Genomic DNA, 144179 nt, shown 5'->3' on the forward strand with positions numbered 1-144179 from the left:
CCAGCAAAAAGTTCTGCGAATTCCACGGGGACCACGGCCACGAAACTGACCATTGCTTCCACCTCCGCCTCCAACTGGAAAGGCTAGCCGAAGAAGGGCACCTGAATCAATACTTCAGAATCCCTGGAGGAAATTCGCCCGAGGTCCAGCATCCACCCGACGAGCCCAGAGGTAGGCGTCAGTCACCTAATAGGCGCCGGTCCAACAACCGTCGCCCATCCGCAAGCCGACACCGATCCCCTAGCAGGCATCGCTCCCAAAGCAGACGTCGATCCCGCAGCAGACACGACACACGCCGCCACCAGCGCCCCTGGAAAGAAGAGCCCCCCGAACAACCATAGGCCCGCGAACAGCCGCCCACCATTATCGGCAAAATCAAACATCATCATGGACGGGCCGGCAGCGGGAGGGCCGACAACAGTTGGTTGGCGGGCGTATGCAGAACGGGTATTCTCCATGGATATGCCTTCCAAAAAAGGCCCAAACAGATCCACCCCATGAGGACCAGATCATAACTTTCTCCAACGAAGACCTCGACGGGCTGCAAGTCCCCCATGAAGACGCACTGGTCGTCAGGCTAGTCGTCGCCAACTTCGACATAGGAAAGATCATGGTCGACACAGGAAGCTCCATCAACGTGCTGCACCTCGGGACTTTCGAAGAGATGAAATTGGACAAAGAGAGGCTGGGAGCCGCGGAGTATTCCATCTATGGGTTCTCCGGTGCGTCCGTACGGGTCGACGGCAAGATCAACTTACCCGTGACCTTTGGGACGTACCCCCTCCAAAAAACCATCCTGACCACCTTCATGGTCGTAGACATACCGTTCACTTACAGCGCCATCATTGGGCGCCCCGCTCTAAGAGATGTGGGGGCAGTGGTCTCCACCCCCCACCTCAAGATGAAATTCCCCACTCTAACCAGAGTAGGGGAGGTCCGGGGGCAGCAGATGATAGCACGCCAGTGCTACGCAGCAAGCCTAAGAGGAACCAACGCTCCGGCCAAAAACTTCATAATCGGTAGTGAAGACCTCCGGCAGCGGGCCCGCACAATCAGAGGAGAACCCGCCGAGGAGCTAGACTCCATCTCCATAGCCCAAGATCAGCCGGAGACGGATCAGTTCCCTACTAAAAGACCCCTGCGAGATCAGAAGATCGACTTCCTCAGAACCAACGAAGACATGTTCGCATGGTCCGCCAAGGACATGCCCGGGATACCCAAGGAGTTGGCCGTTCACAAGTTAAACGTGAACCCAGCCCTTAAACCCGTCCGGCAGAAGAAGAGGAACTTCGCGGTAGAACGTCAAACTCACATAAAGGCCGAAGTGGAGAAGCTACTACAAGCCGGGTTCATCAAAGAAATCCGGTACCCCGAATGGCTGTCTAACGTCGTCATGGTCAAGAAAGCCAGTGGAGGCTGGCGGGCCTATATAGACTTCACAGATCTAAACCGGGCCTGCCCAAAGGACCCCTACCCTCTCCCGCGCATAGACCAACTCATCGACGCCACATCCGGGCACAAACTCCTCACCTTCTTGGATGCATTCTCGGGTTACAATCAGGTAAAAATGCATGAGCCAGACATCCCGAAAACAGCGTTCATCACCGATCAGGGCGTCTACTGTTACACTGTTATGCCCTTTGGGTTGAAAAACGCAGGCGCCACCTACCAGCGGCTCGTAAATAAGCTATTCCAGGCGCAAATCAGAAGAAACGTAGAGGTGTATGTCGACGACATGCTGGTAAAAAGTTTGGAGTCCTCCAAACACATCTCCGACCTGTAGGAGACTTTCAACACCCTACGACGAGCCCGACTGAAGCTGAACCCCGCAAAAATGCGCCTTCGGGGTAACCTCCGGAAAGTTCTTAGGGTTCATGGTTAGTCAGAGAGGGATCGAGGCCAACCTAAATACGGACTCAAGACTCGATGATACTACCTTTTTAAAGCGTAGCAAAATGGGGGTGTCTACACCTATGCTCAAGCTAATCAGAAGAAAAGAAATAGAGAAGGTGAAAATAAAGGACTAGCTCCTAGGGAATCAGCCTCGAATCAGCAAGCACCCAAACCTCCTGCTTTCAAAGAACCTAAAGGTCGGCAAGGAAATCGCGGGGGCAATCAGAATAAGTTAATACCGAATAGATCAGTTGCCCCTAAATGTGACCATTGTGGGAAAAACCATCCTACTGAGACTTGTAGGTGGAATACTGGGGCTTGTTTTCTTTGTGGCGAGGTAGGCCATTAAATTGCAGAGTGTCCTCATCCAGCGGGCGATGCCCAATCAGTTCAGGGGACACCTACGGTTCGAACTCAGATTATTCAGAGTAGAGTTGCACCTGTTAATTCTCAAGGGCAGCAAAGGAATGAAAGACCTCGTGTTCCAGCTCGATCTTATGCTCTCACTCATCAGGACGCTCAGGCTGTTGGCACAGTAGTATCAGGTACTCTGCCTATAGCATCCTCTTATGGTTATGTATTATTTGATTCTGGTGCGACACACTCATTTGTCTCATCTGCTTTTGCTGTACTACACTATTTACATACTCTGCCTCTTAACTAAGACTTGTGTGTTAGTACACCAGTAGGAAAGGAAATTTTGGCAAACCAAATCAGTAAGATGTGTCCTGTCAGAATTGGAAATAGAGAACTGTTAGCAGATCTTATCTTGCTTGAGTTGTCTGATTTTGATGTGATTTTGGGTATCGACTGGTTGTCTACCCATCATGCTTTAGTAGATTGCAATAAGAAAGTAGTGAATTTTGAAATCCCTGGAGAAGAAAAGTTTTGTTTTGAAGGGAGTGGATCTCACTGGACTCCTATAGTTTTGTCTGCTATACAAGCTTGTCGACTTCTTAGACAAGGTTGTAAAGCTTTCTTGGCCTCAGTAGTTGAGGTCAATGATAATGATATAAATATTGAGAACATCCCTATAGTTAGGAAATTTGCAGATGTGTTTCCCGAAGACCTTCCAGGTCTACCTCCGAATAGAGAAGTTGAATTTACTGTTGACCTAGCTCCTGGAACGACGCCTATTTCTAAGGCCCCGTATCGTATGGCACCTTTAGAAGTGAAAGAATTGAAAAATCAGTTGGAGGAACTATTAGACAAGGGTTTTGTACGACCCAGTGTTTCACCATGTGGAGCACCAGTGTTGTTCGTTAAGAAGAAAGATGGAAGTATGAGATTATGTATAGATTACAGAGAATTGAACAAGGTTACCATAAAGAATAAATATTCGCTTCCACCGATAGATGATTTGTTTGATCAATTGCAAGGGGCATGTGTGTTTTCAAAGATCTATCTTCGATTGGGATATCATCAGTTGAGAATCAAATTAGACGACATTCTGAAAATGGCCTTCCGAACTCGCTATGGCCATTATGAGTTTCTGGTTATGCCATTTGGTTTAACCAATGCCGCGACAGCTTTTATGGACCTGATCAACAGGATATTCAGACCATTATTAGACCAGTTCGTGGTTGTATTCATTGACGACATTCTGATATATTCTAGAAGTCAGTCTGACCATGAGCATCATCTGAAAGTTGTTTTAGAAACCTTAAGAAAATAGAAGCTATATGGAAAACTGAAGAAATGTGAATTCTGGCTCTACTCAATCTCCTTTTTGGGTCATGTGGTCTCTAAAAACGGTGTATCGGTAGACCCAAAGAAGATTGAGGCAGTAACATTATGGAATAGACCGAATAATGGTCCGGGGATTCGTAGTTTTCTGGGCTTGGCAGGATACCACCGTCATTTTGTTCTGGACTTTTCACGTTTGGCTGCCCCTTTGACCCGTTTGACACGGAAAGGGACAAAATTTGTTTGGTTTGAAGATTGTGAAAAGAACTTTCAGGAATTGAAACAGAGGCTAGTTTTTGCTCCCATCCTAACTTTGCCTGTTAGCGGAATGGGATTTGTGATTTACAGTGATGCCTCGAAGAAAGGCTTAGGATGTGTGTTGATGCAGAATGGCAAAGTGATTACGTATGCTGCACGTCAGTTGAAACCTTATGAAGAGAATTATCCGACTCATGATTTGGAATTGGCAGCGGTTGTATTTGCCTTGAAAATTTGGAGGCATTATCTGTATGGAGAACCTTGTGAGATCTTCACTGATCATAAGAGTTTGAAGTATATCTTTACTCAAAAAGAATTGAACATGAGACAGAGGCGTTGGCTAGAACTGTTGAAGGATTACGACATAACCATAAGCTATCACCCTGGAAAGGCTAACGTGGTAGCTGATGCTCTAAGTCGGAAGTCGTCTGTGAATTGGCAACTTTGATTACTTCTCAGAAGTATATTTTAGAAGACCTCCAAAGATCAGAAATAGAAATTTGTGGTCCAGACTTTGGCGTACTGATGGCAGCACTTCAAGTACGGCCCACATTGCAAGGAAGAATCAGAATAGCTCAGGAATCTGACCCAGAACTTTTTAAAATAAGAAATAACTTAGAAGGATCTGAATCTTAATTTCGAATTCACAATTACAGTACCTTGATGTTTGGTAACTTTGTTTGTATTCCGAATGACTCTGTTTTGAAAAATGAAATTTTGAAAGAAGCGCACAGTTCGCGTTATTCTGTACACCCTAGAGGTACAAAAATGTATAAGGATTTGAAAGAAAATTTCTGGTGGAGTAATATGAAAAGAGAAATAGCTCAGTATGTATCTCAGTGCCTCACTTGTCAGGTGATTAAGACAGAACATCAAAGACCACCCAGAACACTTTAACCACTTCCTATCCCAGAATGAAAGTGGGAGGAGATTATGATGGACTTTGTATCGGTTCTACCTCATACTCCCTCAGGCAATGATTCTGCGTGGGTAATTGTGGATAGATTGACTAAGTCAGCTCATTTCATACCCATTAGAACCGGCTTGACACCTGAAAAGTTGGCCAGATTATATGTTGACCATATAGTTAAGTATCATGGTGTGCATAAAGTCATTGTATCTGATAGGGACACCCGCTTTGTATCCCAGTTTTGGAACTGCTTACATTCAGCAATGGGATCTTCCCTTAAATTCAGTACTGCTTTTCATCCTCAGACAGATGGACAATCTGAAAGGACCATTCAAATCTTAGAAGATATGCTCAGGGCTTATGTTATGGATTTGAAAGGATCTTGGGGTGACCATCTTCCTTTGATCAAATTCTCTTACAATAATAGTTATCAGGCAAGTATTCATATGGTACCTTTTGAGGCCCTCTATGGGAGGAGGTGTCAATCACTTATATGTTGGGATGATGTAGGAGAGAGAAGACATCTCTTCCAAGATTCTAGCTTCGGAGAACTCCACTCAAATCATATGTCCTTCGCAGCTAGTCAATGGTACTTGTCTCCTTCCATTGTGCAAGATGTAATAAGATGGTAAATGTACTCAATTTTTCTCTGTCCATCTCTACATTCTTCCACTGTGAAGGATGAACAGAGAGTAAGGAAATTGAAGATTCATGTCTTAAGGCTGGCATGTTCACTTCATGCTCATCCTCTCAAGGATGACCTTTTGATGAAGGAGAAGAGTTAAAACAAATACCCAATCTCTCAATCCGGGAAGAATTTTTAGAGATGCTGCCCTTACATGGAAGAAAGGGTCAAGCATTGATCTAAGCTCTTCTAAACATTTGAAGAAGAATATACAATTCAGTTGTACTTCTTTCGAGAGATTTCCAAATACCACTTTTATCATTTCAAAAGATATTAATTGAAATGTGGTATCAATCTTCCAGGCAAGGCATATGCTTAACATTCATTATACCTATTTTTCTTTAAGCATATCCTTTGCAGTTTCATGGGTTATAGGAGAACATTTAAGGGAAATTGAAATTTAGTTCTATGTGAGAAATCCATAAAAGCTATATGAACCCATCATTGAACTAATCATGTCTAAAAACTTCAATGTGATCATTCACTTATGACATGCAACTCGCTTGTTTTGAAATAAGTATAAGTTGAACCATAAATCAAACAAACAAGTAAAATTTGATTTATGGATATGAGGTGCTAAGAAATCTTGATTATCTTAATCCCTTCACATCAAACATATGTGTGCTAGAAAAATAAAAATCTAGGTAAAATCCTCTAAGTGTGCACATTAGAACACATGGTCTCTATGGAGTGTACATGATGTTTGATCACATATATATATCATCCATATGACCTAAATTTGTTCACAAGAATTATTGAACTTGAAAGATACAAATGCTTGTGAACTTCAAAATTTAAGTGGAATCTTTAAAAGTTATGATTATAAAAATCCACTTAATAAGAGGCATGTGATTTAAAATGATATATTCACACATTTGCCTATTATATGTGATTTATGTATGACATAGTAAAAGACTCTCAAGCTAGATCACTATAAGTTTGAGTTATATCCATCATATACTCAAACTTGTATCTCATGAGTTCATTGCAAATTGTGAACATCCTCAAAATCATGAGATTGTGCCTAAAAAGCCAAAAGTTTACTCAAAATTGAGAAATATGTAAAGTAGCTTTAAAGGAGAAGAAAAGAAATGAAATGTGTTTTGAAAATCACACTTAATCATTTAAATTGAACTTAATCTATCAAAACACATATAATAAACAAATAGGGAACATGAACATGAAAATGAAATTGAACATTCCCTAAAAGATAACCACTAGCTTGGTTTTATAGAAAATCTTTAAAGTTCTAGTTGTGCTCACACTAAAATAGAGTTGTTTGCCCTAGGTTTGTTTGCTTAGATGGTCGAATTCATTCTCCTAGGTGTGTTGTTTATTTACTTATTTATAGCACTCTATATATAAGTAATATTCCCCTTGTCTGGTATTAGCTACATGGTAAGATGTTAAACCTTAAAGTTAAAAGCTACTCAATTGGTGCTCTTAGCCTTCTTACTAGTTAAGAGGGAGACTGTACATTCACTTTAATTAATACATCTAATTGCTTTGGCTTCTTGCCAGCATCTTCACCATGAGAAGACATATGTGCCTTGATCTGTTATTTACATATATGTATTATAAGCACATAGTTAGGGGGAGCATGTGCTGTTAGGATACCTCACCATCTGATTTGATATCAATTGAGTTTCCTTAGCAAACATGTAGTTGTAGCCCAAGGGTTGTTTTCCAATTATTCACCTCTCAAACCCTTGGTGTAAGCCCAAGGGTACATCCCTCTCTTGTTTTGATGATCAACAAACCCAAATTGATGGTAGTTTGCTAATGGCTTCTCTAGTGTTGTGATTTAGACAAGTTTCATTCATGTCAACACTTGAAGCTAGAAGAACAAGGGCTAGTCTTGAAGAAAGTCAAGTCTTGGTGGTTATCCTTCAAGCTGTATGGTGTATTGAAGAATCAAGGAAGCCATAAGTGCAATAAGGTATTTGAAGACTATCTCAAGACAAAGGAAGACTCATGCGAGCACCCAAGAAGATTGAAGATCAAGAAGACTCAAGGTTCATATGTTTAGAATGCATAGGAGTCCTTTTGGCATTTAATGTTTGCATGTTTTGATGTTTTCAAATCATATTTAAAACTATTTTTCTAAGTGTATTAATGTATTTGAAAACACATGTTTAAAGCCCAAAGACCAAGGCCCTAAGTCCCTCTCACAGATATTTTAAAATAAGGTTTTAAAGCAGGACCGGTCGACCGGACTAGGCCGGACGACTGCGGGATGCCACCTGAAATTCCAGGGCATCTCAAAATTTATTGGGTCGGTCGACCGCAGGATTATTTCTCAATTTTGAGAAATCATACAGGTTGGTCTCCGCAGACAACCGCAACCCCCTCGGTCGACCGCGATATTGAATTCAAGCCAAAATATTTTTTCAAACAGGTAGCCCTCGGCGGGAGACCGCGCTGACACCGGTCGACCGCGGCGACAAAGTTTTTGAAAATAAAAATAGGCACCCGATAAGGACGGGCGACCGCGGTGGCTAGGTCGACCTCGCCGGTTCGGCGAAAGAGTCATTTGAGCTTGTCAATGGTAGGTGCAACAACCCTCCTACCCAGTTTTATTACGGTTTTGCCATTGAGATTTTCTAAATCAACTATGGGTATTTAAACATTAAGAGAAACCTCATTTTTCACCTTTTGAGCATTTTATCAAACCCTAGAGCTTTACTCTTTGAAATCAAAATGATTCTTCTTCAAATCTCTTGAGCATTCAAACTTGCATTCATTTCTTGCCAAGAAGTTCTCCCTAAGCTTTTAGTTTCAATCATTGGGAGATTTGTGAGCTTTGAGAGTTGTATACGCCTACAAGAGGCTTGAGTTTTTTTTATTTTCCTTCATCCTTCTTCATTGATTGTTGAGATTGTAAAAGAGAAGTTTCTTGCTTTAAGGCCGGAGTGCAATGAAGAAGAACGTCCTAGGAGGTGAATTTGTTATACAAGGGTGTGTCCTCTTGTTGAGGTGATGAATATTGTATACGCTTTGTGAGGCGGCGTCAAGAAGTCTCATCATAGTGGAGAAAATCCCAAGGAAAGGTGAAGTACTTGGGTAGTGGAGTAGGTCAAGTTGTGACCGAACCGCTATAAATCATTGTGTGGTCTCCTTACTCTTTCTCGTCTCCTTCTTGTAGTGTTGGTAATCTCTTTCCCTTTTTATTTTTGAATATAAGTTGAACAAGGGTTAGAACTAACTAGGCTAAACTCACTTGCCCTTGCTTTTCAAATAAAATTTTTTTACAACACCCATTCACCCCCCCTCTTGTGTGTTGCCCTTGGGATTTCACTTGGTGACTCTGTGTTGGACAGCCCTTTGGATTCATATTCTATATGAGTCTCTAACAAAGGGGGAGCTATATGTGTAATATTTGTCCTTGTTAGTCTTATCATATGTTGTTTGACATGTATACTACATTACATATGATAAGTACACTCATTTGGAGCCTCCTTGCTCCGTTTGTGTTGTAGTTATGGCTTGTCTCATGCCTTCATTCTGAGAACATTCTGAGCTATGTATGCCTTATCCTGCAAATCCTTAAAATCTTATTCATAGGATCTTATCTTACCTGATCAATCCTATATCCTACGAATCTTTACTCTTATCATGTGCTTTTGAAGCTAAGTACATCACTTACCATGATAAGATCCATTGGCTATGCTCTCACTGTCACATCTATAGCCAGTTTGCCTTGTCATGCATTGCCTCATAGGTTTTACCCAAGGCCAATGAAAATACTTAGGGAAAGAGCCAAATTGTCTTACTTTCATGTTTATATGGACTATAGTGATATGCTTACATTGTCCATTACCCCATTAGTTGTGCTTATAATGCAAATCTTGTATATCAAAAAAAAAAAAAAAACTGCTTCTCATGCACTGTACTCAATGCTCCTTGCTAAATCTTTTATTATAAGCATTAGGAGAACTCAAAATGTTATATCATTCATATTTCATGGGCCACAAGGTTACTTTTTTGTCACCCTTTTCCTATGCCCATCTTGCATAGCTCTACATAGGACCAAACATAGAACTATCTTACAAATGCCAATCATATCTCTATGTTTTTGCTTGTCCATATTCATATCATGTGTATTCAAGTTGATTACCTTATAATCATGATAGTTTTTTAATAGAACCTTCAAATGTCATATCTTCTCAATTACTTCACTTGTATGCCATGCCTTGATTGATCTTTGTTCATGCATAATAAAATTTAGGAGGAGTGCTTAACTATCAAATCTTTTATGTTCGTATGCTTCATAGGGTTGTGTTTAGAATGGTTATATTGCACAACACCCTTTAGTTGTTCTTAAGTTGTCTATACTTGCATACCTAAAAAAAACGGGGTAGATATCTTACTTACCTATGATGCTTCATTCTTATCATGCATTATTCACTTTGAGCACATCATATTTATGACAAGTAGATAGGGGGACTGCTTATTCCACAATTTGGCATATTAGTTTGAGCTTTCACTCTAGAAACCTCCCTTTTTGCTGTTGCCAAAAGGGGGAGAATTTTTAAAATTGATTAGGTAGTCCATAGTCTATATGCACCACATGTTTTATATTCATATATTATACTTGTGCATATAGTGAGGGGGAGCAGTGCTCTATGGTTATATCATTTAATGCTTATTTGTCTATTCTTTTGATATCTCCTACCTCCCTATTCAATTTGGTTTGCCATCATAAAAAAAAGGAGAGAATGTAAGCCCAAGGGTTCCCATGGGTTCAATCATTCACCTTTACCTTCTTATTTTGATGCTAGCAAACCCAAATTGATTAGTCTTCATGGACTATTGTGTTGTCTTTGAGTGTTGTGCCTTAGACAGGAACTTGACATGTCATAACGCTATTACATAACTCAACACAACACATAGCTTACGGATCAAGACACACAAACCAAAGAGCTTGTACACACATGGGAGACATCATCCTTGGAATATGTTCAAGTCAATGAGGTCAAGTTGAGGATCCAACAAGCAAGCCTAGCATATGATAAGAGGAGCTTGAAGATGAACAAGCATTGGTGACCTACTCATGCATTCAAAGTGAAGATCCATTCAAGAGAGAGAGAGCGAGAGAGTCATATGGACCCAAGCAAATCAAGTGTTCACTTCCAAGCCCAAGAGCCCAAAGAAGACCTTTGAAGCCAATATGATCAAGGTGCTAAGTAGTTTTACATTTCTAGATTGTATTGGAGATCTTTTTCATGTGGATTTGCATTTCAAAGAGTTTTTCATACCTTTTTCAAAACCACCATTGAGACTGTAAGCCCAATGGTTTTTACCTTGGCATTCCCATCTTGTTTTGATGATTCCAATACACAAGTGATCATTTATCACTAATGTGTTTGTTTGTCTAAGTTGTAGATCTTGATAAAGTAAGATCAAGGATGCTTGGATTGAAGGCCAAGAAGCCCACATTGGACCACTAATTGGAAGGCCAAAGTCATCAAGCAAGAAGTCATGAAGACTTGAAGACATGAAGAAATTAATATTGAAGACCATTTTTTAATGTAATTGATCCAAACCTAAATTAGGTTTTTAGAGGCATAATTAAGGTAATCTCACACACCCTAAATAAACAAGTGATTGTATTTGTGGAGTTCCAACACCTTGGAACCCTCATAGCAATCCCATCTTGGTTGAGAACTGGAAGCCCAAAAACAGAATTGAAAATCTGCTCTGCATAGGCTTCTCGGAACTCCGAGAGTTTTTCTCGGAACTCCGAGAATTATTCTTGGAACTCCGAGAAATGGTCCAGTAGACTTTTTCCAATTTCTGTGTGGCTTCTCGGAACTCCGAGATTTTTTCTCGGAACTCCGAGAAGTCTCGGAACTCCGAGAATTATTCTCGGAACTCCGAGAACACTCCAACGGTCTGAAAAAGAGCCGTTTGGAATTTTGCTGGAATTACCGTAATGCCACTGAACGGTCATATTTTGTTTTTCCTATAAATATGGGTGTTCTAAACATACAAACCATCCATCCTAACACTCTTAAACTTCATTTGAATACCCAAGAGTGAATCAAGCTTCAATTGTGCCTCTCATCACCAACTCTAGGATTTGGATCATAGGCTCTCAATTGTACATCTTTTGTAACCCTTGTGAAGGGATTTTTTAGTTCTTTCTTTCATCTTTCAAGATTTGTATTCGGGCGAGTATTCGGAGAAGCGGAGCCCTTTTTCTCCGTGGTGAGGATTGCCACCAAGGTTAAAGCAATTGTAATTGGCACCGATCTTCGCCAAGGTTAAGAAGATCAAATAGTGAAGCCATCAACGGGTTTGGTTGGTGGAGTGGAGTAGGCCTCGGGTTTGAGGACCGAACCACTTTAAATCTCGGGTGCACTCTTTCTATCTCTTTGCTCTTTCATTTACATAGCACCATTAGATTTAACTTGTATGCTTAAAATATTGTTTTTGATCTCTTAATCGGTTTAAGTTTTTCAAATTGGTAAATTCTAGTTTTCTTAAACAACCGCATTCTCCCTCCTCATAGTTGCCATTTCTATTATAACTTGGGACCCCCTATATCGGATTTTCACTTGGTATCAGAGCCTTGGCTCTTAAAAGATTTTAAAATTTTTGTGAAAGTTATTTCAAAATCTAACTAGGGAAAGATTTTATTTGGCAACCTCTAATTGTGAAATGGCACACCAAATTGGAACCGGACTTCCGGAAGGCCATTCCACAACTAGACCTCCTTTCTTCAATGGGTCAAACTATGGACATTGGAAAACAAGGATGCGCATCTATCTTCTTTCGATAGATGTGGAACTTTGGTACATTGTTGAAAATGGATACAATGTACCTTCCAATCCTTTTGAAGAATGGAATGTGGTAGAGAAAAGGCAAGCTAATTTGAACTACAAAGCAATAAATTCCTTGTTTTGTGCCTTAGCTACCGAGGAGTTTAATAGAGTTGCTCTTTTTGATTCCGCCAAGACTATTTGGGATACCCTTGCAACTACCCATGAGGGAACATCACAAGTCAAGGATTCCAAAATAAACTTGTTAAAGAGCAAGTATGAAATGTTTAGAATGAGTCCAAACGAGAGTATTTCGGAAATGTAAACTCGTTTTTCTATTATTTCTAACGAACTAGCTAATTTTGGTAAATCTTATCCTAACGATGAGCTTGTGAGTAAGTTACTTAGGTCTCTTCCTCCCCATTGGGATCCAAAGGTGACCGCGATTCAAGAGTCAAAAAATCTCAAGACGCTAACCATAGAGGAGCTCGTAGGATCTCTCATCACCCATGAGATGCTCCTTACTAGCCGACAAGAGGAAAAGAAGCCAAAGGAGAAGGAGAGGGAATTTAGATCCCTAGCACTCAAGGCTTCCAAGGAAGACTCATCAAGTGAAGCGGATAGTGACGAAGAAGAAGCTTTACGAAGATTCAAGAGCTTGTGGAGAAAGAAGCATAAGAAAGATAAGAAAAAGAAAGAAGAAAGTGATGTTGATGGAGCCTTAAGATGCTTCAATTGCAAGAAGATAGGACACAAAAGACCGGATTGTCCACTTCTAAAATCAACTTCCTCTAAGTACAAGGGTAAGAAGGATTGGAAGAAGCATAAGGCTCTTGCCGCCGGTTGGGATGCGTTAAGCACATCGGGCAAAAGCTCAAGTGAAGGGGAAGAAAATAAAAAAGATGATCTTTGCTTCATGACATTCGCCCATGAAGTTGAGGTAAACTCTAACCCATCATATTCTTCATCTAGTAGTAAAAGTGATAGCATACCTTATGATGAATTATGTGAAACCTTGCATACCCAAATTTCCAAAAACAAAGTTCTTAAAAAATCCATTTTAAAGTTAGAAAAAGAACTTGAATTTTTGAAAAGTAATTTATCTTCTTCCATATCTCAAGAACAAGTTACACTTGAAAATCATAAACTTGAGATTAATACCCTTAAGGGTAGTTTGGATGAGAAAACTTGCCAACTTTTAAAATTTCAAAATATGGCAAGCTCCTCCAATTCCTATGAAGATGAAAGAAATGAGCTTTTAGTTCAAACATCCCATCTTCATAATGAAAATGAAAGACTTAGATTATGTTTACATGGATTTCTAAATGGAAATAAAATTATTGACATAATACTAAGTAAAACTAGTCTTAGACCTCAACATGCTTATCATGATAGGACTAATGTATCTAACCCTCTTGTTAGATGCCATTTTTGTGGAATGAATGGTCATTACCAATTCCAATGTGCATCCAAGATTAGGGCTAGATGTGGGACCAAGAAATCTTGGGTTCCCAAAACCCCCATATGATGATATTCATATTGTGTAGATTAGGGGATTTTGAACTTAAAATTGAATATATTTCATTTGTATGTTTTTTTTGATAACCCCTCTTGTATTGTAAAATTATTTTAACTAGGGGGAGTTAAAATTGAATTTTTCTTTGAAAAAGGGGGAGCTTTAAAATTGTAAATTTTAAACCCTTGTTTTTCTTACCCCTTCTTTTTGTTGATGACAAAGGGGGAGAAGAATCTAGAGTAAAGTCTCTAGTGTAAGAAAAATGTGAAAAGAATATATGCTTTGATTTGTAAATCTCTTGTGCTTGTCATCATCAAAAAGGGGGAGATTGTAAGCCCAATGGTTTTTACCTTGGCATTCCCATCTTGTTTTGATGATTCCAATACACAAGTGATCATTTATCACTAATGTGTTTGTTTGTCTAAGTTGTAGATCTTGATAAAGTAAGATCAAGGATGCTTGGATTGAAGGCCAAGAAGCCCACATTGGACCACTAATTGGAAGGCCAAAGTCATCAAGCAAGAAGTCATGAAGACTTGAAGACATGAAGAAATTAATATTGAAGACCATTTTTTAATGTAATTGATCCAAACCTAGATTAGGTTTTTAGAGGCATAATTAAGGTAATCTCACACACCCTAAATAAACAAGTGATTGTATTTGTGGAGTTCCAACACCTTGGAACCCTCATAGCAATCCCATCTTGGTTGAGAACTGGAAGCCCAAAAACAGAATTGAAAATCTGCTCTGCATAGGCTTCTCGGAACTCCGAGAGTTTTTCTCGGAACTCCGAGAATTCTCGGAACTCCGAGAAATGGTCCAGTAGACTTTTTCCAATTTCTGTGTGGCTTCTCGGAACTCCGAGATTTTTTCTCGGAACTCCGAGAAGTCTCGGAACTCCGAGAACACTCCAACGGTCTGAAAAAGAGCCGTTTGGAATTTTGCTGGAATTACCGTAATGCCACTGAACGGTCATATTTTGTTTTTCCTATAAATATGGGTGTTCTAAACATACAAACCATCCATCCTAACACTCTTAAACTTCATTTGAATACCCAAGAGTGAATCAAGCTTCAATTGTGCCTCTCATCACCAACTCTAGGATTTGGATCATAGGCTCTCAATTGTACATCTTTTGTAACCCTTGTGAAGGGATTTTTTAGTTCTTTCTTTCATCTTTCAAGATTTGTATTCGGGCGAGTATTCGGAGAAGCGGAGCCCTTTTTCTCCGTGGTGAGGATTGCCACCAAGGTTAAAGCAATTGTAATTGGCACCGATCTTCGCCAAGGTTAAGAAGATCAAATAGTGAAGCCATCAACGGGTTTGGTTGGTGGAGTGGAGTAGGCCTCGGGTTTGAGGACCGAACCACTTTAAATCTCGGGTGCACTCTTTCTATCTCTTTGCTCTTTCATTTGCATAGCACCATTAGATTTAACTTGTATGCTTAAAATATTGTTTTTGATCTCTTAATCGGTTTAAGTTTTTCAAATTGGTAAATTCTAGTTTTCTTAAACAACCGCATTCTCCCTCCTCATAGTTGCCATTTCTATTATAACTTGGGACCCCCTATATCGGATTTTCAGAGACCAAATTATATTTCATGAAAAACCATTTTCAAAGGTCCTAAACATTCTTAAAACAAAAGGTCGTAGCCCATGGATTCAAATCTCAAGTGCTAAGTTAAGTTGAAAAGTGAATGACATCAAAATTGACACTTGAATAGTGGACAGCAGCTTATTTCCACTTTAATTGGTTCAAAACATTTTCAAATATTTTTGAAAAAATTGTTAACATATAGCTCTCATTTTTCTCATGTCTGTAGAGTACAAGAACTTTAAACTCTAACGAGAAACGAGTGAGATATGAATTTTACAAGATCGCGGCAAAAAACTGTTTTTTGCAGCCGTGGTCGACATCGGAACCCCGGTCGACCGGGCAGTAAAATTGCCGTTTTTTTAAATTCCAGCAGCTCTCCCGCGGGTGACCACCGTACCCTGGTCGACCACCACGGCGCTAAAAACTAGCCGTTGGGGCATAACGGCTAGTTGCTTTTTTGATCCGTTTTTGTTCTTTTCTTGCCCAAACTACCCCCAAACGGTCATGAATCATTGTGGGCTATAAATATGTTATTTTATCATGGATTCAAAGACTTTTAAATACATTAAAAATCTTATTTGAGCTTTAACCTTCAAATCCATTAATTTCTTCAAAGAGCTTTGAACTTGCATATTTCATCTTGAAGAAGATCTCCATAGGGCTTTTTACTTTCTTATTTTCCTTAGAGAGATTGTGAGCTATAACCTTTGTATCAAGCCTAATCAAGAGGCCAAGAGTGTTTTTCTTTCTTGTTCTTCATTTGTATTGAGGGTCTCCGATTCGGCCCGGTAAGAAAGGTGAATCAACTTTGTGAAGAGGATTTTCGCTTCGGCCTTTGAAGGAGAAGCTTGATTGTAAGAGGGTCTTCGATTCGGCCAGGTAACAAAGGAGAATCCGAAGCAAAGAGGGTTTGTCCCCTTGGAGGCAGAGAAGATTTTTTGTAAAGGTCGGAGATTCGAGGTGTGGAATCTCACCATTAGTGGAGTACCCAATGAGCTAAACTTGGAAGAGTGGAGTAGGTCTTATTGATAGACCGAACCACTATAAATGTTGGTGCCCTCATTGTGGTGTGCCTCTTCTACTCCCCTTCTTCTTCTTGCCTATGGTGATTGGTAATATCTAAACCCCATTTCTATTATGTTGCATGATTAACAAGGGTTAAATATAAATTGCTTCAATTTATAAATTGATTTTAATAACACATCTAATTAAGAAAAAAAATTTATTTGGCCAATTCACCCCCCCCCCCTCTTAGGTTGCCTACTTGCATTTCATATATCTATGACCCATTCCCTCTAGATACTAGTCAAAAACCTTTTGACTAAGGGACTTGGTTAAAGGATCTGCCACGTTATCCACTGAAGCTACTTTAGCTATGGCCAAATCCCCTCTGAAGGCATTTAAATACAACACTCAATGGCTCACAAATCACTCCTATTGATTACAAGTAAAAGTCCTTAAGGAGTGCCTCTTAACAAGAAGTAAATGCACAAAATTAATGCTCAAGAGGTTGAAGAAGGAATCCTTTTGATTTGAATGTTAAAAGAACTAAGGTGTGATTAATGGTCTTTCAAAAGGTCCCTTAGATGGTCAATGGTAGGGTATAAATAGCCCAAGTAATGTTCTTACAGTTTGGGGGGTAGAATGGTAAAAATATGAGTGAAAGAGAACTAGCCGTTCGAGCCTCGACGGATACTTTTTCAGACAAGCGTGGTCGACTGAGGTGTTGCAATCTCCCACCCTATTGGCGCTCACCTTTTTTATTTTGAGATTTTGAAATTCCGCGGTCGACCGGGGTACCGCGGTTGCACACCTTGACCCTTCTGAACATTTTTTATTTTGATCCAGAAGCCGATCCGCGGTTGCCTGACCCTCTCGTGGTCGACTGCCGTGACCATCCTGGATGGCCTTTGGAATTTTCAGAAGCTCATCACAGTCGACCAAGGTGCCTTGGTCGACCTGCCCTCTAATGTTGCGTAGGTGCTGATGGTCCAGCACCTTCCTACGGTCGACCGGGGTATGGAGGTCGACTAGCCTTGTTTTGAAAACTTTATTTTAAAGAAGGAATTCTTAGGGCTTTGGGCTATGGTCTTTGGGAATTTGTCCTATGTTTTCAAATGTATTCTTGAAATGGTTTTAAAAATATGTTTTTATGCAAATTGCTTAAAGACGAGGACTCCAATACATTCTATAAATTAAAGAAATCTTGAGTCTTCTTGATTACTTCTCTTATAAGCATTTGCATGGACATTCTTTGACATGGGAGAGTCTTCTATATTGCTCCTGTGCTTATGGCTTCCTTCACTCTTCAATGAACTTCAAGGATCATAGGAAGACCACCAATACTTGACTTTCTCTAAGTTGTTCCCTTCTTCTTCTTGCTCCAAGCGTTGGCTTTGATGAATCCTGTCTAAATCACAACACTAGAGAAGCCAATAGCAATCTACCATCAATTTGGGTTTATTAATCATCAAAACATCAATGGGTTGTATCCTTGGGCTTACATTCTCCTCATTTTTAATGTTGACATACCTAAATTAATTATGGGGAGGAGGCTCCCCCTAAATATGATAAACATGTAAAATTATGCCTCCCACTCATTATATGCTTATCATACTCTTTAATTCAAGATGAATTATGCATAGTTTGCATGAATATAAACTTTTAGCACAAGATAAGCATATGTAGTGCAATGTGTAGTGACATAGAGGAATCAAACACATGATACATGTAAAGTATGCAATAAAAGGTGTGTAACTATGAAAATATGATCAATTATACCATATTTCTCCCCCTTTTATCACGTCAAAAAGATTGGGGAAAGAAGCATACATGAGAAGTGCAAGAAACCCCTTTTTTGTTTTGAGTAGTCAAGACTAACTCCCCATACTTAAATACCTTTATATATATATATATATATATATGAGCTAAGTGAAGCTACACATACGTGTAGCTACACCAACGGCTTAAAATAAAGTGGGCCCACATTGTTTGGGTGATCCAAACCATTCATTTCATAGACCCTCGCATTGATAGGGTGTGCCCAAAAAATCAGCTCCATAGGATCATCCCCACCCTTCAAACTGTGGAGGCAAAAATGGACAGATTTGTGAAGGTTTTTACGCGTCCATTTTTGCCTCCACAAATCGTAGGGTTGGGATGATCCTATAGAGCTAATTTTTTGGGCACACCCTATCTATATGAGGGCCCATCAAATGAATGGTTTGCATCACCCAAACAATGTGGGGCCCACTGTATTTTAAGCCGTTGGTGTAGCTACACTTTTCTCTCTCTCTCTCTCTCTCTCTCTCTCTCTATATATATATATATATATATATATATATATATATATATATATATATATATATATATATTCAAATAGCATTCAATAGGCATGTTTATGAGCTAGATGTAGACTTTCACCAAAATCTTAGATGTCTTGATTAAGGGTGATAGTATCGTTCCCAAAAAGGGCATAAGTACCAATTGAGTGATTTTTAAGTTAATGTTTTGAAATTTAGTCATGCATCCAATATCAAACACACAATCAAGTACATAGTTGTGGGACCCGATCCCGCGAGAGGGTCGCGGCGCGAGCCGCCACGCTCTCTCTTGGTCTCTCGTACCCACGCGAATGGCGTGTGCTTTTTATTATTAATTTTAATTACCCAACTAAGCAGACAACAACCAAGCCATAGGGTGCAAACAAACGTGCAACCCAGCACCCATAAGGGCAGGGGTAAGCCGCCGAGCCTAGCAAGGTGTGATTTAATTCATCTTTTCCGTGAACTTGGGATCACTAAGGCAATCCGAATTCCACGCAAAAGAGAGTGACAGAGTCGCCACCTAGATGAGGGATCTAGGACCCATAATTGACCAGAAATCTAGACTCGTTACCTGGTTACGAGAATGGAAGGTATGAGGAGTTACCACCACATGCACCATTCCTGCCCGATAATCGGTCTTCAATTCCAAAAGTTAACTCTTTTGAATTTCTTTTAAATGGCTCATTTAACTCTATATTAATATGCGAACTACATGACATGCATCCTAAGATCTAATTTCAGTATAATTCCTAAATGTGTATCTTGATTTTCTTAATTTATTTGAATTCAATCTATATGAAAGTTCTCCTAAAATTCTAATTTCATGGAAAGTCCTAAGTGATTTAATTACTTTTAATTTAAGGATTAATGTACAAAACCCCACCACTTATATGTGGAGCCGACTCGGGCTTGGTATACCACTCAAGTATCCAAGTTGCCTACGTATCCCAGCCTCACTGGAATCAGAGTCGATCGTAGTTCGGTGCACCTGAACTAAGCTACTTATGCCTAACTCATCTAGGACGCCGACCTAGACTGGATTGACTGTTTTAACAGTTTAAGAGAAATTATTTAATTCAAGTTGAAGATTTTATTATCCTAGGACTTCATCTAAGATGTTATATGGTCCTATCTAAGTGCAAGACGTCCCTTAGACTAATGCAGGTTAACCTACATCCTAGGTAACTAGGTTTGTCCTAGGGGAAAATTGGGTGACTAGTGTAACTAGATCTATGACTCAATTGCTAATAATAGCAATCGGTCGTGATGAGGCTGAACTCCCTAACTCTAGGACACCCTAAAACCTAGAATACAACATGACACAAGTGTTCCTAAATGGGGCTCTAATGGTTCCTACGATGGGAAACCGTAATCCAACGGTTCCAAAGACATGGAGTGAGTTAGTTCAATTTGTTGAACTTGATGATTTTTTATTTCAAGGATTATTTATTCCTAAACATCTAAGGAATACCAAAGGCTCTATGGTTCGCAAGTTTCGGCCTCGAATCGCAACCATGGAAGGGAATCGTGCTCTCAACACTTGTATAATTTAGCACGTAAATTATAGTATCTTATTGCCTGGCATATTTCTCAGGATTTCCGTGGACAGTGGACCTCGGAGCTAATATCATACTATAATTTACACACTCCAATTATGCAAGATTAATCGCAATTAGTATACGATTACGGTTGCGATCTCGGCGGTTGGACTATCATGGTATAGCGAATTTACAATGGAGATCTATGAACCCTAAGGTTTCTGTTTCAAACAAGTTAGGGATTAAATTCATGATGTAAAGTTACGATTTTTTGGAAGTTTTTACTGACTTTTGTGTTGATTTGCTATTAGATTATGATTTATTAACATTAAGACCAGATTACTAGGATTAGACAGAAACCCTAAGCAATCAAACCCCAAATCAGCTGAAAATTTTCCAGTAACAAGAGATGAATGATTGTGGCTTACTGGAAATATTTCATGAATTATCATTAGGATTTGATATCAATTTCTGATTTTCCAAAATTTAAATCAGATTATAGATTAACACGGCAACTTGTAGCATATCAATTTTAAATTAATCCAAAATTTCACAGAATAAAGATAATCATGATATTAGACTACTGTATGACTTTGATGAACTTTTATTAGGATTTGATGCCAATTGAAATTCACACAAAAATCGGATGAAACCAAAGAGTTACTTAAAAAGCAAACCTAATAGTATCCTAAAATCAAATAAAAAATTTCAGTAGATATATAATAGATTATAAAATTTTCTATCAAAATTTGAAAACTTAAAAATTAAATCTCCTTCATAAAATCAATTTTTAAATATAAAAGGGGAATTTGTTTCCTAGAAATTGAAACCCATTTATTAAAATAAATTACAAAACCATATTAAAACTTCGCAAAACCAACTGAAAATTTTTATCTAACATTCCAGTAACCTAAGTTACTGGTTTGTAAAGAAAAATTTCAAAAATTTACTAATTTAATACGAAAAAGAATTACGGCACGTAAAACAAAAAAGCGATTAGAAAACAAATAAAAAAATAATTTTTCAAAAATTAATTTCATGAGAAATTCAATTTATTATTGAAAATTAATTCTGGAGAGTTTCATCAATTTTTAAAATATTTTGATATTTATTAAAAATGACCGAAATTTAAAATAATTTAAAACCGGATTTAACAAATTCAAAAAAATCCGAAAATTTTTGGGTATTCTGAAAATCAAAACATTAGTTTGGAAACAAGATTTCAGAAATTTTGGACATGGTTTGATATACTTTTGGATTCGTTCATCAAGAAATAACCCGTTTCGGGGTTATTGTTTGAAAAATAGAATGAAAATTTAAACGGCCAAACTGCAATTGAAAATTAAGTTTCCAGTAGTATTTTATTTTATAGAAATCCTAAAAAATATCATTTTTTAAAGAAACCCACATTTTCTAACGCTAGCTTTGATAATCCGATTTAAATCCATATTGAATAAAAAACGAAAGAAAATCATTATTAAATTAAGGAAATTTAATTTTTTGGTGAAATTTTGAATTTTGAAAACTTACTGGAATTTCAAGGAAAAATTCATTGATTTGATTTATCAAAAGTAAAACTTTAGCATGCTTTTTTACTTTTGATATTACAAAGATAAAGATCCTACCGTTGATCGCGCTCCTTGTCTCTAGGGTGCGTAGATCCGAGGTATACGCTTTGTCGCACCCTTTTATATGATGAAGAAGACCCAAAGAACACCCCAAAGATCCTTGATGTGTGCTTTGTTGAAGAAGAAAAGGGATTTCAAGAATCCCTTTTGTGGAGAACCCTTGAGAGATATGAACACACTTCAAGAGAGAATGAGTTTTTCTTTTTTTTCTTTTTTTTCTTTGGAGGAGAGAGAAAAAAGGACGAATTTGGATTTTTTTTTCCTCTTTTCTAGGATTGTTTGCTATGATTTTTATACAAAAAGGCTAGGGTTAAGAGAGAAATAGTAGTTTCCAATGTGAGAGCTCTCTTTTTTGGCTTGTTTCCAATTTTTCCCTCTTGCTTTATTTCTTCCTTGTTTCCAAATTGGATTTGATTCCAATCTTAATTTCTTGTCAATCAAGACATGCTATTCTTTATTCCACATTGCTTCTTTGGAAGAAAACATTTTTTAAGCAATCATTCCTCATTTCCTTCTTTCCTTCTTTTCTTTTTTTTATTCTTTTTTAATTTTCTTTTAACAAATATGATGTCACCATTGTGACATCATCAAGGTTGGGTGCTCAACTCATGTGGGTCAGCCGTGTGAGGCGCCCACCATGGTGGTCGACCCATATGGGTGAACCCACATGAGCTCCATCTTTGCGGGCTTTAGCCCAATGAGCCATTTCACACGGGTTTCGGATTTTTCCGTAAAAATTCAATAAAATCTTTCTAAATTCAACATTCTATATATGGACCCAACCCATTTGACATTTATGGTGCATCCCTCATACATGATCGAACCATCTTTTTTGGGAAAATAATTTTTCGGACCAAAATGTTCTTATTTGACAATTACACATCCAAATGTGACCAAAATAACCTTAAATTGGTTCACCCCTAAAGGAAAAAGTTAAAAATGGAAAGTCTTTGTTATCAAACTTCAAAAATAGAAACTTTTAAAGTTGGGTCCTTTTGATGAGCAATATCAAACAGGATCATTTGGTAACCCCTGAAAATACCCAAAATGCCCTTGACACATAAATTTTTCAAGTCAAACGAAACCCCTGAGAAATTCTAAATTTGGCAGGTTTTCCAAAATTCAGGAAATCATTTATAATCTCTCAGATATATTTCGAGGATTAAAAGAATTACACAGGAAAAGACCAAATTACCCCGAGGTGCTAGAATTTGGCGAGACTAGGGAAAACCCTGAGAAATTCCAAAAATAGCAGATCTCCAAAAATTTATGAACGGACTCAAGATTTCTTAGACACAACTTAGGGACCAAATATGATATATTGAAAATGTCTAAAATACCCCCGAAGTGCAAGACTAAGAAAAATCTTGAGAGATCTAAATTTAGCAGGTTTTCCAAATCTTACGAAATTACTCCTAACCCATCAGCCGTACCCTCCAGATGGTTTTGGACATATGAGAAATGATTCAAATATCCATAAGATGATGAAAATGTGGAAGCCCCATGAGTTTCTAAAAATAGCAGCTTTTTCAAAATTTGTAATATCACTCAAGATTTCTCAAATATAACTCGGGGGTCAAACGAGACACATCGGGAATGACCAAAATACCCCTGCAGTGCAAAATAGGCAAAAATGAGGGAAACCATAAAAATTCTAAAAATAGCAGGTTTTTTCATTTGCTTGGAAACTTGAACTTTCATCTTTCAGAGGCCAAAGGAACCCCCTAGAGACCTTCAGGATCGCGAATCAACTTCAAAACTCTCATAATGAAATGAAATCTGCCCTAAAATATATGGATGCCTAATCTAATGCTGAATACGGATTCAAAACTCGATGATACTATTAAATCTTTTGCTTTTTAAAGCGTAGCAAAATGGGAGTGTCTACAATAGTATAAGATGGATATATAAAAATCTATTCAAATTCTTTTACTTGATTAAGTGTCCATAAATTCAGACCACTTCTAATATCACAAAATCTTTCTTCACTTAGTGGTTTGGTGAATATATTTGCAAGTTGATCATTGGTATTAATATAAGATATCTCAATATCTTCCTTTTGGCAGTGATCTCTCAAGAAATGATGTCTTATATTAATATGTTTGGCGGTACACTCTTTGATAACTTAGGTTGGACACCCACTCTTCATCTCAACGAACTTGTCTAACCAAGATTGATACGATTGTTCTATGCAAATCTTTGCCTTTCACCTTCCAATTTTATGCTTGAATCCTGGGTCAAGAAAACCCCCATCAAAATCAACCAACGACAATTTAGTACTCGCTTTGCCATCTCCTACACCGGACCGGAACACTATTTCTGGCCTGACGATGGCTATGATGATATCCCTAATCTTAGTCGACACGATGTCTATGGTACGATTGCCGAGGGTTATATTCCAGGGATGAAAGCCTAATCTACGGATCTTATTCCCGCTGCCAAAATGCTTCACAATCTCATTTTGAACAACATCACTCCTCGAGGTGGGCAAGCGGATGCCTTGAGGCCCATGGAGGCATATATTATGTATTATCTTTTTGAGAACCGCCCTCTTAGCCTTGCGAACATCATTTTCCAATTTATGCATGAGGCAGCTCACAGGCAGTGATCCTCTATGCCCTATGGGATGCTCCTTTACTTGCCCCTTCAAACACTATGATGTTCCTTTAGCCAGCGTAGCAACGATGACACCCAAAGGACCATTTGATGACCATTCTTTTAGGAGGATGGGACTTGCCAGGGAAGAGGACTCGGACGACGATGCAATGTCCGACGAAGACAACGATGAGCATCATGACAACATTGCACCAGAGGGCATGGAGACTCATTAGGAGCCTCCCCAAGTAGATCAGACCTACACACGCCAGGAGGTGCTTGATATGCAGCAGGCTTTAGAGTGCACCATTCTCTCCAGGAATTATACCCTCTAGGAGCACAACTATGGTCATTTTGATCAACTTACTACTCACGTGGACACTCAATTTACCTCTCTCCACGACCAATTACTGCGCTCAGGGGGAGCCAGCCCCACTCCGGCTCTTCTTCTCACCAGCCTCATCTAGAGCTCTAGACTCTATCCGGACTACTCTATCTCGGGTCTAATCCATTTTGGCTTGTCTATGTGTATGATGTCTGACATTATGTTTAAGACTCTATGTTAATAACATGGTTTATTGTTTAGTAGTGTAAGCTTATGTTTTGCTTATCCCTTTGTATGGTCTTATCTTATATGCTCACTTACTCTATCTATGTATCTTTCATGTGGATTATCTTTTCATATATCTTCTCTATTTTTGTTTGCTTATCTCTTTATGGATCTGATCTATGTTTTGTCTTATGTATATCACACCCTTTTTGTGATGCCAAAAGGGGTACTCTATCTATGTATCTTTCATGTGGATTATCATTTCATGTATCTTCTCTATTTTTGTTTGCTTATCTCTTTATGGATCTAATCTATGTTTTGTCTTATGTATATCACACCCTTTTTGTGATGCCAAAAGGGGGAGAGTTTTCTAAGCTTTCATATCATAATTACATGCATAAATTAAGGGGGAGCATAGCTTAATTCTATTAATTTTTTGTCATCAGTGTTTTTGTACTTACCTTGCTCAATTAGAACACATAATTAGGGGGAACTTTAACTGTTTAAATCAACCCGTTAGGGGGAGCTCCTACCCTAAGGCAAATTATATTTGCCATCATCAAAAGGGGGAGATTGTTAGCCCAAGGGTTCAACAAGTAAACCTAATCCTATGTTTTGATGATTAACAAACTCAATTTGACAATTAAAGACTATTTGGACTAAAGCTCTTTGATGTTTAAGCATACCATATTCAAGTCCAAGTATTCTCAACATTGCACTTAAAATGATGAATCAAACAAGTATAAGATAATTCAAAGGCAAGAACAAAGCAAGAACAAGGCAAGATCAAGATATCCCAAAGGCAAGGACAAAATGCAAGTTCAAGGAAGACAAGTGATTCAAGATCAAAACCATGACCATGCAACTCAAAGAAGATGATTGGAGTCAAGGCAAGACTCCATGGAAGCTCCATCAAATGAAGATCAAAGGAAATTTTTAGAATTCGTATTGGTTTCTCATTTGTAATTCCAAGATCAAAGGCACAAAAGAGACCTAAAATCAACCTAATCAAACTTAATTGGACAAGTGAATAGGGTGGTGTCCAAGTATATTACGACCTATATGGCATTCCATTTAAGTGGTTAAAATGAAGTTCCGAAGGGCAAAATTGAAATACAGGTGTGACAATCCAAGAGGGGGGTGAATTGGTGAATTAGTCAATTAGAAATTTTAGGCTTAATTAAGGGAGATTAAAAATTAATCTTCTAATTAAGCACTAATTAGTCTAACCCTTGTTAAAATATCTATATTAATAAAAGCTAGGATTTAGACTTTCTAATCATGCACATTTATTAACCCTTGTTCAAATGGATATCATAATGCAATTAGGGTTTATAACATTTAATACAAATACATTTACTAACCCTTGTTCAATTAAAGCATAAACACAAGTAACGTTAGGGATTACCAATCACCACACGTGCAAGAGAAGGAAAGGAAGAGAGAGAGAGAGAGACAATGCACACCACAATGAGGACACTAAGATTTTATAGTGATTCGGTCACAACTTGATCTACTCCACTCTCCCAAGTTTGGCTCCTTGGGTACTCCACTATGGTGAGATTTCAAGCCTAATCTCGTGAAATTCCAAGGGTAGGCCCAAGTACTATTCTAATGGCAACTAATGAGGAGGTAAAATTAGGTTCCTAACAAGTTTTAACCTTTTGAAAACTTCTAACCCAATTTTGAAGATTAAGAGATCAATAATGACATTTAAGCACACAAGTTAAATCTAAAGTACAATGCAAATGTAAATCAAGAGATAAGAGAGAGTGCACCCGACATTTAAAGTGGTTGGGTCCTCCAAACGTGAGGCCTACTCCACTCCACCAACCAAACCCGTTGATGGCTTCACTATTTGATCTTCTTAACTTCGGCGAAGATCGGTGCCGATTACAATTCCAATTGCCTTTAACCTTGGTGGCAATCCTCACCACGGAGAGTGGGCTCCGCTTCTCCGAACACTCGCCCAAATACAATCTTTTGAATAAGAAAGAAAGAACAAAAAATCCTCCACAAGGGTTTACAAGGTTTGTAGAAGATGTACAACTTTGAGCCTAATGATCCAAATCCTAAGTCTAGAGGATGAGAGGCATAAACAAGCTTGATTCACTCTTAGGATATTCCAATAAGTTTTAAGAGTGTTAGAATTGATAATTGGGAAGTTTAGAATACCCATATATATAGAAAAATCAAATATGACCGTTTGAGGGGCATAGTGGTAAATCTGGCAAAATCCCCAACGGTCATAATTTTGTTCCCGTTATAGTGTTCTCGGAATTCCGAGAATTTCTCTCGGAGTTCCGGGAATACAAACAGAAGTTGAAAAAAAAGCTATTGGACCAAATCTCGGAGCTCCGAGAAATTTCTCGGAGTTCCGAGAAGCCTAATTTCAGCAGATTTTCAATTCTGTTTCTTTATTTATTTGGGCTTCCAACTCTACACCAAGTTGGGATTGTTATGAGAGTTCCAAAGTGTTGGAACACCACAAGGACAATCTCTTAAATATTTAGGGGTGTGTGAGATTAACTTTATTTATGCCTCTAAACAACTAAACTAGGATTTGATCTTTACATTCTAAAACGACTTCGATTTTCAATTACGATGCTTCAAGTCTTCATGCATCTTGGATCTCCGATGTCTTTGGCCTTCCTAATGTGGTCCAATGATAGATTCTTGGCCTTAATCCAAGCAATCTTGTCTTAGCATAATTATGATCTACAACTTAGACATTAAACACATTAGTAATATAAAATCACTTGTGTATTGGAATCATCAAAATAAGATGGGAATGCCAAGGTGGGAACCATTAGGCTTACAATCTCCCCCTTTTTGATGAGGACAAGCACAAGAGATTTTTCAATAAAAGCATACATATATTTTCTTACACTAGATTTCTCTCCCCCTTTAGCATCAATCAAAAAGATGGGGTAAAAGAAAATCAAAGGGATGAAATTTACAATTTTAAGCTCCCCCTTTTTCAAGGAAAAAGACAAACATAGAATTCCCCCTATTTAGATTTTTTATTCAACACAAGAGGGGATATTTAATCAACCATAAAAAGATATTCAATTTTAAGTGCTAGCCCCTAATCTAAGCACAAGTGAAGAGAATCATATGGGGGCTTTAGGAACCCCCAAGCTTTCTTGGTTCCACCACAATCCCTAATCTTAGATGCACATTGGAATTGGTAGTGACCATTGATTCCACAATAATGGCATCTAACATGAGGGTTAGATAGACTAGTCCTACCATAAAATACATGATTAGGTCTATGACTAGCCTTCTTTAAGATTATGTCAATAATTTTATCACCATTTAGGAATTCATGAAGACATAATCTTAACCTTTCATTTTCATTATGAAGATGGGTTATTTGATTTAGAAAATCATTAATGTCATCTTCATAAGATTTGGAAGAGCTTGCCACATCTTGAAGTTTAACAATTTGGCAAGTTTTCTCATCCAAACTACCCTTAAGGGTTTTAATCTCAAGTTTAAAATTTTCAATTTGAGCTTGAGATTTTGATATGGAAGAAGATGACTCATTTTTCAAAACATCAAGTTCATTTTCTAATTTTGAAAAAGATTTTTTTAGAACTTTATTTTTTGAAATTTGAGAATGCAAGGTAATGCACAATTCATCATAAGATATGTTTCCACTATCACTACTTGATGAATTACAAGAGGGGTTAGAATTTACCTCAACTTCATGGGAGAGTGCCATAAGGCAAAGATCATCCTTATTAGCTTCCCCTTCACTTGAACTTTTGCCCGACGTGCTAGAAGCATCCCAAGTGGCTACAAGAACCTTGTTCTTCTTCCAATCCTTCTTCTTTCCCTTGTACTTTGAGGAAGATGAGTTGAGAAGAGGGCAATCCAGTTTTTTATGTCCCGTCTTCTTACAATTATAGCATCTTATACCACCCTCAACTTCACTTTCTTCTTTCTTCTTCTTTTTATCCTTTTTGTGCTTCTTTCTCCATAAGCTTTTGAATTTTCTCAAAGCTTCTTCTTCATCACTATCCGCCTCACTTGAGGAAGATGAGTCCTCTGTCACCTTGAGTGCTAAGGATCTACTCTCTTTTTCTTTCTCGTTTGGCTTCTTCTCCTCTTGTCCGCTAGTGAGGAGCATCTCATGAGTGATAAGAGATCCCACAAGCTCCTCCATAGTTAGCGCCTTTAGATCCTTTGATTCTTGTATGGCGGTGACCTTTGGATCCCAATGTGAAGGAAGTGACCTAAGCAACTTACTCACAAGCTCATCAGTAGGATAAGATTTATCAAGATTAGCTAATTCATTTGATATTTTAGAAAATCGGGTATACATTTCGGAAATATTTTCATTTTGACCCATTCTAAACATTTCATATTTGCTCTTTAACAAGTTTATTTTGGAATCCTTGACTTGTGATGTTCCCTCATGGGTAACGGCAAGAGTATCCCAAATAACCTTGACGGAATAAAAAAGAGTTACTCTATTAAACTCCTCCGTAGATAAGGCGCAAAACAAAGAGTTTATAGCTTTGTAATTTAAATTTGCATGCCTTTTCTCTACAACATTCCATTCTTCAAATGGCTTGGAAGGCAAAATGTATCCATTTTCAACAATATGCCAAAGCTCCACATCTATCGAAAGAAGATAGATGCGCATCCTTGTCTTCCAATGTCCATAGTTGGACCCATCAAAGAAAGGAGGTCTAGTTGTGGAATGGCCTTCCGGAAGTCCGGTTCCATTTATGTTTGTCATTTCACAATTAGAAAGTTGACAAAGATCTTATGATCTTTCCCTTGTTAAAATTTTTAAAGAAAATTTACCAAAGATTTTAAGAAAAGAAAATCTTTTAAGAGCCAAGGCTCTAATACCAAGTGAAATTCCAAGGGTAGGCCCGAGTACTATTCTAATGGCAACTAATGAGGAGGTAAAATTAGGTTCCTAACAAGTTTTAACCTTTTGAAAACTTCTAACCCAATTTTGAAGATTAAGAGATCAATAATGAAATTTAAGCACACAAGTTAAATCTAAAGTGCAATGTAAATGTAAAGCAAGAGATAAGAGAGAGTGCACCCGAGATTTAAAGTGGTTCGGTCCTCCAAACACGAGGCCTACTCCACTCCACCAACCAAACCCGTTGATGGCTTCACTATTTGATCTTCTTAACTTCGGCGAAGATCGGTGCCGATTACAATTTCAATTGCCTTTAACCTTGGTGGCAATCCTCACCACGGAGAGTGGGCTCCGCTTCTCCGAACACTCGCCCAAATACAATCTTTTGAATAAGAAAGAAAGAACAAAAAATCCCTCACAAGGGTTTACAAGGTTTGTAGAAGATATACAACTTTAAGCCTAATGATCCAAATCCTAAATCTAGAGGATGAGAGGCATAAAAAAGCTTGATTCACTCTTAGGATATCCCAATAAGTTTTTAGAGTGTTAGAATTGATAATTAGGAAGTTTAGAATACCCATATATATAGAAAAACCAAATATGACCGTTTGAGGGGCATAGTGGTAAATCTGGCAAAATCCCCAACGGTCATAATTTTGTTCCCGCTATAGTGTTCTCGGAGTTCCGAGAATTTCTCTCAGAGTTCCGAGAATACAAACAGAAGTTGGAAAAAAGCACTTGACCAAATCTCGGAGCTCCGAGGAATTTCTCGGAGTTCCGAGCTCGGAGCTCCGAGAATTCTCTCGGAGCTCCGAGAATTCTCTCGGAGTTCCGAGAAGCCTAATTTCAGCAGATTTTCAATTCTATTTCTTTATTTATTTGGGCTTCCAACTCTACACCAAGTTGGGATTGTTATGAGGGTTACAAAGTGTTGGAACACCACAAGGACAATCTCTTAAACATTTAGGAGTGTGTGAGATTAACTTTATTTATGCCTCTAAACACCTAAACTAGGATTGGATCTTTACATTCTAAAACGACTTCGATCTTCAATTGCGATGCTTCAAGTCTTCATGCATCTTGGATCTTCGATGTGTTTGGCCTTCCTAATGTGGTCCAATGAGAGCTTCTTGGCCTTAATCCAAGCAATCTTGTCTTAGCATAATTATGATCTACAACTTAGACATTAAACACATTAGTGATATAAAATCACTTGTGTATTGGAATCATCAAAATAAGATGGGAATGCCAAGGTGGGAACCATTGGGCTTACATCTCGGAGCTCTTACAATAAGCTTTTCTATTCTCAAGGGCCAAAGCAAAGCCCGTCGCACGAAGCCTTCGCAAGGGAATCAAACCCTCCCACATGATTCACCTTTCTTTACGGGCCGAAGAGGAGACCCTCACATGAAGAATAAATCAAAAGAAAACTCTATTGCCTCTTAATAGGCGGATTACAACATTGTAAGCTCACATTCACTCCAAGAAATAAACAAATAAAAGCCCTATGGAGTGTCTCTTGATAACATGTAGAAATGGAAGATCAAAGAGGTTTTTAGCTTTTCAAATAAAATGTTGAAGCTCAAAGAGAAATGGGATTTGATCTTTCTCTAATGTTCAAAAGCTTATAGACATAGGTTTTAATCATGTATATATAGAGTATTTGAAAATATGACCGTTTGGGGTAAAACTGTAGATAAATGGCTTGAAAAAGTCAAGCAGAAAATGCCCTAACGACTAGTTTGCTCGACCGCGGCGGTCCACCGGGCTACGGCGGTTGCTCGCCCCTATCGGGCGCCCTATTCTATTTTCAAATTTCTTACCGTCCGGTCGACCGGCCACAAGGTGGTCGCCCGACGAGGGCTAACTATTTGCTCAGAAAATTTGGCTCAAAAACCTATCCTGGTCAACCGAACCACGGCGGTCGCCCGTCCAAACCATGTAGGATTGTCCTGTTTTTTAAACAAACACATATCCGCGGTCGCCTGGCTTAACCCGGCCGACCGGGTTGTTAAAATTCGAGATGGCCTGGATTTCGAGGTTCCATCTCGTGGTCGCCCGGCATAGCCCGGTTGACCGGCCCTGAGTGAAATTCCATTTTAACTTTAAAATCCAAGAGCTTTTGGGCAATGGTCTTTGGGCTTAAGTCCAAGGTTTTCAAACACATTTTTGGGTGTGTTGATGGTTTTCAAAGATGTAAAATGTTAGGTATAAAAACCATTTGAAAACCTTTTAAAAGTGCATTTAAACATAAAATCAAGAGGACTCCAAATACATTCTAAAAATAAGAACCTTGAGTCTTCTTAGAATGTCTTGGCTCCTTTGCACTTTCTTGGACTTCTTCAGCTTGTGAGTGAACTGCTGGACCTTGTTTGGCTCTTGTGACTTGTCCTCCAATCTTCAATGTATGTTGAGGTACATGAGGTGTCAGCATGGCATGTTCAACTCCAAGCTCCTTCTTAACACTTGCTTAGGAACTTGTGGGATCTTCATGTTGAGCTTCTTTACTTGAGCATCTTCAAATGAGGATGACTCCAATGTAGGTTCAAGCTCTTGGTTCCTTTGATCCTTGATCCACAAGCCATGTGTTATGAAGAGTTGTGTAATGGCGATTATGACATGAAAATCCTGTATTCAACACAACACCTCAAAGCAACACATCAGTCCATAAATGCAAATCAATTTGGTTTGCTAGCATGAAAACAAGAAGGTAAGATGAATGATTAACCCATGAGAACTCTTGGGCTTACATTCTCCCCCTTTTTATGATGCAAACAAATTGATTAGGGAGGTAGGAGATATTAAATAAATATATGAATAAGCATTAAATACTATACATAATAAAGTAATGCTCCCCCTCACTATATGCACAAGTGTAATATATGAATGTAAAACATATAGTGCATATACAATATGGACTACCTAATCAATTCCTAAAATTCTCCCCCTTTTGGCAATAGCAAAGAGGTAGAGATATGCCAGTGAAAGTGCAAGTGGGGTGTCAAGATGAAGAATAACTCATAAGAGTTATTCAAAGTGTATATGATATGTCAATGAAGCTCATATGATGCTTATCAAAATGTAAAACAAAGTAATGAGCATCATAAGCAACAAAAAAAAATTAAAAGATATTGTAATAAAAGCACTACAATGGGGGCAATAGACTATGTGAGCATATCACAATGGTCTATATAAACATAAAAAAGCAACCATTTGGCTCTCCCCCTATTTATTTGTCATTGGCCATAGGTGAAACCTATGTGATAGGGCATGACCAGGCAGAATGGTTTAAAAGGTGAGTGATTTAAACACTTGGACTTCATTTGCAACTTGCAAGAAGATGAGTCTCTACTTGAGCAAGAATATGCTCAGATTGATGACATAATCATTTAGGTTCACAAGTTGCTTCGAATGGGAGTTTTCTTGTCAGAGGGCAAACAAGTCTCTTCCTGAGCATCAACATGCTCAGAACTATAAAAAACTTTTAAGTTCCAGTTGCTTGCCCTTAGAGGATTGTATATTTACAAACGAAAGCTCCCCTTGACTATGTGCATCTAATTTAAATGTAATAGTTCAAGGCACATAGAACCCATGATTTAATTAATCACCTTTAACCATTCGGATTGCTCCATTCATAAACCAATCACACTTTGAATATGAATGGATGATTATTAGACCGAGCATATGAGTTTAAGAAGATGGTCTAATAAACACATGGATACAAAAATAAAATAGTGAATACCATATCTATGGCAATCAAAAGATAATGTATATATAGATGAGAACCATAAAGCTCAATATACATGATCAAAATGGAAGATTAATATCACATTTCTTTTATCACTTCAAGAAATGATAAAAGTGGTATTTGAAAATCTCTCGAAAGAAGTAAAACTGAACTTCTTTTATTCTATCTGGCACTCTTCTACTGATAAATGTTTAGAAGAGCTTATATCAATACTTGACCCTTTCTTCGATGTAAGGGAGCATCTTTAAAAGTTCTTTCCGGATTGAGAGATTAGGTACTTGTTTCAACTCTTCTCCTTCATCAAAAGGTAATCCTTGAGAGGATGATCATGAAATACACATGCCAGCCTTTAGACAGAGTCTTCAATTTCCTTAGTCTCTGTTCATCCTTCACTGTGGAAGAATGTAGAGATGAACAGAGGAAAATTGAGTACATCTACCATCTTATTACATCTGGCATGATGGAAGGAGACAAGTGCCATAAATAAGCTACGAAGGACATGATCTGAGTGGGGTCCTTCGAAGCTAAAATCTTGGAAGAGATGATGGGACATAACAAACTCAAAAATATTTTTAAATCATCCCTCTTCCAAGAGATTGTCATTGGCCTTTGATAGTTCTTATAATGCAAGGCTTGACAATACACAATGGCTTAGATATAAATGTAAAAGCACAGCCATTGGAACTTATCATGATAAAATATTTTCATTCAAAAGTACATGATAAGAGATTACTTCATAGGAGATAAGATGATCATCTCAATCACTATTCTATGAAGAGTTCTAGAGATTTTTCAAACTCTAGAACAAGATACTTATCATTGGCAGGGATAGAAACATATAAGTCTATTCAAGATAAGTATAATGCCTGAGAAGATATGGCACTGAGGCACAGGCAAAGGGATCCTATCAAAGAATGAGAGATGACCTCAAATTTAAACAATAGGACAAGACCCAACAACAACACATATGAACCAATGTGGCTCATATGAATGTACTTATCATATGTGATGCACATCACACATCATATGATAAGGTGAATGGACAGACATTGAGCATGTATAGCTCTTCCTTTGTAAGTGACTCATACAATATATGAATCCAAAGGACTGTCCAACCACATAGACACCAAGGGATTTAAAGGTGAATGATTTTCAAACTACCATTGGGCCACTAAAGCATGATTGTTATACGTAGTCATATGATACCAAAAGAGGTGACAACCTAGCAAACCATGCTCCCCCTAAATATGTGCAAATAATATATATATATATATATATAACACAAGGCACATATGGCTTATTATGGTTAAGATGCTGGCTAAAAGCCAAAGTAATTAGATGTTTTAATTAAAGATGTGTGTACACTCTCCAACTTACTAGGTAAGAGGACTCAGAGTACCAATTGAGTGGTTTGTTTTTTAAATTTAAGTTTACCATCTTTACCATGTACCAGTAGCATACAAGGGGAAAACTATAGAATATATATATATATATATATATATATATATAATATCAATTAAGCACAATTTTATAGGACTTAGACATTATAAGACGGATCAATAGAATCCCATGTCTAAGAGAGACATCCATGGCTCATTCAATGAGAGCATTCATGGATAGTCTATCATGTTTGGACACACGAATCATAGTCCAAACATATATGCCTATATCCACAAACCACCATATAAAAATAGGGCATTTAGGCACAAAGTGCAAAAGGCCCATGAAAAACCAAGATGTGTAGGAAACAAGTGTTCCCAACACAATGTTGAAATCCAATGAGTGACTTGGTTTGGCAACCTAGAGGGGGGGTGAATAGGATGTTTATAAAACTTTTGTCTTTTAGAAATTTTTTCTAAAATTTCACCCAAGACTTATCCCTTGTTTAATTAAGTTTGAAATATTTGAACTTTAAACAATATTACAAATTAATATTAGTTAAAAAACCCTTGTTGATTAGCAAACTTAATTAGGTGATTTATAGCCTAATTAGCAAGGTACAAATATTCAATCAAAACCAAAATGCTAACTACTCACTCAATTCCAAATATGTAAAAATGCAAGCACAAATAAATAAGAGAGTGAGAGGGAGAGAGATAGAGAAATACCAACACAAGTGACACAAAAATTTATAGTGGTTCGGCAAACAGCCTACTCCACTCTACTCAAGGTCGCACTTAAGAATTTCCACTATTGAGACCTCCACGACGCCCGGCTCTGAGGCTTTTACACTCCAAGGGAATTAAATAAGGATGCCCTTCCACCTTTACAATGACTCTCCTTCTCCACCGAGTTCTAAGCGCTTTCTCCCAAGGGAATTAAAAATGGATGCCCTTGCCACCGATCAAATGAAGAAGAAGAAGTATTAGCCTCTTACTATGCTTGATTACAAGTTGTAGCTCACACACTTTCTCTCAAGAATAATTTGTAAATGAAAGCCTAAACCAATCTCAAATGATTTTTCCAAAATCAAGGCACAAGAGATTGGTGAGAGAAATTACCCAAAAATGATTCACAAATGATTTTCTAGGGTTTTTTGAAGTTGGACAATGTTCATCCCATGTTTTAGACCCATTAGATGGGTATATATGGTGTCCCAACTCAATATGACCGTTTCAGGGGCAAAACGGTTATTTTCGGGTCAAACAGTCAACTAGCCGTTTGACCACAACGGCTATATTTTTTTGAACAAAAACACTTCTCGGAGTTTCGAGAATTCAAACAGAGCTTTTAATTTTAGAACCTGGATCATTTCTCGGAGTTCCGAGACTGGATTTCCAGCAAACAGTGTCTCATTTGAAAAATGCATATCTCCTTCTTTTCGCATCGGATTTCAATGTTCTTATACTCTATGGATATGAGAAAAATGAAAGCTATCTGTTAAAAATATTTTCAAAAATATTTGAAAATTTTTTAAACAAGTTTTGATAGGATTTAGTTGTTGGTCCAGGTTGTTGCTTCGGAACTCTGTTTTGTTCATTCTTATGCTGAATGTCATATGGGTCCCAACATGTTGGTACACCACCATGGCCATTCATTTATCCATTTAAGTCCTTAAAGGGTGTGTTAATCTCTTTGAAAAACATATTTTTAGGGGTTTTAAGATGTGCCTTGATAAGAGAAAACACAAGAGAGAAAGGTGATACATACTACCATTCTAAGTACTCTCTTGTTCTCTTAAGCCAATCTTCATTTGATCTTCAATGGTGTGCTTGGCTTGCTTTGGGATCTTCAAGGTTGAGCATTTTTGCTTGACACCTTCCAAGGATAATGCCACCATTTAGTTCAAGCTCCTTTGAAAGTTGTTGATCCACAAGCTTTGGCCTTCATTGATCTTCCTTTGTTTGTTCATTGCTTTGAGATGATTGTGTGGAACTTCTCCTTGGTTGATCCTCCAAGGTATGGTTTGTCCAAGTATGCTCTAGCTCCTTTGTCCTTTATTTGGTTCATCTTCAAGCTTAGGCCATCTATGTCTGTGCTAGCATGGATTGACCTGTGAATTACCTGTCCATAGCACAACACTCAAAGCAAATAATTAGTCCATAAATGACTAATCAATTTGCGTTTGTTAATCATCAAAACAAGGTGATTGAGTGAACTCTTGGGCTAACAAATGTGTTACATGATAACCATAACAATGAGAATCTGCCCAAAAATGGTACTAGATTCTTATGACATTTTTAATTTTACTCAATTGAGTTTCATACAATGAATCTACACATTTTCAATTCTCTACACAAACAAAGATATTCATGCAGGACTGTAGAGAATAATCCAAGAACTTCTAAAGAATGTCAAGTGATGGACACCTTGGACACATGCATTCCAAAATGAACTACTATGACCAGATAGTTTTATCTTTGTCATGAGAGGATATCCATTCTAAGCATTTTTGGAATACATTAATTTAACCCATCAGGATTTCTTATGCATTTAATGATCATCATTAAGCAAATAAGAATGGGCTAGAAGGATAACTAAGTGCATAGTAAGAAACATACTTACTCACCTACGGCAAGAGATGTCAAAGAAAGGATTTAATACACAATTTTGTTAGAAATGATATTCTACCTAAGTTGAATATACCAAGATCTAGCAAATGCCAGAATTGTCCTATAAAGAGTTCAAGAATGATAGGAATGAACTTGAAAGATCAATTTGAACTCAAGGGCAAAAAGGATGGTTAATTTTCATGGAAGCACATATATGGTTTTCACATTTAATTTTCTATTGTGGATTTGCTATGTGGATGCTAAGTGCACAAGTGATGTGATTTGCACTTAAATAGGCTTTTCTAAAAGATATTCAATAAGCACAAAAATAAAAAAGATATGATCATTTAAGCTCAAATGAATATAGATACATCGCAAGATAAAAGCATCACACATATGAGATCTATATTCATTGACGAAAGGATATATCATTAAGCTCAAGAAAACTAGATACAAAATGTATTCAATGAATTTAAAGTATCTAGAATGAATGTGAATGATAAAATAATTTAGCATAGCCCCTAAACTAACTCATTCACTAATTAGATTAGAGGGACTCTTTGAAACCCAAATCTATTTGGTTTCATCCAAGTTTGTTTGTGCGAGTGTACATTTTCTTATCCAAACAAACTTGTTAGATTTCACAATTTCAAGCTTACACTCAAAATTGTGATGCTCAACTCTACTACAATAATTATGATTGGTAGATGAGGAGCAATTAGAATCATAAGACTTTGAAGTATGTTTATCTTTTTCTTCATGAACTCTTTGATTCATAAAGAGAGTTCTTCATTCATTTGTTCTTCATTTTCACAAACATATTTATATTTTTCAACAAGTTCAATGTTTGTGATTTCAAGGCTTTTAATTTCTTTCTCAAAGGCATTGCATCTTTGAAATAAGTCAATATTTTTATTTATCAAAAATATGCCAAATTGACTTAATTTTTCATTTCTTTTCAAACATTCATTTATTTTCAATTTCAAATTTTCAATTTGAATTTCGAAATCGGAAATTAAATGTTTGAAAGAAACTTCATTTACAAAAGATTTTTCTGAAATCTCTTTTTGTCTAGAAATTGTTTCATTTGAAAAGAGACAAATATTTTTCTCAAAAGTGTTTTCTAATGAAATCCAAATATCTTTTGCATTGATGCAATTTGAAATATTGTTAAAAATGTTTGGAGTTAAACCACAACACAGTAAAATCATAGCCTTTGAGTTCAAGGAAAACAATTTCATATCACCTTCAATGCATTTTGTTGAAAAAGAAATTTCCTTTTTAATGGCATCTAAATGTCATTATCTATGGATTTGAGATAGGCTTGCATTTGTGCTTTCCAAGCTCCATAATTCGTTCCATCAAAGAATAGAGGAATTAGGGTGGATCGGCCTTTCTCAAAATTCATAGGGATTGACACATATCTTTTCTCTTGTAGATTTTCAAAATTAAAAATCTCTTTAAAAGCTTAAGCTTTGATACTAAATGAAATACAGGTGTGAGAATCCAAGAGGGGGGTGAAGTGGTCAATTAGAAATTTTAGGCATAATTAAGGGAGATTAAAAATTAATCTTCTAATTAAACACTAATTAGTCTAACCCTTATTAAAATATGTATATCAATAAAAGCTAGGATTTAGACTTTCTAATCATGCACGTTTACTAACCCTTGTTCAAATGGATATCATAATGCAATTAGGGTTTATAACAATTAATACAAGTGCGTTTACTAACCCTTGTTCAATTAAAGCATAAACACAAGTAACGTTAGGGATTACCAATCACCACACGTGCAAGAGAAGGAAAGGAAGAGAGAGAGAGAGAGAGACAATGCACACCACAATGAGGACACCAAGATTTTATAGTGGTTCGATCACAACTTGACCTACTCCACTCTTCCAAGTTTGGCTCCTTTGGTACTCCACTATGGTGAGATTTCAAGCCTAATCTCGAAGCTCTTACAATAAGATTTTCCATTCTCCAGGGCCAAAGCGAATCCCGTCGCACGAAGCCTTCGCAAGGGAACCAAACCCTCACACATGATTCATCTTTCTTCATGGGCCGAATCGGAGACCCTTTTCTTTACCTTTCTTTACGGACCGAAGAGGAGACCCTCACATGAAGAACAAATAAAAAGAAAACTCTCTTGTCTCTTAATAGGCGGATTACAACATTGTAAGCTCACATTCACTCCAAGAAATAAACAAATAAAAGCCCTATGGAGTGTCTCTTGATAACATGTAGAAATGGAAGATCAAAGAGGTTTTTAGCTTTTCAAATAAAATGTTGAAGCTCAAAGAGAAATGGGATTTGATCTTTCTCTAATGTTCAAAAGCTTGTAGAGATAGGTTTTAATCATGTATATATAGAGTATTTGAAAATATGACCGTTTAGGGTAAAACTGTAGATAAATGGCTTGAAAAAGTCAAGCAGAAAATGCCCTAACGACTAGTTTGCTCGACCGCGGCGGTCCACCGGGCTACAGCGGTCGCCCGACCCTATCGGGCACCCTATTCTATTTTCAAATTTTTTACCGTCGCGATCGACGGGCCACATGGCGGTAACCCGGCGAGGGCTAACTGTTTGCTCAGAAAATTTGGCTCAAAAACCTATCCCGGTCAACTGACCCACGGCGGTCGCCCGCCCAAACCATGTAGGATTGTTCTGTTTTTTAAACAAACACATATCTGCGGTCGCCCGGCTTAACCCGATCGACCTGCCCGATAAAATTCGAGATGGCCTGGATTTCCAGGTTCCATCCCTCGGTCGCCCGGCATAGCCCGGTCGACCGGCCCTTAGTGAAATTCCATTTTAACTTTAAAATCCAGGGGCTTTTGGGCAATGGTCTTTGGGCTTAATCCAAGGTTTTCAAACACATTTTTTGTGTTGATGGTTTTCAAAGATGTAAAATGTTAAGTATAAAAATCATTTGAAAACCTTTGGAAAGTGCATTTAAACATAAAATCAAGATTACTCCAAATACATTCTAAAAATAAGAACCTTGAGTCTTCTTGGAATGTCTTGGCTCCTTTGCACTTTCTTGGACTTCTTCAGCTTGTGAGTGAACTGCTTGACCTTGTTTGGCTCTTGTGACTTGTCCTCCAATCTTCAATGTATGTTGAGGTACATGAGGTGTCACCATGGCATGTTCAACTCCAAGCTCCTTCTTGACACTTGCTTAGGAACTTGTGGGATCTTCATGTTGAGCTTCTTTACTTGAGCATCTTCAAATGAGGATGACTTCAATGTAGGTGCAAGCTCTTGATTCCTTTAATCCTTGATCCACAAGTCATGTGTTGTGAAGAGTTGTGTAATGGCGATTATGACATGAAAATCATGTATTCAACACAACACCTCAAAGCAACACATCAGTCAATAAATGATAATTAATTTGGTTTGCTAGCATCAAAACATGAAGGTAAGATGAATGATTAACCAATGGGAACCATTGGGCTTACAAAAATAAAATCAGCACTAAACTGGAAAAAATGTTGACCAGAAGCCCTCACGGAACTCCGTGGACCCCCACGGAGCTCCGCGAAACATTGGTGGAAAACAATTATGGCCAAGGTTGTTACGAAATTCCGTGCGTTTCTTCCGTACTAGCCGTTGGAGACCCTAAAATGACTATAGTTTGCCTTCTACTATATATATGAGTCTCTAAGCTTTCAAATGAAACTCTTAAGGACACATATAACACTCTTTGATCATCATAAAAGCTGATAATCAATTTTTTATCAATTATTACACCTTCACCTCCTCTCTTGTGCCCTACTCTTGGATTTGCTTTGAGAGACCTAGGAATCAACTTGTAATCTTCTTGTAGAGTTAAAGTGAGAGCTTCAACTTGTGTAACCAAAAAACAAAGAGGCAAAGAGGGCTAGAACCTTCTTCTTCTTCAACATTGTAATTTAGTGAAAGGGCGCCGTATTTAAGTCCATTGGAGCGGTGTAGTTTCAAAAGGTGGATCAGATTTAGTGGATTCCTCAAGAGACAAAACTTGAGAAGAGTTTAGTAGGTCTTGGGTTTAAGACCGAACCACTTTAAATCTTTGTGTTCAAGCTTCCTCTCTCTCTCTCTCTCTCTCTCTCTCTGTCTCTCTCTCTTCTTCTTCTTCTTCTTCTCTAGTGGTAAGTAATACAACCTTTATTTTTGCTAATTAATCTAAACTGTTAACTAAATCTAAATTGTTCTTAAAGTTTCAAAAGACACCCAATTCACCCCCTCTTGGGTTGCTAAGTGGGATTTCAAATAATAACAATAATAACTCAATCGGCTTCTCTTTTCATGATCTACTTAGAGTTTTAATGGGGAGATTGTAAATTATAAGGGACCAATAAGGAGTTAATCTAATTATCTAAATGTGTTAGTGGAATATCAATAGCTCATACATATAAATTGAATAACGATAACCTAAACATAATGGGATAAATAAAAAAATTGCATAACTTAATGACACAAAATTTACCCAATTAACATGGTAAAACATAAAATTATACAATTAACTTAATAAGACAAACAGAGAAAATGAGAGAAAATTTTTAACGATGATTGCATGGTGACCAGTTGTACAGGGTATCTTTTGATTGGTTCGTAGAGCTTCACATCATCGTCTTAAACTTTATAATCAAGGCAAGTTGTAGTTGACTCATGTAATAACGGTTCATGTAATGGTTTTGTATTATGGATTTGATTCTTTATTATCATGTTCACATCTATCGTATTCCTGTACTTTGAGATTTCAAAAGAAAAAGAGAGTTTTGAAAGGAAGAAAATGGTTTGGGAAAAAACATATGATCATATGCATATACTCATTGTCGCAGTATAGTAACGTTATTGACCTATATATATGTGGGGTGTGTGTATATATATATATAAAGACCTATGCTTCCACCCGCTTTGGCTAGGTGACGATGACTTGGGATATATACGTATGATGCTTTTAATAAAATAGGTTGAGAATGATCATTATGTAGAATCAGAACAAGTGATTGCCAAGATTCGCGCCGGAACATCTACTTTCAATTTTAAAGAGAGAGTTCGAAAACATATTTATTCTAACTCAGAGGGAGAAATGCACTGTGTACCGATGTGTACCATAAAACAGATTAATTTGTACCTAGGTTCTTACTTTTTACTTTAGCTACCTACACTTGTTTTTCTTTCTTTATGTATTGGCACGTTTTTATTTCATCTTCTTGCCATATTTTGTTGGGTTGCCATTGTACGTTCATGTTGGTGATCTTGCTTACTTATCACATACTCTTGTTGTTATTTCCGTTGACTATTCATATTTAATCATCTTCTAATACTGATATATATTGAACGCTTTTGTAATGCAATCCTCATTATAGCACTTTTATTATATAAAGTCTACTACAATTGTACAACTTGTTTGACCCATTTTCCACCCATAGTTGATGTGGAGTTTGACGATGGAGCATTCACAGACGAGCAATCGTAGTTTTGCAATGATGCTATAGTCACATCCCAAAGAGTTTGAGTTTATTTATTTATTTATTTATTTTTTTGTTTTAAGCTTCCGTAGACAGTTGGTAGTTATGGATTTTTTGTTAATACAAATTTTAGTTGGGATTTGAAAATATGTAATATGACTCTTACAAATTTTGGAATAAAATTGCTCATCTATATTATTATCTTAGAATTGGTATCTTGTATGTTTTTCTCTTAAAAAAAAATTTGTTGTGTTTCACCTGTTTCTTTCCCGTAGTGACCCAATGCGGAAATTAGGTCATTACAACATCTTTCCATAGTTATGAAACCTCGAGAGGGTGGCCCTCTTAAATAAAAGAGCGAATTTCTCATTTCCCTAAATTTTCTAACAAAATGTTGAGTAAATAATTGGGTTCAACTGTAGATTAACTGTAGATAGCCCACATGGTTAGAGCTGCCAGTAAAAGGCTGTCCGACTAAAAACATATATAAAATCATAACTTTAGATCAAAGACCAGCTTCACAGCCTCGGGGGGGCTATTTTGCCCTAACCAAACTTCTTATCAGTGCCATATTGGCCCCTGACTGTGGCCTCCGCTGCCCCGATGACAAGGCCACGGGATACATTCAATAGAGAGTATTCATTTGAAAATTAAATTCTCAATCAGCAGCATTTTGGTTATTTCCTGAAAACCATTACCACCAATGGGTTTACTTACTCTTAATAGGAAATCTTAATTTTTTTGAAAGGAAAACACATTCTTGTTTTCCAAGGACCAGTCATCAACAAGAGAAGAGGCCTACACACTTCAACAATAAACTACTTCCAGAGAAATATTCTCTGTATAAAACAATATCTGGGGTACTTCCTGTGAATGATTTTAGAGAGAAGATACAAGGGGATACAATCCAGAACAGTTCCTCAATGCCACATAACATCACCCTATATCCATCACCTACAACAAATAGCAACACAAAATGCTGAAAACAGAAGCACCCAAAGGCATCAACAGTTCTCCCATCGAGTTCAAGCAGGCAATCTAGACCACTGAAAATTGAGAATAGTAATGCATCCAAATAATTTTACTAGTTCTACTCGCGAATCTTTTGAATTCTGATCAAGCGTGCATAGTCGACCCACCTGTTAAAAAAAACCCATGTATAAATTATAAAGGTTCCGAGAAATTTCTTAACCGTGAAGAATGCTCATGAATCTTACAATAATGATCCCAAAAATGTGTTGCCCGTTCGAACAGCAAAGCACAGTGCACTCAATATGATCTTGTGTTGGTGTAGTAAGGGTTCCAAAATTCGTTGCTCTATGACGCCAGCCAGTATTTGGTACCTGTTGAAGAGGGAAATAGATCATCAATAAAATTCCTAAACATAAAAGTACCAAATTAGATAAAGCCACGCATCCATTATAAGTGAAAGCCAAGTGCAAGTCTATGCATCTGATAAAAGAATCGCTAGTTTATGAGTATCCGTGTGCTCCTGTGCACATTAGTTCGTTGAAGAAATTCCGTCTTTCTATTTGTTTGCAGACACAATCCATGTAGGCCGAAGTGCATGCACAAGAATGGCCTTCAAGATTGGGAAACAGAGTACTCCCAGAAAATCATAAGCATTTCCGGACTCTAGTACGAATTCCAAAAGTCTATGCATTTTCATGTAGACTTAGCCAATAAATGAACAAGGCACCGATTTTCAAGGCCCCAAAAACTGACTAAGATAGGACCAAACCTTCCACTTATCATACCATAAATAAAGATTGCTTTCCATCATATGGCAATTAAATCTATTCATCTGAGTATGGCTTTTACAATCATATAATTCTTGTTTAATGATAATAACTTTATTAGTCAAGAAGATAAGTGCTACAATATTGAGACCAAGATGTTCTCAAAAACCAATATAATGGAAAACATGCAAGGATACACAAACTCCACTCAATGAGCAACATCCAAAAGGTTGGAAAGTTGCCTTGTTTGCCAATTAATGTGGTTACCTAATTTAGGTGGGAATCCGAAAATAGGCAACTGAGTTTTTTAGGTTTTTGGAAACCTATTGTATAAAAGCTCTTGTTTGCAACTGCCATAAGAGTGTCGGCAAGGTGCGGCTAGGGCTTTGGGTGTGAGGTGAGAGAGAGAGAAAGAGAGAAGGAAAGAGCGAGGAAGAGAGAAACAGATAGAGGATGGGGTTTTCTTCTTTTGGGTTTCTTCTTGGGTGCCTCTCCAGTTTTCTTCTTGGGTTTTTCTTGGGTTTCTCTTGAGTTACTCTCGGGTACGATCTTGGTTGAGAGGGCAAGGAAAAGGCTGCGGGTTTGTGGGTTCGGTAATCCTTGGATATTGCTTTTCTCATAATGGAAGATCGTGTTTCACACAATGTCAGATCACTACCCTCATCTTCTCGACCCAAGGTTGGAGTCCTGGGGACCAACTCCTTTTAGGTTCTAGATGCGGCTGAGCTACCAAAAATGGATGAGAAATTGTGAGTGTGATGGTCAGAGCTCAAAGTGACCGGGCCGATGGATGTGGTGATAAGGACAGAGCATAGACATGCTAAAAAGAAGTTAAAGGAATGGAATCATGAGAGACAGCGTGAGGAGTCATAAATGAATATGTGGATTATATCTAGACTCAAGGAATTAGCAGAGCAGAGGAAAGAGGATCGAGAGGAGGTGGAAGAGAGAGGAAGATTAAAAGAAGATTATAAAAGATTACTGCTTTTGGAAGAAATATCATGGAGACAGAAATCGAGGGTGAGATGATTAAAAGAGGATGACAAAAACACGACTTACTTTCACGGCATTGCTAGCACAAGGCAGCGTGGAAATCGGATCAGAGTTTTGCAGGTTAATGGTGTGGCCACGGAAGATAACGAGCTACTATCGAAAGATATAGTGGAATTTTACAGCTGCCTATACTCCTCTGAAAAGATCATTCAACCTGTCCTTGAAGAGGTGGAGTTTAGTTACCTGGGGGAGGATGACAAATCCAGCTTTGAGAAACCATTCTCAAAGGAGGAAATAGAACATGGAATCTTTTCTTTGAGCAGGGATATAGCCACCGATCTGGATGGATTCTGTGTAATGTTGTTCGAAAGCTGTTGGGAATTTGTTAAGGATGGCGTATTGAGGATTTTCAAAGAATTCTTCTAAGGGATGGATCTTGAACGAGGAACAAGAGCAACTTTCATTGCTCTGATACCTCAAATATAGCAGACTATCGGTCTGTTAGGTTGCTTGGATGCTTATACAAGGTGCTAGCGAATGTCATAGCGGAATGTCTCAAGAAGGTTATGCCGAAAATTATTTCAAGTATCCAGTCTATCTTCATCTATGACAAACAGATTCTAGACTGCTCCCTCATTGCTAATGAGGTAGTGGACTTCTGCTAAAAGATACGACAAGGAAGAATAATTAGGGTAGAATGGAGCTGCCTAGCATACCTGCTAGGCAGAATGAGATTCGGGGAAAGTTGGGGATCATGGATGAGGAAATGCGTGTCATCTGGTTCTCAATTCCTTAATGGATCTCCAGAAGGGTTCTTCAAGTCATCTCGGCGGTTAAGGGAAGGGGATCCTCAATCCCTCTTCCTTTTTGGGATAGTGGCAGATACTTTAAGCAGGTTGATTGAAAGAGGAAGAGCCTTAGGATTGATAGAAGGTTTCAAAGTAGGACAGGACATGGCAATGGTGTCCCATTTGCAGTTCGCAGATGATACCCTGCTGTTTAGCTCCCCTAAAGTGGAGGAGGTAATGAATCTCAAAGCCATCCTAAGATGCCATGTGTTGGTGACAGGTCAGAGGTCGAATTTTCATAAGTCAAGAATCTTTGAGTTCACAATTATTCACTGCTAGCACAAGGGTTTGCAGGGATAATGGGATATACGGCGGATAGCTTACAAGCTTCTTATCTTGGGTTGCCTCTCGGGTGGGGAGACCAAAGAAGGTAAATTGGGATCCTATTGTCGAGAGAGTAGAGAAGTGGTTGGACACTTGAAAGAGAAACCTAGTTTCTAGAGGTGGGAGAACAACCCTTATAAAGGCGATGCTGGCAAACATTCATATTATCTATTCCTTTTCAAATGTTCCAAAGCAACATTAAGAGGTTAGAGCAGATTCAACGAAGATTCTTATGGGGTGGCTATGATGAGAAGCTCAGTAGGAAGTCTGTAAACCCATCAAGGCAGGAGGGTTAGGTATAAGAAGACTAAAGGAAGTTAATCAAGCTCTTATGGGTAAGTAGCTATGGAGATTTGGGGAGGAGGCGCGGTTATGGTCTAAAATGATTGAAAGCAAACATGAATTTGCTCCGGTTCATTGGCAAACTGAGGATAGATTCAGGCAGACTGGGGTGAAAGTATGGAGAGATATCATGAGGCAAAGGCACAAGTTTTTGAAAGGAAAAAGATTCAGAGCCTACTCAGGGAGACAAATTAGGTTCTAACACGATAAGTGGTGCACCCAAGGCCCCTGGAGGAGATATTCCCTGACTTGTTTGTTATGGCAAGGTCCAAGGAGGCTCTAGTGGAAGACTGCTATGAACGGAGAGGGCTCTCGGTAGTGTGGATGACGGTATTCAGAAGGAATTTTTTTGATAGAGAGGTTCAGTTGGTGGACGGGTTACTTGAGATGCTAGAGGGGTGCTATATCATGTCATCTGGAATGGATAAAAAGGTTTGGATCTGGAATGCATCTGAGGAGTTTGCTATCAAGTCCTTTTATCAGCATCTAGCATCATGCATTGTGCCCTCCGGAATAGCTAGTGTGGACTTCCCAGGTACCGCCCAAGGTGTGTGTGTGTTTGGTTGGGCCACTCTCCTTGATAGGATCCAAATGGTGGAGTTCTTGCGGAAGTGGAAAATGTTGATCGTGGACTATTGTGCTCTTGCATAAAGGCTGGAGAGATAGTGGATCATATGTTTATGCATTGTAAATTAGCCAGGGAGGTGTGGAGTAGCTTATTGGGCAAATTTGGATTGTTCTAGGTGTTCCCAACCAAGCTCATTGATCTATTGGAGTGTTGGTCGCTGGTTCCTTGGAGGAAAAATAGGCAAGATTCTTCGGAACACATCCTTCTTAGCAACCATTTGGGTGCTTAGGAAAGAGAGAAATCATGGAGTCTTCAAAGGAAAAGGAAAGAGGTCTGCCTCCCTTTACTTCAAAGCGATTGCCCTAAAGATCTCCTGGGTGAAGATCCTTCTCAATTTCAGATTCGTATCTGCCTATGACTTATGGAAGGGATGGAAGGAGATCTGCTTTAGTTGAGAGGGGGGCCTATGATATTGCAAGAGTGGGAACCTCCCGCCCCAAGCCTAGTGAAGCTCAATTTTTACATGTTTAGTTTGGGGAATCCAAGCCAACATGAATTGGGAGAGTGCTAAGAGATGAAATGGGGTCAGTGATGGGCTTTCGCTGGCCCCATAGGAGTCACATATTCTAGTGAAACGGAGGTGCGTGCAGTTCGTAAGGGCATAAAATTATTGCAATTTCACTTCCTGTAGTAATTCGGGTTTTTGATCTACCGCACCTGAAATGGCTTTCTCATATCGGGGCGTTCCGGTGGCATTCGATCGCGGTATCCCGCTGCATAAAGCACTACAATTGGTTTTTCAATGGCAAGTGCCGGTCATCGAGTGGCTGAACCAACCCTACGGCGGATCCACCTACTGATGAATGCCAGCCATCCTTTATCAGGTATCCTTGACTATTCTAGAACCCTTTATGATTCGATAGCCTGAGAAAGATGGACCACGATTTTCATTTCTGACTGCCTATGCCTCTAGCGATGCTTCAGGCGAACTGTAACTAGGCGCCCTACTCCAACCACCCCCCCCCGCCCCCGCCGCTCTCACCTTCGTCTCTGTTGCCTCCGCTCCAGCTTGCTCTACCACCTATGCATAAAATTATTGGTGAATGAATCCATGGACAAAGTGGTGGGGGAATGAGACTCCCTCAATGTAATTAGATGGCTTAGGGGATCATACACTTATCCATGGAGGTTTGCACAATTCTTTGATGAGATACAGGGTAGAGTGGGCGACTCCATGATAACTTTTTCAGCACGTCAAAAGGTTTGCAAATGGAGTCGCTGATAGGCTAGCTAAAGATGGGGTTCGAAAGGACGGTCTCGAGCCATTTGATTTTCTCCCCCCTTGAGATATCTTTTGGTGCTTTCTTTTTATGTTGTAAAACCCTCCATGTTTGTATCTAGTTTCTTTTTGGTTCGGTTCTGTTTCTCTTGTACTGACCATCTCAGTCCCTTCTTATTTTCATGATTAATGAAATCCGTTGCCATTCATATATATATATATATATATATATATATATATATATATATATATATATATATATATATATAGGGAAAAGTATGAGTGGCCCCTCATACTCACTTATATGAGGTGATGGCTAGAAACACATGTGGGCCCACAGTTTTGGGGTGATCCAAACCATTCATTTGATAGGCCCTGACATAGATAGGGTGTGCCCAAAAAATCAGCTCCATAGGATCATCCCAACCCTTCGAACTGGGGAGGTGAAAATGGGCAGTTATAAATTTGCCCAAATTTTTCCATTTTTTGCCTCCACAGTTCGAAGGGTTGGGATGATCCTATGGAGCTGATTTTTTGGGCACACCCTATCTATGTCAAGGCCTATCAAATGAATGGTTTGGATCACCCCAAAAATGTGGGCCCACCGTGTTTCTAGCCGTCACCTCATATAAGCTTATATGAGGGGCCGCTCACAAACAGCATCCCCATATATATATATATATATATGGCAGTGATTAATTTGCACCCGGTAGGATAATTCGCACCCCTTTAACAAGAATTGACATTAAAAAGCGTTAAAGTCTGTGAAGGATGTGAATTTATCATCGCTCTATATATATATATATATATATATATGAGAAAGCGGTTCCTACAAACTTGTGTAGATAAGTTATCTACACACTAGCTTAAATACAATGGGGGCCCACATTGTTTGGGTGATCCAAGCCATTCATTTTAAAGGCCCTCACATAGATAATGTGTCCACAAAAAATCAGATCGATAGGATCATCCCAACCCTACGATTTGTGGAGGTAAAATGGACGTCTTTAAACCTTCACAAATTAGTCCATTTTTTTGCCTCCACAGTTCGAATGGTTAGGATGATCCTATGGATCTGATTTTTTCTGAACACCCTATCTATGTGAGGGCCTTAAAAATGAATGGTTTGGATCACCCAAATAATGTGGGCCCCACTGTATTTTAAGCTAGTGTGTAGATAACTTATCTACACAAGTGTGTAGGAACCTCTCTCTCTCTCTCTCTCTCTCTCTCTGTCTCTCTCTCTCTCTCTCTCTCTCTCTCTATATATATATATATATATATATATATATATATATATATATATATATATATAAATTCATACAGGCCATCAACAAAATGCAATAACCCGAGGTGGGTTGGCTTGGATATGGACCAATGGCTGTAGGAAGCATCCGCAATGCCAATCAATGTTGATAAATAGAGGCAAAAAGATCTGATCCAAAAAATAAATAAATAATTTCAGATCTGTCTATTCATTCCACATTGACAGATAAAAATGTAGTCCAACCAACACAAGAACGGGCACTAAAGGAAAACACTTCGAAAATGGGATTCTGTTTGGAAAATAAAAACAGTAGTGAAATCACCATTGATTTGACCTTTTATAAGGTGCATCTATTGCTTTTATGGGGATTTGAGCTCCCTTACTTTGTCTTTTAGTGGACATGGCTCTAATGATTGATGCCCTTTTTTTAACAAAACGGGATAACGTTTTCCTAGCAGTGCTTGCCACTAAATATTGTGATCTTGAGAAATGGTGGAATTCTATATGCAACATAAATTAGGACTTCATTTTTTTAAATTTCTGCAAGGAGTCATCAGATTATTCCATCATGATATGTATATATTATCAGAAACTACTTTTTTATTAGACTATTATATATATATATATAGTGTTTTGAAAATCAGAATCGAATCGTAAATCATAATAGGGTTCGAATCGTATCGGATCATAAATCATATCGCTAATCATAAGATTCATTAAGATATATATTATGGGGAAATGATATCTGCGCCAAGGTGTTTCGATAAACAAGCGCTCCACTTGTTTGTCGTGTAGTATTTAAAGGGATTTTAGAGGATATTATGGTTCTCAAAAAGCTCATTAAACCCTTTAAATACTACACGACAAACAAGTGGAGCGCATGTTTATTGAAACACTTGGCTTAGATATCATTTCGCTATATTATATTATATATATATATATATATATATATATATATATATATATATATATATATATTTGAAGGATAGACTGCTTAAAGAAGGACCTTGGAGTAGTGACAAAGGGACTAATATTATGTGGAATGAGATGTCTAATTATATCAGGAAAGTGGCTAGAGAGGTACTTGGAGAATCTAGAGGGAGTGGGCCACTGTCTAAAGATATGTGGTGGTAAAATGAGGAGGTCCAAAGGCGATTAGGTCTAAAAGAGTGTTATAAATGTTTGTGTAAGTGTAGGAATGAGGAGAACAATGAGAAGTATAAATTGGCTAAAAAAGAAGCTAAGAAGGCAATAAGGGAAGCCAAAGGCAAGGCCTAAGAGGATTTGTACCACAGGTTAGGGACGAAAGAGGGTGAAAAAGATGTTTCAAACTTGCTAAAATAAGAGAAAAGAAAAGCAGGGATATGAATCATATAAAATACATCAAAGACGAGAATCAAAGATTGTTAGTAAACGAAAACGACGTTAAAGAGAGGTGAAAAAGTTGCTTCGCTAAGTTGTTTACTGGAGAACCTGTAGCGAATTTGGGAGAACTTGATAACGCTTTTGATGATACAAACCAGAGGTTTGTCCATAAAATCTGAATATCAGAGGTAAGAGTAGCTATGAAAAAGAAGAAAATAGTTAAGGCTATGGGGCCTGGCAGTATTCCTATTGAGACTTGGAGATGCTTGGGTGATGTGGGTTTAGTTTGGTTAACTAGATTATTTAACAATATTTTGAAGACTAAAAAGATGGCTGATGAGTGGAGGAAGAGTACATTAGTACCTATTTATAAGAATAAAGGAGATATCCAGAGTTGCACCAATTACTAAGGAATTAAGCTAATGAGTCACATCATGAAGCTTTGGGAGAGGATAATTGATCATAGACTAAGAAAAGAGACTAAGGTGTTAGAGAATCAGTTTAGTTTCATGCCCGAACGATAGATTATGGAAGCTATCTTCTTGATTAGGTGGTTAATGGAGAGATTTAGAGAAAATAAAATGGACCTTCATATGGTTTTCATTGATTTGGAGAAAGCATATGATAGGGTTCCCAGGAATGTTCTATGGTGGGTCCTTAAAAGGAAAAAAGTGCCTACTAAATATAATGATATGATTAAGGATATGTATGATGGAGCAATAACTAGTGTCAGAACTACAGATGGCACGTCTAGTGAGTTTCCAATTACAATAGGACTACACCAAGAATTCGCTCTAAGCCCTTATCTTTTTACTCTAGTTATGGATGAATTTACGGAGGGTATCCAAGACGAGGTGTCGTGGTGTATGCTATTTGCAGATGACATAGTATTAATTGACGAAACCAAAGCATGAGTTAATGCTAAGTTAGAGTTACGGAGAACTACTTTGAAATTCACACGTTTCAGACTGAGTAGGACCAAGACAGTGTATACGGAGTGTAACTTTAGTAATGTAAGGAGGCGGGGCAAGGATGTAGTAAATATGACTGGACGGGAAGTACCTAAGAGAAATATCTTTCGCTATCTTGGTTCAATCCTACATAAGGAAGGAGAGATTGAAGAGGATATTAACCACAGAATAAGAGCAAGTAGATTGAAGTGGAAGCATGCTTCAGGAGTTCTGTGCGACCGTAACATACCTACCAAGTTGAAGGGAAAGTTTTATAAGACAGCTGTGAGGCCAGCTATGTTGTACGGCTGTTGGGCCACTAAGAAGCAGCATGTGCATACGATGAGTGTAGCGGAGACGCGAATGCTGAGATGGATGTGCGGCCACACAAGGTTAGATCGAATTAAAAATGAAGACATCCGTAAAAAGGTGGGGGTGGCACAATTGAGGAGAAGATGAGAGAGGACCGCTTAAGATGGTTTGGGCATATCCAACGTAGGCCTTTGGATGCTCTTGTGAGAAGAAGTGAATTGCGCCAAGTTGATGGAGTAAAAAGAGGTAGGAGGCAGGCCAAAACAACTTAGGTAGAAACAATGAGAGGCTTGAGGGCTCATAACAGAAAACATGACCTTGGATAGGATAGAATGGAAGAAAATGATCCACGTAGACGAACCCAACTAGTGTCAGGATTAAACTTAATCAATTTGAGCCGGGTAGATCCTTTCACCTTCTTCATGAAAATTTTCCAAAGGATTCATTAGCTGACCCCAACTAGTTTGGGACAGAAGGCTTAGTTGAGTTGAGTTGAGTATATATATATATATATATATATATATATATATATATATATATATAGAGAGAGAGAGAGAGAGAGAGAGAGGAAATGGTTTGTGAGCAGCTGCTCATATAGCTTATTTGAGCATGGATTTTTAAAACAAGGGTGGGCCCATATTTGGGGGGTGAGGGGTGACCTAAGCATTCATTTGGAAGGCCCCATCATGGATGGGGTGTGTACCAAAAATCAGCTCCATTGGATCATCCTAACCCTTCCATTTGTGGAGGGAAAAATGGGCAGATTTGTGGACAAACAGTATCTGTCTATTTTCCCCTCCACAAATGGACACCCTAAGACGATCCAATGGAGCTGATTTTTGGTACACACCCTATCCATGATGGGGCCTTCCAAATGAATGCTTAGGATCACCACCAAAATGTGGGCCCACCCTTGTTTTACAAATCCATGCTCAGATAAGCTATCTAAGCAGCTGCTCACAAACCATTTCCTCATATATACATATATATATATATGCTAGTAAAAAACCCCGTGCGATGCCCGGGGCGACAAAGAACTGTATGGACCACATCATAGGTTAATCCAAACCGTCCATGTGATGGAACACAACAGAAATAGGTTGTGCCCGTAAAATCATTTCCATAGGCTAATCCTAGCCCTCCAATCTATAGAGGTTTCCATAATATGTTGTTCCTCTTAAGGTGCCCGAAATTTGTTAATATTTTGAAAGGTGTCTTAAACCCGTAGTAATATGTAATATATTCACAAAAAATCCGTAGTATTATGTAACATATGTACCCAATCCGTAATTTTGCAAAGCAAAAACACTATGTTGACTTTGTCCAATTTTTTTATTACATAAGCTTAAAGGAGGGGGGTAGGATTGAAATTATGTGGCTTTAATGGGTGCCTTTGTTAAAAAGCATAAAGGAGGGGTAAGATTGAAAATATGTGGGTTGAATGGGTGCCTTTGTTAAAAAAAGTCAAAAAAAGTGATGTGTAATTCTCATAGAATTTTGGGAGAAATTAAGAATTCTCTCCTTTTCTCTTCTGTTATATAGTATGTGTGTGTGTGTGTGTATATATATATTTGAAAAAAAATCATATTTTATATATTAAAAATATAAAAAAACCATAAACAAATCATAGAATAATAAAACAGTCAATAATTCATTTTCATCCAAACCTAATAATTTAAATAGACATTACCATAATTAGTTATTAAATATCATAATACCAATTGTTTGCTAACAAACTTGTCACATACTAATCATCTGTTTCTCATCCAAACCCATACATATTGGATAATAATTTTAAAAATAATAAAAGACACAAATCATATCATTTCTCAAAGCTTCAAACATCAAATGACAAACATCAATTATAAAAAACTGGTAAATCGTCGATGTTGTCCTCATTATAGTCGCCACTCTCCTCGATGTAAGACTGCAATGCCCCACATTTCTAGGCCCCTATGAATAAAACCTTAAGAAATTAATCCCTTATATGTAATTAATTAAAATGTAAGCCCTTATTTGTAATTAATTAAATACGAAAGCTCTTATGAGTAAATAATATAAGTTACAGCAGCTTTGAAAATTTGGCCAACTATTAACTTATTAGCATAATTTACCATAAAATGACTTGGACTGAAAATAAGATGACTTTTGGTATGCCCAAGTTGGCAGATTGCACTAGGGTGAATGAATTTGACCTTTGGGCTTACCCATGCAATGTTTAGTGAGCCAACATAAAATCTAAGCTTTACACAATCTGTAGAATACTTAGAGTTTTCTTTTATGACTATTCCAGAAGATCACCGAGACTCGGTGGAAGAAGAAGACTTTAGAAATTTTGAAGGAATCTCTTTAGGATCGAGTTGGGTAAGGGAATAGTTACGTTCCCCTTTCTCTTGCTTCCTTTTCATCTGGTTTGGTTCGGAAATTCTGTTGGGGATGCGTTCATGTTTCCTTAATCTCTTCTATTTTGAGTTTTAGATTATTTGTTGTTCTAATGGTTTAGGTTGCTGTTTGAAATAAGTTTCTTGATATTTTGGAAATCCCATATGAAATTCGTATGCCTTTGAACCCTGAAAAATCTGGAATACGGAGAGATGATTCTAGAAAATAAATGTATTTTTTTCATGATTACAAACTAAGTAGCCGAAACACTTCAAAAGGGTGTCATACCAATGCTTGACACATAATCCTACACATGGGATAGCCTTGACATATCCATGTAAGCCTCATATCCAATCATTAGCTAAGCTAATGTGTGGGTCTGGGATAGAAAATAACTTCTATAAGAATAAAATGTAATGACTGCGATTCTTCTTCTTTCAAAACTCTAAGATTTAAGCCATTGGATCAGTGAATCTATTTTCAAGGGTGGGGATCAACGATCCATCAATGATCAATCCTAGATCTTAGTTTTAATCACTCTTTTCCCTTTAATTTGTTTTGATCCATAGATCTTAGAATCTATGGCTATTGAAAGTTATATCTAAATTCTCTAATTGAGAGAAGAAAATAAGTCTTGTTGTAAAAATAATTTCTGTGGAAAATATCACTTAAAACGTGGAAAAGTTTTTTGTATTAAAAGTGATGGGAAGAAACCCACGTTTTTCCTTGTATGGGAAAACGTGCATATGGTGTGGGCCCACCCTCAATAAATTAGATATATATATATATAGGTATGGTGATGATAGTAAATTTAAAAATGCCTTCTAGATTTACTAATTATAAGTAATCTTAAAAGGAAATTCCTAGATTTTGGATATCTTAGTTTCTTTATTAAAAATCCAAAAACTCTGAACAATAGTGGGAACTTTACATTAATAGAAGTAGTGGGATTACTTGGAGATTAAGTAATCTTATGGATGATGTAAAGTGAGAAACTTTAGAGATATAATATTTTCATTAATAGTAGATTATCCAAAATAGCAATCAAAACAAAAATTAGGGAATATATGTAATCCCCTCTTTTGGTTGTTTTCCTTTTCTTTAAAATTTAAAACCCATAAAAAGTGGCTATCATGCCTTATAAATAAGACCAAGGTGTTGGGTTTTTGGTAACTTACTATAGCCCTCTTATGACTCATCTTAATTTACCAATCATAAAACAAGGAAAATAGAATAAAATATATATATATATATATATATATATATATATATATATATATATATAGTGACGTACACCTCTCCCATTCTCGCCCAAAATTTTTAGAGAAAGAGAGAGAGAGGAAGAAAGAAAGAAAAGAAAGAAGAAGAAGAGCTTTACACTTGATTCTCCTTATACCCTAGATCCATCCAAGTAAGTACCCTTATTACTTTCCTTGTCTTTATAGTGTTTTCCTTGGTCCCAAATCGGACCAGATTTAACACTGCTTTTGTGTGCTCTTCTTGGTCCCAAAATGGGCCAAATTAAGCGTCATTTTGTGTGTTGTTGTTGGTTCCAAAACGGTCGAAGTTTAACACTGTTTTGGTTTGTTTTCTAGCTCCCGAAACGGAATAGATTTATGCATTGTTAATATATGTTTTATAGGTCCAAAAACGGACCAGATTTATACCCTGTTAATGTATGTTCTATAGGTCCCAAAACGGTCCTGATTTGTACCCTGTTGGCATGTGTTTCCTTGGTCCCAAAATGGACCAGATTTGTACCCTGTTGACATGTGTTTCCTTGGTCCCAAAACGGACCAGATTTGTGTACGGTTGATAGGTGTTTTTACGTATCAAAACTAGACAGATTTAAGATCAGTTATATGTATTTTTATTATATATTAAAATTGGACAGATTTAAAGACCGTTATATGTGTGTTTCTATGTATCAAAACTGGAAAGATTTAGAGTCAGATATATACATGTTTTCGTGTGTTAAAACTGGACAGGTTCTACGTCATTCATATGCGTATTTTTATATTCTAAAAACGGGACAGCAGTGTTCTATGTTTGTGTGCAAGTTTTATGCCCTCAAAACAGGGCAGCAGTCATGTGTTTTTGTGTGCGTCTTTTATGCCCTCAAACAGGGCAGCAATGATGTTTTTCTGTGTGAGTTTTATGCCCTCAAACAGGGCAGCAGTCGTGTTTCTGTGTGTGAGTTCATGCCCTCAAACAGGGCGGTAGTAGGCTTTTATGTGCAAAGTTTTACGCCCAAAAACAGGGCAGCAATAGTGTCCTTCATGTGTCTTCTTGCTGGGCGCCCCCAAAAAAAAAAAAAAACAGGGCAGCAAGAGTCTTCTCCGGGTATATATCCTTCCTGTCCAAAGATAAGACAGCAATGGTATGTCTATGTGCATGGGTTTCACCTAAGATAGGGCCTCAACGTAGTACCTGTACGTATTTTTGAAAACTTAAACATAAGAAAAAAAATTGACACTGTTATGTTCTATCACTTGACTCCAGGACTATCACACTCCACTACCTATCAGAAGCCGTCCATTCTTCCCCATTCGCAAGTTAAGGCAGGTGACAGCTAGACCTTGTGTTGTAATGGTTTCAATATAACTTGTTTCATGCAAAGTAATCTTACGTATATTATTTTCTTTGTGATAACTGTATAGCTCATTATACTTGTTTACTTGAAATGAAATAAATAATAAACTGTTTCTAACATTTATGTGAAAGGATGCAGGAAAAGACGGCAAATGTAACGTACCTTAAAATCCCTAATTGCATATCCTACATGGGGGAGAGTGAAGATGAAATTAAGGGTGTGGTGGTATCATCCTGGGACCTAAGGTCCAAAGGCCAACGCGAGAAGCGTGTACAGCCTTTCGTTGGCAAACCATCCAAAGAGATAGTATCCCCGAAACGGCTCGGCATTAAATGCGAGACCGAAATCCGAGTCCATAACGCCACTACCATTGGACAGGGGTAGTGGGTAGTCGTGCGGCAAGGACACAGGCAAAAAGGAGACAGTCAGAAAAGAACTGACAGAAAAGTAAACTGGGGAAAAGCCGGATGTACCTGGGGAAAGTGCTGTCTCATTTTACATATTCGATGCACACATAACATATCATTCATTATTGTCATTCATTCCTATTTATACATAGATGGCGTGGTTTTATTCTCCAGTTATATATTATTGCTTCTAGATGATTGCTAAGGATCTGAATTATTATTGCATGCCCTTTTATATTGTTCCTTTTACTCCGCTCGGTCACTGGAGGACCCTGCTCTAACGTTGTTTCCTCCACCACAGGGGTTGAGGCGTTAGATGGCGGAGCGTTTGCAAACGAAGAAACCATGGGATAAGGGATCGTGTGATCGGAGAGTTCGCTTCATGGATTATTACGATATGACGTCTTGCGTCATTTTCTAATTTTATTTTGTCGGGAGTTTCTTTAGTTTGAACTTTAGTGATTAAAACTTTACTTTTCATTTGGAGTATGAGTATTGAAAGGACCTCTTGTTATGGTAGACTTATTTAATTTGGAATAAGATTTTTGTCGTGGTTGTTGATTATCTTAAAAAAAAAAAAATTCCATGATTTTTGCGTTATTCTTTTGCTCGTAGTGACTTGACGGAATCGGGTCGTTACATAAAATTAAATTTTTTGTGTTTGTTTATAAAGCCCCATGTTGGAATCTTTGTAATATAGCTAAGCTAGCATACCCATGATCATCAGTCATTAGCTAAGCAAGTGTGTGGGTTTGGGGCGGGAAATAAATTCAACAAACAATAATTTCAAGTTTTTGAGTTTATAAAGCCCCATACTGGAATGTAATATAGTTTTCTTAACAAATTCAAAGAACCTCGTGGAAACCCTAGTAAATAATGGGAGACCTCTATGGGTATCAATTGGGTGTCAGATGATCCCTCAAACACCATTTTCAAGTATAGCCAGGTGCTGCATCGACTTGCACATTAGATTGGGATTTTAAGGTTTTCTTCATTAAGGGTTTTTAAAGTTTTCCTCACATTGTTCATGCAATGGATGATGTGTTTTGGCATTCGCTAAGAGCACAACGTATGAATTTGTCCTATTTTTCATGAAAAGGATATTGATTTTTGTTTTAAAAAAGAAAGATTACTTTTCTCCATCCATTTTCTATTCATCATACTTGACTATGCCAGCGTACATATTATTTCAGCAACCAAACAATCAATAGAATCCCGAGAAGGTCTTCACAAAGATGATGGAAGTCTCTAGCACAATTACCATACAAGAAGGTAGAGAATTTTTTCAATAATTAACCTTCATTAAAAACTATAACAGAATAGAATATGAAGATTAAGAAATGAAGAGGCCTTTGCATTGAATATATTAAAAACCACATACCTAAGGTTGCTAGAAACTGCCATGTAGATACCATAGGCAACACTGGTTGATACTATAGGGACTTCCTCTGCTTCACCAGCAGAAGCCTTGTCAACTGCCTTTCTTGCTTTAATCAAGGCATTTGTTGCACCCGTACCAACCTGTAAAATTGTTAATTTCAATAAAAAAAAAAAGCACCAATTACTTTACACATGAAAATTCTGCTTCAACACCTTGCCATAATTGTCACACACTTTAATGCGTAAATAGAAAGATGCATATGATTTTCATGTATCGTGCAAAACATAACCAGAAAACAAAAGAATGAGTATATTATCTTTCAAAACGAAAAAGGAGAATGAGGATATCTAAGCCATTCAAAAAATAATAATAATAAAGAAGAATGAGGATCACCTCCATAATCAAGATTAAAACTTCAACAATTAACACTGATATGCACAGTAAAAAAATATTAATACTAGTAATATGAAAAAACAAAATTCTAAAAAAAAAGGGTGCAACACTAATATGACCACATGCTGGCAGTAGATATTTTGTTCACCACTTCAAATATAAGGCTAGATAATCCATCCTCCTATAGAAATTTCCTAAACAAATATCCAACCATAAAGAAGCCACTTTACAATGCACTCTAAAGATTGAATGGTATAGCCACTCAGTGACCAAAAGGATACCTAGCAAGAACACCATATTTAACTATACAGCAATATTTAGATGTTGAGTTCCTTTTCTAAAGCCATAGTATGCCAAAGACCAGCAACATGCTAATTCAGACTGGATTTGCACCTAATGGAGCACATCTATAATTTTAAGCATTTCGGATTAAACAAAGCAATCACTAATTAGTCGTTTAGATATAAAAGATTATTTTCAGTGCAAAATTATTGTTTTTATTCAAAATTCCTTTGCAAAATTATTGTTTCTATTCAAAAAAAAATTTCTAATTTTTTCTTTTCCGTATGACAATTTTCTGCCCTGCTGACAATGATCGTCCACATCCATATAATTCAGACTGGATTCCCTAGCTGAGAATGATCCTCCTTAGAGTACCGTCACTTCTTTTTCCTTCGAAAATCCTTCTATTACTTATTTCCATATAGTCCAAAGACTACACAGAAAACAAGGCTTCCATAGAGTTGTATCTCCTAATTTCCATGGAGTAGCAGCCCACACTTCCAATAAGGTCCCAAGCAACTTCAGCAGTCCCCAATTACAACCAAACATAGACAAGATGAAATCCATAGAGAAGTTGCCATGGAACAATGAATAAACAAATTGTCCACTGTTAGCACATATGATACACTGGCTAGGAGTACTTGTCTGGAGATGGATAAGATGGTCAATTGTCTGCCACCTGCATTTCCCATCAGCTGCAAATAAAAGGGTTTAACCAAGAAAACCCCATTTGGCCACCATTTCCAATACTTCATGTCCCTCCCCTCCCAACTAATAAAAGTTCCCTAAATCTTCGACATCAGTGCAATCCCTCAATCCCTAAACTCTTGTCAAAATGAAACCATCCAAGATAATGTGGGGATCAATTACGAATCCACATATTTTTGGTGCAAAGATAATTCCAAGGAGAGTGAAATTTAGAGTTCGAAGATCTATGATCCGCTGCCAACTCTTGTGGACTTGCAAAGTGGGGCTCAATTATCAATATGGACATTTTTAAGATGTGGATTATAATTGAAGAGAAAAACATCCTCTAATCTCAAAGCAACAGATCCCAGAATACTCTACAAGGACAAATAGTATATTCAGGTTACCCAGAGCAGACATTGTGAGCACCATGAAACATAGAATATTTATAGTAAGAAAAAGGCAAAAATGAGATCCACTCGTTTTTTATTTTTCTAAATTGATGAAAAATGACAATTGCTCATTATAGAAAATTAATTGAGTTAAAGATGGTCCTCCTGAAACAATAGCAGAAGTAGTTATAAGACAAAGGGAAGGTTTGGAAGCACAAGTGTTAAAAGATAATAAATCAGTGTTACACGATCATAAATTACACTTTTTGCCAGTATCAAGTACAAAAGTTTCCAAAACAAATATAATAATGGTGACATGTAACTTCCAAAGGCAAAAGATGGAACTACATTGAATATTGAATCTAAATCGTAAAATATACTGTAAAATGAAAAAACTGGAATACCAGAGATGCACTGGTCCCAACTGCAAAAAGCTTTGCTCCGTTACGCTGCAGTACAGATCCAAGCATATTTTTAAGTTGCAGTGATTTAGTAGAACAAATTGTGGATTTTTTCACAAACAAATACTAGAATTTATTACAGGAAATGGAAATGAAGAAACAGTTCCATTACATTACCACTATTGCACCTATTCTATGCAAAATTGAGTAAGATGTTCCGGACAAGGCAACCTGGAGACAGGATTCCGACTATATTAGTGACTTTATATTCTATCTGCTATGGAGACAAAAGTTGTAAATTATAGATTGTTAAACCAAATCTTGGACTACTGGAACACATTTTTTACCTGAAAAGCATTATCAGGGCAACTGAAGAAAAACTTAGCAATAGGTCCAGCACTGACTGCAAGAGCTGGCTGAAGAGAAACAGTTGGAGAAGGAAGCCAAACAAGCATAAAATCTGCAATTATGGCCATCACCTAAGAAACAACATGAATTAGCAAATGAAATAAACTAAGATAAGAAAATGGTCAGTAAAACAAGTAAAAGAACAACAAACAATATAATTAAAGCCGGTAAAAAACAGTTATTAAAAAAATAAAAAATGTATTATCTGATGTGCAACCAAACAAGAGATTTCTTTTTTTTCTTTAAAGGTGAAAGAATTTATTAGATGGAGGAAGACCAAGATGGTCTACCAATATTACAAGATGTATAAAAGGATAGAAAAATATACTCCGCTCAACACGCCCATGACCCATGTCCTAATGGTACGGACGAGCCATTCTTCCAACGGCCGAGGAAGCTAAAGACCAATGGTACTCGGCGAGACATGCGCAGATCCTGCCGATTCCACCGAGACCACGATCATGGCACCGGTGAATGTAGGAATCTAAAGGATGAGATTGAGATCCTGATCTGGCAAGGGCACTTACATCGATACATCGACACTCAACTCCTGGCCGACGAACCGCCACGGAGAGAACCCATGAGGTCACCCGAGCACAAGCAGAAGTAACCTCGAAGGTCCCAGAATCCACCATTCCTGGATCAAAGGAGCTCCCACGACATGTCGACGGCCACCCGTATCATCCGATAAGTTTCCATTATCTCTCTGACGCAGCACCTCTTATAGTTTTTCTTTACTCTCTCTTACTATTTCTTTCTACTTTCTGCACTCTGTCCTTTACCAACGATGTATGAATGGTATTTAGATATGTTCTTTCTATAGTTTTGTGTCATCCCTGTTATAAATCTTCTTCTCTTTTTCATAATCCTTCCATTCAATCAACAATTTCCAACTTTCAAATTGCTTCAGGACTGTTAACACTCCATTCCAAACCCCATATAACCAATTTTAGACACTTGAGTTTTCATAAGCCCCCATGTCTTCCATTCATGCAGTCTTGAATCTTCGATCCTTTAATTGTAAATCTGAACTGTTACGAATGTCCCGATTGCATTCAGATCCTAAAGGACGCATTATTTTGGTCTGTTAACCCAGTTTTATCACTTCAACTCCGTTAAACCAGAACCCCATTATTTGTATATTCTATTGCATACAGTCAGTTGAATCGTAGGTCAAGATCTCAACTTTCTGTAGTAGATTATCTTCTCTATTGGTTGTATATCATTGATTGTTGTGAGGTGCAAGAATAAATAATATGCCACACTCAGGTTATTTATTATAGCCCTGCCTATTTATGCTAGCCACATGTCATGTCGTATTATCAGTAACATTATAAAATAATAAAATAGTGTAAAAATAATGTCAAATTTGGCATGCTGAATTGCTGATGGATGATGTTGTTTATCTAAAGAGAACCCATCCACCTCCGAAAAATTAAACAAATAAATAAATAAAGTCCATTATTATTTTAGATTTCGATTACTACGAGTGCAAAAAAATCTCCCTCAGTTGTCATTTCTTTTTTGTGAGTTTTCTTTCTAGAGGTTTTCTAGCTTCTCATTTTTCTTTTCAGTTTCTATATTTTTCTTCCTCAACATTCCAAACATAGAGTCATTAGCTCGCATATTGTTATGATAAAAGAGAAAACTGCAATACAAAAAAAAAGCTTCCAAGTGTAAGCGTGATCATGAACAGATATTGAATTATCACGCTCAAGAGAAAACCTCCCACATCCATTAAGGGTTTCATCAATGAATCAATATGTTCATGTTGGATATCGTAGTATATGTGCGCACCCTCTTTATGGGGTATTTATGTCTTTGCATGTATATGAGGTACATATATATAAATAAATATGTGCGTGAAGGAGATCTCTCTGATTCACGATTTCTCCCAAAACCTTCTTCTCTTCTCTCTTTACATGTTCGATGTAGCCATAACATGGTATCAAAGCTGTGTCGCGATTGAAGATTGAAGATGATCGCAGATCGCGATTGAAGGTACCTCAACTCACAAGCCCTAAAAATAAAAACAGTTCCTCTCTAAACCTAACCTAGCAATAACCCTAAATCTAACCCTAACCCTAACTGATCTTGATCGCCCCTCTTCCTTTCCAGTGCCACACCACCATACTGATCCCAATAACCTTTTGCCCCCCTGCGCCCCCCCTGAAAACACAGCTGCTTCCATGTTTGCCCCCCCCCCCCCCCCTCTGGAAAACCCAGCCTCTTATTTCCCTTCAAACCCTATCCCTACTTCCATTTTTCACAAAAATCATTCCCAAAACCTCTCTTTATTCACCTTTACCTCTTGTGTTCATGTTCTAAACTCCTATTAATTGATCCTTTCCATCTTGTGGTTGGTTCCGAGCTATTATTTCATGATTTTCTAATGATTATTGGTGATTCGAGTGTGATATGATACTTTTTTTTTATGCTGATGTTGTTAGTTTACTACTGCTTGGATGGTGATCAGTTGTTGGTACTCGTTGTTGTTGGTTTCTCCTTCTTGGATCGTGACTACGTTCATGGTTTTGTGAGTTGTGATGATCATTTTGTGATATCTGTGCCCTGATTGTTATTAGTTGTGCGCCTATTAGTTGATGTTTATGTGGTGGATGGTTCTTTGTTGGTTATTGTGGTGGTTGAGTGTGTAGTTGGTGGCTGTAGTTATTTGTTTATGCTATCTACAAATTCAAGACATTGGGATATACTTTGGGGATTCGATATGGCTTTGCCTTACACCTCGTCTACACTATCTGGCTCGTTTCCTGTGACCTCCATGACGTCCATCAAGCTTGATGGATCCAACTATCCCGCCTGGAGTCGATCTGTTCAGCTTTATCTCCGAGGGCAGGGCAAGTTGCGTTTTATCACATCGGATCCCATCAATTCTAAGGATCCCTCCTACGCAAAGTGGAGTCAGGAGGATGCCCTTCTTCAGTCACTCTTATGTCAGAGTATGGAGCCCAAGATTGCTGGTCATATGTTGTTTCTGCCTACATCTCGTGCAGTTTGGCTACGTGTTGAAACTCTCTATTCGGGGACTAACAATCTCACTCGGATCTGTGATGTTTACACCGACTTCTTTAGCGCGAAGCGGGGTGAGAGATCTGTTTCTGAGTACTATTCTGATTTTGTTGGCCTGTGCGAGCAAATAGATGTTTATCATCCTCCCTCTACCGATCTTGCTGTGTTAGCCCAGCAGAAAAATGAGCTACGTTTTGTTCGATTTTTGGATGGACTGGGTCGTGATTTTTTGCCTATTCGTCAGCAGATCTTAGGCCTTGGTACTTTACCAGACATGGACGATGTCTTCTCTCGGGTTCAGCGAGCATTGCGTGTTGAGGATCATGGGGATACTATTGGTGAGCAGCCTGCCATGGCCGTTCAGTCGAGGCACAAGGGGGCATGGACGTGGTCGCAGAGGTCATGGTCGTGGTTTTGGTCGTGATTCAGGAGGAGGCCGTAGCACTGGTGGTCGTGGAAACCATTATTGTTCCCACTGTGATATGGAGTGTCATACCATTGATTTTTGTTATGATTTACATCCAGAGTTGCGACCATCTCGCGCAGCACATCATGTTTCAGGGACTCCCTCCAAGACTCCTACTGATCCTTCTGACACCTTAGTTGTCTCCCACACTGAATACGAGGCTCTTCTACGTCTACGAGACAACGGGAAACAACCAACTGCAACTCTTGCGAAGGAAGGTAGCACCCCATCCTGCTCTCTCAGTCATTCTAGTTCATGGCTCATTGACTCTGGAGCCTCTCATCATATGACTGGTAACAGTAGCCTACTTAGCCCCTTCCAGCCTAATTCTTCTTCGACATTGGTTACTTTGGCTAATGGGGCAAAACGCCCTATTTCTGGTACAAGGGATACATCTGTTGGTTCTCATTTATCTCTTTCATCTGTTTTATGTGTACCTAGTTTCCCCTGTAATCTTCTTTCTGTTAGCCAACTTACTCATCGTCTTAACTGTTCGGTAACATTCTTTCCCTCTTATTGCTCTTTTCAGGATTTAGCAACTGGGAGGAGGATTGGTTCAGGACATGAAGTGGATGGACTCTACTACCTTGGCGGTGATACTGCACCTACAGCACTGAGTACTTTTGTTGATTCTTTCATGTGGCATTGCCGTCTCGGTCACCCTCCAGCTGATCGTCTAAAGTATTCTTTGGTTGTGTCTGGTTCGGTTAGTCCGTTTCAGTGTGAGTCGTGTCAGTATGGAAAACACCATCGCGTTTCCTACAAGTCTCGTTCAGTGAGTCCTACGTCCGTTTGAGCTGGTTCATTCTCACGTCTGGGGTCCATGTCGGACTCCTATATTTGGAGGTCGGTATTTTCTTATTTTTGTGGACGATTATTCAAGGATGACTTGGTTATATGTAATAAGAGATCATTCTGAAGTTTTTAATATATTTCGCTCATTTTATACTGAAATCTCAACTCAGTATTCATATTCCATTAAATGCCTACACACAGATAATGCACGTGAGTATTTCTCTGTTTCTAATGGTTTTAAGGATTTTTTATCGAGTCATGGAATTATTCACCAGTCATCGTGTGCCCATACCTCTCAGCAAAATGGGGTTGCAGAGAGGAAAATTCGATATCTTGTGGACATGGCGAGGAATTTTCTTTTCCAAATGCATGTTCCTAAATCATATTGGGCTGAAACCACTCTCACCGCCTAATTTCTGGCGAACCGTCTTCCGTCATCTGTTCTCGACAATCGATCTCCTTTCTCTGTCTTGCATCCCTTTGGGAATCTGTTTCCCTTAATTCCCAGAGTGTTTGGTTGCACGTGTTTTGTTCATGACCTTACTCCGGGATTAGATAAACTGGAACCACGAGCGATTAAATGTGTTTTTCTAGGCTATTCTCACACTCAGAAGGGCTACAGGTGTTATAGTCCTCAACTTCATCGTGCTTATGTCTCTGCTGATGTTTCATTTTTTGAGGATAAGCCCTATTTTACTGGACCTATTTCTTCTCTGGTTCCTGACCCGGAGGTTCCGTTGTCGTTGCCTGTCCCGTTACCTGTCTCAGTACCGATTTCGTCATCTGTAGATTCCCTTAAACCTCTGCAGGTTTATTCTCGTCGTCATCAACATCCTGCTTCTCAAGATGCCCCTTCATGTCCTCCAGTCTCATCACAGCTCGCTAGCCCACCTGATGCTCCTGAGGTAAGTAATTTTCCTGTTGAAGCTCCGATTGCCTCTTGTACACGTTCTCATACGACTCATCATCCTATTTCTAATGTGGTTTCTTATGCTCATGTTTCACCCTCGTACAATTCCCTTTTGTCATCTCTATCTTCTGTTTCTCTTCCTCCCTCTGTTGCCGAGGCTTTGGCTAATCCAGGTTGGAGATCGGCAATGGAAGCAGAGATGTGTGCTATGAAAGAGAATCATACATGGCAGTTGGTCTCTCTTCTCCGGGTACTCAAGTGGTGGGCTGTAAGTGGGTCTTCACAGTGAAATATTTACCTGATGGGACGGTAGAAAGGTTGAAGGCTCGATTGGTTGCCAAAGGGTATACATAGACGTATGGCATTGATTATGTTGAGGCATTTTCTCCTGTGGCCAAAATTCCTTCTATCAGAGTTCTGATATCCCTTGTAGTCAACAGGTCATGGCCTCTCCATCAGTTAGATGTCAAGAATGCATTCTTGCACGGTGCTCTGCAGGAAGAGGTATATATGGAGCAACCTCCTGGCTTCGTTGCTCGAGGGAATGCAGAATGTTGTACGTAAGTTACACAAGGCGATATATGGTCCAAAACAATCTCTTCGTGCTTGGTTTGGAAGATTTAGTGAGGCGGTGTTACGATTTGGAATGAAACAATGTGCTGTAGATCACTCAGTGTTCAGCTCTCAGGGCAAAGATGGTAGGATTTTTCTGATTGTGTATGTTGATGATATCATAATTACAGGAAGTGACAGTGTGGGTATGCAGAGGCTGAAGGAGTTCCTTCAGAAGGAATTCTGCACCAAAGACCTTGGTCGTTTGAGATACTTTCTAGGGATAGAGATAGCATATTCACGTATAGGGCTATCTTTATCACAAAGAAAGTATGCACTAGATATATTGGAGGAGACTGGCCTTCTGGGAGCAAAACCAGTTGAGACTCCCATGGATCCGAATGTCAAGCTCTCACTTGATCAGGGGGAGTTACTAAAGGATCCAGGCCGATACAGACGTTTAGTTGGGAGATTGATTTATCTCACTGTCACACGTCCGGATATCGCTTATGCAGTTGGCGTGATGAGTCAGTATATGAGTGCACCACGGATATCTCATTGGTCGGCAGTCATTCAAGTAGTGAAATATCTGAAGAAAGCTCCTGATAGAAGACTCCTCTTCAGAAAGCATAGTCACATGAAGATTGAGGGATACTCTGATGCAGAGTGGGCAGGCTCTCCTGCAGACAGGAGGTCCACGAATGGTTACTGCACTTTTGTTGCCAGTAATTTAGTGTCTTGGAAAAGCAAGAAACAGGAAGTTGTATCAAGGTCAAGTGCAGAGGCTGAGTACAGAGCCATAGCATATACAGGTTGTGAGCTGATCTAGTTGAGGTCATTCATGTCAAAGATTGGGTTACCTGACTCGTCGCCTGTGTCTCTCCACTGTGACAATAAGTCCGCCATTCATATAGCCATGAACCCAGTCTTTCACGAGAGGACAAAACATATAGAGGTGGATTGTCACTTTATTCGTCATCGGATTCAAGAAGGGCAGATTTGCACTGTGTTTACAAGATCAAATGATCAAATAGCGGATATGTTTATAAAACCATTGAGCAGGGTTCGATTAAGTGATTTATGTAACAAGCTGGGAATGTATGATATACATTCTCCAACTTTAGGGGGAGTGTTGGATATCGTAGTATATGTGCGCACCCTCTTTATGGGGGGTATTTATGTCTTTGCATGTATATGAGGTACATATATATATAAATAAATATGTGCGTGAGGGAGATCTCTCTGATTCACGATTTCTCCCCAAAACCTTCTTCTCTTCTCTCTTTACATGTTCGATGTAGCCGTAACAGTTCATATCACCGGAGAAAAGGATATTCCTTTGCTTTCATCTTTGTAATGATATTTGTTCCGTGTTTTATACCTGTTGTTTTCACAATCTATTTTTGTAGGGTTTTTTTACTACTAACATTTTCTTTCTTGCTGATTTGATTCATTAGAAACTTGAGAAACCAAGCCAAGTTGACTCGACTCAACCAAATCAAGTTGCTTATTCGATAAAACTTAGTAAAAATGCCATTTGATCAAGTTATACAGCGAGTATAATTGATTTTTGCTCTAGAAGAACAGTCATGGTGAGTTCAGGTTGACTATTCAATTTTTTGAACCATTCTCAGTCATATACTTGGATTACAATTATTCACTTTTCAAAGTCCAAGTCTAAGATTATGTTTGTCGCATCATTATTATAACTCAACTCAACTCAACAAAGACTTTGTCCCAAACTAGTTGGGGTCGGCTAAATGAATCCTTTAGAGAAAATTCATGAAGAAGATAAAAGGAATCTACCCGGCTCTAATCCTGGTTCTAGTTGGGTTCTTCTACGTGGATCATTTTCTTCCATTCTATCCTATCCAAGGTCATGTTCTCTGTTATGTTCCTAGCTATCAAGTCTTTCTTCACTGTTTCTACCCAAGTTGTTTTTGGTCTACCTCTACCTCTTTTTACTCCATCAATTTGGCACGAGTCGCCTCTTCTCACCGGAGCATCCAAAGGCCTACGTTGGATATGTCCAAACCATCTTAAGCGGTGCTCCCTCATCTTCTCCTCAATTGGTGTCACCCCCACCTTTTTACGAATGTCTTCATTTTTAATTTTATCTAACCTTGTGTAGCCGCACATCCATCTAAGCATTCACATCTCCGCTACACTCATCTTATGCACATGCTACTTCTTGGTGGCCCAACATTCTGAGCCGTACAGCATGGCTGGCCTCACAGCTGAGATGTCGCATCATTATTATGAATTTTAAAAATAGATGTAAACGTCATAATAGTTAATTCCATGGTTTTAAATTTCCACCGAAACTGACACTAAACGACCAAAATGTTGTTATTTCCATCCCCACAGAAATTAATACTGAAACTGAAAAGGAGACATAAATCAAAATTGCAAGTACATCAGTGGTATACTACATCAGTATGTGTTCAATATTTATATTTATACGAATTGCATGTGAAAAGTAATGAAGTGATATGTTCAACCTCGTTTTTTTACTTGGGACAACCCCCTCTAGTGTATTTATGACTACTCTTTTACACTAGAGGGGGTTGTCCCAAGGGAAAAAGCGGCGAATATATCATTTCCCATGTAATATATAAACATTTTTATATAAAAAAAACAAGTGAAGTATGGTATGTAGTGAATTATCAGACATGTGTGACAGTGCATGTCCATGTTTAAAAGGAAACACAACAAGATAGAACGATGGCCATTACTTTCCTCAACGTGAAAAGATACATACCACATCTGCGACAACAAAATCTAGCTCTTTGATAAAATTTTCTCTACGTCGCTCATACTCAGCAGCAGTCTGTAAACACAACCAATATAAGACTATGTCCGTAGTTGGCTATATACTTTACCATACTTTCTAATGAAGACAAACAGAAAATTCAAAAGAAATTCAATCAGGGAGTGCATAAAAAGAATGGAATTGAGATAGATTCATTATAATTCTCTCAGTTAGCTTCACATTTGAAGTATATCTAATGAGAGATAACTAAGCAAATGTGATATATGGTAATCATTGTCATAGCAAGAAAAAAAAGGTAAATTCAAAAAATAAAAGATGAATAAATATGCAAACTACCTGATCATTCCATCAGAAACTACAATGATATTCTTATGGTTACGTCTAAGAAAATTGAAACCACAAACATGCAAAGATCATGATATAAAAATAGAAAAACAAGTGTATAAATCATTTGGTGCCCATGAAAACAATATTGTTAACGCTACATTGAAGAGAGAAGAGAAGCAGGTTTGGGGAGAATGCATGAATGAGAGAGATCACCTCTCATGCACACAATGTATGTATGTGTGTGTGTGCGCGCGCGTGTGCGTGAATACATATGGAAAGACATAAATACCCCTAAACAGGGGATGCGCACATACACACTCATATTTAACACTCCCCTTCAAGCTGGAGTATGTATATCATACATTCCCAGCTTGTTACATAAATCACTCTCTAGCCCTGCTCAACGGGTTTGTAAACATGTCTGCTAGGTGATCACTTGATCTTATAAATACTATGAAAATCTCCTTTTCTTGAACTCAATGACGAATAAAATGGCAATCCACCTCTATGTGTTTTGTCTGCTCATGAAAGACTAGATTCAAGGCTATATGAATGACGGAGTTGTTGTCATAGTGGAGTGACGCCGGTGACGAGTAGGGTAGCCCAATCTGAATGACCTTAACCAGATCAACTCACAACCTATATAGGCCATGGCTCTATACTCAGCTTCTGCACGTGACCTTGATACAACCTAGGTTTTACATTTCGATTTCGGCAGTAATTTCGGGGGTAACCCAAACCGAAATTTTACCTGAAATCCCGAAATTCGGTAAAGGCGCACAAAATGGCGTTTTTTGGGCCAAAATTTTGGTAATTTTGACTGAAATTCTGTAAAGGATTAAAAAATTAATATTTTATTGGAAATTTCGATGAAATTTTGGCGAAATTTACGAGAAATTTTGATTTCAAAAAGTTTCGATTTCCGTCCTCACTGAAATCCGAAATTTCGGATTTCGGCCGAAATTTAAAACCTTGGATACAACTTCCTGTTTTTTGGCTTTTCCAAGACACTAAGTTCCCTCCAACAAACATACAGTAGCCATTTGTGGACCTCCTGTCTGCAGGAGATCTTGCCCAGCCTCAATCCTCATGTGATTATGTTTTCTGAAGAGTCCTTTACTAGAACTCTAGAAGCTTTCTTCAGGTATTTCACTATCTAAATAATTGCCGACCAATGAGATGTCTGTGGTGCACTCATATACTGTCTAGCCACACCAACTGCATAAGCGATATCCGGACGTGTAACAATGAGGTAAATCAGCCTCCCGACTAAGCGTCTGTATCTTCTTGGATCCTCTAGTAACTGACCTGATCAAATAGTAGTTTGGGAAGGAAATCAAGGAGAGTAATGGCGGTAGTAGTTCGAGAGTAATGGAGGTAGTAGTTCGGGACAAATGGTGGTAGTAGTTTCTGGAGTGACTAATGGCGGTAGTAGTTTGCAAGAGAGAGAGGGTTAGGGTTAGGGCTGGGTTGCTACACTCGGTTAGGGTTAGGTTAGGGTGCGGCAATGCTTTAGGGTTAGTGGTTTACCTTAATGGTGATCTTCGATCTTCTTCAATCTTCAATGCGATCAAAGCTCTGACACCATGTTAACGCTACATTGAAGAGAGAAGAGAAGAAGGTTTGGGGAGAATGCATGAATGAGAGAGATCACCTCTCACGCACACTGTGTGTGTGTGTGTGTGTGTGTGTATATATACGTGAATACATATGGAAAGACATAAATACCCCTCAACAAGGGATGCGCACATACACACTCATATTCAACAAATATCAATGTTAAGAAACTTTGCAATCACGAAGAAAATCACTAACCATAATCATAAAAGAAATGATGTTATTGACATGTGTTAGTATCAAACATTAAATTAAAATTACATCTGATATGCGTAGAGAACCAATAGTAGAAGAATCTGCCTTTTTTTTTAATGATAGGAAACTTAATTAATCAAAGAAAAGAACGAGATGGTCAGTACAAGAAGAGAAAAACATAATTCCAAAACAGAAGGCACAAGAAACAGATTCGAGGAGGAATGAAATAGAATAATTCCAAAGCTTCCTTGGCCGCACCCCCCTAGCTAAGCTATCGACTACAAAATTTGCGGATCTTCTGGCACGACGGAAAACAATAGAAGAAGACCCAATCCGATCAAACATCTCATCAAAGTATCGAGCGAATCTCCATGGATAAGGAGAGGAGTCATTAAGCTAGTGAATTGCATTTAATGAATCCCTTTCCACCACTACTAAATCAAGCGACTCTTTATCAAGAAGCTTAAGGCCTTGATGCACTGCACGCACCTCGGCCTCATTGGCGCAGCAATCCCAATGGGACCCGCAAACGCATAAACCACCTCTCCTGACTCATTTCTCAGCACACCCCCAACACCAACAGGCCAGGTTTCCCAAGGCTGGACCCATCAAAGTTTAATTTTACCTGGCCATTTGGCGGAGGTTCCCAACATTTTTAAGGTTTTAGCTTGCCATTTGGTGGAGGTTCTCACTTCTCAGGGCCGGGATTCCCATGGTAGAAGAATCTACCTTTAAGATAAGAATTATCTACCCCAAGTATCTTTTTTCTTTTTCATTTTTTTATTATTGATAAAAAAAGATAATTAGAGGGTGAGCCTTGACGCAACGGTAAGGTTGCTCCATTGTGACCTGGTGGTCACGGGTTCGAGTCACGGAAACAACCTCTTTGCAAAGCAGGGGTAAGGCTGCATACATCTAGCCCTCCCCAGACGCTGCAATGGCGGGAGCCTCGTGCACTAGGCCACCCTTTTTTTGATAAAGAAGAAATTTGAGGAAGAAATTTTCAAGTACTTTCAATGTGCATTTAGGGCGATGAGGAAATTTATGTTGATATTCGTTTCCTCCCTGCCAAAGTTAAGGTGGACCTGGATGTTGCCTTTACAAAAGATGAGGTTCAGGCAGCTATCTTTAGCATGGATAAACACAAAGTCCAGCATCCTGATGGTTTCTTGTTTAGATTATTCCAAAAGTTTTTGAAATCCCTAAGGGCAACCCAAGAGGGGGGTAAATTGGGTAATTAAAATTTTCAATCAAATTTAATTAAGATTTTGAAAACAATATAACTTTAAATCTAATCCTTGTTCAATTAAGCATAAAAATAAATTAAGGTTAGATGTTACCAAACACCCAAAGGAGGCAAGAATGAGAGAGCAAGGAGACCACACAAAGATTTAGAGTGGTTCGGTCACAAACGGACATACTCCACTACCCAAGTATTTTAGTCTTTCCTTGGGATTTTCCTTCACTAAAATAAGACTCCAAACGCCGAGTCCCAAGCTTTACAAAGTACACCGCCTCCAAGGGAACAAACCCTCTTGGCAAACCGCATCCAAGAAGATCAACCATTTTCACACACCGCCTCCAAGGGAATCACTTCTCTTTGTGAACCGCCTCCAAGGAGATTAACCCTCTTCGCCAACCGTCTCCAAGGGAATTACTCCTCTTTGTGCTGGATTCACCATTGTTGTTGGGCCGACTTGTAGACCCCGATTACAATGAATAGGAAGAAGATGGAAGCTCACTCAATGCCTCTTGATAGGCTAATACAAACAATAAATAGCTCACAATCTCTCCAGAAGATTACACCAATAAAGCCCTATGGAGATCCTCTTGTTGAATGTAAAATACACAAATCAAAGTATATAAGAGAATTTAAGAAAAACCTTAAATTTGAAAGTGTAAGCTCAAAAAGATGTGAAATGATCTTGTAAAAGGTGATTTAGAAGGTTAAGGATAGGGTATAAATAGCCCAAGCAAAGACATTACCATTTGGGGGCAAAACCATAAAAATAACGGGCCAAAAAAAAGTAAGCCGTGCAAGTCCCAACGGCTACTTTGCCAGACGGGGGTGATCGACCGGGGTGTCGCGGTCGCCCGCTGAGGGCTTTCTGGACTTTTTTTTTTTTCTAAAATATATCCGCGGTCGGCCGAACCTATGGCGGTCAACCTTCGAGACCTATCTGGATAGGTCCGAATTTTCCAGAAGCCCATCCGCAGTCGACCGGGGTTGCCTCGGTCGACCGGCCCACTTTCATCGGGTAGATGCTGGAGTTCCAACATCCATCCCGTGATCACTCGGGAGACCCAGGTCTACCGGCCCTGTTTTGAAAACTTATTTTTATATGATTGAATCTTAGGGCTTTGGGCGAAGGTCTTTGGGCTTTTGTCCAAGGTTTTCAAACATGTGTGGGTGGTTTTCAAAGATGTCAAGTTTGTTTTGCAAACCATTTCGAAACTGTAAGCCCAAGGGATCCCATTCGTTAATCATTCATCTTACCTTCTTGTTTTGATGCTAGCAAACCAAATTGATTAGCATTTACGGACTGATGTGTTGCTTTGAGGTGTTGTGTTGAATACAGGATTTTCATGTCATAATCGCCATTACACAACTCTTCACAACACATGACTTGTGGATCAAGGATCAAAGGAACTAAGAGCTTGCACCTACATTGGAGTCATCCTCATTTGAAGATGCTCAAGTAAAGAAACTCAACATGAAGATCCCACAAGTTCCTAAGCAAGTGTCAAGAAGGAGCTTAGAACTGAACATACCATTGATGACACCTCATGCACCTCACTACATGCAGTGAAGATTGGAGGATGTCACAAGAGCCAAGACAAGGTCAAGATGTTCACCCAAGCCGAAGAAGTCTAAGAAAGTGCAAAGGAGCCAAGACATTCCAAGAAGACTCAAGATTCTTATTTTTAGAATGTATTTGGAGTCCTCTTGATTTTATGTTTAAATGCACTTTCAAAAGGTTTTCGAATGGTTTTTATACTTAACATTTTACATCTTTGAAAACCATCAACACACCCAAGAATGTGTTTGAAAACCTTGGACTTAAGCCCAAAGACCATTGCCCAAAAGCCCCTGGATTTTAAAGTTAGAATGGAATTTCACTCAGGGCCGGTCGACCACGGGATGGAACCTGGAAATCCAAGCCATCACGAATTTTACCGGGCCGGCCGACCGGGTTAAGCCGAGCGACCGCGGATGCACTTCGGTTTCAAACAGAACAATCCAATTTGGTCTAGGACGAGCAACCACCATAGGTCGGTCGACCCGGATAGGTTTTACGAGCCAAATTTTTTAGCAAATAGTTAGCACTCGTCGGGCGACCGCCATGTGGCCGGTCGACCGCGACGGTAAAAAATTTGAAAATAGAATAAGGCGCCCGATAGGGGCGGACAACCGTCGTAGCCCGGTCGACCGCCGCGGTCAAGCAAACTAGCCGTTGGGGCGTTTTCTACTTGACTTTTTCAAGCCGTTTATTTACAGTTTTACCCCAAACGGTCATATTTTCAAATACACTATATATACATCATTAAAACCTATCTCTACAAGCTTTTGAACATTTGAGAAAGATCAAATCCCATTTCTCTTTGAGCTTCAACCTTATATTTCAAAAGCTAAAAACTTCTTTGATATTCCATTTCTACATGTTATCAAGATGCACTCCATAGGGCTTTTATTTGTTTATTTCTTAGAGTGATTGTGAGCTTCAATGTTGTAATCAGTCTATTAAGGGGCAAGAGAGTTTTTATTTTTCTTTGTTCTTCATGTGAGGGTCTCCTCTTTGTTTACCAGAGTTTTTAATCTGGTAAAGATGATTCCATTAAAGAAAGAAATGAGACCGAGGAGGTCCCATAAAAGACAGAAGTGCTATAGGCACAAGAAGGGAAGGAAAAAAGATACAACAAAGAGAAATAGCTCTAGGCAAATCAGAGAGGAAGATAATCAAAGAGTTTCGGGCTCTTCTTTGAAATTCCCTCTCTAGCTAATCTGTCAGCCTCACCATTTACGGAGCGTCTCATGTGGGAAAAAGATATAGACGTCGTCCCAATCCTATCTTGAATTTCATCAAAGAGGTGGGCAAACCTCCAAGCAACAGGGTGTGAGCCGTTAAGCCACCCAATGATGTTTAGCGAATCACCTTCGACCACTACCTTGTTCAAATCTTCCCCCTCTAGCCATATAACTCCTTGGTAGACGGCTCGCACTTCTGCTTCATTTGAATCTACCACACCAATAGGGCCCGCAAAAGGCTATTTTACTGCTCCCTGATCATCCCTTAGAATACCCCCAACACCTAATGGACCAGGATTTCCCAAACTAGACCCATAGAAGTTAAGTTTCAGGAAGCCATTAGGGTTGGGAGGGGGGGCGACTACTGTTGAACTACCTCAGAAATGCTGCTAGATCCATTACAGATTTCTTTCACCACATTCCGTCAGTCATAAGCAGAGATGAACCTAAAGCATGGCAATATTTTCACCCAAGAGATTGTAATGGCTATCACCTTATTAAATAGGAAATGAGCTCCCTTTGAGAAGCCCTTGAAAATCCTCGCATTTCTTTAGTTCCATAAAACCCATATTTTTTCTGAAAAAGTAACAAATTTCATTCCCATGGTCAAAACATACATTGTGATGGGGACAAGATGTCCCCCATACAAAGAAGAAGACCACTATTATAACCCCAAGGCCATTACAAGGGAAAAAAAATGTCAAGCCCCCATATTCTCCTCCGACACGTTGACAAAAACACTAGTTTCAGAAAGTTGGGTCCCCTCCTTAGCAAGGCCATCAGCCATTGAATTTGCCGTGCGACGCATATGATGAATGATTGGTTTGATACACGGGATCAAGTCAAGGATCTCATCCAGGATATGAGCGAGCCGCCAAGGTCCTGAGCATCGATTCTTGGCCCATGCAATTACATTATCCGAGTCACCCTCAACAATAAGAGGGCCATGATTGTGGTTGACGTACCATTGTAGTCCAAACAAATGCACTCTCGCCTCAGCTTCATTTGCGTCACAAATACTAGTGTTGCCAGAAAAGGACATTACTACCATAACGGCAGAGTTCCAAATAACATCACCAATTCCGGCGGCCCCTGGATTACCAAGTGAGCTCCCATTAAAATTTAGTTTTAGCCAACCGTCCGGTGGTGGTTCCCAGTGGGGTGCTTCCTTTTGATGATGAACACGCTCGTTAATGACCGTCATCCATAAAACCCATAATGTCGCAAGGAAAGAAACTTGTCAAAGAATTTTACCTTTTTTCCTCCAAGGAGCCCGAGCCCAACTCTCCAATAGATCTAAGATTTTTGCTTGGAACACCCAAGCAATCTCAAATCATTCTAATAACCTGCCCCACACCTCTCTAGCCACCTTACAATGTACAAGAAGATGATCCACAGATTCTCCATCCTCGATACATAGAGCACAATGAACTATGATCATGAATTTTCTATGTCGCGGCGCTTATTCTATTCCAAAGATGAATTATGGGCTAGGGAGGTCTACTCCAAATACCAATCGGAAGGCGGTAACCTATTGTTTGGACTATGGACCTCCTGGAAAATGTATCCGTCTCCTTTTCCGAGAACATTTCCCATTATGTCAGTAACGGAAAGGATACCCTCATTTGGCTGGATAACTGAACCAAAAATTTCACTTTCTCCTTGGCGTTCCTCAACCTGTTCGCCAAGGTCGTTAACCCAGTGGATATGACTGCTACTTACATTTTCTTTTTTAAGTCTGAAATTTCATGCATAACAGATTCTGAATTTTTTCACACGATCATAAAAAGAATTCCAACAAGTGATGAATTCCTAGGTATAAAAATCAGTGGGTAGTAACTGCAATTTTAAGATTAAATCCTACTTGCATTAGTAAAGAACCATGGTCTCCTATAAAGGCCTACATTATGCTTGACAGAAAGGGGTTAACTCAACTCAACTCAACTCAACAATGATTTTGTCCCAAACTAGTTGGGGTCGGCTAAATGAATCCTTTAGAAAAATTTCATGAAGAAGGTGAAACGAATCTACCCAGCTCTAATCCTAGCTCTAGTTGGGTTCTTCTACGTGGATCATTTTCTTCCATTCTATCCTATCCAACAAAGTCATGTTCTATGTTATGTTCCTAGCTATCAAGTCTTTCCTCACTGTTTCTACCCAAGTTGTTTTCGGTCTTCCCCTACCTCTTTTTACTCCATCAATTTGGCACAAGTCGCCTCTTCTCACTGGAGCATCCAAAGGCCTACGTTGGATATGTCCAAACCATCTTAAGCGGTGCTCTCTCATCTTCTCCTCAATTGGTGCCAACCCCACCTTTTTATGAATGTCTTCATTTTTAACTCTATCTAACCTCATGTGGCTGCACATCCATCTAAGCATTCGCATTTCCGCTACACTCATCTTATGCACATGCTGCTTCTTGGTGGCCCAACATTCTGAGCCGTACAGCATGACTGGCCTCACAGCTGTCTTATAAAACTTTCCCTTCAACTTGGTAGGGATTTTACGGTCACACAGAACTCCTGAGGCAAGCTTCCACTTCAACCAACCTGCTCTTATTCTATGGTTAACATCCTCTTCAATCTCTCCTTCCTTATGTAGAATTGAACCAAGATAGCGAAAGATATCACTCGTAGGTACCTCCTGTCCCGTCATATTTACTACATCCTCGTCCCGCCTCCTTACATTACTAAAGTTGCACTCCATATACTCTGTCTTAGTCCTACTCAATCTAAAACCTTTGGATTCCAAAGTAGTTCTCCATAACTCTAACTTAGCATTAACTCCTGCTTTGGTTTCGTCGATTAATACTATGTCATCTGCAAATAACATACACCACAGCACCTCGTCCTGGATACCCTCCGTAAGCTCATCCATAACTAGAGTAAAAAGTTAAGGGCTTAGAGCTGATCCTTGGTGCAGTCTTATTGTAATTGGAAACTCACTAGATGTGCCATCTGTGGTTCTGACACTCGTTACAGAAAGGGATAACATATCTAAAATTTTAACGTAGAGGATCCTCTTAAAAAAGAACTTAACTCCACTCTCAATTGATTTGATCTAGTCAACCAATGCAAAATTATGTCTACAAGACTATTTATTGAAGATGCAAATTCAAGGAAACCTATTGGGAAAGTAAATAAGAAAATGTTTCTTCTTATCCTTAGGATGCATGAATCTTCATTTAATACCTTTTCAAAATGCCTAATACATGGGAAGATGATGGATCACCATTTCAAAATTTACGACAAATGCTAACATTCCCAATTAATTTGATTGATAAGGGGTGAGATAAATCCATCATCCAAACAATACATTTAAAGTTGAATTCCTTGAAGATGAACACAAAACATCCCATTTCAATCCTGTTAAAAAAAATCCATTTCAATCTTCCCCAATATACGGAAGGGATGAGATAGATCCATCATCAAACCAATTACGAATAATGTCTCAGAGCGTTGCTATGGTTTATCTCCGATATGGAGGGTTTTCCTAGGTTTATTTTGTGTCTGTCTTAACCATGAAGAGGTTTCATTGGTTGGTACTATGAAGGTGTGATGGAGAAACACGGTTGATATGGCTATCATATTACAATACAACCCATATTTTGTTTCATAAAATTCTCCGGAAATGAGACATATCGAAGAACCTATCAACTATAAAAACGATAGACTCAAATCTCCTAGCAGTCCTGACTATAAGAGAATATATAATAGTGCTGGGAGTTTGACTTTTGATGGACTGACTTACCCTGCACTGGGTCACACAAACTATCCCCACATAATTCCCATAAAGTACATTTTTGTCATCCTCACCTTCATGAGATTGCCCATTCACCTCCTTATGTGGAGCACCTTCATCATTCTCACATTCTCTCATTCACAATCATTTCTATCCTAATCATCTACAGGTTACGCTAAATTGGACTGAGGATTGAATGCCCTAGTTGACAATCTAGTGATCTGTAGCCTAGTTCACCACATGTGAAATATTTAAGCGTACTATCTTGTGGTTCGGATCCTAAAAGTCTATGCCTCACACTCGTCTCACCTACAGGTGATCTCATGGCCAAACTCTTAGGAGCAAGAGCGGGGTTCGAGCAACTAGCCATAAGGCCTTTACTGGTTGAGGTAGAAGGGAATTTGTTAGTGTCCTTTTGCCTTGCCATGCCTTTCCTTGCCTTTCCTTGCCTTTCCTTGCATAGATGGATCGACTGTGCATGTAAGCCTAGGAGTCGTGGCATTCTTGGGAGCCTTAAGCGCAAGATATATGCAAACGCAATTCAAGGAAACTTTAATCTCACCTAACATGTCTGTGTTGATTCAATGTAGCCTGAGTGCTCCGTTGTCATGCCCCTCGAGGTTGGACTCGATGTTGCCCAGGATGTGAGACATTGGCCCTATTAGCTATGGTTGAAAGTAGATAATTCGACATGCAGTAGAACCCTACGGACTCTTGTAAAGACCGACCCTACGAGGGTCCGTTAAGTATTTAATAGTTAATAAATCTTGTCTGTAGATCCCTCTTGATCGATGGTCGAATGAATTAAAATTGAAATCAGAGCCTTTCGAAGCATCAGATCAACCATTGGACCTCTTGGATCTTCGATCAGGCTCAAATGGAAGCAAGATTGTATCATCCGAGCATCGATCATGCCTTAATTATCTAATTAGCGGATGGGATGGAAATAAATGGACCATATTTCATCTATGTGTAATTTAATTTATTATATAGCTTTAATTGACAAAAAATCTGAGAGAGATTTCCACCAATAGGGGACGAGATATGACCGTAAGACAAAGTAGGAGAGAAATATTATTCTATTTTAACTCTTATTTTCGTGACTTAAATTGTAGCTAAATTTTGAGGCACCAAATCTTGTCCGTTTGACTTGATTTTGGTCCCATTGGATGGGTTTTTCGAATACCTATCCAACGGACCCAAGATTTAGCGATTCGGACGTGATTTGAGTAAGTTATAACCATTTTTCTGTTAGGGTTAGGCATAGCGACGAATTTTGTCTTATTAGGCAACTTTTAGGTTGTTTTATTTAAAAAAGATAAAATCTAAAAGCTTCCTAATAATTTATTATTCATTTAAGGAAAGAAAAGAGTCCCATAAGAGTTATGATATTCATGAAAGTAAAGAAAATTGGAAAGAAAAGATTAAGGAAAGCTTTGATTGGTGGAAAAGAATCGCATCCAAATTGGGAACTTTCCCACCCCTTCTCTATAAAAATAGATGGACGCCTCTCTCTCCCTCTCAAATTCACGTTAAGAGAGAGAGAGAGAGAGGTACGGCCAAGTGGGGAAAAAAAGAGAAAGAGAAAGAAAGAGAGAAAGAAAAAGAGAGAGGAAGGAAGAAAAGAAAAAGAAAGAAAGAAAGAGAGGAACAGAGAAGGGAAGGAGAATGAGAAAAGAAAGATCTAGGGTTCTTCGTAACTCGTCGGGTAAGTGCCAAAACACGTCATTTTGTGTGTTTTTCTCTTCAATTAGTATAGAAATTGATCAAGAACCACTATTTCAATAATAATAATGATAAAAACTCAGATTTGGGATCCCTTTTGTACCCATGTAGGTGCAAAAACGAAATTGATAACCGCACATGCTAATCTTGTCTTATTTAAAAATTAAAGGAATTATGGTGAAAAACTAATAGAAAATAACTTAGAATAAAGTATACTTGATGGAAAATTTGTAAATTTATAGATCTGACCCAAAAATTGTGAAATTGATAATCGCACAAAGTCGGTTCGTCCTATTAGAAATTTAAAGGTATTAATTTTAGAACTTTATGAGAATTACGAAGGACATGTTATATACGCTGGGATTTCAGATTTAAAAAACAGATTTAATGAGTTTTATGTTTTGATAACGGCACCAAATTCCTTCGTCCTATCCTATTTGAAATTTTAAGGAGTTAATAATTAATTTTCAGCTGTGAAATATCTAATTTACTATACTTTCTAATTCTAGATTTTTAGATTTTTCAGAGTTTATTTATGCTGATTTTCAGTTTTTGTTTGTTTCATTAAAGACAAAAATTAGTTCATCTTACTCAAAAATTTTAAAGATTTAGGGCTGATATTTATACAGATTGTTTTAAATAAATAGATATTTTAATTCTAAGATTTTTAAAGATTTTCGCTGATTTTCAGCAAAAAACAGTTTTGATAATTGCACAAAACTGGTTCGTCTTATTTGAAAATTTTGATAATTTAGCTGTCAGATTTTGTAGATATGTAAGTATGGTAAAAAAAGGTTTTATTTGTATGTATATAACAATAGGTTGGGAGTTTAAAGTTGGAAAAGTTAAAAAAAGGTAAAATACCTAGCTTAGAGATAACTTATGAAAAGATCTAAAGTTAGGGGTGTCATACAGAACTAATAGTGAAAACTTAGATCATTCGTGTGGCCTTTTTGCAGACAGTATTCGCCCCTCACTTCAAGGATCATTAAATTCGTTCGGTAGCAAGTTAAGGCAAGTATTGGTTTTGTCACGCCCCCAAGCCACACACACACATATTCACAACAAGGCTTAAGGGTGCGACAACACCGTACACCTGCAAAGCAAGCTTCACAAGCATACAAGGCTACCAAAGCAAATATCAAAACCATCTGCAATAATCTTGTTGGATATATGTAGTAAGCCTGAGGGCATAGTTGTAATTATGCTTATTCATTATTAATAAATATATTAGTGAGGGGGAGATCATCTCTCTAACTCACTTTTTCTCTTCCCAACTTCTCTCTCAACATGGTATCAGAGCCCTAGGGTTTCTGATCCCTAGGAAAACCCATAGCCTCCATCTTCTACATCTTCCACCATCATCTTCCCAAAACCCTAACCCTATCCACCATCATCTCCTTCAACTCTCACCTCTACCCTAACCCTAACCCACGATCCCCCACACTCAGTACCTCTTCCCACGCCCCCCTCTCTGTCCCCTCGTCCACCCTCCCTCTTTCCAACGCCCCCCACCCCCCCCAACCCGCCTCCATCTCCCTAATCCTCACCCTTGTTTTGTGTCCGTTATCTTCCCCGGAAAAACCCAAACCCTAAACCTAATCCTCACCCTTGTTTTTTGTCCGTTATCTTCCCCGGAAAAACCCAAACCCTAATCCTATCCCTCCCTCTCCACCCCGCCCCTCCCCAACCTCCTTTCCGGAAAAACCCAAACCCTAAACCTAATCCTCACCCTTGTTTTTTGTCCGTTATCTTCCCCGGAAAAACCCAAACCCTAATCCTATCCCTCCCTCTCCACCCCGCCCCTCCCCAACCTCCTTGGCCACGACCCTCCGAAAAAAAATTTCCCGGCTCTCTTGATTTGCACCCCCCAAAAAAATTCCCAGAAAATATTTTCCAGTTTTTTGAACTGGCACCCCCCAAAAATAACTTCCCTGGAAAAAATTTTCTACATTCCTTGATTTGGACCCCCAAGCAAATTTTTTTTTCCCAGCCCCTCAATTCCTGGGTTTTCGGGTAAGCCTCCACTGATCTATGTGCTGAAGACTTTTTTCTGTCTTTCGTTCTCGCCTAGCCTCTCTATGGGTCTCTCTCTGCACTTAGTCTTTCTTGTGCGATCCTTCTATGAGCTTCTTGGTGGATTAGTTAGTTCGACTTTATCTTTTCTTTTCTACGTCTCTTCGTTGGTGCCCTTGGTTGTGGTTTCTTTGTTTCTCGACCTCTGACCTTTGTTGTCCTGATGGACCCTCCTGTCATCGTTGATCCATCTCTTGGCATGACCACTGAGGTTCATGCTTATACCACACCGTCGGTTCCTTCTTCATCGTCTCATCCTACCTTGGCACCTGTGGAGGGTTCACACCCACAGTTAAATATTGCCAAGTTTGATGGAACTAACTACCTACCATGGAAAGTTGCAGTTGAGACCTATCTCCTTGGACGAGGTAAGGTCAGTTTTCTACGTAAGGACCCCCCTTCACCTACGGACCCGTCCTTCACTCGTTCGGAAATGGAAGATGCTTTGATTAACAGTCTTCTATGGCAGAACATGACGCCAGCCATTTCGTCTACGATGATTCTCCTTCCCACTCGAAGGAGATCTGGGATCACACCGTTGTTACCTACTCTGGGGTTGAGAACCTCAGACGTATCTGCTCCACTTACTCTGAGTGGATGCGCCTGCGCCGTGGTGACATGTCTCTGGAGACTCATTACGACCAATTTATCTCCTTATGTCAGCAGCTTGACATTTACTTACCCCTCACATCTGACATCAATTTCCTTCGCCGCCAGCGAGACCAGAAAAGAGTGGTTCATTATCTTGAGAGCTTGGGTCCTGAGTTTGCTCATTTCCTTCAACAGATCCTTGGCTCTGGCACTATTCCTTCCCTGCGAGAGGCCTATTCACGAGCGCAGCAGTGCCTTGATGATCCATCTCCCAGCCTTTCCTCTGAGAGTTCGGCTCTTGTTTCTTCTGACAGCATTGGTGGGTCTAGACCACCTAGAGGAGGTGACTCCTTTGCTCGGACTCGTGGGCGTGGCCGTGGAGGTGGCCGCATTGGTTGTGGACGTGGCCATCCTTACTGTACCCACTGTCATAGGGATGGCCACCAGATTGAGACATGCTACACGCTTCATCCAAAGCTTCGACCGCCCCGATCAGCTCATCTCATGACTTCTGGTCCAGCTGATAGTGTTACCCCTCAGCCTGTTTCTACTTCCGTCTTTCACCTTCACGCGCTCAGATTATGAGGAGCTGCAGCAGTTCAGAGAGAATGCCTCCCATCTTACTGCTGGGTTTGCTCAGCCAGGTAGCTCACCCACGACCTTACTTTCTAGCTCCGGGTCCTGGATTATTGACTCGGGAGCCTCCAATCACATTACTAGTAAATCTTCTCAGCTTTCTTCTTTTCATTCTATCCCGACAGGAACTCAGACCATTACTCTTGCTGATGGGTCCACTTCCCCCATCACTGGTATTGGCACAGTTTGTCCTTCGCCTCATATTTCTTTATCATCTGTTTTATGTGTCCCAAAATCTCCTTTTAACTTACTGTCTGTTAGCCAATTAACGAAACATCTTCGGTGCTCCATCTCATTTTATCCATCGTATTGTGTCTTTCAGGATCTTTCGACTGGGAAGACGATTGGATCGGGTCGTGAGGTGGATGGTCTCTATCGCCTTGACTGCAGTCGTTCTCCTACCGCCCTGCACGCCTCAGTTGACGCATATCAGTGGCACTACCGTCTTAGTCACCCATCCCTTCAGCGCCTTTAGCAGACGTCCTATGTTCCATCTTCTGTTTCTCCATTCCAATGCGAGTCGTGTGAACTTGGGAAGTATCACCGGGTGTCATTTGCTTCACGAGTCCTTAGTCGTGTCAATAGTCCTTTTCTTTTAGTTCATTCTGATGTATGGGGGCCTTCTAGGGTTGCGTCAAATAATGGATTTCAGTATTTCGTTGTTTTTATTGATGATTATTCCTGTATGACATGGATATATTTGTTGAAAGACCGTTCTCAAGTCTTCAATGCCTTTCAGAAATTTCACGTTGAAATACAGAACCAGTTTAATTGCAATATCAAATGTCTCTGTACTGATAATGCTCGCGAATATTTATCTTCCGCACATGGTTTTGAGGATTATCTTACAGGTCATGGAATTATTCACCAATCTTCGTGTGCTTACACGTCGCAGCAAAATGGTGTCGCGGAAAGAAAATTGAGATACCTCTTGAAGTTACTCACACACTCTTGTTTCAAATGCGAGTCCCTGAGTCTTTTTGGGGAGAGGCCGTATTGACGTCTTGTTTTCTTACAAATCGTCTTCCATCTTATGTCCTTTGTGGTTCCTCTCATTTTCATCTGTTGTATCATCAACAGGATCCTTTCCCTCTCCTCCCTCACGTATTTGGGTGTGTCTGCTTCGTCCACCTTCTTGGACCTGGTACGGACAAACTTGATCCTAGGTCAGAACGTTGTGTCTTTCTAGGATATTCTATGACTCAGAAAGATTACAGTTGTTATAGTCCTCGCTTACGACGATGGTTTGTCTCCGCAGATGTGACATTCTTTTAATCAGAAGCCTTTTTTGGTCCTTTGACTCCTTCTATTCCTAGTTCCATCCCGGATGAGGTACCATTGTTCCTTCCTTCGCTTTCTGACTCTGTACAGGTACCACTCCAGCCTGCGCCGCTCTCAGAACCGTCACCCTCTTCATCAGTTCCAGTGGTTCGCCCACCAGTAACAAAAGAATTGTTGAGATAAAGAATTAGAGAAGAGAAAGTGAGTTAGAGAGATGATCTCCCCCTCACTAATATATTTATTAATAATGGAGAAGCATAATTACATCTATGCCCTCAGGCTTATTACATATATCCAACTATATCCAACACTCCCCCTCAAGCTGGAATGTAGATATTGTACATTCCTCGCTTGCTACTTGACTGAGGCAAGGGTTTCGTAAATATGTCAGCTAACTGGTCCACAGATCGATTAAAAGAAACTTGTATCTCTCCTTTATGAATTTTCTGACGAATAAAGTGGCAATCCACCTCTATATGCTTGGTTCTCTCATGGAAAACAGGATTGGTATGTGAATTGCAGCTTTATTATCACAATAAAGCTGAGCTGAAGAAGAACAAGGAAAACCAATCTCCGCCATGAGGAAACGTATCCAAAGGAGCTCCCCACTAGTATAGGACATAACTCGATATTCTGCCTCAGCACTTGACTTCGAAATAACTTCTTGCTTTTTACTTTTCCAAGACACCAGATTGCCCCCAACAAATGTACAATAGCCAGTGGTTGATCTCCTATCTGCTGGAGATCCTGCCCAATCTGCATCACACTAGCCTACTATTCTGACATGTCCATTTTTCATGAATAGTAGTCTTTTCCCTGGTGCTCCTTTCAAATAACGGAAAATCTGAACTACTGCCGCCCAGTGAGAAGTACGAGGAGCACTCATGAACTGACTGACTACTCCAACTACATAGGAGATATCTACATTCCAGCTTGAGGAGGAGTGTTGGATATATGTAATAAGACTGAGGGCATAGTTGTCATTGTACTTATCTCTCTTTAAATAAATACATTACTGAGGGGGAGTTTTTCCCTAACTCACTTTTTCTTCTCTCCATTCTTCTCTCAACAAAATAAAATCGTTAATGCATACGGGTGATGGGAGGCCAGGAGCTATTCCCGATAAAGGACTAGACAACATAGGAGTCATGCGCAACTCCTTATAGATAATGAATCCTCTGAAGGCCATGAGTCTCTAGGCGGTAAGATCTACCGTAACACATCCACACGAAACCGACCGTGTAGGTCAAGGTAACAGCAAATGGGAGCTGAAGTGCCTTGGTGTAACTTTGATATTTAAATTAAGTTGATAATAAAATGTGCCTTGGTGTAACTTTGATATTTAAATTAAGTTGATAATAAAATCTTCGGAATTTATGTTCATTATCTTACGCTTTATGTTTTATTTATCTTTGCTGGTTTCATAAAATTTCCTTGCCGTACTTGTCTTTTAATGGATATTTCTCATGAACCTGTCTCTTTTCATTGATCCCCAATACTTGTTGAGTATAGCCATATGATCCTGTTGTTCTCACTCAGCTCTCATCTTAGGGCCAGAGGATGTAAGAGGAGCATTTGTGAACAAGGATATCTAGTTCGTTGGACGGGAAATGGAGTTCGAATAAAGAATGGGGATGACGAGCTACGTCAATCTCTGCAGTTTAAGTTATTTGTTAAGAAGAGTTTAGTTTGATGGACTTTTAATTATGCCTTTTATTTTAGACATTGAAATTGAATATTTGTAATGGGATTCTCCTTTTAAGTCATGGAATAAGATTTGTAGATGGTCATGCTTGTTGTTAGAATGGTTAGTTTGGACAGGTTTTGTTCTTGCTCGTAGCGACCTTTCAAATCGGATTGTTACAAGATGTGAAAATGGCAATGGTTTATAAACCCGATATGGGGGTGAAGGGTAAAGGGGAAAAATGAATTTAAGAAGTAAGATGGAAGAAAGGGGGGAGGATGGGAAAATCGATGTAGGGAAGTGAGGAAGGTGAATGTGTGAGAGAAGATGAGATGGGGATGTGTCGACCAAGAATGGACGCCGATGAGGAAGAGAGAAAGAAAGAGGAAAGAGAATATAATCGACCAAGGGAGAAGGTCGATTGAGAGAGGGAGAGAGGGAGGTAGGGAGAGGAAGAGTTACCATAAAGCCGAGGGAGAAGGGGTAATTCCATGATTTCCAAAGTTGGGGTTTAGGTGGGTGTCTGGGCATTATATAGAGGGGAGTCATTTAAGTAGCGGGCCCAAGGTTTTAGCCAATAGGTTTTAAGAAATGACTTTAAAGGGTTTAAGTGCAGTAAGTGGCGGGCCATGGGGCGGATATAAAGTAAAGTGGAATAGGGTATGAGCTATAAGGAAAAGGGAAAATGGTGGACCATAGGTTGATGTGGACATCCCCACATATAGGATTACTAAAGGGAAGTGATATATCCGCCCCTTTTGATCACTAGGAACACCCCTTGTCAGTGTTTGTGGCAATCAGGGGCATTGAATTCTTCTGACATAAGTACAATAGCCCCTCTTTAGTCACTGAAACACTGACAGGGGGTGTTCCTAGTGATCAAAAGGGGCGGATATATCATTTCCCTTACTAAAACATGTATAAGTCTAATACAGCCTAAAAAGATTAAAACAACAAAATCCACCTACACATCAATCGGCATGCATCTTTTCAAGGAAATCAGACATGATATTCTCCCTAGATTCTTAGTTGAGACCAAGATGAACAAGTCTTAAATAATATGACAACTCAATGGTATTCCCTATTATCCACAGTCAGAAATAAGTAATAATCATTCACATTTACTTGGAATTCAGACGGCCAATCTAGACATCTGATGAATGCGGATTGGACATGAATATATGATAGAGGGTCCAAGGTCTGAAAAAAGTAATTCCAGAAAACAATATAAAATCATAAATCAATGAGGAAGTTAACAATTATTAAGGTTCACAATCTATACTTGTTAATGGTGTAATTTCAGATAAGCTCAACGTAATATGATCTCTGCTGTGTAAACCACCACAGTCAGGATTCCAAGATCTGAACTGAGTTCTAGGTGCTGGAATTCGTGCTCACAACGGCAAGAATATCAGTGAAAATCATCTTTCCAAAATGATACTCTTCAACTATACTAATGCAACAACCTTTGGTTCATGATGATACTACCAGCCAGAATGGCGATGAGGAACTGATCATGAATTCAGGGGTTCGGTTCCAAAAGCTGCTTGTTAGGAAGTCAGTGCAATACCCAACCAAAATCCTTGATATTGCAGTGACAACCCACTTCAAAAGCAATAATAGTCAGGGATGGTTTGTAATGTTCAAAGATCCGATTCAATAGATGAATCGACAACATCTTGACAGATCTGAAAAACCACCACCATAGCTGCTACCGAGTCAACATGAGAAGGCTGGGATCTGCGATGTTCAGCCCAAAAGTTTATGTACTATTCGTCCAAGATCCAAACACAAAGGTTCTAGTAGTACGAACACAAGCTCTTGCTGTTTGCTAGGATGATCCTTGAGGCTCATATCTGGAAGTGAAGGATCTGGAATTTCTGTACATGGTGCTTTCTTAATTGTAATGGTAAACTGAGCCCAAACCGTCGTATTAAGAAGATAAAAACTGCTCGCAGGTTATTGCTATGTTCGCCCATGTCCGACAGCAAAGAATAATCAAGATGAACACCCAAGAGTATCAGAGTTATCACCCATCTTGACCTTAATCCAAGAACAGATGAGTTTGAAGGCAATGGAGTTACTCATAACAGATCTTAAACTGACAAATATATACAGCATTTTGCTGATGTACGCTATGTCTGCTGTTCAGATCTGAACTCCAACCGAAACCCACGAACTAGCAATGATAATCCATACCATTCAGAAAACAAATAATGGTTTTACAGCATACGTCGATGTCCAAATGGTTGATAAATAAGATGATATTGTAACGACCCGGCTTCGATTACCTATGATTGCTACGAAAAACCAAAGAAATTTTTTTTCTTCTTTGACTATTTATCTCAACAATAAAATAACTTTGTTCCCATTCCCGCATTGGTTTCATCAGATGTTCTCGTTGGCGAAGGCTCCTTCTTCAACACCTACATTCCCTATAATGTAGGTGGGTTAGAGCAAAGTAAATGCAACTCCCAAAATAATAAAAACAAGAAACATGAACTTTACCACACTAATTCTTACCATAATGGAATAATAACGGAATATGGAACTTTTTGCATTTCTCTTATTATTCAGCAAAAAAATATTTAGCAACGAAATTAAAAATGCAAATGCATGGCACACAATCAGAATGTTCTCTTTTTCCCCAACGATCATGCGGCAATCCCCATCGATTCTCTTCTCATATACATCGGTGGCTTTTTTAGCTTGGCCGGTGATCATTGACCATCAAGGACCCCCCATTCCCTAATGGAATTTGGTCCACTTTAGGATTTCTATCGGGCCTCTTAAAGATTCCACCCAAATGCATCGCCTACCAGCTGTCGTATGCTCTCTGACTGGTCGGCTTTTGGCTTTTCGCCCAAGGTTGGATCCAAGGGTTCTCCTTAGTCCTCCCCTCCCATTATTCCCAAATCCTAAGTATGTTATACAAATTGCTTTTTAACAAGACTTTTCTTTTACCACCATTCTGAATATTCTAACCTTACATTTATTTCAAGAAATTATTATCCAAATTTCATGCATCATTCTACTTGAACTTCTATAACATATCAACAATAAATATTTCTAACTACTCACGATCAATTATACATGCTATTATTATGAGAACTAGAGTAACAAAATCACATTATGTTAGCCCAAGGGTTCCTGGACTAATGTGTTGCTTTGTAGTATTGTACCTTAGACAAGAAACTCAAATGTCAAACCAAATTTAGCACATCTAGCACAATACAACTCAACGCATGGCTTGCGGATCAACTTGCACAATGAACCAAACGAGCTTGTTCATACATTAGAGACATCATCCTTGGAAGATGTTCAAGTCAAGAGCTCAAGTTAAAGATCCCACAAGCATGCCTTGCAAAGTGCCAAAAGAAACTTGGAGATAAACTAGCATTGGTGACCACCTCATGTACCATTGAAGATGTTCAAAGAATGGAGGAACTGACATAGCCCAAAGCAAGTTGAAGAGTTCACTCAATAGTTGAAGATGTCCAAGAAACTGTTAAGGAGCCAAGACAATCCAAGAAGACTCAAGGTTCTATTTTTATAGATTGTATGGGAGTTCTCTTGTCAAATATTTTGCACTTTCAAAAGGTTTTCAAATGGTTTTCATAACAAACTTGACTTCTTTGAAAACCATCCACATACCCCAAAATATATTTGAAAACCTTGGACAAAAGCCCAAAGACCACAGCCCAATGCCCTAAGATTCAAACATGTAAAAATAAGTTTTCAAAACAGGGTCGGTCGACCGGGGTCTCCTGGGCGACCGCGGGATGGATGCTGGAACTACAGCATCTACCCGATGAAAGTGGGCCGATCGACCGAGGCAACCACGGTCAACCGCAGATGGGCTCCTGGAAAATTCGGAACCACCCAGAAAGATCTTGGCAGTCGACCGCCATAGGTTCGGCCGACCGCGGATAGGTTTCTAGACAAAAATAAAAATGTTCAGAAAGGTCAAGGCGGGCAATCGCGCTACCCCGGTCGACCGCAACAGTCTTGAAATTCAAAATAAAAAAGGAGCGCCTGATGAGGGGGGGCGACCGCTACACCCCGGTCGACCACCCCCGTCTGGCAAAGTAGCCGTTGGGGCTTACACGACTTGATTTTTCTTGGATCGTTATTTACGGTTTTGCCCCCAAACGGTCATATTTTCACTTTGGCTATTTATACCCTATCCTTGACCTTCTAAACAACCTTTTGCAAGATCATTTCACATCTTTTTGAGCTTACACTTTCAAATCTAAGGTTTTTCTTAAATCCACTCCTATGCTTTGATTTGTGGATTTACATTCAACAAGGGGATCTCCATAGGGCTTTATTGGTGTACTATTTTGGAGAGATTGTGAGCTATTCATTGTTTGTCTTAGCCTATCAAGAGGCATTGAGTGAGCTTCATCTTCTTCCTATTCATTGTAATCGGGGTCTACGATTCGGCCCAACAACAAAGGTGAATCCGACGCAGAGAAAAGTGATTCCCTTAGAGGCGGTTTGCGAAGAGGGTTAATCTCCTTGGAGGCGGTTCGCGAAGAAAAGTGATTCCCTTGGAGGCACTTTGCAAAGAGGGGTTGATCTTCTTGCAGGCATTTTTGCAAAGAGGGTTTGTTCCCTTGGAGGCGGTGTTCATTGTAAAGCTTGGAGATTCGGCGATTGTGCAATCCCATCATAGTGAAGGAAAATCCCAAGGAAAGACCAAGTACTTTGGTAGTAGAGTAGGTCCGTTTGTGACCGAACCACTATAAATCTTTGTGTGGTCTCCTTGCTCTCCTTCTTGCCTCCTTTGGGTGTTTTGGTAATATCTAACCTTTATTTATATTTATGCTTAATTGAACAAGGATTAGATTTAAACTAATAATGTTTTCAAAATCCTAATTAAACTTGATTGAAGATTTTAATTACACAATTCACCCTCATCTTGGGTTGCCCTTTGGGATTTCACATTATCTTCATAATCATTATTAAGCGAGTATACCAATACTTGCCTTGATACTTTGTGTTCGAGACACTGGGATCCCTAAGCGAGAAGCACAATTATTCAACCTGAACAATGACATACTGTTAGACGAAAGTTTAGACAGAGAAAATAAATGAGTTAGGGTTATCTCCCCCTGACTCATATCTTTATACTAAAACATAAAGGAATGTACAAAGTCCTAAATGCCCTTAGGCAAGTTACATATTCCAACACTCCCCCTCAAGCTGGAATGTAGATATCATACATTCCTAGCTTGTTACATATATCATTCAATTTTGACTTATTTAAGGACTTTGTAAACATATCAGCTAATTGGTCCCCTGACCGAGTAAACACAGTGCAAATCTCTCTTTTCTGGATTCTTTGACGGATAAAATGACAATCCACTTCAATATGCTTGGTGCGCTCATGGAAGACTGGATTGTTGGCAATGTATATTGCAGCTTTGTTGTCGCAATAAAGCTGCGAAGGAGAAGATGAAATAAAGCCAATTTCAGAGAGAAGTGAACGTAGCCAAATAAGTTCCGTGCTTGTCTGTGCCATTGCCCTGTATTCAGCCTCTGCACTGGACTTAGCTATAACATCCTGCTTCTTACTCTTCCATGAGACAAGATTGCCACCTACAAATGTACAATACCCAGTGGTGGACCGTCTATCTGCTGGGGATCCAGCCCAATCTGAATCAGAGAAGCCTTCAACTTTCATATGGCCATGTCTTTTGAACATCAATCCCTTCACTGGAGCCCCTTTCAAATACTTAAGAATCTATGTCACCGCAGCCCAGTGAGAAGTACGTGGAGAGCTCATATACTGACTGACAACTCCAACAGCATATGAAATATCTGGCCGAGTAACCGTGAGATATATAAGTTTACCGACAAGCCTGCGATACCTGCCAGGATCCTCCAACAACTCTCCTTCTGGAACGAGTTTCACATTAGGATCCATGGGTGCAGAAGCTGGTTTAACTCCAAGATTGCCTGTTTCTTTTAGCAAGTCCAAGACATACTTTCTCTGTGATAGGAACAAGCCTCTAGAGGAACGAGCAACCTCTATCCTCAAGAAATACCTGAGCTGACCCAAATCCTTAGTAGAGAATTCCTTTTGCAAGAAGGTTTTCAAACGTTGTATACCTTGTGAATTGCTCCCTGTGATGATTATGTCATCCACATAAACTATCAACAAAATACACCCAACTGAAGAGTGATAACTGAAGACTGAGTGATCCACTGCGCATTGTTTCATGCCAAAGCGCATGACTGCCTCACTGAATCTCCCAAACCACGCACGCGGAGAATGTTTGAGGCCATATAGTGACTTGTGTAGGCGACACACGTAGCTTAAGCTGTTGGAGAAAGGCAGTATTTAATCTTTTATACTTTAACACTCCCCCTCACGTGTGGCCCCACTTTCTAAGGATGGCCTACACGTGGCACCACTTTTGGGTTTAGCCATTGCATGTGGATTTTGCTATCAAGGAGATTTGAACCCAGTCATTTGCTCTGATACCATGTTAGACGAAAGTTTAGACAGAGAAAATAAATGAGTTAGGGTTATCTCCTCCTGACTCATATCTTTATACTAAAACATAAAGGAATGTACAAAGTCCTAAATGCCCTTAGGCAAGTTACATATTCCAACAGTTACGAACAAGGAGGTGATTACATCCGAAATTCTTAGCTTTTTCAAGGCTCTGTATTCTTCTGATGGTATTCTTCGCCCTATTCCGCAAGAGGTTGAGTTTGATAGCTTAAGTTTGGGGGAGGCCACAAACTTGGAAGTCCCTTTTACTGAGGAGGAAGTCATGAAAGGTCTATTCTCCTTGGCTAAAGACAAAGCACCTGGTCCGGATGGATTTTGTCTAGCTTTTTTCCAAGTTTGTTGGGAAGTTGTTAAATCGGATCTGATGAGATTTTTCCAAGAATTTTTTGAAGGGCTAGCTCTTGACAAAGGTACTGGGGCAACCTTCATTACCCTAATCCCAAAGGTAAAGGGGGCTTCAAAGGTGTCGGAATTTCGTCCGATAAGTTTAGTTGGTTGTTTATATAAAGTATTGGCAAAAGTTTTGGCGGATCGTCTCAAATTAGTTCTTCCTTCAATAATATCATATAGTCAAAGCGCTTTTGTTAATAAAAGACAAATTCTGGATTGTTCTCTCATCGCAAACGAAGCTATTGATGCCTACAGGCGAAGCGGTGAATGAGGGGTCTTGTGTAAACTTGATATGGAAAAGGCTTACGATCGGGTTGAGTGGGAGTCTCTGGACTATAGTCTTGAAAAAATGGGTTTTGGTTCTCGGTGGAGAGGTTGGATTAGATCTTGTGTATCTTTTGCTTGGTTCTCGGTTCTCATTAATGGCGCTTCCAAAGGTTTTTTCAAATCATCTAGGGGGTTGAGGCAAGGGGATCCTCTATCCCCCTTTCTCTTTGTGATTGTTGCCGAGTCTCTTAGCCGGCTTATGAGAAAAGGAAGCTAGTTGAGTCTTTTTGAAGGTTTCTTAATTGGGAGTAATAAAGTGGAGGTTTCGCTCCTTCCATTCGCAGATGATACGTTGCTATTCTGTGCCCCTGTGTTTTCTCAGATATTGAATCTTAAAGCTGTCTTAAGGTGTTATGAGATGGTCTCGGGCCAAAGATCTAATTTCTCGAAGTCAGGGTTATATGTTATAAATGTTCCTTCTTCTGAAGCTTCTGTTTTTGCAAGGATTCTGGGGTGTTCATTGAATTCTCTGCTTGCTTCTTATCTTGGCCTTCCTTTGGGGGTGGGAAGACCGAATAAACTATTTTGGAATCCAATCATTCATAGAGTTGAGAGGCGTCTAGAATCCTGGAAACGTAATTTGGTATCTAAAGGAGGGCGGTTGGTTCTCATCAAAGCAGTTTTATCAAACATTCCGATTTATTTTCTTTCCTTGTTCAAATGCCCTGTGAGTGTAGTGATTAGAATTGAACAGATTCAAAGGAGGTTTTTGTGGGGTGGCTCTCATTCCTCTGGTGGAATTCCCTTGGTTAAATGGAGTTCTGTGTGCCTCCCTTTGCAAAATGGAGGTTTAGGAATAAGGAGAATCAAAGGCTTTAACATGGCTTTGTTGGGAAAGTGGCTGTGGCGGTTTGGGTCAGAACCCTCTGCCTTATGGGTAAAAGTAATAGGGAGCAAATATGGGTTGAGGGAGAGGAATTGGTGTACTGCGGATAATTTTAAGTTCAAGGGTCTAACTGTTTGGCGGGATATTTTGAAGGTTGAGGTTTTATTTTCCAAAGGTATTCGCTTTAAGGTTTATGTTGGCGATAGAATCCGTTTCTGGTCAGATCCGTGGTGCTCGGCAGTTCCTCTTAGGGCATTATTCCCTGATCTGTTTCTGGTGTCTTCTCAAAAGGTGGGATGGGTGGCGGATTGCTTTGAGAGGGTGACCTCGGTAGTGGTTTGGAAGCCGAAGTTCAGAAGAAACTTTTTTGATAGAGAGTTGAATTCAGTCCTTGAGTTGATGTCCTTGATTGAAGGGTGTTATATTAAGAGGAGGGGGTTGATTCCCGTGTATGGTTTTGGTGTTCATCCAGATTTTTCTCTGTTAAATCTTTCTATCAACATTTGGTGTGTAGCGAAGTTGAGTCTCCTTCTGCTTCAATCTGAAAGTTTTCTTGCCCGCCGAGGGTTTCTTTTTTTGCGTGGGCAGTATGTTGTGGTCGTATCCAGACAATTGATTTTTTGAGGAAGAGAGGGATGATTTTGGTCAACCATTGCCCTTTATGTTTATCAGATGGCGAATCCATTGATCATCTATTCATTCACTGTAAGTTTGCTAGAGATTTATGGGGTTTTATTCTATCTCGCTTTGGGGTATCTTGGGCTCTCCCTAACACCATATCAGATTTTATTAAAAGTTGGGAATGGTGCCCCTGGAAAAGAAAGGGTGAGTCGCTGTGGAAGATGTGTATGGTGGCTTCATGGTGGTTCATTTGGAAGGAAAGAAACTCCCGAGTATTTGACGGTGTGGCAAAATCGTCTTACTGGATATTTATCAAGATCATTTCAGCGGTTATTTCTTGGGCTAGAAGCCTTCCTCTGTTTCATTTCGTCTCAGCGTATGATCTTTGGGAAGGCTGGTAGACTATTTGCAAGGAGGGGATTAGCAAAGTCAAAATTAATCAACCCTGGCTCCCTCCTCCAGAGGGAATGTTAAAGCTGAATTTCGATGGTTCCTCTCTTGGCAATCCTGGTGATGCAGGAATTGGGGGTTTATGCAGAGATTCCAAGGGGGATGTTCTCTGGGCTTTCTCGGGCCCCATTGGAGTGGCGAACTCTAATGAAGCGGAAGTGAGAGCAATTCATTGTGGGATCAAGTTTTTGGATCATTCTGTGTTAGATAAGGTGATAGTGGAAGGGGACTCCTCTAATGTTATTCTCTGGCTTCTGGGTGCGGCTTTTCCTCCGTGGCGTTTTTTATCTTTCTTTGAGGAACTTGATGATTTAGTTCTTGACTCGTCTATATCGTTTAGGCATGTGAGGAGATCAGCTAATTCAGATGCTGACTCCCTAGCAAGGGGTGGTGTATTTAGGTCTAGTATGGAGCGGTTTGATTATCTCCCTCCTTGATTTTGTATTTTCTTTCTCTCTCTTTCTGTAATTTGTTTTGAACCAACTCGGTTCGCCTTTTAATATATTCTCATTTTACCGTCTCAAAAAAAAAAATCTTTGTTCTAGTTTATTCAAATTTTGAATAGGACAAATATTCGTGGTGTGTTTATAAATTTCGTTTTTGATTTTATACGTATATAAACCCGAGTCAAAAACTGAAATTCAGCATTAATATTATAAAAATTTTGATCTTAGACCTATTCCTATACTAGTTTGTGAAGAAAAAAATGAAAAATACTTCGTTTCGGCACTTACCCGGATGGACGCGAAGACCCTAGATTTCCTTCTTGTTCTTCTTCTCTCCCTTTCTTTTTCTTTCCCTCTCTTCCTCTCTTTCTTTCTTTCTCTTCTTTCTTTTCTTTTTTTTTCCTTCTCCCACACTTGGTCGGACCTCTCTCTCTCTCTCTTTTTCTCAAACGTATGAAAATTGAGGAGAGATAGAGAGAGAGAGAGGCGTCCCAATATGTATATAGTGTGTGTGTTTCCCAATTTCGGTGGGATTCTTTCCCACCAAGTCTTTATTTGTTTCTAACTTTATTCTCCCCTAAATTATCTCTCTTTTTACTAATCATAGTGTGAATAGAAAGTTTATACATATGAAACTCTATGTGCATGATTTAAAAGTGGGCCCACAAAACAACTAAGAACAGGTGGGAGAGGGGAGATTTGTAAATCTCCTTAATTTTAGTATGTTCCCATATTTTTCTCCTATATTTCCTCCTTTATATTTTTATTTAATTAGTTTACATATCACTTTCCACTTTTCTTTTGATTTTTATTGCTAATGATAAAGTTTTTAGAAATCTTAAAGATTTCAACAACCCAAACGGGCCCACAAGTGGCGCCCAAATTGGGGAAAGAAGTAATTGCCGCACCCACTCCAATTTGGAGTGGGTAGCTAATTCTTAGTGGAGGATGGGATACGGCTAAATTTTTGGGATGGCCTCTAAAAGTCGAATTTACTTTCTCCACTAATTTTTTTTACAATGCCAAAAATACCCTTAAACCAATACTTAAAGTAATATACTAACTAAGGTTAGTTTAGTCTAATATATTTTATAAGTTTTGGGGGTGCAAATAACAAAATTTTCAAATTACTAAAACTAATAAAATTTTCGGTTGTTATAGAAATCAACAGTAAACAAGATCTTATTTTCGATTTCAAATTACTCTGTTCCAGATCTGATTTGAAATACCCCAAACGTGTAAAAATTTTGGGGGAAGGGTATTTTTGTCTGAAAAATATTAAATTTTTATTTAATTTAAATTAGGGCTTCTAAAAGGCTTGCTATTTTAGGACTCTTAATGAGTCTATAAAAACACACTTAAGCTACAGATTTTAGAACTTTAACCCTAAAGAGAAAACCTGTGGCGCTTTGGGAAGAGGGGAGTGAGGAAAGCATAGGGATCCATCTCCTAAAGAGGTATGTAAATCAAATTAAAATATAATTATGATTTATTCGACTCTCTACAAAGATTCATATCTCTTGAGAATAAAAATTAGAACGTATCTATAGTAATTAAATCAATCTTCGTGTTCTTCGAGTGAATAATTATGGATTAAATTTGAGGAAAATTGGTTTTTCCCGAAGATCTTTGGGTATTTCCACGTTGGATGCCCTAATCAATCAAAAAAATAAAGAGATAACTTATTAAGATGTTTAATATGTTTAAAGGAAGAAGAAAGAAGGGTTTTCGGGTAGAAAACCGGAGAAAAATAGTGTTCTTGTGCGAATTGGGAAAACCCAAATCGCAATTCTCGGACACCCGAAGGAGACGTCCGAGAGGTCTCTCGGATGCCCGAAAGGAAAAGGTCGAGCGCCCGAAGACGTGAACCCGAGAGGCATCCGAGAGGGGGGAAATCTCAAAGGTGCCCGAAGGGGGTGGCTCGGACGCCCGAAGGGGACCTCGGACGCCCAGTTCGGACACCCGAACACACTATTAATGCCGAATTTTGGAATATTTTTCCAATAAGTTTTGGGGACACATTTGTTCTGTAAGACCTAAATATTAATCCAAGGTGATAATTAAGGGTTAATATGGATTGTAGATGATACTACACAGTGATTTAAAGATCTTGTTCGTGGGAAACGATTCAAACAAGTACTAGAGGTGAGTAGACTTGTTCTACCACAGTTAGTCTACATATTGAAAATGATTCTTTATGCAAGTTTATGCATGTTTTTTATTGATATTGACTGTGTTAGTGTACACAAGAGTCAATATTCACAGTATGGTATTTGACTCCTAGTTCGGATCTACCACATTAACGTATGTGCCAGTTAGACTTTAATAGTCACAGTTTTTGCATCAGGACATAGTGTTGTCCGAGTGAGGATGCAACAATTAATGTCCTTTGAGACGAAGTGTTATGCTTGGTTGCTAGTGTTTGAGACTTTTTCTAGGCCGTCGAAGGAAGGTCACGGATCAAGCCGCAGTTATAACCCTACGCAGTATTTTTGAGGGTGTAATCCCATACGAGATCGTTGGGATTCGGCTTCCTACGAGTTAGTTGGCAGGTTCCGTAGGCTATGTAGTCTAGCAGTACTAGTCTCATTACACTAGGCATCAAGCGTAGTTACAAGTTACAGTTATGCATGTTTATGCCAGTTATAAAGTTTTGCTAGCTAGATTGCTATGCCAGTTACAATTATTACATAGATTGCCAGTTATGCTGTTTTTATTGATTGATATCATATTATTAGTGTAGACATATCTATTTAACTGGGCATTAGTTCATTTTACGCATTATATGTTACAGGTGGAGAACAGTAGAATGCTTGTTGCACGGCTTTGGGTGTGAGCAAAGGCGACAGTTTAGGAGCTTTATTATTTTTCAGTTATTCAGACAGTAGCTTTAGTTGGAATTAACATCTAGTTATTTAATTTGGTTTAATTGATGTAGTCCATTGGACAAGAGATTTTAGTTTTCTCATAGATTACTCTGATGGTGAATTAATTAATTAGTTATTATTTTAGTAGCTCTATTTATTGCATGGTTCCAGTGAGAATGCCTTACATATTCATGGTTTGATGAATATCTGGCGCTATTATGTACCTAGACAGGAATTCGGTTTGGGGGCGTGACATAATGGAATCAGAGCAGTATCTCCTCTCGTACGGTGTGCCAGCGTCCTCACTGGGCCCTTTAAGAGGGGTGGATTGTAATAGTCCCACATCGGAAGGGGAGAGAGAAAGTTCCTGGGCTATATGTGTAGACCCCGACCTTCCCTGTGTAGACGCGTTTTTTGCGGAAAAATAAAACTGGGCGGACACATCTACACAGTGGGGCCGAGGTGTGACAATAATGGTATCAGAGCATAGGTTTGAAAACCTAGAGACCTTAAACACCTAGAACACATACTCGACGTGAGAGTGGGGATCACATGGGGATTGATATATGTATATAAGTATATGTATATCTAATATCTAATTTTGTTGATGTATAAATATTACTTATATCGAAACCACACATGTACTTATGGACATATTTATTGACATAGGTCAGGATGCCTCCTAAACAGTACAAAAGGAACAGGAGACAGTTGTCTCTCCCACAGGGGACAGTACAAGGTGAGTCCCAGGAATCAGTCGGACGTTCCATGGCCACAGATGCGATAATTGGAGCAAATGTAAACCCACAGGAAAATCAGCATGAAGAGGCTCCAATTGATGATCAGCAAGTAAGTTCCACGAATCCTTCATCTGGGACTCAAAATGGAAAGGACGAGGAACAACCGGGATCTCCGAGCCTTAGGGATATGATGAAGACCTTAGTGGGGGTGGTGACTATGCAGGCAAAACAGAATCAACCCCAGCTGTAGTCTCAACTAAAGCAAAACAGTCGTCAGTCATAATTCCAGAAACTGACAACTCCTTTCAAAGGGAGTTCAGATCCACTTGAGGCTGAGGAGTGGTTGGATGACACAATAAAGATCTTTGACTATTTGGAATACACGGATCAGGAGAGGCTGGATGCAGCTACCTTTATGCTCAGAGGTGATGCAAATACTTGGTGGAAGATGGAAAAACGCACTGTGTGGAAGGACAAGCAGTGTACTTAGAAGGAGTTTCAAACAGCCTTCAATGATAAGTTCTTTCCCAAAGGCATAAAAATACTAAAGGAAAATGAGTTCTTTAACCTGAAGCAAGGAAGCATGACGGTAACAGAATGTGAGGCAAAGTTTAGCAAGTTAGGGAAATTTGCACCTTCAGGACTTATAGGGGATGACGGAGCCTTAGCTCGTCGATTCCAAAAAGGGCTTAGCGAACCCATCAAGCAGAGAGTTAAGGATTTCCAAATCCGCACATATACTGAATCTGTGGTAAAGGCCTTAGCTGTTGAAGAGGGTGTAGTGAGAGCACAGCAGGATAGAGAACTTCAATAGAAGAAAAAGTTTAAGAACTTCGAATCTCAAAGCGGCCAGAGTTCGGGTAATCAATACAAGAAGCAAAAACCTAATCAAAGTAGAGATGGGCCATCTCAGAATCAAGGAGGTCAGAAAGGTAGAAAAAAATTCATGGTGCCAAAGGTGTAAGAGAAATCATGACGAGAAGGATGCCCCTTTGTGACGGGTGCTTGTTTTGTCTGTGGGAAGCTCGGACACAAGAAAGCTGATTGCCTCCGAAAGAAGGCAGGACAGGGTCAAGGACCGAGCCAAGCGGCACCTGCACTGCCAGCACCTGCAAACTAGAACCGACAATTGAATCAAGGGCCTCGAGGGCAGGCAAGGGTGTAAAACATCGACGAGCAGGATGCTCTGGCCTCAAATGCTATGGTGACAGGTACCTTATTGATTTCTTATGCATATGCACATGTTATGTTTGATTCGGGCGCGTCCCATTCATTTGTATCTGCTAGTTTCATTAGAAAAAACAAACTAAAAGTTGAGCCTATAGAAGTGGAACTAGTGGTAGACACCCCTATGGGAGACTTTACAGTGGCAGACAAAGTCTGCAGATCTTACACAGTTGAAATAGAAGGTAGGAAAATACCAGTAGAGTTGGTGATCCTAGAAATGAAGGACTTTGACGTCATCCTAGGGATGGATTGGTTAGCAACAAATCACACTAATCTTGACTGTCACAAGAAGATAGTAAAGTTTTGCATTCCAAACTAACCTGAGTTTATTTTTAGAGGAAGTATGAGAGTAGTACCTCCTCGAGTTATTTCTGCCCTACAAGCTAGAAGGATGTTGAGGAATGGATGTCAAGGGTTCTTAGTTTCAGTGAAAAATGCCAGTCAAGGAGATCCTAAGCTACAGGAGTAACAGGACATTTCACTTGTTTTGATAGCTGCACCAAAACAAGTGATTTTGGTGCGGTTATCAAATTTGGATTTGACTGTAATTACCTATTTTTCTCATATTTCAGCATAATTATTTATTTCATGCATATTTTCAAAAAAATTTATAACAGAATTCTCCATATAATTCCATATAAGATGACATACTTTTGTGCCGTTATCAAAATATGTAAGTCTCTAAATCTGATTTTGAAAATCTGATTTTCAGCCAACGTTTTACATATATAATTCATTTTTCTAAAGGTTTTTAATATATTTAGTATTATTTTTTAATAAGACAAGGGTTTTTGGTGCCATTATCAAAAACATGGTTAACATCAAATCAGTTTCTTACTCTGATTTCCAGCAACGATTTATAAATATATTTCACTAGTAGTAAAGTTTTCGTTATGTTTCACATAGTTTTTGAATAAGACGAAAGCTCTATGTGCCATTATCAAAATAAGATTTCATTATTCTCCATTATTCCAGATGTATTCCAGCAATATAACATGATCTTTTTGTGTGTTAAAGTCCTAATATTAGTTCCCTAAATTTCCAAATAAGACGAACTAACTTGGTGCAATTATAAATTTTCGTTTTTGGGGCCCAGATCTACAAGTTCTTCAGTTTTACAGCAGCTATATTAAATTTTAAGTTGTTTCCCCTTCAATCTTTATTCTAGTTTATTCAAATAGGACAAATATTCGTGGTGTGTTTATCAATTTCGTTTTTGATTTTATAAGTATATAAACCTGAGTAAAAAACTGAAATTCAGCATCAATTTTATAAAAATCTTGATCTTAGACCTATTCCTATACTAGTTTGTGAAGAAAAAAACGAAAAAGGCTTCATTTCGGAACTTTCCTGGACGGACGTGAAGACCCCAGATTTCCTTCTTCTTCTTCTTCTTCTTCTTCTTCTCTCTTTTTCTTTTTCTTTCCATCTCTCTTCCTCTCTTTCTTTCTCTTCTTTCTTTTCTTTTTTTCTTCTCCGACACTTGGTCCTACCTCTCTCTCTCTCTCACCCTTTTTCTCAAACGTATGAAAATTGAGGAGAGAGAGGGGCGTCCCAATATGTATATAGTGTGTGTGTTTCCCAATTTCGGTGGGATTCTTTCCCACCAAGTCTTTATTTGTTTCTAACTTTATTATCTCCTAAATTATCTCTCTTTTTACTTATCATAGTGTGAATAGAAAGTTTATACATATAAAACTCTATGTGCATGATTTAAAGTGAGCCCCAAAAACAACTAAGAGAAGGTGAGAGAGGCAAGTCGTGCGCACACCCCTTCTTGGGAGTTGTGCACAGTGCACGACCAAAAATTTGTGGAGATTTGTAAATCTCCTTAATTTTAGTATGTTTCCATATTTTTCTCCTATATTTCCTTCCTTATATTTTTATTTAATTAATTTACTTATCACTTTCCTCTTTTCTTTTGATTTTTATTGCTAATGATAAAGATTTTTAGAAATCTTAAAGATTGCAACAACCCTAATGGGCCCACAAGTGGCGCCCAAATTAGAGAAAGAAGTAATTGCCATACCCACTCCAATTTGGAGTAGGCGCCTAATTCTTAGGGGAGGATGGGATACGGCTAAGTTTTTGGGATGGCCTCTAAAAGTTGAATTTACTTTCTCCACTAATTTTTTTTACAATGCCAAAAATACCGTTAAACCAATACTTAAAGTAATATACTAACTAAGGTTTGTTTAGTCTAACATATTTTATAAGTTTTGGGGGTGCAAATAACAAAATTTTCAAATTACTAAACCTAATAAAATTTTCGGTTGTTACAAAAATCAATAGTAAACAAGATAACTCTGTTCCAGATCTAATTTCCGTGAATAAATTAGGAATATCAAACTGTAGACACCCCCATTTTGCTCTGCCTTAATCGATAAAGAAATTAGGGTTTTTTCTGTCAGTCCGTCAGTATTCTCCATTTCGGTGTCCGTCCCCCATGTTTTCTCGATCTTTTCGGATATTTCTGTCATATTTTGCGTCGTCCTGATAATTGTGGAGAGTGATTATTCACGAGAATCCGAGCCAGAAAGAATTTGGCCCACATTGTGGGGCCCACATTGTGGGGCCCACATTGTGGGGCCTCAGTGGGGCCTCTTGTGGGGCCTCTTGTGAAGAGCAATGATGGTAGCTCTCCACTAAGAGCAATGATGGTAGCTCTCCACTAAGACAACATGATGGGCCCTCCACTAAGAGCAATGATGGTAGCTCTCCACTAAGAAACATGATGGGCCCTCCACTAAGAACAATAATGATGGATTCTCCACTAAGAAACATGATGGACCCTCCACTAAGAGCAATAATAATGGGCTCTCCACTAAGAAACATGATGGGCCCTCCACTAAGAACAATAATGATGGATTCTCCACTAAGAGGGACAACATGATGAGCTCTCCACCAACATATCTCTCTCTCTCTCTTTCTCTCCCTATATATATCTTCCTTCCCATCCACACCAAGGAGGAGGAAAAAAAAAGAAATTTATCTTCCATTATCTCTTTCTCTTCCATTATCTCTTCTAATCACTCCCTCCAATCCCTTTCCTCAATATATTCTTCCATCCCTCTCCCTAATATTCTTCTTCCATTATCTCTTCACTCCCTCAATCACTCCCTCTAAACACTCCAGAGAAAGCGAAAGACGGCGGAGCGGATCGGCGGCGGCAGGATTTTTTATATTTTTTGGATTGGGCGGAGATCTTCACCACAGGTAGGTGCATTGTTCTCAAAATATTTCTGTATTTTTCCGAATTTTTCTGATTTTTTCCGCAAATTGTGTTTTAAAAATGGAAAACTCTTCAAAAAACATCTTTTGACGAAGAAAAATTAAATTATATACCAAACAGATTCTAAAATTAATGAAATTTCGTGGGAAAATAATATGTTACTGATTCATTTTACCATGAATTTGTAAAGATTTTTTGGAGTTTATTTGGTATATTATTTAATATTTTCTTTGAAACTTATCAGATTTTAGGAGAATTTTTACTAACATCAGATCATCATTAAAATTCATAAAATTTTTACAGTAGTCTTATCTTCCATATTACTTGTTACTGTAAAATTTTCGTGTGATTTGGATCTGTTTTAATATGGGATGTAGTGTTAATTTATAATCTGGTCTGGAAATTGTAAAATCCGAAATTGGTAGTAAATAATTTCTAAAATTCATGAAAATCTCACTACATGCTATTTTGATTCATATAGTATTTCTGTAGAAATTTCATAGAATTTAGAGTTATATTTCTACTAGTTTATGTGTTAATTGTGCAATCTGGACATTTAATGGTTTAATCAAGATTAAATGTGAATTTAATGTAAAAATATGCAAAACTCATCCTGTAAGCTACATACATTTTCATCTTGCTGCTGTAGAAATTTAAAATCATTTCGAATTTATTTGCAACAATTTCACTTGTAAAACCGCTCATATGCTTAAAATTGATAAAATCCATGGAAAATTCGAAATTAATTGAAAATCATATAAAAATTCCTAAAGAACTTTAAAATTCTGTCACATGTTCACTCCTTAATCCATTGAAACAGAAATTTTAGGATCTTTAGATTTTCCTGGAAAAATGGCCCGTGCATCCATAATCGTATCCCAATTGCAACTTGATCTTTGACAATTTGAATATTTAAGTTATAGCATGTTGTTGGCTCCGAGGTTATTGTCCACGGAAATCCTGAGATTCTGCCAGGCAATAAGATGCTATAACCTAAGTATTAAATTGCACAAGGAAAGAGCGCACGATTCCCTCCTTTGGATGCCATTCAAGGCCGAAATTGGTGAACCCTAGAACCATTGGTAATCCTTAAATGTCTAGAAACTGAAAATCTTCGAAATCTGAAACTCATTAACCTCGAGAACTTAAATCGATTTATCTTGTGTCTTTCGGAACCATTGGATTATGGTTTCCAATCTAGGAACCATTAGAGCCCAATTTAGGAACACTGGTGTCGTGCCGTGTCCTAGGTTTTAGGGAGTCCTAGAGTTAGGAGTCCAGCCTCATCACGGACGCTTGCTATGAATAGCAACCGTACCATAGGTCTAGTTACACTAGTCACCCGATCTTTCCCTAGGACAAGCCTAGTAAACTAGGATGTAGGCAAAACCTGCATTAGTCTAAGGGACAACTTGCATTCAGATAAGAATCATATAGCATCTTAGATGAAATCCTAAGATAATAAAATCCTCAACTTGAATTAAATAATTCCTCTTAAAACTGTTGAAACAGTCAAATCCGTCTAAGTCGGTGTCCTAGTTGAGTTAGGCATATGTAGCTTAGCTTAGGTGCATCGAACTACGTCGACTCTGATCCCAGTGAGGCTTGGGTACGTAGGCAGCTTGGATGTCTGATGGCATACCACCCGCGAGTCGGCACCACAAACAAATTGTGGTGTTTTGTATATTAATTTTCTTGTAAATGCTTAATCAAATCACTTAGGATTTTCCATGAAATTAGAATTCTAGGAGAACTTTCACTTAGAATGAATCCAGACAAATTAATAAATCAAGATACACATCTAGGATTCACATTAAAATTAGATCATAAGATGCATGTCACTTAGTTCGCACATTAACATAGAGTTGAATGAGCCATTTAAAATAAATTTAAAAGAATTAGCTTTTGGAATCGAAGACCGATTATCGGGCAGGAATGGTGCATGTGGCGGATAACTCCCCATACCTTCCATTCTCGTAACCAGGTAGCGAGTCTAGATTTCTGGTTAATTACGGGTCCTAGATCCCACATCTAGGTGGCGACTCTGTCAGTCTCTTTCGTGTGGAATTCGGATTGCCTTAGTGATCCCAAGTTCACAGGAAAGATTAATTCAAATCAACAATAAAATGCACACGCCAATCGCGTGGGTACGAGAGACCAAAGGAGAGCGCGCGGCGGCTCGCGCCCCACGCCCCTCTCGCGGGATCATGTCCCACAGTCTGGCGACTCTGCTGGGGACCACCTAACTTCATTACAATTCCAAAGGATAACTCATTTGAATCTATTTTAACTGGCTCATGAAAACTCTATCTCTTTTATGCTTGTTAGATTAGTTTGTATGCTTTATTTTCTCATCACATATACTCAAACTTAATCTAACAAAACCTGAAGGCATCATAGATTGCGCGAACTTATTGCACACACTTACATCACTTTCATCTAAACTCCTGCATCTCACATGCACACACGTCCTATTTTAGGAACCCGGAGTGTTATCTAGCATGGTTGACTGGGATTTCATCACCTGGTGCCTCTGTGCTAGAGAAGCATTCCACCCTTAGCCTAGTACCTTTATGGTACGTAAACGGATCTCTTGTTCACGTACTGATACGCCGGACACTGGTACAGTATATCGAACATGGATTCGCGCTAAGGGGACTCTTGGCCTTACCCCTAGATTAACCCACACATGCATGCAGTATACGAACACATGTGCACCACATGTGTGAGCCTAGTTTAGGATATCTTACCCATTTGTGTCTAGATTAGGCCGTAGTCCATCTTCCAATGGCTACGATCGGTCCTAGGTACACAAACAAAGTCATGAGTCGAGATCCTCTCTCCACTCCGCTAGATTAGGATTAGGGTTGATGCCTTCAGGTAACATTGTTAAAATGTGCGAAGACTAAAAACTTTTCCTTTGGGGTTAGGATATAAATCCCATCATTTCCAAAGATCTCATAGGATTAGTCATTCATGATCTATCCGTTGAAAGCAATCTTATACTATCTCATCTAATCTCTTGATCGTGCGTCTTTCATTCTTCTGTCATACGATTCGATCGTATCTTCATGCCATCCCCTAACTGGCAGGAGCAGAATCTCACAATCTTTCGATTATGCAATCTCATGATCTGATCATGCCTGGTCCAGATGATCCAATCTTGCTTGTACCCTTGGTCTTTTCTTACTCTAAGGGCAACCTTTTTCAAGAATATTTTGCTAAGTCCTTCAGAGTTCACTATCATAATCCTTGAACTAGGGGCGTTCCCCTATGCGAATCAGTAATCATGGTCAGTACAATTGTTGAGTCCGGTCTTACATTTCAAGGTCAAAGCCTAGTCTAGGCAAGATATCTTCTGCTTCTCTTTTTTATTTAGAGTTGTGAATCCTAAGAATGTTCAGGATAGGTCATCAGATGTAATAGCCATTTCTTTAAATAAAAATTTCAGTTCCAAAAGTTCATTGGTGTCTGTTTCTTAAGTGTGCTTCTGATCTTAAAATAAGACTCCCTCATCAAATGAGGACAAAATTGACGAAACTCCACTTGAGTCACAACGATTACTTGAACAAGAGGAGGAGCGCCAATCTCAGCCTTTCAAAGATGAAATTAAAGTGGTAAACACTAGCACTGAAACCTTGATCCAGTAAATGCCGATTGAAAATACGTTACCCTCTGAAGAGTGTGAAGAATTGGTAAACCCATTTTGAGGATAAAAAGATGGTCCGGTAAGTGTTACCATTAATGCCAAGAGAAAGACCCAGATAGAAGGTTCAAGAAATGAAGAAAGTGAGAAAATATATGCTATACAAGGGGCATAGAGTGGAAACAACTTTCATATTTCCAATCAATGACCTTGGTTCTCAAATTCATAACATAAAGCCAACAAATTCAAGATAAGAAGTTCAAGAGCAAGCATTGAAAAGTGATCATCAGATATCAAGAGTTACAAATCCATAGATGGAGGATGTCAAAGAACAAGTTTCGCTTTATGAAAGTCGAAAGTACGCATTGGAATCTTGGAAGAAGAAGATACATTATCTCTTACCTGGAAATGCCGTCAAACTCCATGAAAAAAAAAAGAAAAATAAATAAATAATCAGTACCAGAGAGACTCTAGTAACCTAGATCGATTCTCATTCTGAACATCGGAAGGCCTCCTTTGGCCGAATAAATCCCAAAATCAGAACCCAACGTCAAAAGAATACCGGTTTGCAAACCCTCCGAGCCTGAATCAAATTTTCTTGAAAACCCATCAAACTCGGGGCATTCGCCCCGAACTACGCGAGACCTGATCCCTACACTGGGGTACGTAGGCAGCTCGGTTAAACTGAGTTCGGTCAATTCAAAAAAGAAAAGCAATTCAATCGATCCAAAAAAAAAAGAAATTCAATCCTTTCAGAAAAAAGAGGGACAACTTCCAAAAGAAGAGAAGTCAATTATTCCAGAAAGAAAAGAAAAATGAAAAATCAATTAACCTTCAAGTAATCTATCTTCAAACTAGGGGCATTCGCCCTAAACTACACACGACCTGATTCCTACCTTGGGATATGTAGGCAACATGTTCACAGGTTCGGTCGAAATCTTTGTTGAACCTTAAGCCATTCTTTGAAAAGCCCTATCCTACCTATAAAGTCCTTCCGGTGTTCAGAACTAATGATCTAGGTCCCGAAACACAAAAAGAAAAAAAAATGATGATGAATAAAAAAATGGAGTTTGAAGATCTGCTAGACTGAAAACCTGAAAGGGCGGTTTAGGCAAAATTTAAGATCATTCCCCTGCTAAGTTGAAAACCCGAAAGGGCGGCTTAGGCAAAAGCTAAGGGGATAGCCTGCTGAATCGAAAACCTAGAAGGGCGGTTCAGGCAAAAGTTAAGGCTAGCACGGTCCGCCAAGTTAAAAACCCTGAAGAGGTGACTTGGTCACGGTAAGAGAATCATTATAAGAAGGCTACAGCCGGTATCAAGACTGAAGATCAACTGAAGTTCAAGCAAATTTATAAGAAGGCTACAGCCGGTATCAAGACTGAGGATCAACCGAAGTTCAAGCAAATTCAAATGACATCCTCAAAATTGAGGGCATTGAAGCTAAGCAATCTTAGGGGTCGTAATTAAATCCTTGAAGCATTACTGTTTTAAGGAAAAAGTCCAGTGTTTACCAATTGAAAAAACATTCCTCGAAAGGATGGACTTACCAAATAAAATGTTAACTAAGTCAGAAGCATTACCGTGTCTGTCTGTGTAGTTAGTCAATCTTTGTCATTCTATGTTCACTCCTTCAGAGCTGCTCAATCCTTTGACTAGTGTCTTTTATCTAAGTTTTCTCTTTAAAAGGAGTCAATCGTCATCCATATGTCCAAATGATGCAACTGTCTCGGTGAAGGAGGCCCGACCTCGTCAGCTCCCTGCGATTGTACCTGAAAGAGTTCGAGAATCTAGTCAAACAGCTACATTTCAAAGAAGATCAACTCAGAAGAATTCAGAAGTAGAAACATCAGAAAGCCCAGCTTCCATAAAAATGTCATACCCCAGGAAGGCATCTTAAGCTTGGAAGAGCTTCAGATGCAATGATGGTCGACCCAATTTCTCAGAAAGATGAACCGTTAAAATTCAGAATTTCCTTCCAGTTAGTTTGGTTATATCCAAGAGAGCCGTTGTTCTAGATTACCAATTTCAAGTGTCTTGTTCAAGGTTTCAGTTATCCAAATCCCCAAAGACAAGACCAGCAGTCTCTTTGAGAAAAATCTTGTTGAAGTTTCATAAAAGTGTTTCTGATCCATTCTTGTTAGTAATGGTTCTTCGTTCCTAAGGTTTGCCGTTTCATCATTCGTCAAAGTCCTAGTTTCCGATATCTTTGTCAGGCACGATCTATAATATCCCCGATTTCATTGAGTTCAAAAAAAAAAAAATCCAAAATTCATCAAATCCAAAAAAAAATAAAAAATCCAAAATTCATCAAATCCAATTCTACGTCAAATTCAAATTCCCAAAATTCATCAAATCTAATTCTACGTCAAATTCAAATTCCCCAAATTCATCAAATCCAATTCTACGTCAAATTCAAATTCATGAAAAATCTCCAAATTTTTCATTGTCAAATTCATTAATTCATCTCAACCGAAGTTGAAGCCGTAAAAATACGGTATTTCATTCTGAGTCCATTCAAAAATGTTCTCTTATTCTCTTTGAGCATCATACAAATATGATACCTCATTTCCTTGGAACTCCGTAAAAATACGGTATTCCATTCTGTTCTGAGTCCATTCAAAAATGTTCTCTTATTCTCTTTGAGCATCATACAAATATGATACCTCATTTCCTTGGAAGCCGTACAAATACGGTATTTCATTTCGAGTCCATACAACTATGGTCTCTTATTCTCTTTGAGCATCATACAAATATGATATCTCATTTCCTTGGAAGCCGTACAAATACGGTATTTCATTCTGAGTTCATTCAAAAATGTTCTCTTATTCTCTTTGAGCATCATACAAATGTGATGTCTCATTTCCTTGGAACTCCGTAAAAATATGGTGTTCCATTCTTTTCGAGTCCATACAACTATGGTCTCTTATTCTCTTTGAGCATCATACAAATATGATATCTCATTTCCTTGGAAGCCGTACAAATACGGTATTTCATTCTGAGTTCATTCAAAAATGTTCTCTTATTCTCTTTGAGCATCATACAAATGTGATGTCTCATTTCCTTGGAACTCCGTAAAAATATGGTGTTCCATTCTCTTCGAGTCCATACAACTACGGTCTCTTATTCTCTTTGAGCATCATACAAATATGATGTCTCATTTCCTTGGAAGCCGTACAAATACGGTATTTCATTCTGAGTTCATTCAAAAATGTTCTCTTATTCTCTTTGAGCATCATATAAATATGATACCTCATTTCCTTGGAAATCCGTAAAAATACGGTATTCCATTCTCTTCTGAGTCCATTCAAAATGTTCTCTTATTCCCTTTGAGCATCATACAAATATGATACCTCATTTCCTTGGAACTCCGTAAAAATACGGTATTCCATTCTCTTCTGAGTCCATTCAAAATGTTCTCTTATTCCCTTTGAGCATCATACAAATATGATACCTCATTTCCTTGGAACTCCGTAAAAATACGGTATTCCATTCTCTTCTGAGTCCATTCAAAAATGTTCTCTTATTCTCTTTGAGCATCATACAAATATGATACCTCATTTCCTTGGAACTCCGTAAAAATACGGTATTCCATTCTCTTCTGAGTCCATTCAAAAATGTTTTCTTATTCTCTTTGAGCATCATACAAATATGATACCTCATTTCTTTGGAACTCCGTAAAAATATGGTATTCCATTCTCTTCTGAGTCCATTCAAAAATGTTTTCTTATTCTCTTTGAGCATCATACAAATATGATACCTCATTTCTTTGGAACTCCGTAAAAATATGGTATTCCATTCTCTTCTAAGTCCATTCAAAATGTTCACTTATTCCCTTTGAGCATCATACAAATATGATAACTCATTTCTTTGGAACTCCGTAAAAATACGCTATTCCATTCTCTTCGAGTCCATACAATCTAATTCTACGTCAAATTCAAATTCCTCAAATTCATCAAATCCAATTCTACGTCAAAATTCAAATTCATGAAAAATCTCCAAATTCTTCATTGTCAAATTCATTAATTCATCTCAACCGAAGTTGAAGCCGTAAAAATACGGTATTTCATTCTGAGTCCATTCCAAAATGTTCTCTTATTCTCTTTGAGCATCATACAAATATGATAGCTCATTTCCTTGGAACTCCGTAAAAATACGGTATTCCATTCTCTTCTGAGTCCATTCAAAAATGTTCTCTTATCATACAAATATGATACCTCATTTCCTTGGAACTCCGTAAAAATACGGTATTCCATTCTCTTCTAGTCCATACAACTATGGTCTCTTATCCTCCTTAAGGCCGTTTGTGAACGGTACCTCATTGTCCGAGTCCATTTGTGAATAGTCTCGTGTTCTCCTTGAGCCCGTTTGTGAACGGCGCCTCATTTCTCGAGTTCATTTGTGAATGGTCTCGTTTTCTCCTTGAACCCATTTGTGAACGGTGTCTCATTTTCTGAAGTTCATTTGTAAATTGTCTCGTCAACGGTGTCTCGTTTTCTGAGTCCATTTGGGAATGATCTCATGTCCTCCTTGAGCCCGTTTGTGAACGGTGCCTCATTTCTCGAGTCCATTTGTGAATGGTCTCTTATCCTCCTTGAGACCGTTTATGAACGGTACCTCATTGTCCGAATCCATTTGTGAATGGCCTCCTATCCTCTTTGAGCCCGTTTCTGAACGGTATCTCATGTTGTGAGTCCATTTGTGAATGGTCTCATCCTCTCTCGTTGCCCGTTTGTGAGCAGCACCGCAGCAGGACTTTTTATTGCATTCTAAATTCTAGGATTTTATCTAGGGTCTTGCATTATGTTAAGGTGCGTTGTGTCTAGAAAGTCCTTTGTTGATTAAAGCTACGCAAAATGGTTCTGTCATTTTGACTTTGGTATTTGATGACTACGTCATCTCTACCAAAGAGGGGCATCTGTAGACACCCCCATTTTGCTCTGCCTTAATCGATAAAGAAATTAGGGTTTTTTCTGTCAGTCCGTCAGTATTCTCCATTTCGGTGTCCGTCCCCCATGTTTTCTCGATCTTTTCGGATATTTCTGTCATATTTTGCGTCGTCCTGATAATTGTGGAGAGTGATTATTCACGAGAATCCGAGCCAGAAAGAATTTGGCCCACATTGTGGGGCCCACATTGTGGGGCCCACATTGTGGGGCCTCAGTGGGGCCTCTTGTGGGGCCTCTTGTGAAGAGCAATGATGGTAGCTCTCCACTAAGAGCAATGATGGTAGCTCTCCACTAAGACAACATGATGGGCCCTCCACTAAGAGCAATGATGGTAGCTCTCCACTAAGAAACATGATGGGCCCTCCACTAAGAACAATAATGATGGATTCTCCACTAAGAAACATGATGGACCCTCCACTAAGAGCAATAATAATGGGCTCTCCACTAAGAAACATGATGGGCCCTCCACTAAGAACAATAATGATGGATTCTCCACTAAGAGGGACAACATGATGAGCTCTCCACCAACATATCTCTCTCTCTCTCTTTCTCTCCCTATATATATCTTCCTTCCCATCCACACCAAGGAGGAGGAAAAAAAAAGAAATTTATCTTCCATTATCTCTTTCTCTTCCATTATCTCTTCTAATCACTCCCTCCAATCCCTTTCCTCAATATATTCTTCCATCCCTCTCCCTAATATTCTTCTTCCATTATCTCTTCACTCCCTCAATCACTCCCTCTAAACACTCCAGAGAAAGCGAAAGACGGCGGAGCGGATCGGCGGCGGCAGGATTTTTTATATTTTTTGGATTGGGCGGAGATCTTCACCACAGGTAGGTGCATTGTTCTCAAAATATTTCTGTATTTTTCCGAATTTTTCTGATTTTTTCCGCAAATTGTGTTTTAAAAATGGAAAACTCTTCAAAAAACATCTTTTGACGAAGAAAAATTAAATTATATACCAAACAGATTCTAAAATTAATGAAATTTCGTGGGAAAATAATATGTTACTGATTCATTTTACCATGAATTTGTAAAGATTTTTTGGAGTTTATTTGGTATATTATTTAATATTTTCTTTGAAACTTATCAGATTTTAGGAGAATTTTTACTAACATCAGATCATCATTAAAATTCATAAAATTTTTACAGTAGTCTTATCTTCCATATTACTTGTTACTGTAAAATTTTCGTGTGATTTGGATCTGTTTTAATATGGGATGTAGTGTTAATTTATAATCTGGTCTGGAAATTGTAAAATCCGAAATTGGTAGTAAATAATTTCTAAAATTCATGAAAATCTCACTACATGCTATTTTGATTCATATAGTATTTCTGTAGAAATTTCATAGAATTTAGAGTTATATTTCTACTAGTTTATGTGTTAATTGTGCAATCTGGACATTTAATGGTTTAATCAAGATTAAATGTGAATTTAATGTAAAAATATGCAAAACTCATCCTGTAAGCTACATACATTTTCATCTTGCTGCTGTAGAAATTTAAAATCATTTCGAATTTATTTGCAACAATTTCACTTGTAAAACCGCTCATATGCTTAAAATTGATAAAATCCATGGAAAATTCGAAATTAATTGAAAATCATATAAAAATTCCTAAAGAACTTTAAAATTCTGTCACATGTTCACTCCTTAATCCATTGAAACAGAAATTTTAGGATCTTTAGATTTTCCTGGAAAAATGGCCCGTGCATCCATAATCGTATCCCAATTGCAACTTGATCTTTGACAATTTGAATATTTAAGTTATAGCATGTTGTTGGCTCCGAGGTTATTGTCCACGGAAATCCTGAGATTCTGCCAGGCAATAAGATGCTATAACCTAAGTATTAAATTGCACAAGGAAAGAGCGCACGATTCCCTCCTTTGGATGCCATTCAAGGCCGAAATTGGTGAACCCTAGAACCATTGGTAATCCTTAAATGTCTAGAAACTGAAAATCTTCGAAATCTGAAACTCATTAACCTCGAGAACTTAAATCGATTTATCTTGTGTCTTTCGGAACCATTGGATTATGGTTTCCAATCTAGGAACCATTAGAGCCCAATTTAGGAACACTGGTGTCGTGCCGTGTCCTAGGTTTTAGGGAGTCCTAGAGTTAGGAGTCCAGCCTCATCACGGACGCTTGCTATGAATAGCAACCGTACCATAGGTCTAGTTACACTAGTCACCCGATCTTTCCCTAGGACAAGCCTAGTAAACTAGGATGTAGGCAAAACCTGCATTAGTCTAAGGGACAACTTGCATTCAGATAAGAATCATATAGCATCTTAGATGAAATCCTAAGATAATAAAATCCTCAACTTGAATTAAATAATTCCTCTTAAAACTGTTGAAACAGTCAAATCCGTCTAAGTCGGTGTCCTAGTTGAGTTAGGCATATGTAGCTTAGCTTAGGTGCATCGAACTACGTCGACTCTGATCCCAGTGAGGCTTGGGTACGTAGGCAGCTTGGATGTCTGATGGCATACCACCCGCGAGTCGGCACCACAAACAAATTGTGGTGTTTTGTATATTAATTTTCTTGTAAATGCTTAATCAAATCACTTAGGATTTTCCATGAAATTAGAATTCTAGGAGAACTTTCACTTAGAATGAATCCAGACAAATTAATAAATCAAGATACACATCTAGGATTCACATTAAAATTAGATCATAAGATGCATGTCACTTAGTTCGCACATTAACATAGAGTTGAATGAGCCATTTAAAATAAATTTAAAAGAATTAGCTTTTGGAATCGAAGACCGATTATCGGGCAGGAATGGTGCATGTGGCGGATAACTCCCCATACCTTCCATTCTCGTAACCAGGTAGCGAGTCTAGATTTCTGGTTAATTACGGGTCCTAGATCCCACATCTAGGTGGCGACTCTGTCAGTCTCTTTCGTGTGGAATTCGGATTGCCTTAGTGATCCCAAGTTCACAGGAAAGATTAATTCAAATCAACAATAAAATGCACACGCCAATCGCGTGGGTACGAGAGACCAAAGGAGAGCGCGCGGCGGCTCGCGCCCCACGCCCCTCTCGCGGGATCATGTCCCACACAAACCCAACAGCCTGCTGTTATCAATCGACAACTCCATTATCAAGATTTATGAATCTTCAGAACTCGAAATCAAGTCAGGTTGCACATATTCAAAACGAAAAGCAACCCAATCAGTGTTGAAAATCTTGCTAGAAGAGCAATTAACACTGATTAGTAAGCTAATCACACACACTCACACACACACACACACACAAACAAACAATATTGTATCTTAATCAATAAGAAATTCTAGCAGCGAGAGAGTAAGTGAATCTCATGAAATATTCTCAGCATTCTTCTCCCATGACAAAAAGCATCAGACTTGCTCAAATTCAAGAAGCCTGCCAGCCCTTCACTGACAACCACCAACTGGAATCTGCAACAAATTATGGTCCAGTCACACAGTCATGAGATACCAAATGTGGCAGCATTCTAGAAATTCTCTCGGGAAACGCTACTAATTAAATCTTGATTGATCCTGCCCTAAACTTTCCATCTTCTATTAGACCATGAAAAGGCATTGAATAGAAAAGGATAATTCCAGATATTGCAAATAGTGTTCAATGTTCTAACCCCCAAGTATTCAAAAGTTGAAGCCCAAAATAACTGAAAGCAGATGGTGGAGGCATTTCTCAAAAAATGTAGAATTCGCAAACATAAAGCTGTCAAGAATCGTACCATTCAAAAAAAATAAAAAATAAAAAGAAAAACTTGTCGAGAATAAAATTCAACCATCAGACCTATGCAGAACAACTGTTTGGGGTCACCAACCCCTCTCTAACAGTAAATATAGATAAGAGATCATCCAAGTAGTCAGTTGCAAGACACACACATAAAAAATCCACCAATGAATAAGCACACCCTATGATCCCATGTCCCCCTTCTAGATCATAACAAGCACTGAATTATTTCAAAAAAAAACAAATACACATACAAATATGGACAAATAAATAGATACTACATTCAACTCATGTTTGAAGAATCAAGGACTGGATGGACTAAATTCTAGTGTAACAAATATAATGTGAAGTCCTAACTCTATCTAAGCTGCAGAATAAGATCTATCAGATTATCAATATCAACATATATTACAGATTCATCAAAATCAATTCCTTGAGTAGAGCATTTTCAATTTAAACCGCAATAAAAAAGAATAACAACCAAACCTTTGTAAAGATCCCCACACCGCACTCTATCGCAACTTTAGCCAAGAAAAGATCATCAGCCAAAAGGCGTTCTTTGAATCCCCCAAACTGAAGCAACCACCTCATGATAGCTGATTTCTCCAATTCTAAAAATCGTTGAACAATCGATCCAGGTATCCGTCCCGCCTCGATTGCCACCGCCAAATCCAAAGGAATGCTATCCAAAGATCTCCCAATCTCCGCCAGAGCAAAAATCGCCTCATTCCGATTCTTATCGCAGGCATCTTCTTCCCCCTCTCCACCACCACCACCACCACCACCACCATTGCCTCCTCCATTACCAATCTCTCCCCCGCCACAGCCGGAAAAGGCGAGAAACACCGGATTCCGGGCCGGATTCTGATGCAGAGACAGATTACCGGCGAGGGTGGAAATGGAAGGGAATCGACGATCGATCGTGTACGGAACGCAGATCAAAGAGCGACGGTGATAAGGATCGACGGTTGAGATTCCGAAAGAGCGAGGGATCGAAGGGAGGGGACTAAATCTAGCAACAGCCATTATGAGGGTTTCCGTTTCTGCTTTCTTTGCTTTCCTTTCCTGTGACTCTCCCTCGTTGCTCCCTTTGCAATACAGCGAGTTGTTAGTTGGCGTGGTTTTGTGTTGTGTTGGGGTTAGGTTTGAACTTGGTTAGGTTGGATCTCGTTGCAATTCTTAATTAGTAATTATTTTATTTATCTATTGGCTTCCCGTGTCTTTGCTTAATTTTTTGCAGACGTGTACGGTCTTTTCTCCGAAGACTACGGAGCTCTCAGTGAGGACAAGGAAGGAGGGGGAGAAAAAAATGTGTGTCGGGTCAAACTTTGAGATCTCCGACCAACTTTTGGGAGATTCTTGATTCAATGGGTGGATGGATAAAGTTAGGTGGCTTCTATTGGAATCATTTTATACTGATCCCGTGTAAGTTGGACGGAGTTGTTAAGGAACAATATGTCACCGTCGGATTTGTATTTAAAAGAGAAAAGCACGGATGGGGGCCGTAGTTTTCAGATATTACGGATTTCAGTTATTTTGAAAACAATAATCAAACACGGGTGATTCTTCAAAAACGGGTGGAAAAAAAAGACCCCAGTGCCCTTTTGACATTATCAGAACCGAGATGGAGTTCTCGTATGTTGGTCCTTCCATGATTCACCTTTTCATTATTTTAATATTTTATTTGGAGAGAAAATCTCCCTGTATTTAATGCACCCCATTTACGTTGGCGCACTGCACGAGGCTTCTTTTTATTCGTCTGAATGTGTATTTGAACCGACAGAAGCTCAGGCTCATTTGGATCTTGGCCATTGGAAATAACTAGAGACGGAAGGATTATTGACACATCTTAGAAAAACATTTTGGAACGGCGGCGCCTTTATTCATAGTTGATTTGGTTTGAATTTGAAATTTCCCTTTGAACCCAGAGTCCCTTGGGTTCGTTTAAATCTTGGCCATCACCAATATGCACAGACGGTCGGATCCACGGCACGTGGACATCAATATGGAACGGTGGCATCTTTTACTGATACCGCCGGCGTTACTGGAATTTTTAAACCAATACTGTTCCACCGTTTTGCGCTCCTCTATCATTTCAACTGTTTCCATCTCTCTCCCCTCCAATCTAAAGGCAAAATGGCCGGTTCAAAGATATCCAAGAAGGCAGCATCAACTCCTCAGGTTCCTCCTCACCAGTGAAGCAAGGAAGGATGAAGAGAGAGGTAGGGTTTTTTACATGTTTCATGTTAAACTGTAAAGTAATGTGATATTTGAAAGAAATGGGAACCCCACCGGAGTAACTTCCTTTTCAAGGTTAAAGAGGGGTAATGTCTCCGGTGGGATAATCTCTATAATAGTACTGTGAAAAAATCATTTAAAATACCAGCGGCTATTACTCACAAAATTGGTAACATATAGAGCAGTGACGAAGGAGCTGATTTGGAGAGTCCTGATTGCTGAACTGATTAAAAGGTTACGACCTGCACAGTGAAGCACGAGGTCAGAAGACCAACCCGGAGTCGTAGCTCCGGACGGGCCCTTCGACACTCAAGTCAGTGATGGGCACAACTGAGCAGATCAAAGGTATGAACAGTGATTTCTTGGGATTCGAGTCCCTTACCTTGTCTTTATGAGGGCTATTTATAGTGAGGCTTCGAGTGTCAGTTTATTCATTTACCCTTTTGGGACAGGTGTTGTCCTGTTGTTGGATCAAGTTTTGCCTATGTTTCCGGACGATCTAAACTTTTGTACGATCTCCCATAGTTGGTGGTTTTTGGTGAGTAGATTTTTACTCATTCCCTTTCCGGACTTTCCTCCATTCTCGTTCCCTTTCTGGTATTTTTATTTTCCTTCTAGCATTTGGTTCTTCATTTTTCGAGTTTTCATTAAATACCATGCCACGTGGCACTCAACGGATCATGGATATGACTGGCCATCTGACAGGTTCGCATATAAAAGGGCCTGCGGGGTTTCATTTTTACCATCCGTAATTTTTGTTTTCCTTTTTACTCTGCTAGTGCGGTTTGTTCCTTTTACTCATTTCGGCGCGGCTTGCTTGAGCTCGGAGTCATATTATCCATAGGTAATTCTCTATATCGTCTTCTATTTTTCTTTTTGCCACATATGTGTAGTAGTTCTAGTTCTAGTTCGGGGTCTGGTTCAAGGTCTAGCTCAGGTTCGTCCTCGAGAGGAACTTCCTCCTCAAGCGGCACCAGTTCGGGTTCGTCGGAGAGAACAAGATCGAACTTAAGTTTGAGAGGGCAACAGGCCATGGTTGGGCGGCCAGATGATGTCGGCGTAGATCCTCAAGGTGACGAGGAGGAGGTAGATATAGGTTCGGACGAGGTCACTATGGCCTTGAATTTGAGTCTTATTCGCGTCGAGAATCCGGACTACCCAACTTCTAATAGTGATGGAGGTGAAGAGGGTGATGAAGAAAGTAACCCTAATAGGAGAGCGTCTGTGACCCGTGCTGGGAGTAGGACAGTCAACATCGTGGCTGCAGCAAGGATGGAGGGCGGTATTAAAGAGGGTACCGCAGCTGCTCAGGTGGAAAACACCCTTGATGCTTCTCGACTTAGTGATGTTCGAGATCGATACTGTATTCCTGGTTAGTATACTTTGAGAGCGGCTATAGAGAGGGATAGGGCGTGTAACGATAGCATCGACTTATGTATATACGAAGAGGCCATGAAGGTTGGTTTTAGGCTACCAATTAATTCCTTTATAGCCGTCGTGCTAAGATTCTATGGCCTGGCCTCTGCTCAAGTGGCGCCGAACTCGTGGAGGACATTAGCCGGCTTTGCCTATCTTGTACGGTTCCGTCTTCAACGGAACTTGTCTGTGCCTCTCTTTAGAAGGTGTGCTCAACTGAAAAGCCATCGATTGGGAGGCTGGATTTATATCAGCCAACGACCTGGAATGAGGATGATCACCGGTATTCGGACCTCCATACACACTTGGAATAGCAAGTTCTTCTATGCCAGCTGTGAGGAAGGATGGCTGATCTCGACAAATTGGCCTTTTGTGAACACGGAGACCATGAGTCATAAACGGACTTTAGATGATGAGGACGATGTAACCCTAGCAATGATCCGTGATGAGATCTGTCAGAACAGTCTTATCCATTGCTCGGAGTTTTCCAAGGAGGAGGTTTTGGTTGAGATCGGGATTAGTTCCGCTTCCCGAACACGTAGGAGTCGTAGGCCGTCCTCAGTTACTTGCACCTTTTTTTTGCAGAGATGCAGAAGCAGTCAGCCCGTGAAAAGGTCCATTAGCCCGTCCTTGGGAAGAGCGATGGCCAGAAGAGAAAGGCGTCTGAATCGGTTGCTCTCACCACTCAGGTTATAGAGAAGGCCATCCCAGGTGACAAGGGCGGCAAAGCTCCTAAATCCGCAAAGGTTGTTGAGGGATCTTCTGCCGGTCAAACCACCCACTCTGGAGACGGTGACACGCCTGTCCTCGACTTGGAGGCGGCACCTACTGCTCAGATAGGGGCGGATACTTCCTTTCGCCCGAAGTGGGGAGTGAAAAAAGATGACTGCGGCTTAGAAGATACCTAGATTACTTGTGAGATCATCTCGAAGAGCCGTTTACACAAGAACCGGCTTCGTATTCTTCATGAGAACCACGAGACGGTTGAGGCGGGTGGTTTTGGTGCTCTTTACCAGGTACTTCTTCTTAATGTGTTTGGCTTGTTCATTAGTCTTGGATCATGATTGGGAACCTTACTTTAGTTCGTATGGTTTTCAGCTCGGATGCTATTAGACTGATATGAGGGATAAATGTGCCTACTTTTCCAAGATGCTAACTTCGTCTGAATAGAAAGTCGGTAAGTTGGAGAAAGACAAGGCCAACTTGGAGACGACTGTCGCGGAGGAGAGGGCTACCATAGCGTGTTTGACCAGGGAACTTAATGAGCAGAAGGAGTTGACGAGAAAGGCCGTTAATTTTGCAGAAAAACAGCAAGGGAGGCACCAATCTACTCTGGCCAAAGCGGTGCAAGCCAAGGAGGACGAGCTGGTCGACTTAGCCGTTGTGATGGTTTCGACGAGTGCAAGTTCCTTGTCAGGGCGAAGTTTTCTGACTTGGACCTTGATGACGTGCTCCTTCCCATGCCCGACGAAAATGATCAAGAGACTGATCAGGGTCAATCTCCCGTCCTTGCTGTCCCAGAAGTGGAACTCCCGGCTCCCACTCAGTCCGATTCAATTGCGAATCAGGGGACCGTTGATACCTCTTAGTGAACTCTATCTCTCTTCATCTTGTTTTGTATCTTTCCTCTTATTTTAGGACTTGTTGGGTCGGCCTTGGGCCAAGTTGTACAACGCCCATAGGGCTTTTTGAAAGGAATATATTTTGTGGTCATTCATGTATGTTTATGTTCATCTTGTTTGCTTTAATTCGAAGAACATGTCAATCAATTTGAAGTACATCGCTAAGTTCAATAAGAATAGCTGGGATGAATGATATAAATTTGCACTGAAAGAATTAGGCCTTCTCAAAAGATCTTAGGTCCCCTACTTTAGCCTCTTCTGACCAGAGATATGTTTCTGGCCTCAATGGGGATGGCTGAGGCGAAAGAAGTTAGCCCGAACGGAATGACTTGGGCTTTCATTAAAAGTTTTATTAGCCTTCTACTTCAACTTATCCCAACTAGAAATGTATGTCCAGTCTTCATGGAAATGGTCGAGGTGAACCAAGTTAGCCCGAGTTGAATGACTTGGGCTTTCAATAAAAGTTTTATTGGTTTTCTACTTCAACTTATCCCGACCAGAAATGTATTTCCGGCCTCCATGGAAATGGTCGAAGCCAACCAAATTAGCCCGAGCTGAATGACTTGGGCTTTCAATAATAGTTTCATTGGTTTTCCACTTCGACTTATCCCGACCAGAAATGTATTTCTGGTCTTCATGGAAATGGTCGAAGTGAACCAAGCTAGCCCGAGCTGAATGACTTGGGCTTTCAATAAAAGTTTTATTGGTTTTCTACTTCAACTTATCCCCGCCAGAAATGTATTTTCGGCCTTCATGGAAATGGTCGAAGTGTACCAAGTTAATATTGGTGCGAGGCGAGCAGATTAGTGTCTTGCAAAATGCTGTTATATTTTTCATTAATCGTAAAAACCCGACTCGATTACATCTGTATTCTTTTTCACTTTCTTCTTTCTCGTAAGGATGCTCCTCCTTCTTTGGGGCCTATTGGACGACGAGCTACTGATAGTACTTCCTCAGGTTCTTGGAGTTCCAGGCATGGGGAAGCTGGTGCTCGTCGAGGGTCTCCAACTTGTAACTGCCCGGTCGGATCACTTCGACCACTTTGTACGGTCTCTCCCAAGTGGGGGAGAGTTTTCTGACTTTTCTGGGTTGGGATACTGCCGCTTTTCTCAAGACCAGGTCACCCACACGGTATTCTCTGGGACGGATTTTGGTGTCGTGGTAGCGAGACACCCTCTGTTTATACACTGCAGTTCGAATCTTGGACTGTTCACGGACTTCTTCGAGTAGGTCTAGATTGGCACGGAGCCCGCCCTCATTCAGTTGCTCGTTGAAGCATGTTACCCGCTGAGAGGGAACGCCGATGTCGATCGGGATTATGGCCTCGGTTCCAAAAGTTAGGTTAAAGGGGATTCTCCCATCACGGAGCGCGGAGTAGTGCGGTATACCCATAAGACATGGTACAATTCGTCGGCCCATCGTCCTACATTTTTATCCAACCTCTTCTGGATGCCTTGAAGGAGGATTCTGTTTGTGACTTCTGTCTGTCCATTAGTCAGAGCGTGGGCCACGGAGGTGAACCGCTGCTCAATCTTGAGGTTTGTTCAGAATTTTCGAAAACTTTTGTTGTCGAATTGTTTGCCATTGTCCGTTATCAGAACTCGGGAGATTCCAAATCGATATACCACGGATTTCTAGAAAAATGCTTGGATATTTTGTTCGGTGATCTTGGCAGGGGCTCTGCCTCCACCCACTTCGTGAAGTAGTCTATGGTGACTACCACAAATTCTCGCCCCCTGGAGCTGGTGGGAAGGGCCCTAAGATGTCCATTCCCCATACAGCATAAGGAAGCGGGCTGATTATGGGGGCCATTGGAACGACTGGTTGGTGACTAGCAGACGAGAACTTCTGACACCTCTCGCATTTCTTTACCAGATTCAGAGCATCTTGCCTCAGGGTCGGCCAATATAGACCCCTAAGTAATACCTTGATGGCCAGAGCTTTGCCTCCTAGATGCTCTCCGCAGATCCCCTCATGCGTCTCTTGTAGCATGTACGCAACATCGTTTGGTCGGAGACATTTTAGGTACGGGAGGGTGTATGATCTTTTGTAGAGATTTTCCCCGTCGAGTGAAAACCTGGTCGATCTTTAAATCACTTGACGATCTTTCTTTTTCTCTTCGGGGAGTATCCCACTGCGCAGGTAATTGATGATATCGTCCATCCAGCATGGTTTGTGATCCACTTGCATTACCTTGTCGACTTCGTTTTAAATGCTGGATTTTTTCAAGAATTCCATATATATGTTTTCCAAAGCTGTATACCAGGAGGTCGCGAGTTTGGAGAGTACGTCTGCTTTTCCATTCTTCGTTCTTGGGACACGTGCTACCTCAAAGCTTCTAAACTTGTCGGCGAGCTGGCGAACTTGCGCCAGGTATTCACACATACGTTCGTCGGGCGCTTTGTATGTCCCCTGTATCTGGTTAACGACCAACTGAGAGTCGCTATACACTTTCAATCTTCGAGCCCGGGTTTGGATTGCCAACTTCATTCCTGCCAGGAGAGCTTCATACTCCGCCTCATTGTTTGACACCTGAAACCCAAACCTTATGGCGTAGTCCATGACAAAGTTCTCGGGCATCCTAAGTAGTTCGAGGATCCATCCACGTGTAATTCCTAGAGCGGCTCTTCCTCTAATTCGTCTTTTTTCTCGGCTCTTCCCCTCTCATAGGTCTCTCCGGGTTGGGGTGTGGTATTCGCATCCGAGGACAGTATAGTTCCTCCGAGGTTCTGCCCCTCCAGCGTATCAGCTTCTTCACCCAGAGGTTGATTGGTGGTCGCATCGCTTTGCCCCTGGGTGTTTTGTCGACTTTTTCACCCGGATGTTGATTCCTTTCGGCTTCAGCAGGCACAGTGCATTCAACAACGAAATCGGCCAAGACTTGGGCCTTTACCGCTGGTCGGGGTAGATACCAGATCCCGCGAGAGGGGCGACTCGACCCGCCTCCCTCTCTCTTGGTCTCTCGTACCCACGCGAATAGTGTGTGCTTTGTATTATTGATTTAATTCATCTTTTCCGTGAACTTGGAATCACTAGAGCAATCTGAATTTCACGCAAAAGAGAATGACAGAGTCGCCACCTAGATGAGAGATCTATGACCCATAAGTGACCAGAAATCTACATTCGTTACCTGATTACGAAAATGGAAGGTATGGGGAATTATTATCACATGCACCATTCTTGCCCGATAATCCGGTCTTCAATTTCAAAAGTTAACTCCCTTGAATTTATTTTAAATTGCCCATTTAACTCTATATTAATGTGCTAATTATGTGACATGTATCATAAAATCTAATTTCAATGTATTCCCTAATGTGTATCTTGATTTTCTTAATTTGTTTGGATTCAATCTAAGTGAATATTCTCCTAAAATTCTAATTTGAGGGAAATCCTATATATTTAGTTAAAAATTTATAAAAAATCTAATATACAAAATCTCACCATTTGTGGTGGGCCGACTCGTGCTTGGTATGCCATTCAAAGCATCCAAAGCTGCCTACATATCCAAGCCTCACTGTTATCAGAGTCAATCGTAGTTCGGTGCCTAAACTAAGCTACATGCCTAAGACATCTAGGACATCAATCTAGACTGGAAGGACTGTTTCAACAGTTTAAGAGAGATTATTTAGTTCAAGCTGAATAGATTTTATTATCCTAGGACTCCATCTAAGATGCTATATGGTCCTATCTAAGTGCAAGACATCGCTTAGACTAATGCAGGTGAACCTACATCCTAGGTAACTAGGCTTGTCCTTTAGAAAAAAGGGGTAACTAGTGTAACTAGATCTATGACTCAATTGCTAATAATAGCAATCGGTCGTGATGAGGCTGAACTCCCTAACTCCAGGACACCCTAAAGCCTAGAACACAACGTGACGTAAGTGTTCCTGAGGGGCCCTAAAGGTTCCTACGATGGGAGACCGCAATCCAACGGTTCCCAAAAGACATGAAGTAAATTAATTCAATTTGTTGAAGATAATGATTTCAGATCTTTAAAGGTTTTCGACTCCTAAAATCTAAGGAATACCAATGGCTCTATTACTGGCAAGTTTCAGCCTTGAGTTGCATCCATGGAAGGGAATCGTGCTTTCCACCCTTGCATAATTTGGCACGTAAGTTATAGTATGTTATTGCCTGGCATAATTCTCAGGATTTTTGTGGACAATGGACCTCGGAGCCAACAACATACTATAATTTAAATGCTGAAATTATCAAGGATTGATCGCAATTAGGATACGATTATGAACACAATCTTAGCGGTAAAACTATTATAGCATTGCAAATTAGCAAAGAAAATCAATGATTCCTAAGGTTTCTATTTCGATAGTTTAAATATTGAATACATGAGGGCACATTAGAATTCTTTGGAAATTTTTATAAGAATTTGAATTTATTTTGATTTTCTTAAGTATTTAAAAAAAATTCATTTTAGATTATAGATTTATACATAAACTTATAGTAAATCTAATCGAAATAAAATGAAAATTTTACAATAGCTTTCTATTGACCAGAAAAGACTATTGTACAATTTTTATGGATTTTAAATGTGTTTTGCTATCAATTTTCCAATGTTGAAGATTTCTGTCCAGATTATAAATTTACTCATAAACTTATATCAAATCTAATTAAGACAAGATGACATTTTTATAGTAGCTTGCTCTTGATCAAATCAGATTACTGTAAAATTTTCATGGATTTTAAAGATGATTTACTATTAATTGTAGATTTTACAAATATCTGTCCAGATTATGAAATTACAAAGGAACACAAAGTAAACATAGTCCAAATCAATCCAAACTATGTGATAACATGCCATTCCAACTGTAAATCTCAATACAATATTTTTAGAATTTTGTATTACAATTTGCTATTTTTTAAGATTTAATATGGTACGGTTGATTTGGCATAAAAAATCATAAACAAATATCTAACAACAACCAAAAATCTTGAAAACTTCACAAGAGATTAGATAAGGTTTTAGTTATTTCTCATCTAAATTTCAATTCTTGAAACCCTATATACTTTTCGAAAATTAATTTTTTTCAAAAATGCCCTTAGAATTAAATAAAATTTTAAACCCCTGAAATTAAATCCAAAATTCTTCAAATAATTTTTACTATTTCAAAACCTTAAAAATATGTTATGTTTAAATTTTCATTTATTTTTTATCTGTTTTGACATCTTTTTAAATTCGATCTTTGGAATTTTACCCCTTTAAGGGTAAAGTTCAAAAGGTCAAAACGAAATCAAAATTCTTGAAAATTCCATATTTCTATACTTCTTATTACACAAAAGACTTAGGAATTAAAAAATTCAAGAAATTTCAAGGGCTTATTATAGTTGCTTTGTAAAGTGGGTTTAAATCTTCTTATTTTTAAAAATAAGATTTTAATATTAAAAAATAGATTTTCTAAGAAAAATTTCAGATTTAAACCCCTCTTGGTCTCTTGTACCTACACGGTTGGCGTATGCTTTTTATTATTGATTTAATTCATCTTTTCGGTGAACTTGAGATCACTAAAGTAGTCCGAATTTTATGCAAAAGAAAATGACCAGAGTCGCCACCTAGGTAAGGGACCTAGGACCCATAAGTGACACTGCAATGATCTGCGATCACAGAAGTCTAGTTTCGTTACCTGATTACGAGAACGGAAGGTATGGCGGATTACCACCACATGCACCATTCTTGCCCGGTAATCCGGTGTTCAATTCCAAAAGTTAACTCTCTTGAATTTCTTTTAAATTGCTCATTTAAACTCTTTTGATGTGCGAGCTATGTGACATGCATCCTAAAGTCTGATTTCAACGTAATTCCTAAATGTGTATCTTGATTTTCTTGATTTGTTGAGATTCAATCTATGTGAAAGTTCTCCTAAAATTCTAATTTCGTAAAGAATCCTAAGTGATTTAATCAATTTAATTTATGATTTTAATAAGAGAAGAAATAAAAAACTACGCTAAAAACCCCACTGATTGTGTGTGGGGCCGACTCGTGCGAGGAATGTCATCCAAACATCCAAGCTGCCTACGTACCCAAGCTTCACTGGGATCAGAGTCGGCGTAGTTTGGTGACCTAAACTAAGCTACATGCCTAAGACATCTAGGACACCGATCTAGACTGAATTGACTGTTTCAACAGTTTAAGAGAGATTATTTAGTTCAAGTTGAATAGATTTTATTATCCAAGAACTTCATCTAAGATGTTATATGGTCCTATCTAATTGTAAAACGTTCCCTAAACTAATGCAGGTGAACCTACGTCCTAGGTTAATTAGGCTTGTCGTATAGGGAGATGGGTTAACTAGTGTAACTAGATCTATGGTATGGTTGCTATCCATAGCAAACGGTCGTGATGAGGCTGGACTCCTAAATCTAGGACACCATAAAACCTAGAACACGACGTGACGTACGTCTTCCTAATCAGCTCTAAAGGTTCCTACGAGGTGATACCGTTATCCAACGGTTCCAAAAACATGGATTTGATTAACCCAGATTGTGAAGTTAATGGTTTTCAGTTCTTTAAAGGTTTCTAACTCCTAAAATCTAAGAAATACCAATCGCTCTAAAGCTGACAAGTTTCATCCTTGGGTTGCATCCATGGAAGGGAATCGGGCTTTCCACCCTTGCACAATTTAGCATATAAGTTATAGTATATTATTGTTTGGCATATTTCTCAGAATTTTCGTGGACTACAACCTCAGAACCAACAACATACTATAATTTAAATGCTCAAATTGTCAAGGATTGATCGCAATTAGGATACGATTATGAATGTCACCTTGCCATCTAAACTATCCTTATATGGCAAGTTTACAAAGGAGATCAATGATTCCTAAGGTATTTGTTTCAGTGGCTTAAGGATTGAATGCATGAAATTATAGTTTTATGAAAATTTTCATGACACTTTGAATTAATTTCAATTTTTAATTGATTTTACCAGTTTCAGGCCAGGTAAGTGATTTTACAAAGCAACTCATTGCAAACTAAGTTCTCTATTCCAAAAACTTTGGAATTTGATGTGTTCTGTAAAATTATGTTCTTCTTGAATTGTTCCCGATTTTAGAGATTACAATTCAATTTTTAATTGATTTTACCAATTTGAGGCTAAATTTGTGACATTACAAAGCAATACATAGCAAACAAATTCTCACTCTAAAAAATATTTTACTAGAACATACTAATAATAATAGAAAATCATAGTACAAATTTCACACATTATTTTGTGACTTTACTATTTTTAACAGATTTATTTAAGTTTTAATCAAATCAATTAAAAAATGATACAAAATATTAAAACATGCATAAAACTCACGAGAAATTCAAAATATGATATTTCTGGGCCAATTCATCTTACTGCGAAATTTAACATTTTAAAAAGTTTATTTTGTGGTATCTCCTTTATATATGTGAAAATCAGTGATTTTGTTTAACAATTCCAATAAAAATAATAAATAAACTCAAAATCTTTTGAAAAGTTTTATATAATGGTAAAATATTAAAAGGATTTTTAGAACAAAATGTCGTCCAATTTGAAATTGTTTTGATACATGAACGAATTTTTATTCATCATATTTCTCATTTCCGAGTACTTTTTTAATGAATTTTAGAGTCATCAAAATAAATGAATTGTACTAAAATTTTTAGATTTTTGGTGTTCTCTTAACCCATTTAAAACTCAGAAAATATAACTTTGTGAAAAATCCTTAGTTTCGAAACACTTGCTTTGTAAAACGATTCAGAAGCCACTTCAAACCGTAACTGGTTGATCGAATTTTAAAGCTATCAAAATAAATGAATTCTACTGAAATTTTTAGATTTCTAGCGTTCTTTTAATCTTATTAAAACTCAGAAAATACAACTTTGTGAAAAATCATTGGTTTCGAAATACTTGCTTTGTAAAACGATTCAAAAACCACTTGAAACCCTAATTGGTTAAACATAAATTTTCACATATAACATGGTTCTTCTTTCACCAAAATCGATAATAAAGCAAATTGACCCATCAAAAATCATATTAGATCATGCAAAATAACTTCTCATGAGATTCCCTACAAAACCAAATATGAAGAAAACGAAGAAAAGACAACCATAAACTTGCTTTTCTAGTTTTTAGATAACAAAAAAGAAGAAAACCTACCGTTGATCGCGAATCCTTGTCGCTAGGGTGCGTAGATCAGAGGTATATGCTTTGACGCACCCTTATAATCGCTAGAAAATTTCGTTGATTGATCCAAAGATCTCCAATATCACAAATATAGAAGAAGAATGGAAGAGGTTTAATGGATTTTTAGAGAATAACACAATTGAGAAGAAGATGAAAAAGAGCTCTCCAAAAGAGGATGAATTTTTTAGAGTAGGAAGACCAAGCTGGACCTTTTTCGAGCCCTTTCCCAAGGTTGAGTTGATTTGCTTTATAGAAAAAGCTAGGGTTTGCAAAGAATATGTAGTTTCCTTTGTGGGGAGTCCACATTAACTAGTTTCTTATTTTCTTCCTTATCTTTCATTCCTTTTAGTTTCCAAATTAACTTCAATTCTTATTGTGATTACTTGCAAACCAAGGCATACCATTTTGCAATAGGTAGATCTTTTAAGACTCTTCTAGAAGCTCTCACACAATGGAACCCCCAAGAGACTTTAAGGATTGCGAATTAACTTAAAAACTCCTTAAAAATGTAAGAATACCTAATCTAATGAGGAAGACCCACTCAAGACTCGATGAAACTTCTGAATCTCTTGCTTTTCAAAGCGTAGCAAAATGGGGGTGTCTACAGATATGAATGAAACCTGTTTTAATCACAACACTAGAGCAACAATTAGCAAACTACCATCAATTTGGGTTTGTTGATCATCAAAACAATAAAAGGATGTACCCTTGGGCTTACAATCCACATCTGAGCAAACCCGCTACGACGCGTTAGCTCTCCAGGGTGAACCCGTCTGAACACGATAACCCTTCCAAATTAGAATCAGCCCATCCGAACACGGTATCTAATCTGAGCTAACCCGTTTCGACGCGTTAGCTCTGTAGGGTGAACCCGTCTGAACACAGTAGCCCTTCTAATGGAGTCAACCCATCCGAACACGGTATCTAATCTGAGCTAATCCGTTCCAACTGTTATCTCTCAGGGTGAACCCGTCTGAACACGGTTGCCCTTCTAAAGCAGGGTCAACCCATCCGAACGCGACTATAAGGGTTGGACAAAGTGTATATCTCGGAATACCAGCCCTAGGGATAAGGATTCATGATCAACGGTAGGCGCTCTTTCACTTTTTCAGTTTTTTTTGTTTAGAAATCGTGTTTAGGATGTTTTAGGGTTTAATTTTCAAATATGATTTAAACGATGGAGTTTTTGGATGAAATTTTAGTATGATATAGTATGAATCATGATATTTTATTTTTCAGATTTTTATTGTAAAATTAATTTTTCTTCATTAAAATATTGATTTCCTTCGATCTTTCTACAATATGGGTTTTGAATGAAGTTTTCAAAGCAAGTCCTTCAAATCATTACGTTTTTCAAAACTTAATATTTTTTAAGTTTAATATAAAATTAAAAACTACTGAATATAATTTTTGACCATGGTTTGATCGTTTTATTTTCCATTTTATTTTTCGAAAGATAACCTAGAAAAGGGTTATTTCTCGAAGAATAAAATAAAAAATGGGTCAAATCAAGTCTAAATTCGATAAGAATTTATTTGTAAACCTATTTTTAGATTTCAAGATCACATAAAGATTTTCAGATGTTTTTGATTTTTTTAATCCAATTTTAAATTATTTTAAATTTGGCCTATTTCTAATAAATATCAAACCAATTTGAAAACTCATGAAAATTTCCAGATAATAGGTTTATATTTAAATAGAATTTTTCATCAAAGAAAATTTCTAAAAAACGGTTTTGTTCATTATATGCCAACCCAAGCTTCGTTTTGCGCCCCATAATTATTTCTTATGATAAAATCGATTAATTCTCAAAATTTTCTTTTCAAACCAGTAATACATATTACCGGTATGTCATAAAAAGATTTCCATGAATTTTTATAAAGTTTTAATATGGTTTTAAGATTTTTTTTAATAAAGTAGGTTTTGAATTTCTAGGAAACAAGTGATCTGTTCTTTAAAAACTGAGCGTCTTGGAGAAATTTTAGTTTTGAAGTTCTGAAATTTAGAAGAAAATATCATGATATATATCATATCTACGCAAAATTTCGTTTGATTTTAGGATGTCATTAAGTATTCCTTTTGATTGATTCTTCCAAAATATTCAGATTTTATGTGATTTGTATTGGGTATCAAATCACAATGAAAATTTATTAAATTTTACAGTAATTTTACATAATAGTTATCTTGATACTGTAAAAGGTTAGGATGATTTAAAAGTCGTTTGCTATAGGTTGCTTTGTGAATTGAACAACCTGACCTCAATTTTGTAAAATCAAAACTTAATAGCAAATTAAAATAAAAATGGATGAAAATTTTAAACTGATCTATATTAATTTATATCTTAATACTGTAAAACTTTGAACTGAATTGGAATTAATTTGTTATAGGTTTCTTTGTAAAATCACTAATCTGGATTGAAATTTGTAAAATCAATTAAAAATTGAATTTAATCCCTAAACACATGAAAAATTCAAAAAGAGCATAATTTAACAAGAATGAATCAAATCCTGAAGTTTCTGGAACAAAGAACTTAGTTTGATATAAGGGAGGCGGGTCGCACCCCTCTTCCGGGATCGGGTCCCACATGAGGCTGTTCTCCTAACTCTAGGACACCCTAAAACCTAGAACATAACACGACGTAAGTGTTCCTAATCAGCTCTAAGGGTTCCTACGAGGTGATACCGCAATTCAATGATTCCAAAAATAACTTGAACATGGATTAATTTAACTCAATTCATTAAGTTGCTGATTTTTCAGTTCTTAAAGGGTTCATAATGCCTAGAATTTGGAAAAATCTAAGCCTTTAAGGGTTGACAAGATCTGTGCTTAGATTGCCTTCATGGAAGGGAATCGTGCTTTCCATCCTTATACAATTTGGCACATAAGTTATAATATATTCTTGCGTGACATATTCTCAAGATTTCCGCGGATAACGACCTAGGAGCTTACAACATATTATAATTTAAATGCTTAAACTGTTAAGGATTGATCGCAATTAGGATACGATTATTAATACAATTTTTCCATCTAGAATAGCAAGTTTACAAAGGAGATTAATGATTCCTAAGGTTACTGTTTCAGCCACTTAAGAATTACATTCTTTCTGGAAAATTATGATATTCTGAAAATTTTCATAGTATTTAGCATTAATTCAATTTTTAATGATTTTCTCAAAATTTAGGCCAGGTTAGCACTTTGTGAAGAAAGTTATTGATTTTTAAGGTTTCTGTTTAAGTGGCTTAAAAATTACATATATACTAGAAAGTTAAGATATTCTGGAATTTTTTACGATTTTTGGAATGAAATTCAATTTTTAATGATTTAATCAAAATCAGGTCAGGTTGTTAACATTACAAAACAGCACATGAAAAATGTGCACAAAATCAGTTTAAAATTTTAAAGTAACTTAATAATAATATTACTGTGAAAATTTAATATTACTGTAAAATTTTTATTAAATTTTACTGTTATTTGCTACCAATTTAAAATCTAAAAAATCTGGCTGTTTTAAAAGAAAAAGAAAAAACAAATAATTACTGTAATACTAAAATCATGAGAAATTTACATATGATCAAATATAAATCGTATTATTTTTTCTCCAAATTTTAGCCTTTGAAGATCAGTAGATTTTCGAAAACTGAAATTTCAATGGAAAATCAATGATTTCCTAGAAACTTTAAACTCAAAACACCTTAAAAATTCAAAATTTAAATCAGAACTTTGTGAAAATTAATTAAAATTTTTCTACATCATCCCAGTAATATAAGTAAGTGGTTTGGAAGAAAGTATTGAAAAATCTCAGTTTTACATGGCAAACCCTAATAGCAAGTAGAACGACGCTTCGAATAGAAAACCATGAAGAAAAGTGATTTTTCAAAAAACATTCCATAAAAACCTCCAAATATATTTGAGATAATGATCTGGAAAGTTTCGTCGCTTTTCGAATTCTTTTGGTATTTTTAATAATTTACTCAATTTTAAAATAATTTTAAAGGTATTAAATTAAATTGAAAAATCTCAAAAAATTTTGCGTGATCTAGAAACAATAAATAACTACTGGAGTTTAAATTTCAACCAATTCCAACTTGTTTTGCTATATATTTGATAACTCTTCGAAAAATCTCCCATTTTCTAGGCAATTGCTCGAATAGCGAAATCGGCGTCAAAACGAATCAAACTTGGCTGGAAATTTTAGTTTTCCGAAGTTTTTAGTTATGTTTTAATCGCAGAAAAAATCGGGTTTGAAAAAAAAACCATTGATTCAAACCACTTGCTTTGAAAATCGGGTTTAAACCCATATCGAAAGAGATTTGAAAGAAAATTGATTTTAAATCAAGAACAACTAATTTTTCAGAAATAATTTGGATTTAAAAAAATTATTATTCATATTAGATCATATCAAAAATTCAATTAGAAACACATCCATATGCATCATGAAACCAAAGAAAATAAAATATCTAATCTAGCATGCTTTTCTAAACCTAAGATTGAAAAGATAAAGAACACCTACCGTTGATCGCAAATCCTTGTCTTTAGGGTGTGTAAATCCCGGATATTCGCTTTGTCACACCCTTATAAACGTTAGAAAAATCCCGAAGAACAATCCAATAATATCGAATATCTTGAATTTAGAAGAAGGATGGAAGAAATAATATGGAACTTTGAAGAAGATGAAGTGTGGAAGATGATCTCCACACCCGAATCAAGATGAGACGTTTTTTCGAGAAGGAGGCCAAGTTGGACGTTTTTGGAAGCTCTTCATCTAGGGTTTGGTGTGTTGTTTATATAGAAAATCAAGAGTTTGAATTGAATAAGAAGTTTCCTTTGTGAGGACTCCATATTTAGTAAGTTTCCATTATTTTTCTCTTTCTTTCTTTCCTTTACTTTCTAAAATATAGTTGTTTTCTAATTAGGATTCCTTCCTAAGCCAGAATTCCATTTTAATTAGACCAAAAGAGATCTTTCAAGATTATTCTAGAAGCTTTCACATATGGGAAACTCACATTTTAATGAAATATTCCACTCCAAAAAGGACTGCCCAACGTTGGAGCTCATTTTTGACCTATTTAGAGGCAGAATTAGAAAACGTCGTAAACTACAAAGTTGTAGCCCTTTGAAAGACCTTTCCAGTGCATATTTACACTTTAAATTTGGATAATCGGTTGAAGAGTTATGACAATTTTAGTGGGCTAGAATTCCCATCTAAATGGCACTGCCTGATTTTAAAGCTCATTTTTTACATATTTCGTGGAAGAATCACGAGAGGTTGTAAACTAGAAAGTTATAGCGCTTCTCGAGACATTTCCAACAAGTACAGATATGAATTTTTCGGATGAGTGGTTAAACAGTTATGGCCGTTTTAGTAACCTGACCATATTAGCCATTTTTCTCTTTCTTATCTTTTATGAACTCCAACCCATTTCAAAGAATAATTCAAAATTTATAATGGTGGGTCCACATCATGTGATTCACATGGTGGGTCCTACACTTTCACTTTTTCTCTGAAAAGAAAGGAAAAGAAATTTCAATCAAGAGGCACTTTCGCTTTTTCTCTGAAAAGAAAGGAAAATGAATTTTCAATCAAGAGGCAGTTTCGCTTTTTCTCTGGAAAGGAAGGAAAAGAAATTTCAGTCCAGAGGCACTTTTGCTTTTTCTCTGAAAAGAAATGAAAAATGGATATTAAAATTTAATCTAAACTTGATTTGATGACTTGAAATGAACTTGAATTTGGAAATTTGAAATAGACTTGAGTTGATGATTTAAAATAAACTCGAATTTGAAGATTTGAGCATGAACTAGAATTTGATAAATTTTAAAATTGATGAACTTTTGATGTGTGAAATTGGATTCGAGGACAATAAATATTGGGCAAGACCAAAATTCAAACGAATGACGAGACAACGCATATCACGAGCTAAATGCAATGGCTATTGATATTTATCCCTTAGAGAAGAAACGATGAAACATGACTTTATGAGAATTGTTGCGAATGCTTTGCGGAAGCTTTAAAAAGAGTTTATTGCATAGAGACTTGTGGACCCCGATCTGGAGGTGGTGGCGAGGGACGTGCCCCTATCGGTCTCTTGGATCATCCACATGAAAGAGAGAGCTCTACCGAGGAACTCTCAAAACAGGTGCCACTCTCATAGCATAGCATGAGTGGTGATAAATGAGATACCTCTTGATCCAGGGATAAATCCCGAAACTAAGACGTACCTAAAATAACTCAGAGTCACCATCCATGGATATGCCATGAAACCTAAAAAATAAAATCCTCTGTGCAATGGATAACCAGAAATATATATGGGTCCGTGCCTGATTATGGATGAGGAAGGTTCGAAGAGCATCTCAATCCGCCCGAGTGCAAGCACTTGGTCTCTTATGCCATTTATAATTAACTTTGAACAGTTTGGGTAAAAATATGTGAAAAGGGAACAAATATCCCCGAAAAAAACGCCTACCTAAACATGCATGACCCGGGGATAATAAGCATATACAAAATAAATAAATAAAAATTCACCTAAGCATAGCTAAGTTATGAGTGTCATGCCTAATGGGTGTCTAAGTTCTGGTGGGCAAACACATGCATGCTACAGCTAAAGGTATAAGGTCTGTATAGGAATAGAAATCTAAAACTAGCTGTTAATCATGAAATGAATTAAGAATACAGTAAACGAAATAAAGAATAAACAAAATGACAGATGGATAAAAGAATAATGGAATAGAACTTAGGGCGAATACATAGCTCCCAGATACATTAGGGCGAACACATAGCGCCTAATAAATTAGGGCAAACACATAGCGCTCATAAATTAGGACGAACACATAGCGCCTATAAATTAGGACGTGCACATAGTGCCTAATATAATATAAGATTCTGTATATGCAGCAAAATGAATATATGTATATGATGAGATGAACAAATGAAAGAACTACAGCTACACATGAGTTAAGAGAATAAAGAAAGCGGTGAATAACTTATAATTAAGCAAGAGTATGAACAGTAATGAAAATTGTAAAGAACAAAAAGGTCTAAGGCTAAGCATGATAAACTACAACTAACAAGTCTATATTGAATAGATAACGGCTACAACTAAAAACTGCAAATGACAAATCACTATCAATCAAAGAATGAAAGCACACTAGCATGATCCTATGCAATAAATAGTAGAGAACAACAAACACAACTCCTAAAATACTAACCACAGACTCTAAACTCTAAATGTGTTCGCCCGATTCTTTGGATGGTCTGGTGTTCATCCAAAGCCACCTACGTATCCCCGCCTGCACGAGAATCAAGGCAACGTAGTTCTTCGCACCTATTCTAAACTATGATGCCTAAGACATCTAGACCACTAAACTGGACTCAATCCTAAAAGACCGGACTGGTTTTTAAAGCTTCTCAACCAATATTCAAATTTAAGTGGATTGTGAATTTTATGACTCCCTATATGCCTTAACTAAATGTAAATTTTTTAACCCTAAACTAATGCAAGTGGTTCCTACATCCTATGTGTAACTAGGCTGTATGTCCTAAGAAAACCAATGGGCAGATTAACGCATCCTATTCTAGTCATCAGTCGGCGATGTGGATCGCCAACTGATCGGACGGAGGCGTTCCTAGCTAGGACAAACTCCTAATTCTAACACAAATACACAACAACCACAACACTCTATCTAAGACAAACTCCTAACTCTAGAAGAAGAGCTTTTTGAAAATAATGTTTATCGAGAAAGTTTTGAAATATTTTTGTATTTTTGAAAAGTTTAAACGGTTTATTTACAAAGTTTGACTAGACTTGGGATGAAAATCCCAAGCTGCCTACGTACCTCGTGGAAGAGGATCAAGCCAACGTAGGTCGGAAACTAACTTTTCCTAATATGCCCCTAAAATCTTTTAACTTTTTCAAAAGTTTTAATGTTTTTGAATTTTGAAATGATTTCCAGTGTTTTTGGTTCTTTTAAAGATTTTCAACTGTTTTTGATGTTTTTACAATGTATTTTCAAATGTCACCCTTATGGTCAAAGGCCAAAGGGAATACACAATGCAACACCCATGGGTAAAACCCTAGGGTAAAAGGGAAACCCCAAACAAAACAAACTCGCTAAAAATGTAATGATCCCAAAACAAATAAACTAGTATCCCACTATAAAAGCTAAGATCCCAAATAGGTAAGTTCTAATAAGACTAAGCTAGTCTCTAAAAGGAAAAGAATATTTACGACAAAAGATAAATTCCTAAACAAGTGACACTGAAGAGGGGGTGCAAATAAGCTAAAGCATGTCTCACAACTCCATAAAAGAAGGGGCAAATAAGTTAAAGGCTCGCTAATAACGCTACCAAAATGGGGGTGACTAAGTCAAAGTATGACTCATAGAAGATGAGATAAACAAGAGAAATAAGACAAAGCCTGTCTCCAATGGGGGAAGTCATTTAACTTTAATGAGACAACGCATGTCTCCTATGGGGCTCCAAGTATCCTTATCATTGCCCTTGCAATGAATAAGCAGGGCTAAGGCAACTAACAGACCAAGTTGGTCTCCAACTAGTAGGGGTACAAGTTGGGGTACAATTTAGAGAGGGCTCTATTAATCAAGCTAGGCATGCCTCCTATATGTAAACTTTCTACTAAAGCAGACTCCCTAAGGGATGGGCTCTAAACGACAAGGCATGTCTCCAAAAAAGAACTGCCTAATGTAGACACCCCATTTTGACCATGCCCTAAACCTCCGTGTGAATAAAAATCCTTCTCAAATCAGTGAATTAGAATCTCACATTTCTCTCTAAGGTAGGTCTTGGTCTCAATTAGCTCCCTGCAAAATTTCAGCTAAATCAGAGCAGATTTGCCAAATAAGACGAGTGAAGTAATGTCGTAGTGCAAATACGCAAAAGGGGGGTGAATGTATCCTGGAAGGGTCCCGGCCTGGGGCAGAAAAGACGCGAATGCGTTGTGCGCTTATCAATTTTTTGCGCATATAGTGCGCCCATCAAGTGGTTGTGTTAATATCAACACCCATCCTTTTCTATAAAAATAAAAAAAATCATTTTTGAAAAGGGGGGCTTTCATTTTCTCAAAATCTCATAGAGAGAGAGAGAGAGAGAGAGAGAGCAAAAACCCATTTTTTTTTCCTTTTTTTTCTCTTCTTCTTCGGCGATCATTGCCTGAATTCGGAGCTCCAGCCGACACCTCCATTGTGTCATCTTCTACATCCTTTACTTTGCTATTTTGTATAAAATCTGAGGTTTACTACTTTAGGAGCCCTAGCCAAACCCAAACCCTCTTTTCCGATCAAAGTTTCTTCTTCCCCGACCGGATTTTCGCCGGATTCCAGGCAATTTCTGTCGGATTATCCTTCTAATCACCTTGATGCCTCAGCCTTCATATCTTTACTCTAGCTCTGCCTTGTAAAAACCCTAGATCTACTACTTTTCATTCAAAAAAAAAAACTAGTTTTACACCTTTGTACTCTAGATTTTTTTTTTTTTAACTCTTCGTCACCTTAAATAGCTCAGCACGGATTCAGATCAGGTTGATGTTCATCTAATTTAGGAGTTTTTCGTGGTTTCTGGTAAGAGTCTTCATCTACTGAGTATAAGCAGAATTCATATCATCAGTGAGGTAATTTTGATTTGATCTTTATCTTCTTTGATTTCTTTTATGATAGTTATGTGTGGAACGGTCAAATTCTTTTTATGATGATCTCTGAAATTATATTTCCTCCTCATTTTTTTTTTCAGAAAATTGTAAAATCTGCTTGTTTATAGGTTTGCCAGGTGTTTTTTTTTTTTTTTTTTTTTCTTCTTTTGGATATTTATTGCATGATCTCTGAAATTTTGTATTTTTTCACCAATTCTGTTTAGAAAATAGGGGATCAGCTTGTCCATGAGTTTTTGTAAAGGTTGTGTTATTTTTCTTTCTAATTCTGATAATTGCACTAAAATTGATTGTCCTAGTCATATTTTGTTAACAATTAGATGATGCGTGGGTGTAGTGAGCTCAACAACACACACATGTTGAGGATAAAATTTACTAATGCATGTTCTTTTGGAAGGCCTAACGCTAAATTTTGTTACTAGAGGACTTCGTTTCTCAGTTTTTCCCATTTGGCTTCCATGCTTTAATTCTCTTTCAAAACAGTAGTGTCTTAGTTTATTTTGAAGACTAGCTCTTGCATTGTCCTGTGTTGGTAGATACACTACTATGTTGTCTGCACTCCTTCAATGGATTGTCATTTGGCAGTACCTTGTTTGGATACTTGCACAAAATCACCTCATGCTTCCCATGCAATAAAAGCCACATGTACTACCAATCCAAAAGTGGAGCCCACTTGTATGGAGAAGTGTTGAAGTGTAGATGACTAAATAACACAAACTCTAACACCTCAAGCTTTACCAGGTATTGAAATCCACGTTTGTAACCAAGCCAAATGTGGGGCCCACATGTGAGATAAGTGTTGGAGTGTATAAAATGATTAAAGAATACTCACTCTGCAGCAAACACTTAGATTATATAGTGGGGCCCACGTTTGAGGGTAGTCTTGAAGTATAAATGATTTAATAGCACCACATCTAACAGCAAAGCATTTGGATAATTTGGTTGTTTGACATGTGTAAGGCCAACCCCAAAAGTAGGGCCCACTTATGATGGGAGTGTTGAAGTCTAAATGAATAAACACCACCGATTCTCACAACTTCAGCTTTTGGATTATATGGTGAGACACATGTGAGGGAGTGTGGGAGTGTATAAATGATTAAATGATACCAACTCTACATCTTTTGAGTTTTTGGATTATATGGTGGGACCCACTAGTGAGGTCGGTTCACCATCTTGATATTAAAATCCACATGTAAGGTCCATCCAAACATGAGGTCATATTTACTGTGCCCCGAGGGTTCGGGTCGGGGTGTGAATATGTTTACTTATCATTGCTCAAGAGTTATACATTTGTTGATTAGCAGTGTGTAAAACGAACTGTTTAGTTGATGGAATGTCTTAGACAAAAATAGTTAATGAAGTGATATTTTGTACTAAAATGATCTCGTTCATATCTCATTTTATCAATTGCTTTGACTATGGTGGAGGCAACAAAAATTTACTCATTAGGATCAGTATAATATAAGGAAGCTCAAGGGAATGAAATCTGTCCATGAATGTGTATATATGTGCCCTTCTCCCTTCATTGCTGAGGCGATGAAGGCGATAGCCCAAGCCCATCTTAAAGGGGAGAATTACTAAGTCTCAGTAATACCCTCTCCCTTCTCTTTCTTTCTATAGAGACTTCTTAGCCCTTTTCTTGTAGGGCGATGAAGGTGATAGCCCAAGCCCATCCTAGGAGACTTGCCCAGTCTTGCTAGTATTTTTCTCTATCTCATCTCTGTGCCTAGGAGACTTGCCTAGTCTCGTTAGCAATTTTCTCTATCCTACCTCTGTGTCTAAGAGACTTACCCAGTCTCATTCTCTTGCTAAACCTCCCCTTTGTGCTTCGTTTAGTTTTGGGAGAACACCTTACTCGGCTTGGCAACATACCCCTACCCTTATGGGTATTGGGTTGCACATTTGTTGCACCCTAGGGCTAGGTAGCTGTCCGGCCCGGCTGGGTGTTTCTCCTTTGCCAAATATGCACAGGGTCTCTTTTTTCCTTATTACTTGTGAGCTTTATTTTGGTTTGATAGTCCACTAGCATAGGAATCCGTCCTTAGTCTAGAGAGTCAGTCCTCTTGTTCAGGAATCAAATTCTATCATCATAGGGGTTAGGATTTTATCCAACCTTTCATCAGATCATGTTCTTCTATCCGCTCTTGCAAGGTATAGGATGCTGTCTAACCCTTGCAGAGGTGTGTTTCTGTTCATTCCCCCGCAAAGCATAGGATGCTGTCCAACCTTTGCGGGATATCAGGAGTCTGTCCTCCCTTTATGATGATAGGATTCAATCATCTCATGTCAAAAACATCAAAAACATCTGAAAAACCAAAAATCTCAAAAATCTTGAGTCATTA

General features: G+C 38.5%; 1 protein-coding gene across 1 annotated transcript; it reads right to left on the reverse strand.

Moving 5' to 3' along the window:
* Window positions 1-43834: 43834 nt before the first annotated feature.
* On the reverse strand, window positions 43835-120077 carry LOC143852730 (protein RETICULATA-RELATED 4, chloroplastic-like). The gene is made up of 8 exons (XM_077362301.1): window positions 119228-120077; window positions 70856-70924; window positions 62281-62412; window positions 62111-62164; window positions 61937-61981; window positions 59779-59918; window positions 44246-44371; window positions 43835-44167 (listed from the first exon to the last, which is right to left on the reverse strand). Exons 1-8 carry the CDS (start codon window positions 119765-119767, stop codon window positions 44119-44121), a joined length of 1155 nt encoding a protein of 384 aa, XP_077218416.1. The 5' UTR covers window positions 119768-120077; the 3' UTR covers window positions 43835-44118.
* Between the last annotated feature and the right edge of the window lie 24102 nt (window positions 120078-144179).

Source organism: Tasmannia lanceolata, unplaced genomic scaffold (assembly GCF_043159265.1).
Source record: "Tasmannia lanceolata isolate RefF3 unplaced genomic scaffold, GAP_Taslan_0.1 ptg000019l, whole genome shotgun sequence".
In the NCBI taxonomy this organism is placed as follows: Eukaryota; Viridiplantae; Streptophyta; class Magnoliopsida; order Canellales; family Winteraceae; genus Tasmannia; species Tasmannia lanceolata.

Coding starts and splice junctions, on each gene's coding strand:
- LOC143852730 (XM_077362301.1), bottom strand. CDS start 119,767: ATGGCTGTTGCTAGATTTAGTCCCCTCCCTTCGATCCCTCGCTCTTTC. Junction 61,982..62,110: donor ATAGAATAGGTGCAATAGTG/GTAATGTAATGG, acceptor TCTGTACTGCAG/CGTAACGGAGCAAAGCTTTT. Junction 44,372..59,778: donor GCAGTTTCTAGCAACCTTAG/GTATGTGGTTTT, acceptor CCTCTTCAACAG/GTACCAAATACTGGCTGGCG.